This window comes from Filicampus tigris, chromosome 5 (genome assembly GCF_054856515.1).
Source record: "Filicampus tigris isolate MCC_2025a chromosome 5, RoL_Ftig_1.0, whole genome shotgun sequence".
In the NCBI taxonomy this organism is placed as follows: Eukaryota; Metazoa; Chordata; class Actinopteri; order Syngnathiformes; family Syngnathidae; genus Filicampus; species Filicampus tigris.
In genome coordinates, this window is record NC_141221.1 from 5,006,009 (window position 1) to 5,127,904 (window position 121,896).

The following is a 121,896-nucleotide window of genomic DNA, read 5'->3' on the forward strand; positions in this document are numbered from 1 at the left end:
GGTCAATTGAGCTATTTAGGCGAACGAAACGTGACATTGCCTGAACAAAAGGTTGTGTTATGTCTACAGTCTGATCTGATTTTTTCTATTTTCCATGGGAGATTTGTTTTTCCCTCCAAAGCTAAACACTGTACTTTTGCCCTTTATTCTTTCTTTTCTTTTCTTTTCTCAAATGAAGTTTGACCTTGGAGCTTTGGAGCCGAGAAGTTGTGTTTCTTGGCAAGATCACATGCCCAACTGCTGGCCTGTCGTGCAAATTACAGAGTTTGAAACGGATTATAAATCCAAAGATAAAAAAAAAAAAAAAATCCTGTTTTTACTGGATCGCTGTTGTGTAAAAGTACACTCTAAAAGATTTCAGCTTGACTTCCTAGTCACTTCCCACCCTGTTAGCGTTGGTCCCTGGGGTGTATCAAATTATCATTGGCCAGCAAAACAGGAAGTGTAGTGTGTGCGCTTTGTGCGGAGGGACACGCAAATCAGCTGCAGTCTCACAATTCCTCCCATCACATGTAGGAAGTGATAGGTCTCGCGTCAGCTGTCCGTCAACGAGGAGTCAGCTCAAATAGTCCTGGATCAGCGTCCGGCCAGGTGTCACGCGGATTGATGATGGAGCCACGCCAATCAACGAGTGGACGCCTGTCAGGCCAACATTTCTGACCTTCAAGCCACAATTTAAATATCATTCTACCCAAATGGAGGAAAGCTTAATGTTATTACGTAACCCAAACTTTTGTAAAATTTAAAATGTCTCAGCCTATAATTTTTTCATGTATGAGGCGCAACGATTACGTGGTTGATCGACAACTAATCGATTACCAAATTAATAATTATTTTTGGTAATCAATGAATGGTTTGGATACCTTTTTATTGAAAAAGTTTTAAATGCAAGGAATTTCACCTTGTAAACAGTAAGTATTGTTTGGTTTTGGCAATCCTTCATGAATTGTCTTTGTGTTGAATAGCTATGTACCGTAATTAAACAAAATATAACTGCATATTTTAAATAATGACCTCCCAGAGTGATACGTTTTGGGCATGTTGATTAAGTTTGGTATTTTTTTTTTTTTTTTTTTTTTAAATAAATAATTTTTATTCAATAATCTAAAATCTGTTGCTTGATTAATTATGAGTTATTTTTGAGAATAACATTAGGATTGTGTATATAGAACTTTTTAAATTTTTTAATTTCCCAACCTGGATTATAAATATACAATAAAACATGATGCAGGATATTGCAAGCAATTTTATAACAAGCCTAGTTTGAAACCCTAGTTGGAAACCCTAACCCTAGTTTGAAACCCTAATTGGTAACCCTAACCCTATCTTGAAAACCTAGTTGGAAACACTAACCCTAGTTTGAAACCCTAGTTGGTAACACTAACCCTAGTTTGAAACCCTAACCCTAGTTTGAAACCCTAGTTGGAAACCCTAACCCTAATTTGGAACCCTATATGGTAACCCTAAACCTAGTTTGAAACCCTAGTCGAAAACCCTAACCCTAGTTTGAAACCCTAACCCTAGTTTGAAACCCTAGTTGGAAACCCTAACCCTAGTTGTAAACCCTAACCCTAGTTTGAAACCCTAACCCTAATTTGAAACCCTAACCCTAGTTTGACACCCTAATTTGAAACCCTAACCCTAATTTGAAACCCTAGTTTGAAACCCTAACCCTAGTTTGAAACCCTAGTTAGTAACCCTAACCCTAGTTTGAAACCCTAGTTTGAAACCCTAACCCTAGTTTGAAACCCTAACCCTAGTTTGAAACCCTAGTTGGAAACCCCAACCCTAGTTTGAAACCCTAGATTGAAACCCAAACCCTTGTTTGAAACCCTAGTTGGAAACCCTAACCCTAGTTTGAAACCCTAGTTGGAAATCCTAACCCTAGTTTGAAACCCAAACCCTAGTTTGAAACCCTAACCCTGATTTGAAACCCTAGTTTGAAACCCTAACCCTAGTTTGAAACCCTAGTTGAAAACCCTAACCCTAGTTTGAAACCCTAGTTTGAAACCCTAACCCTAACCCTAGTTTGAAACCCTAACCCTACTTTAAACACTAACCCTAGTTTGAAACCCTAGTTTGATACCCTAACCCTAGTTTGAAACCCTATTTGGTAACCCTAACCCTAGCTTGAAACCCTAGTTTGTAACCCTAACCCTAGTTTGAAACCCTAGCTGGGAACCCTAACCCTAGTTTGAAACCCTAGTTGAAAACCCTAACCCTAGTTTGAAACCCTAACCCTAGTTTGAAACCCTAGTTGGAAACCCTAACCCTAATTTGGAACCCTAGTTGGAAACCCTAACCCTAGTTTGAAACCCTAGTTGGAAACCCTAACCCTAGTTTGAAACCCTAGTTTGAAACCCTAACCCTAGTTTGAAACCCAAACCCTAGTTTGAAACCCTAATCCTAGTTTGAAACCCGAGTTGGAAACCCTAACCCTAGTTTGAAACCCTAGTTGGAAACCCTAACCCTAGTTTTAAACCCTAGTTGAAAACCCTTACCCTAGTTTGAAACCCTAATCCTAGTTTGAAACCCTAGTTGGAAACCCTAACCCTAGTTTGAAACCCTAGTTGGAAACCCTAACCCTAGTTTTAAACCCTAGTTGAAAACCCTTACCCTAGTTTGAAACCCTAACCCTAGTTTGAAACCCTAGTTGGAAACCCTAACCCTAGTTTGAAACCCTAGTTGGAAACCCTAACCCTAGTTTTAAACCCTAGTTGAAAACCCTAACCCTAGTTTGAAACCCTAACCCTAGTTTGAAACCCTAGTTGGAAACCCTAACCCTAATTTGGAACCCTAGTTGGAAACCCTAATCCTAGTTTGAAACCCTAGTTGGAAACCCTAACCCTAGTTTGAAACCCTAGTTTGAAACCCTAACCCTAGTTTGAAACCCTAGTTGGAAACCCTAACCCTAGTTTGAAACCCTAGTTGGAAACCCTAACCCTAGTTTGAAACCCTAGTTTGAAACCCTAACCCTAGTTTGAAACCCTAGTTTGAAACCCTAACCCTAGTTTGAAACCCAAACCCTAGTTTGAAACCCTAATCCTAGTTTGAAACCCTAGTTGGAAACCCTAACCCTAGTTTGAAACCCTAGTTGGAAACCCTAACCCTAGTTTTAAACCCTAGTTGAAAACCCTAACCCTAGTTTGAAACCCTAGTTGGAAACCCTAACCCTTATTGGGAACCCTAGTTGGAAACCCTAACCCTAGTTTGAAACCCTAGTTTGAAACCCTAACCCTAGTTTGAAACCCTAGTTTGAAACCCTAACCCTAGTTTGAAACCCAAACCCTAGTTTGAAACCCTAATCCTAGTTTGAAACCCTAGTTGGAAACCCTAACCCTAGTTTGAAACCCTAGTTGGAAACCCTAACCCTAGTTTTAAACCCTAGTTGAAAACCCTAACCCTAGTTTGAAACCCTAACCCTAGTTTGAAACCCTAGTTGGAAACCCTAACCCTTATTTGGAACCCTAGTTGGAAACCCTAACCCTAGTTTGAAACCCTCAGTTGTAAACCCTAACCCTAGTTTGAAACCCGAACCCTAGTTTGAAACCCTAATCCTAGTTTGAAACCCTAGTTGGAAACCCTAACCCTAGTTTGAAACCCTAGTTGGAAACCCTAACCCTAGTTTTAAACCCTAGTTGAAAACCCTAACCCTAGTTTGAAACCCTAACCCTAGTTTGAAACCCTAGTTGGAAACCCTAACCCTAGTTTGAAACCCTAACCCTTGTTTGAAACCCTAGTTGGAAACCCCAACCCTAGTTTGAAACCCTAGTTTGAAACCCAAACCCTTGTTTGAAACCCTAGTTTGAAACCCAAAACCTTGTTTGAAACCCTAGTTGGAAACCCTAACCCTTGTTTGAAACCCTAGTTGGAAATCCTAACCCTAGTTTGAAACCCAAACCCTAGTTTGAAACCCTAACCCTGATTTGAAACCCTAGTTTGAAACCCTAACCCTAGTTTGAAACCCTAGTTGAAAACCCTAACCCTAGTTTGAAACCCTAGTTTGAAACCCTAGTTTGAAACCCTAACCCTAACCCTAGTTTGAAACCCTAACCCTACTTTAAACACTAACCCTAGTTTGAAACCCTAGTTTGATACCCTAACCCTAGTTTGAAACCCTAGTTGGAAACCCTAACCCTAATTTGGAACCCTAGTTGGAAACCCTAACCCTAGTTTGAAACCCTAGTTTGAAACCCTAACCCTAGTTTGAAACCCTAGTTGGAAACCCTAACCCTAGTTTTTTACCCTAGTTGAAAACCCTAACCCTAGTTTGAAACCCTAGCTGGAAACCCTAACCCTAGTTTGAAACCCTAGTTGGAAACCCTAACCCTAGTTTGAAACCCAAACCCTAGTTTGAAACCCTAATCCTAGTTTGAAACCCTAGTTGGAAACCCTAACCCTAGTTTGAAACCCTAGTTGGAAACCCTAACCCTAGTTTTAAACCCTAGTTGAAAACCCTAACCCTAGTTGGAAACCCTAACCCTAGTTTGAAACCCTAGTTGGAAACCCTAACCCTAGTTTGAAACCCAAACCCTAGTTTGAAACCCTAATCCTAGTTTGAAACCCTAGTTGGAAACCCTAACCCTAGTTTTAAACCCTAGTTGGAAACCCTAACCCTAGTTTGAAACCCTAACCCTTGTTTGAAACCCTAGTTGGAAACCCCAACCCTAGTTTGAAACCCTAGTTTGAAACCCAAACCCTTGTTTGAAACCCTAGTTTGAAACCCAAAACCTTGTTTGAAACCCTAGTTGGAAACCCTAACCCTTGTTTGAAACCCTAGTTGGAAATCCTAACCCTAGTTTGAAACCCAAACCCTAGTTTGAAACCCTAACCCTGATTTGAAACCCTAGTTTGAAACCCTAACCCTAGTTTGAAACCCTAGTTGAAAACCCTAACCCTAGTTTGAAACCCTAGTTTGAAACCCTAGTTTGAAACCCTAACCCTAACCCTAGTTTGAAACCCTAACCCTACTTTAAACACTAACCCTAGTTTGAAACCCTAGTTTGATACCCTAACCCTAGTTTGAAACCCTAGTTGGAAACCCTAACCCTAATTTGGAACCCTAGTTGGAAACCCTAACCCTAGTTTGAAACCCTAGTTTGAAACCCTAACCCTAGTTTGAAACCCTAGTTGGAAACCCTAACCCTAGTTTTTTACCCTAGTTGAAAACCCTAACCCTAGTTTGAAACCCTAGCTGGAAACCCTAACCCTAGTTTGAAACCCTAGTTGGAAACCCTAACCCTAGTTTGAAACCCAAACCCTAGTTTGAAACCCTAATCCTAGTTTGAAACCCTAGTTGGAAACCCTAACCCTAGTTTGAAACCCTAGTTGGAAACCCTAACCCTAGTTTTAAACCCTAGTTGAAAACCCTAACCCTAGTTGGAAACCCTAACCCTAGTTTGAAACCCTAGTTGGAAACCCTAACCCTAGTTTGAAACCCAAACCCTAGTTTGAAACCCTAATCCTAGTTTGAAACCCTAGTTGGAAACCCTAACCCTAGTTTGAAACCCTAGTTGGAAACCCTAACCCTAGTTTTAAACCCTAGTTGAAAACCCTAACCCTAGTTTGAAACCCTAGTTGGAAACCCTAACCCTAGTTTGAAACCCTAGTTTGAAACCCTAACCCTAGTTTGAAACCCTAGTTGGAAACCCTAACCCTAGTTTGAAACCCTCAGTTGTAAACCCTAACCCTAGTTGGAAACCCTAACCCTAGTTTGAAACCCTAGTTTGAAACCCTAACCCTAATTTGAAACCCTAACCCTAGTTTGACACCCTAATTTGAAATCCTAACCCTAATTTGAAACCCTAGTTTGAAACCCTAACCCTAGTTTGAAACCCTAGTTAGTAACCCTAACCCTAGTTTGAAACCCTAGTTTGAAACCCTAACCCTAGTTTGAAACCCTCAGTTGTAAACCCTAACTCTAGTTTTAAACCCTAGTTGAAAACCCTAACCCTAGTTTGAAACCCTAACCCTAGTTTGAAACCCTAGTTGAAAACCCTAACCCTAGTTTGAAACCCTAGTTTGAAACCCTAACCCTAACCCTAGTTGAAAACCCTAACCCTAGCTTGAAACCCTAGTTTGTAACCCTAACCCTAGTTTGAAACCCTAGCTGGAAACCCTAACCCTAGTTTGAAACCCTAGTTGGAAACCCTAACCCTAGTTTGAAACCCTAGTTGGAAACCCTAACCCTAGTTTTAAACCCTAGTTGAAAACCCTAACCCTAGTTTGAAACCCTAACCCTAGTTTGAAACCCTAGTTGGAAACCCTAACCCTAATTTGGAACCCTAGTTGGAAACCCTAACCCTAGTTTGAAACCCTAGTTGGAAACCCTAACCCTAGTTTGAAACCCTAGTTTGAAACCCTAACCCTAGTTTGAAACCCTAGTTGGAAACCCTAACCCTAGTTTGAAACCCTAGTTGGAAACCCTAACCCTAATTTGGAACCCTAGTTGGAAACCCTAACCCTAGTTTGAAACCCTAGTTGGAAACCCTAACCCTAGTTTGAAACCCTAGTTTGAAACCCTAACCCTAGTTTGAAACCCTAGTTGGAAACCCTAACCCTAGTTTTAAACCCTAGTTGAAAACCCTAACCCTAGTTTGAAACCCTAGTTGCAAACCCTAACCCTAACCCTAACCCTAGTTTGAAACCCTAACCCTAGTTTGAAACCCTAGTTGGAAACCCTAACCCTAGTTTGAAACCCTAGTTGGAAACCCTAACCCTAGTTTGAAACCCTAGTTTGAAACCCTAACCCTAGTTTGAAACCCTAATTGGAAACCCTAACCCTAGTTTGAAACCCTAGTCGAAAACCCTAACCCTAGTTTGAAACCCTAGTTGCAAACCCTAACCCTAACCCTAACCCTAGTTTGAAACCCTAACCCTAGTTTGAAACCCTAGTTGGAAACCCTAACCCTAGTTTGAAACCCTAGTTGGAAACCCTAACCCTAGTTTGAAACCCTAGTTTGAAACCCTAACCCTAGTTTGAAACCCTAATTGGAAACCCTAACCCTAGTTTGAAACCCTAGTCGAAAACCCTAACCCTAGTTTGAAACCCTAACCCTAGTTTGAAACCCTAGTTGGAAACCCTAACCCTAATTTGGAACCCTATATGGTAACCCTAACCCTAATTTGAAACCCTAGTTTGAAACCCTAACCCTAGTTTGAAACCCTAGTTGGAAACCCTAACCCTAGTTTGAAACCCTAGTTGGAAACCCTAACCCTAGTTTGAAACCCTAGTCTGAAACCCTAACCCTAATTTGAAACCCTAACCCTAGTTTGACACCCTAATTTGAAACCCTAACCCTAATTTGAAACCCTAGTTTGAAACCCTAACCCTAGTTTGAAACCCTAGTTAGTAACCCTAACCCTAGTTTGAAACCCTAGTTTGAAACCCTAACCCTAGTTTGAAACCCTCAGTTGTAAACCCTAACCCTAGTTTTAAACCCTCAGTTGTAAACCCTAACCCTAGTTGGAAACCCTAACCCTAGTTTGAAACCCTAGTTTGAAACCCTAACCCTAATTTGAAACCCTAACCCTAGTTTGACACCCTAATTTGAAACCCTAACCCTAATTTGAAACCCTAGTTTGAAACCCTAACCCTAGTTTGAAACCCTAGTTAGTAACCCTAACCCTAGTTTGAAACCCTAGTTTGAAACCCTAACCCTAGTTTGAAACCCTCAGTTGTAAACCCTAACCCTAGTTTTAAACCCTAGTTGAAAACCCTAACCCTAGTTTGAAACCCTAACCCTAGTTTGAAACCCTAGTTGAAAACCCTAACCCTAGTTTGAAACCCTAGTTTGAAACCCTAACCCTAACCCTAGTTGAAAACCCTAACCCTAGCTTGAAACCCTAGTTTGTAACCCTAACCCTAGTTTGAAACCCTAGCTGGAAACCCTAACCCTAGTTTGAAACCCTAGTTGGAAACCCTAACCCTAGTTTGAAACCCTAGTTGGAAACCCTAACCCTAGTTTTAAACCCTAGTTGAAAACCCTAACCCTAGTTTGAAACCCTAACCCTAGTTTGAAACCCTAGTTGGAAACCCTAACCCTAATTTGGAACCCTAGTTGGAAACCCTAACCCTAGTTTGAAACCCTAGTTGGAAACCCTAACCCTAGTTTGAAACCCTAGTTTGAAACCCTAACCCTAGTTTGAAACCCTAGTTGGAAACCCTAACCCTAGTTTTAAACCCTAGTTGAAAACCCTAACCCTAGTTTGAAACCCTAGTTGCAAACCCTAACCCTAACCCTAACCCTAGTTTGAAACCCTAACCCTAGTTTGAAACCCTAGTTGGAAACCCTAACCCTAGTTTGAAACCCTAGTTGGAAACCCTAACCCTAGTTTGAAACCCTAGTTTGAAACCCTAACCCTAGTTTGAAACCCTAATTGGAAACCCTAACCCTAGTTTGAAACCCTAGTCGAAAACCCTAACCCTAGTTTGAAACCCTAACCCTAGTTTGAAACCCTAGTTGGAAACCCTAACCCTAATTTGGAACCCTATATGGTAACCCTAACCCTAATTTGAAACCCTAGTTTGAAACCCTAACCCTAGTTTGAAACCCTAGTTGGAAACCCTAACCCTAGTTTGAAACCCTAGTTGGAAACCCTAACCCTAGTTTGAAACCCTAGTCTGAAACCCTAACCCTAATTTGAAACCCTAACCCTAGTTTGACACCCTAATTTGAAACCCTAACCCTAATTTGAAACCCTAGTTTGAAACCCTAACCCTAGTTTGAAACCCTAGTTAGTAACCCTAACCCTAGTTTGAAACCCTAGTTTGAAACCCTAACCCTAGTTTGAAACCCTCAGTTGTAAACCCTAACCCTAGTTTTAAACCCTCAGTTGTAAACCCTAACCCTAGTTGGAAACCCTAACCCTAGTTTGAAACCCTAGTTTGAAACCCTAACCCTAATTTGAAACCCTAACCCTAGTTTGACACCCTAATTTGAAACCCTAACCCTAATTTGAAACCCTAGTTTGAAACCCTAACCCTAGTTTGAAACCCTAGTTAGTAACCCTAACCCTAGTTTGAAAACCTAGTTTGAAACCCTAACCCTAGTTTGAAACCCTCAGTTGTAAACCCTAACCCTAGTTTTAAACCCTAGTTGAAAACCCTAACCCTAGTTTGAAACCCTAACCCTAGTTTGAAACCCTAGTTGAAAACCCTAACCCTAGTTTGAAACCCTAGTTTGAAACCCTAACCCTAACCCTAGTTGAAACCCCTAACCCTAGCTTGAAACCCTAGTTTGTAACCCTAACCCTAGTTTGAAACCCTAGCTGGAAACCCTAACCCTAATTTGAAACCCTAGTTGGAAACCCTAACCCTAGTTTGAAACCCTAGTTGGAAACCCTAACCCTAGTTTGAAACCCTAGTTGGAAACCCTAACCCTAGTTTTAAACCCTAGTTGAAAACCCTAACCCTAGTTGAAACCCTAACCCTAGTTTGAAACCCTAGTTGGAAACCCTAACCCTAGTTTGAAACCCTAGTTGAAAACCCTAAACCTAGTTTGAAACCCTAGTTGCAAACCCTAACCCTAACCCTAACCCTAGTTTGAAACCCTAACCCTAGTTTGAAACCCTAATTGGAAACCCTAACCCTAGTTTGAAACCCTAGTCGAAAACCCTAACCCTAGTTTGAAACCCTAACCCTAGTTTGAAACCCTAGTTGGAAACCCTAACCCTAATTTGGAACCCTATATGGTAACCCTAACCCTAATTTGAAACCCTAGTTTGAAACCCTAACCCTAGTTTGAAACCCTAGTTGGAAACCCTAACCCTAGTTTGAAACCCTAGTTGGAAACCCTAACCCTAGTTTGAAACCCTAGTCTGAAACCCATACCCTAGTTTTAAACCCTAGTCGAAAACCCTAACCCTAGTTTGAAACCCTAGTCTGAAACCCTAACCCTAGTTTGAAACCCTAACCCTACTTTGAAACCCTAGTTTGAAACCCTAACCCTAGTTTGGAACCCTAGTTGGAAACCCTAACCCTAGTTTGAAACCCTAGTTGGAAACCCTAACCCTAGTTTGACACCCTAATTTGAAACCCCAACCCTAATTTGAAACCCTAGTTGGAAACCCTAACCCTAGTTTGAAACCCTCAGTTGTAAACCCTAACCCTAGTTGGAAACCCTAACCCTAGTTTGAAACCCTAACCCTAATTTGAAACCCTAACCCTAATTTGAAACCCTAACCCTAGTTTGACACCCTAATTTGAAACCCTAGTTTGAAACCCTAACCCTAGTTTGAAACCCTAGTTAGTAACCCTAACCCTAGTTTGAAACCCTAGTTTGAAACCCTAACCCTACTTTGAAACCCGAACCCTAGTTTGAAACCCTAGTTGGAAACCCCAACCCTAGTTTGAAACCCTAGTTTGAAACCCAAATCCTTGTTTGAAACCCTAGTTGGAAACCCTAACCCTAGTTTGAAACCCTACTTTGAAACCCGAACCCTAGTTTGAAACCCTAGTTAATAACCCTAATCCTACTTTGAAACCCTAGTTTGAAACCCTAACCCTAGTTTGAACCCTAGTTGGAAACCCTAACCCTAGTTTGACACCCTAATTTGAAACCCCAACCCTAATTTGAAACCCTAGTTGGAAACCCTAACCCTAGTTTGAAACCCTCAGTTGTAAACCCTAACCCTAGTTGGAAACCCTAACCCTAGTTTGAAACCCTAACCCTAATTTGAAACCCTAACCCTAATTTGAAACCCTAACCCTAGTTTGACACCCTAATTTGAAACCCTAGTTTGAAACCCTAACCCTAGTTTGAAACCCTAGTTAGTAACCCTAACCCTAGTTTGAAACCCTAGTTTGAAACCCTAACCCTACTTTGAAACCCGAACCCTAGTTTGAAACCCTAGTTGGAAACCCCAACCCTAGTTTGAAACCCTAGTTTGAAACCCAAATCCTTGTTTGAAACCCTAGTTGGAAACCCTAACCCTAGTTTGAAACCCTACTTTGAAACCCGAACCCTAGTTTGAAACCCTAGTTAATAACCCTAATCCTACTTTGAAACCCTAGTTTGAAACCCTAACCCTAGTTTGAACCCTAGTTAGTAACCCTTACCCTACTTTGAAACCCTAGTTTGAAACCCTAACCCTAGTTTGAAAGCCTGGTTGGAAACCCTAACCCTAGTTTGAAATCCTATTATGAAACCCTAACAGTCGTTTGAAAACCTAGTTTGAAACCCTAACCCTAGTTTGAAAGACATTTGCCTTGGTGATTGAATCATATATTAAAACAAATACAGTATTTCATGTATTATCTTCTATCTTATAAGAAAGTATTTCAATATGTAATTTGGCTTGTACTCTTTTCCCTTATAATTTTTTTATTTTTTTTTTTTTTTACTGCTAATTAAACTTGGTGTTAATGACGCTCGTGTCTTGTGCCCCGAGAAGCGAAGCTCTCAATTAGCCCCCGTTACCTTTGTCTGAGTTACGCACGCACCCACACGCACGCACACGCGCGCACCCACTCTGTGGGATTCCTCCCAGGATTAGTCAATTATTAAACGATCCAGCCCACTAAGAAAGAGTGTTATCGATTGATTATCATTATTACAGTATGCCTTGAATAATTCAGTTGTTTTAATAGCAAGAGGCAATATGGAATCAAGGGGGATCGAAGATTACAACATCCACAAAGGCGGGGAGGACGGATTCGAATGAGGACTTTCAAGCGTTTGCCATGTAGTGAACACAACAACTCCAATATCACAACTGAAAAAGTTCCAATTCCGCTACCGTGAGATTGTGGAGTCAGGGAGGACCGAAATCAAAACAACCAAAGAAAAAAATAATGACATTCCGGCTCAGGTATGTTTGACTTGCAGAGCCGGCTAATTATGATCCAGTCATTTTCTGGAGGAAAGCAGGAGCAGAGCAGAAAAACGCAACACAACAGAGAATACCCGCAAACTGACATAATATCGACGTGGAAAGTATCCAATGACTGCTCGAACAGAACCGAATCGAAATTTGTTGAATGACAAAACAATTTGGTATGAAGGGGGTGCGAGGGTGCGATTAGTTTCAATGACGGCTGCCTTCTTTGAGCTCATATCAACGGCCACAGAAGGCATTAAAAACATGCGGTATGGCAGAATGGTTATTAATAAATAATCTACATTTAGACAAGCTTCATTAAGTCATTTGAAACAGCAACGGTGGTTTTAGCCCCCCCACCCCACCCCCCGAGTCAAACGCTCCGCTGAGGCCCTGAAATCTATCTGCTGCTCAAACCATGACCACAGGTCCCCAGGTGGAAATACACACACACACACACACACACACACACACACACACACCGTATACTAGTTTTCATGAGTGGCCAAACCGTACCAGTAGTGTAATCCAGTATTGTGTTTGACAATAATACTTTGCTAGAGTTATAATTTCATACGTACATTACTCGTGGAGAAGAAAGTGTCGCTTTTAGAGTGCTTCTGTGGTGGAAATGCACAAGTAGGCAGAACCAACAGTTCTCTTATTTTTTTGTCCATTTCCTCTCTTTGTATTATTCAAATCTAGCTACGGCAGCCATCCCACTACTTCCTTGACAATCACGTGTTGTTTTGTGGTTCATACAAAAAAAACAAAAAAACTAGCATACAGTGGAAGAAGCACTTCAAAATAAAAGACGAACACTAGAGCCACAGTTTTTCATTGCAGCGAGTTGGTGTGGTGTTCTCGAACGATTCAAAAAGAACGAATCTTTTCGGTGAACGTGAGTGAATGCATCGCTTCCTCAAGTGTTTCGTTCTTTTTTTCTTTTTTTAAAAAAAATACCTTTATTCAAGCAAAGAACAGGTACAGAACATAGTGATTCGTTCTTTTCTCCGTTCATTTGAGCTCAGCCGCGCCCATGTCGCCAATCTTCGCAAACAACCAATCAGCAGCCGGCGTCAGATGGAGGCGGGATTTTATGAACATACTGCCACACTATTGGTGTTCACGAAGGAATCAGTAAGGTAACTTCCCGTTCACGAAGGAATCAGTGACGCCATTTCCCGTTCACGAACGAGTCAGTGAGTGATCAGACATGTACTGCCATTCTCGTTCATACATTATAGCTGCAACGTTTTTGACAGTAATAATAATAATAATACAAACGATACATAAAAAACTTTTTTTTTTTTTAAACTCACTCCATCCGTGACGGAGGAGAGGTGCCGTGTTCGTGTGTGGGTGGGCTGTGTGGGTTTTTTTTGGGGGGAGGGGTGGCGAACGATTCGGTGAACGAATCTTTTAAACGGCTCTTTTTGATGAACTGATTCTAATGATTCAGTTCACTGAAAAAAATGTTCATGCCCATTACTACAGTGGCCACTTCACTCACTTTCCACCACGTTCACCTCATTCATAGTGCGGCGAGAATACACACACGAACAGATGTATATACACACACATAGAAACCCCCCCCCACACACACACACATATCCATATGACGTGCATGCGGCATACATATTTGAATACTAACCAAAGCACTAACCAAAGTTGTCATTGTTGTTATTGATGGTTGTGATGTGTTGTCTGTTTGTTTCTTAAGAACATTTAGCGATGGCGTCAATTAGTTTTCTGTTAATGTAGGATGTCAAAACAAAGCTATTGATCGCGCCGCCTAAGCGGGAGGGATTGATCTGTCCGTCAACTCATTACGCCGGCTGGCGCTGGGCCGTCATAACTGCTCCACTGGAGACTCCATCAAGAGTATCCGAGGCGCTGTCTGCACCCCTGCTTTATTCATATAAAAAAAAAAAAAAAAAGCCGCTTTATTATTACGTATGGTTTGCCCTTTTATCCCATTGATTGTTTTTCCCTTACATACTCCCACGCCTTCTCCGGTCATAAATACGGTGCACGCTGAAAGGTACAACAACGTTTGTTCGGATTTCAAAAGACTCCCCCCCCCCCATAGAAAACAATGGAAATTAGAAAAATATCGGAAATTGGAAAAAGTCGTAGAGACAAAGTTACATACATGCCAAAAATGTTGAATCTGTCCAAAGTCAAATTGTCACCATGATAAAAACCCACAAAATGTTGGGACAGTTTTTTAGACTGTTTCTTAAAAGAATAGGTAAACATAACATTTTACCATGATCACAAAGTTAAATTAATGAAAACATTTTCCATAGCAAAGAAAAAAAAAAAAAAAAAAAAATCTGTTCCAGGGTCAAACGGTCCTCAAGTTTCTATTGTCTTCATAGTTCATGTAAATGTTCTGTTTGTTAGTTAAATAAAACAACTGGCCACGAGAACATTAAACATGATCGCACATTCATTTAATTATGCACATTTTTCACAAAGGAAGTGGTGGAAATGGTGAAAATACGTTCCTGGGTCAAAATGTGGCCATCATAAAACCTTAAATCGGAAGTCAACCCATGCATATTTTTTCAAGAATATGTTCTATGCAAGCCCACTAGTTGAAACAGGGCATTCTGATAAATATTGCATTTGTGGAATAAGTGTTAATCCACTCGTTTTTAGCCATCTCCAGGGGCGGCCATTTTGTCTTCTGTCGCCTGAAAATGACATCACAGCTGCTCACGACGACCAATCACGGCCCAGATTCAGAAAACAGGTCAGCCGTGATTTGTCGTCGTGAGCAGTTGTGGTGTCATTTTCAGTCGACAGAAGACAAAATGGCCGCCCCCAGTGACAAGTGCAACAAGTGCATTTTGCTTCTTAATTTATATTCCACAAACGCAAAATTAATCCGAATGCTAGTGGGCCTGCTGGAAACATATTCTTGAAAAAAAATATGTTTGGGTTGACTTCAGCCTTAATTAAGTTGATAATTGTTTGTATTCATTTGCATTTCATGGACTTTACACAGCCTATTTCTTGTTTTGCTGAAATGAGCACATTTTTAGCTTTCAAGCGAGCACCATATAACGCTGGGAGTCCGGCTGCCATTACCGTGACGAACAGGGCATTACAGAAAAAAAACCCAATAAAAAATGAACGTCTTTTCACTCGAGTAAGTAGCACTTCATAATGTGCATTACACCGAGCGTATGTGTTTTGAAAAAAATATACATTGGATCCACTTAAAAATCTTTTTTAGCTAAATTAATTTGTCTCAGATTATATCATTTTGCTTAACCCTTATATTTTGATTTGACTCAATCATTAATACGTACTTTTTTCTTTGTCAAAAAGTAAGTACATCATTTATTATAAAGACACTGTGACGTAACGATGATGTAACGTTATATTGTTGTGAATAAGATGTTTTAGATGTTTGGATCTTTTCAAGTGTGCTTAACTTTTCTCCAAACATTTCTACTTGGGAGTCGGGGGCGGAGCCATGGGTGGGTCTGGGTGTACACAGGCCCACCCAGATTGAGAGACCGCCCACCCAGTGAGATTCATGGAAAAAGTATATACTTTTACATTTTTAGTACGTTATTAGTCAATTATTTTTGAATTTGTGTTTCTTTGCGTTTTTTTTATTTTATTTAGTCACATTCTGGCTCCGCCCCTGCTCGGAGTTGTTCTCTGGCGCTTCTCCCCGCTCCTAACTTTTCTTCGAGACACTTTGAAAGGATGGGGGCATCTCAGATGACACGACAAGGACGGGACAGAGTGTAATTAGCAAATGGGAAACAGGAATAGTTACAACAACACACGTAGTATTACATCAGAAATAACACTCAAAGCATTGTCTTGAATATCAACATATGAAGTTATGTCGATACTGCACTTTGAAATTACAAATTGGAATTTGGCAGGCTTGTTTATCATGAGTCGAATCCCGCCCCCAAATGGATATGAACACAAAATTTAGCACCGGAAATTGAACTACATTTCCTCAACGGATGGGTGACGGTAAATTGCAAAGCATTTCAGCGTTTGTTTTCCACCGCGTGGGCAGAGTCTGTTCAAGTTTGTTGAAAAGACTCAAATAATTCCTGCCTTCAAAAGATTCATCGCCGCCCAATACCAGCAATAGGTTTGCGCTTGAGGATGCGTTTTTTTGTTTTTTTTTTCGGGGAAATGTATTATTTGAAAAAGGAGCTCATTCGCTGCTGCTTGCCGCTCTAATGCGTTGTCTTCAAAAAAAAAAACGACAACAACAAAATAAAATGAGTGTGTTATCCGGCGAGGTCAGCTAATGGACTTGAAGATGCGAGTCTTTTCCTCATGTTTGATGTGTTCCGTTCAGCCCTTTATCTCTGCCTTCACTTGCTGGCTCTTTTCGACGGCGTAACAGCATCCAAATGGCACGTCAGATTGGCATCAAAGATAACGATCATGACGGCATCTGGGGAGAGCGCATACGTCCGCTTGTTTTTAATTCCCTCCGTCTCCTTGCGGTGTCATCTTCGCCCTCTTCCGTCTTCCCGCCAACTGCTCCGCCGCCCTCCGCCCGACAACAAGTGTCTTATATTTCCAAGCTCACAAATCTCGATCACGCCGCCGGCAAGTTCCGTTTGGCTGGAACAGGAAACTCGAGCAGGAGAGCGGGAGGAGACCACGCGGGATGAGGAATGACTCTCGTTCGCCGGCTTGTCCTTTTTTTCCTGGCCTTTTCCATTTGGACCGTGTCCCCGGGAGAGTTCGCTCTTGTGTGGTGAGAGCACTCTCATAGTTATGAACCCCGATATTGTTTGTAATCACATCCACATCTCTCGTGCCGTCCTTCATGTTTGTCCTTCAAACTCCTGGCTGCCGCGAGAGCTTGTTTGTCGTCAGGTTTTGACATTGACAAGTAAATATACCGTAATACCGTTCCATCAATGGTAATAGCGTGTAATAGTGTGAGACCGTTGAAATAAGAGCGTAATAACATTGCAATAAGAATGTAATAGTATCGAAATGACACTGCACTGTAAAAATACTGGAATAACATGATTGTAGTAACATTGTCGTAACATCTTTGCAATAACACGTTTGCATTTTAATAATTTTGTAATTACATACCATTGTAAACATGTAATTACGCCGTAATAACACTGCAAATATTGTAATAATATTGGAATGACAACAAACCTAAATTAAAATATTGAAATTATACAATAATATAAAAACCTTGCAATTGCACTGTGACACTATTACAAGAGCATCTTATCAAGATTGAAATAACAGCAGTTTTACATGTTAATATAGTTAGCAAATTACTAATAATGCACAGTCGTTGGTATTACACTGAGATGCACATATTGTCATAAAATTGTCATAACATTATAAATGTGGTTAGTAAATCTTTCGGACTAGCGACTATAAGTGATGCTTTGCGACAATAAGCGAATGTTTAACAAAACACTTTATGACTTCCAGGTTGGTGCCGGGCTGCACTCATTTTCATATTTCTCTTTCACCAACCACATCTCTTTTGCTATGAGTGTCCTTGAAGACGTCCAAACGTGTTGAAAAACATCGCGTACACTTCAAGAAAGCAAGCTAACATTTCTTTGTTGGCCGATGTCCAAGGACAGCTTGACCTCTTCTTTTTCACTCTGTCATCTGAGGTTGAGCAAGAGGGGTCAGCTGCAAGTTCGGCAGCAACAGCGGGGCACGCAACATCTTCTCAAACTGACGGGACTCCTTCCTCGGCATCAACGTCCACGACATCCTCAAAACCCCGAGGGGTCTTTGTCTTCCTCTTTGCCCGACCAAAACGAGCGTTGACGACCGTCTTACCACTCTTAGAGATTTCGCACAAAGGCCACGTAAATGGGCTCACTTTATAATAGCGCAAAAACCTGGCAGGGGTGTGTAGACTTTAGACATTCATGTATGCATACATGTATTTTTTTTTTTTTCAATTTCCTTCAGTTTTTGATTATTCAAAATAAAATGTAAATTATCAATCAAAAAAAAGATGGAATTGGCAGGGAAAAAAATAAAGGGAACCCTGACTTCATGAGACTAAAGTTGAACTTTTAACAAGCTATTTCGAGTGAGTATAGTCAAGAAACGGGATAATAATATTCAGAGGGAACACAAAGTAAACCGCGCACAGCACATGTTCATTGTTGTGCTGTTGTATGCGCGCGCACACACATCCATCCATGTGGTGTGGCTGATGTGACCCGCAGGTGCCCGTTGAAGCCTTAATGAGCACGTGTAGTTCCTTCCACCATGATGACTGAATAATTGTAGCCGGCGTCATTACAAGGCATCTGCCCCACTCTCTTGCCTCGTCGGGCGTATGCGTTCTTCCTGCCATCGACAGTTTTCCTTCCCCACAGCTGTCACATCTTCCAGGATGAGGCGACCGGTGTGCAATTAAAGCGGCGGCAAGCTATCGTTAGCTACAAGCGCATCGGCGAATGCCAAGTCCCACGTCAAGAAGAGCAAAACAAGCCTGCGCAAATATCTGCACTCCTCACATCATATCACCAACGGCAATCACGTTTGATTCATTCACCCATTCATTCTCTCCCACTTAACCGAGGTCGGATAGCAGGGCCAGCAGCTTTAGCAGGGAAGCCCAGACTTCCCTCTCCCTAGCCACTTCATCCAACTTCTTGTGGGGGGCTCTTATAGTCTCTCCAGCGTGCCCTGGGTCATTCCCGGTGGGATGTGCCCGAAAGACCTCACCTGGGAGGCATACAGGTGGCATCCTAACAAAATGCCCGAGCCACTTCATTTGGCTGCTCTTAAAGCGGAGGGACTCAACTCTGAGACCAAAATTCAGCCCGACCGCTTCACAATCGGTGGCGAACCGCTCCAGTGAGAGTTGGAGATCGCGGCTTGAAGAAGCCAAGAGGACCACATGGTGGATGCAAAACGCCATACTGAGGACATCAAACCGGACAGAACCGGCGCAAAGGGCAGCCGTTGCGCATTCCGACCCCCACGGGAAACAAATCTGATTTACTTTTGCTGTTTGTTGTCCTCTCATGCCGCCTTGAAAATGAAATTAATAACAGGCATGGGATCCAATTTTATCTCCGTTTCCTCTGATTGTTTTGTTTACGTGTGTGTGTGTGTGTGTGTGTGCGCGAACAGCTGCAGCGACCTGCATGCAATTCACACATTAGTTGTCATTTGAATATTTACACATTTTCACTTGCCAGTAAAAAAACAAGCAGGTCTTTTCTCACCGTACTGCGGCTGCTTTCCCACTTCGAAAGAGAAGCGGACGGGTGGAAACCGTGAAAAGCCAAAGCGCATTGAAGGCATCAAGTTCGGATGCAGGCGGTTTCAGATGCTAGTTGTAAAACCTTCATGTTTACTTGAAACCCTCGCCTTGGCTTGAAACCTTACTTTGAAACCCTAATTCTGATTTGAAAAACCTAAGCCATGTTTTAAATTCTGATTTGAATCCTAACGCTGGCTTGAGACATTAATTTACATCCAATGGATTTGGATGTGGTCCACCTTGTAACAACACAATAAGTTATTAAAAAAAAACTCAAAGCAAGAGTGAAAAATATTTTTAAAATGTCTAAATATTCCAAAACAGTTGGAAAAAAAAAAACCAACCTCATGATATATGACTGTGGTCATGTTTTTCATACATTTAGCACGATCCTCAGAGAACTTCCTAAAAATTGTAATGGCCCCCGATTGCAAAAAAGTTTCCATGTCGTAGTTCATCGGAGCAAAGTTTCATCCATCTGCTGTGCAGGAAAGCATCGAAGCTCAAAGGTAATCTTAAGCACGACCTTTGCGGAATTTGCGCTCCGTTAACTAAGGCCGTCATGTAAAGGTTGTGAAAGATGAGGTGATTAAGGGATATGGATCAGGACACATGGAAGCACCATCGTGTGTCTCTGGAGTAAACTTCAGTCCGTTACGATTATGTGATGCTGTGCGCGCCAGGGTTGTAATTCGCTGGTGTATTTGTTTTTACTTTGGGAAAAATGCTTTGTTTTTGCGTAGGTTTGATCAGTTGTGTTTTATTTTCATTGTTTTCATCAAGTATTTGTCGAGTGCAAGATAAAAGAAAAAGTTCCCCAAGTATTGTGTAATAAAGTAAAGCAAAGTACAATCCTCAAACGGCTTTTTGACCTTCCTTCTTCTGTTCGGACGTACAGCAAAAACGAAATAAATACATTTGAAAATGAACCCCAATAGCTCATGTATGCTAGTAATTGGCAAAGATGAAAACGAAAGACATTTTCTCTATATTTCGTTTTCTTTTGCAATAATAACCTTGATGTGCACAGTACAAACTCAAAAATAAGCAAACTGAAAAAAAAAAAAAAAAAACTGAAAAGAAAAATAATCATTTGACATTTTAACACATCAGTGGGAATGAGACACACTAGCAAATGGCAGTGGAGGAGTTTCTTATATTAACATCTGAAGATCCGTTTTATTCGAGAGGAGACTAAAGCCACGTCGTGGCGTCTGATTGGTGTAGTGGCCACCGTCGTAGTGTCGTGACGCCACACTGGCTAAGCTAACGTCGGATTGGTCCAGCTAGGCCTGAAGGCTCCTTTTCCATTGTACTGCTTCTACCCCAAAACGGACTGGTTACGCCCCGTGTGATCGATTTTCCTTTTACTCAGAACCCGTTCCAACCGAGTCTGGCCGTGAAGCCACTGTCATCTGATTGGCCGACAGATATCGTCTTTCCTTTAAGCCGTGCAGCAAGAAACTCCAATGCACACTCGTATTTCCTGGTTTAAAGCGAGCGGCTGCCACCAAGTGATAAAAATACGGTTTATACAGTACACATACTGTATATTACGTTTCACAACAATACATAACCATATTCTCAGTTTTATGTGGGCCAAAGGATGAAATACTGAAGCTTGTGGTAAAACATTTCACGAGCCGTTCGCACCTTGCCGGGTCAATTCAAGTGAATGAGAGAGCCCTGTCTTTCACTATATCATATCCACACTTATAATTCCGCCGCACATTCCCCAATGTTAGTCAAGCAACATACGATTTGCTACAGAAAGAGGATGTGGTCTACAATAAAGACAAAAACGAGGATATGTTGAAAGACCGGACCCGGTAATGTGCGTGCCTCTCGTCATTTTATTTTATTTTTTACCGCAGCAGCAAATTAGAGACTGTCGTGGACAACACCGTTGAAAGAAGATCTTGCATATTTCGTACGTTCACAATAACTGTTACTGAGCTTATTGGTGAATCCAAGCTCTTCTTCTAACGGAGGCTAGCCGTTAACGTTGCAAATGAGTATAGATTTATCTCCTACTAAAGTATATCATGTTGCAGATACATGTCCAAAATGGCTTTAATAAAGCAGTGTAGCCACCATATCAATGCTCCTCCAGGAGGTCGTTTGTCATAAAGTGGTGATTAGTGACAACAAATCAATTCTACTGCCCCCCCCCACCCGCCACCCTCAGCTTACACTCGCACATATGCACACTAGGGTTAAGGCAGTCCTCGGGAGAATTTAGGAGGATTTTGCACAGACGCACGCATCTCAAGCAAGCTACAAAAGGTTCCTTGAATCATTGACGTTGCATCGGCAAAGAATGGTCAATAATTTGTCAAATAAAAAAAAAAAAACACACACACCCGGGTGAGGACTGAACAATAGTATCGATTTGTGAAACAACTATGAAATTGACCACATTTGGACACAGGAGCTTTCCGCCAGACAGTGACAATATGCCATATTTCGTGGACAGCTCAACTTGGAAATAATAAAGCATTTTTAAGATATATATATATTTTTTGTAGATATATATTTGTCCAACATTTGCAAGTGTTGATTTATTTTTAGTTATTAAAATGATGTTGCACTGAATCTTGGAAAATAACCCCAATTTTGTATAAAGAGTTATTAATTTACAATAGTATATTTTCTAATATATTACAATTTTTAATTGGTAAGATTAAAAAAGTACACAAAATACACACACACACAAAATCACTACTTCGTTATGGGGAAAAACTAATCATTTTGAGTGTGTATATTCATGGGAAAATTTGAATTTACCATCAGTTCATAGTTTCCTATATTGAGAAGTGAAAAGTAAATTTCTATAATTGCAAAACATAAAACAGATATACACGTATTACGTATTTTAGGAACATTTTAGTTTAAGTTGAAAATTAATCTTGAAAATTTGAAGTAATGCCCGATTTGCTGAGCACAAAGCAGAAGAATAGTTCTGCTTATCCGTCAGCTACTTCAATCACGTAATATGCTACAAGCTGACGAACCAAAGTTCATTTCCGTATGCGCTTTTACACAAATTCCACTTTCAGTATCACCTTTTTTCTCCACTTTCACTTACTGTACTAGTTACAAGACTAAAGTAGGTATTGCCATCATGACCACTTTCTCTTTCGGCTTACAGTCACTTATAAACCCATCAAAAGGTCTATAAACAAAAAATCCAAATATAAACCTCAAATTTTTGATCAGGGTGTGGATGTTTGCATGTTTGAACCCGTACTTTCCGAGAGACATCTCAAATTTGTCGTACGCTCATCCATTCACTTTGTGAAGCTCCATTTTTTTCTTACTAAATTCCCATGAGCTCATATCGTTGTGGGCACGCCATTTTGTGTCTTTGTGTGTTGTGGTGAGATTGAAAAAGGACATGGCAACAAAGTGTCAGACACAGTGAGCAACTCTTTGTTTCTTTCAGCAGCTTATTCACATTTATACACGTGTTTTTTGTTGTCGGTCATTCCTCGCCACTTTGATTTTCCCTTTTACAAAAAAAAACCAAGAAGAAAAAGAAGCACTTCTAGAGACATACACGTACAGTATAGGCAGCATAGAAGAAGAAAGGAGTCTATGGTACAGTAGGTCACTTGAAGAAGAAAGAAACTCCAAAGTCGTTGATTGTCACTCCCTCTTTTCATACAGCACTTGACTCAAAACAACGCCACTGTCCCCCTTGACCGTCGGGTAGAAACGATTTGATTGTTCAAAACAAATCAAACCAGAATGTCACTCAGTAGAGCCAAGGCTGGACAGTTAACAAAAGTGGGGAAAAAAAAAAAAAAAAAATACTGGAGCCCCACGTTTGTGAGTTGTTCATTCGTAGGCTAGCAAGCTACTTCCTGGTTCAGGACAGGAGCGGACCATTTCTTATTCCAAGGTGACAGGGGAACAGTTCCAAACAAAAGTGAAAAACATTGTGGATTTCTGTATCGATCTATTTGTTAGATATCAGGTTATCTGCGAGTAAAGAGTGGATGAGCAAGGATGTTTGGAATAGACGTAAGGGACTCCACCGCTGGCTCTCGGGGGTGGGATTACGTATGTTTCATAATGACTAAACTCCCCCTCCCAAGAAAAAAAAATTAAAAAATTAAAATCCTAAAAGTGACGAAAAAATACGAGACATGAGGTGATGGAAAGGGAGAACTTCCATTATCAATAAAAAACAAAACAAAAAAAAAACATGTAAAAGTAAATAAACAAAAATTGAAAAAAAAAAATCATGGATATTGTTAGTTACTAAGGATAGTTCCTGGTTCATGGAAAATGGTGTAAGAATTTGGACTCCATAAATTCCTCCATCCACAGTTCCACAGATACAAGTACCAAAATCTTGCTCACTAACCCCCAAAAAATAATCAAAACACTACCCCTGAACTTTTACACTTGGCTTAAGGAACAAAGCAGTGGCATCTATCTGAATTATCTTTTTGCGGAAAGCTGGAGATGATTTGTTGTTGTTGTTTTTTTTTTTTACCCAGCATGCACTCTGCCATCTGCATTATTGCCCAAAGTGGTTGTGTGCTAATGCTGCGATAGTCTGGGGATTACCTTTTACACTTGACCACCTTGAAAACCATTGAAAGTCTTTATCAGTTCTTACGGCTGCAAAAGGCAACCATGGAAAACAAAATGTACAAAATGCCTCGTAATAGTCAATATACTACAGTGCACAGTATATATATATATATATATATATATATATATATATATATATATATATATACATATACATATATATATATACATATACATGTGTGCGTGTGTAGTAGACAGTATACCAAAATAATTACAAATCAACCCAGTGAAACAATTCATCGAGTCAAGTACACATACATCAATACCATCAAGTGCTGTTGTCATTAAATGAAGTATAAGACCTCTATTTCCACATCATATAATCAGCATTATCATCATCGTTATTATTATTACATGAAGGTTTCTGGACACAAAATGTCTGAGACTATGATTTGATGCTTTTTTTTTTTTTTGCCCTTTATAGTAACATAATAAAAAAAAAACAAAAAAAACAAATCGTATACATGCATGTTTTATTTACAGTATGACTCGTTGTAGCATGCAGGTGACTGTGTGTGTGTGCGTATGTTTGTGTGGTTGTAGCAGGAGTGGGCACACATACGTTTTTCTTTTGGTTATTTCAGATTCATTTAGTCATTAAGAATATTTTAATAGAATAAATAATAAAGTGCTAAATGTACAGGAAAAATGTTCATTTTACTATAAATTTGAATTGTGGAAGTAATTTAACTCATTATTTAATGACGTAAATGAATTAAAAAAAAAATACAGCAAACTTTTTTCGCTCCACTAATAACTGCCCGTCTCACTACTCCTGTCCCGTCCCATTCATCCGACATTTTCTATAGTGCTTGTCCTCATTAGGGTGAACTAACGGGTGAACTGGAGCCCACGCCAGCTGACGTGGGTACACCTTGAACTGGTCGCCAGCCAATCATAGCGTGGCCCCTCCCTTCCGATCCTATTTGCCACTCGCTACTGACCTCGCATTGAGTAGTACTGTTTTCCCAGTCCACTTACAACTAATACACAACCTGTTGCTAGTGGTGATAAACGTTCATTTAACAAGATTTTTTTTTTTTTCTATTGGGGGATTTTAAAATGATTTTAAGCACAGTTCCAGCATAAAGCAACTGAAAAAGCCAGGAAAAAAAAAAAAAAAAAAAAGAGAAAATCATAAATCCTCTGCCCGCTCCTTGTATGTAGTGAGTGTGTTGCCAAATGATGGATGCTCACTCACAGCGACTCCCCCGAGGACGCTCGCTATCCCGTGGTGACACCCCACCCTTACTCCTGCGCTCCACGTCACGCCTTCAAACCTTTTCCTCCCAACCCATTGACTCCTCTCTCCATTGCCCCGCCACGTCTCCTCATCCCTCTCCGTCGTCCTTTCCCCCTCCCCCCCCCCCCCCCATCTGCCATAAAACAATAAGTCTTGAATGTCTGCGAGGAGGCCCGCGCTAATGGAGCCCATTAGGCCCCCGTAATGAAATATACATTACACCATTACAGAGGACTGCAGCGCTCAAATAATAAAACATGCACAATTCAATTTCCTCCTCGGACCGTCGTGAGTGTCTTTCAGCGAGTGTGTGTGTGCGTGCGTGCGTGAGTGTGTGTAAAGATGGAGGGACAGCGGGAGAAGGTAAACAGTTTGTGTAACAGACACACTCACAGTTTTGAAGCATGTCTGAGTGCTAAGAGGCCTGCGCATTTAATATGAGTTGACCAGAAGAACCGCACCTGCCGCATATCTGACCCCACGTCGCACCGCTTGGAGAGGGGGTCGGAGAAGCTTTGTTGGATTTTTGTTAGGAATATAAAGCGGAAAACACGGACGGAAAAAAGAAATGAAGACGTTAAAGGGCTCATCGATAGTCGTGCTGTCAATAGAGGCCGCAGTTAACAACGCGTTGCTGCTATGTGGGCTTCCATAGAGATGGGAAAGCCACATGAACTGGAGGGAACTGTGGTACGTTTTGAAGTTTGTAAAAAAAAAAAACAGTGGAGTGAGGTTCCCAATGCTGGCAAAGTTAGCGCATCCTCTTTAATTTGGTAAGATATGCTTTAGTTAATTGTCACCAGGCTGTTTTCACTTGTTAGCAAGCGCAAATTTATAAAGGGAGAAAATCAGCAGTAGGAGGTTTAGCCCTGAGCGTCGGGTTCCGCTTTGTGTTTGCTCAGTTTTGTTTCCCCAATTTTCAAGATACAGAATATTTGCTCAGAAGCAAAATTAATGAGGAGTTTAGTGGAAAATATGTCATATTCCCTATAATAATATGTGTTATTGTACATAAGTAACATTTCCTCTAAGGCTTTGTATTAAGAATTGGTTCCCAACACCTGATCGAAAACCTCACCTAGCTTCAAGTTTGCCCGTCCACAACAACCCCTTTGACTTTAATAGCCATGAACCGTGACCAGCAGCTGTGACCGTGTCAATCAATCGACCCCTGACACCAGCAGAAGTGAAGCATCTGTTACTTTTTCAAGTGTGGCTTGGCGGAAGGCTTTGAATGGTCATCATGTTACCCGCTTATTCAAAAAAAAAAAAAAAAAAAAAAAAAGTCTAAGCCCAGCAGTTCAGTAATGCTTTTCAAAGATCAACAACTGGGAATGGCCATCATAAATCCATCCATTCTATTCGAGCGATATTTCGATCGGAAACAGGAATAGGAGTGAAGAGGAATGCTTTGTTAGCTTAAAAAATATATATTCACGATAAATAATCCAAGACAGTGTAAACATAGAACTAGATTGTAGGCTGTCAGAAAATGAATGGAGTGAGGTTCCCCCAGGCTAGCACATTGCGACAGTTTGCACCACCTCAGTGGTTTGAGCCACTCGGCTGCTTTCACACGTCGACGAGCTCTTACTTCATCGAGAGGAGTCCGAGGTAAGTAGTTTAGCTCTGAGCCTCAGCTTTACCCAACGGCGGTTCGGGGTTCAATTTTTGCATCTAACTTCATCTTGGATAGACATTTCAGTGTTGTTTCTTCAGTAATTTCTCATTTCATTCATATAAATAAATAAATACGCATAAATCAAATAAATACAAAATGAAATGAAGACAATTACAACTATTTTATAATTATTAAACGTAAATATTAAATTTCATTAAATAGATGATTTTTACTTGGCAAATTGTTTCCGTGTTCACTACACCGGTCAACACATTATACAAATGTAATGTAAAAGTAAACTTTTCTAGCTTGCTTGTTGCGATGATTCCAAAACTGCCCTAGTTTTTTTCTCTAGCACATCAGGTTTTCATAGTCATAATCATCATAACAGTAATCATAACAATATAATAACAATAATATGCTCTGTAATACAGTAATATTTGAGTAATATTTATGAATTAATCGCTAGGTCCAGCAACAGGTGGAATATTTTTTCTGAAACGTCATAGCCGCAAATGACAACGCATGGTAAAATTCGTATTGCTCAAGCTTTTCTAGGTCAAACTTCAAAACAAAAGATGAGAATTTCTCAAAAAATTTGATGCGATCGAAAAAAAAGTAAACACATTTTTGAATTCGGCGTCACAAATAAGTTCGGGGATAATGATTAAAATTTGCTGTTGACCAGTCTTTCAGCACACTTTGTTGAGAGAGCATTTAGATATTTCCAGCATGTGTATGTAAGGCGCTAATTAATGGAGTAATTAAATTAATGAAACGCATCAAAATATATACAACTTAAAATATGAACTTTTTTTTTTTTTATATTAATATAATTCAAGAAATAAAGGACAGTTACTTTGCCAATATTCGACCACGGACATTTGCTTAAATGTCCATCCCTAATCACAAGCCTTTCTTGTGGGCTGACAGTGAACGATGAAACGGTGTTAGTGTATGCGTGTGTGTGCGTGTGCGTGTGCGCGCAAGCATGTGTGTGTAGAGGGGCTGATTAACGGAAAGAAGGTGGTAACGGTGTCATTTGGGCTCAATATCACATGAAGCCAAATCCCCACCCCTCCACAAATGCAACCTTCATACAGTTTCATATTTACATGGGAAAAAACTCCCAAGAAGCATTCCCTGTTGTAATGAGTCACTCTGTTCAGTCCTGCAAAGCGTTCCAAAAGGAGCTTTTTCCCTCCTTTTTCAGCAAAGATGAGAAGAGAAATAGGGGAAGGAGGTGTTTGGGGGATTATTCTTTTTTGTTTTTTGACTGCCTTTTAACATTGTTTTCACATTCTATACAGCGACACCTTGCACTCTCCTCCACGTTCATCCCAGTATATCCAAGTAGACGGGCGAGGCTTTGGCCAGGTTGAGGAGCAGGCCGTGGATCTCCTTGATGTTGAGTCTCATGTGGGGCTCCCTCTGCCAGCAGCCCAGCATAAGGTCGTACACCTCTTTGGGGCAGGTCCTGGGGCGCTGCAGCACCCTGCCCTGGGTGATGCACTCGATCACCTGGGGAGGGCAAAGGGGGAGACAAAGATGGGAGGTGAACACTCGCTGAAGGTGATGGAGCATCAGCTTCACCTCGCGGCACTGGAGTAGCGTGAAAAAAAAAAAAGAAAAAAAAAAAGTCCGCATCCATGAATTATTAACTCGCGTGATGAAGTCGGACGCAATCGGAACTGACAAGCACACGGATCCGACGTCGCTTCGCAGCGCCAGTACGAGATAAAAAAAAAAAAAAAAAAAATCTTCAAAGATGCTTTGAAATAAGACACTTCATTCGGTACAGCTACACTGTCTAATTCAAGAGATGTGTCAAAACAAATTTTCAATTTGCCACATATTGTTAAATGGATACAGCAATTCACTGACTGTGTCAGTTGAAAATTTTGAATTATTATCTTTGCAAAGTCAGCAATTGTGTGCCTAACACAGCCAGCCATATATATATATATATAAAAAATCGTATATATACACAAGTTGACCACGGTGGCAGACAAATGTTCGATACTTCCACACAACCTCATCTCTTCCTGTGCAGATCCCCTTCAGGTCAGGAGTTGAAAGGATGGATGTGAAAGGGAAGGTGGAGGCCAAAAGGTTAAACGTGGATGTAACCAGAGTGACTAGAAGAGGCAGCAAAATGCCTTGAGAGGTCAAAAATGTTGAAGGCCGGGCTCAAGGTGGCAGCCTTTCCCCGAAACTGGGTCAAGGCCCAAGAAAAGGGAGATTTGTACGTCTTATTAAATATTCAAAAGAACCTCAATGTGTGGTCATAAATTGAGCATGGGAGCGTTTTGGATGTCATCTTCGAATGTCCTTTCAAAGTCAAATGGTTGCCATTAGAAAAGCAGATGAATGCAAAATGAAAACAGGCAATTCTACAAAAGCACTTTTACTGCATTACATTTACATGGGATTAGTTTTTTAGAGCGAGAGATTTAGGCAGAGTGTGATAGAAAAGGAGAGAGAGAGAGAAGCCTGTGTGAGTTAATCAGACTACATTTACTGTATATTAGCATAAGTGCGCCCGTGTAAGCTGCTCACGCTATTGTGAAAATTCAGCAGGAAATTGTACAACAGCACTTTTATTAAGTTCAATTTAGTTGCAAATTGTACAAAAGCACTTATACTGTCTTCAAACTGGACTATTAACAAGTGTGCCTGTATGACCTAATTAAAAAAAAAAAAAGGGGGAAAGACTGGCTTTCGCCGAGTGACTAATCAACTGATTCGTAAGGTAAAACGAGTAGGAAATTGTCCAAAACCAAAAACATTACACTTAAACTGAGCTATTTTCAAAACATTTTCCACTTGGAAATTAAAAAAAAAAAAAAAAAAAAAAAAAAAAAAACACCTGTTTACATGTGTGGACTAGACAACAAAGTGTAACCCGAAAATCTATTGGGGATTGTAAACAGACAATATTATTACATCCAAATTGGATTCATATTGAAAGACACAAAAAAAGCACAACCATTACATTCAAACTGGACTACTTCCCAGCAAAATTGTCATGTGTGCCTTAGTAAAAACTTATAAATATGTCACAATAATTTAGTTGGAAACTGCACAAAAAGCCAAAGTTAATCAACAAATTCCAACAGAAAAATAGCAGATGAAAACGCAGCGCTGATGAAAACATTCCCACAGCAAAGTAATACAAATTGTACAAAAGCACTACCGTTGTGTTTAAATGAGTCTATTTTTGAACAAAATTAGCATACGTGTGCTTGTGTACGTTAAACCAACAAGTTTCTCATGATTTTATGTAGTTCTTTGAAAAATTGGCTTCACTCATGTAACTAGACTCCCAACAATATAAAAAAAAAAAAAAAAAAAATCCACAAAAGTGTTTATGTGTTAGAACTGAACTATTTCTAGAAACATTAGCATAAGTGCACCAGTAAGCATCACCAAGATAATTGAAGAGCATTTACTGTATACGTTTACTCACATCATCAAAGCTATCGGGGTTCAGTTAGGGCTTGTTATTTTCATAATATCCACCAGCTTCTTCAATCGACCATGAAAATATGTCCAGTGTGGACTAATTACAGTTCATTACCTTTGGTCTTAATTTCTTATTGAATTCGGTCCACAGTATGATGAGACGCAGTACGAATGGTGCACTGTACCTCATTATTGGAGAGCTGGTACCAGGGTTGTTTGCCATAGGTGAAGATCTCCCACAGGACCACACCCAGACTCCAGACATCACTCTCCGTGGTGAACTTCCTGTACATGATACTCTCGGGGGGCATCCAGCGGATTGGCAACATGGTGTGACCTCCCACCTAAGGGCGCACACGCATACGCACACGGGGGAAGAGGCAGGAAGAACATGGTGAGATGCGGAGGAAATAACATCCGGATCGAGAGGGTTTGCAAATAAAATTGGCACCGACGTCAATTTCAATGTGAAAATATGTTGAAACAAGGGTGGGCGATACGACGATATTAGGTCGTTAAAGATTTCAACGCGTCGGCGATCTCGTAAAGCCGAAAGATCGTTCGATCGTCTACGGGGCACATTCTGTGCAGTTTAGCTCGATGGCGCTGACGCATACCCGACCAACCAATCACAGCGCGCACAGCGCACCGCACGTGACGCTCCCCGCCTCCCTGTTTGTTTGTTTAGCGGAAAGTCACCACGAAGCAGAGTTGGTCGCGAAAAGAACCTCCACATCCACAGTGTCGATTTGGTTTGGCTTTTCCTCGGAGGGGAAAGCGCAAACCAGTTATTTGCAAAGTTTGCAGAGACTCGGTTCGGGCGTCAGATGGCAACACGACAAACCCGTTTAATCACTTGTGGAGACAGCAACCAAAAAACTACGCCGACAAGCAAAGCAAACGGAGATCAATACAATACAATTTTATTTATTTCATAAGCAGCAAAATGCACTCGTTTTTAGCCATCTCCGGGGGCGGCCATTTTGTCACAACTGCTCACAACGACCAATCACGGCTGACCTGTTTTCTGACGCTGAGCCGTGATTGGTCATCGTGAGCAGTTATGATGTCATTTTCAGTCGACAGAAGACAAAATGGCCGCCCCCCGGAGATGGCTAAAAACGAGTGGATTAACACTTATTCCACAAATGCAATATTTATCAGAATGCAACTAGTTTCAACTAGTGGGCTTGCATAGAACATATTCTTGAAAAAACAAAAATCATTTAGCAATGAGTAAGGAATTTGCGGGAAAAAATGGACTTCCGACTATGATTCCCGTCTATCGTTTATCACGTGCGAAATGGGCGGATAGGCGGACCGCTCCGTCACGTAGGCGGTATGCCCAACTCGGATTCTCTGCGTTCCCGTGCTAAAAGTGAATATTTCAATCGTATGTTTTCCTAGTAGGCTATTTGTTGCCAGAGTTGTCCTTTAAAATGCATATTCCTGCTAAGACACATACCACACTAAAACTAAAACCGTCGCTTAGTTTTAATGAGCCGAGTGTCAGCAACATTTATTATCAACGCAATGTTTTGAGTAGATGATTGACAATAAACGTATATTTCAATGAACCAAGTGATTGACGCATGCAAATAAAAATTGGACAGTTAAATTCTCCATTAAATTCGCCATTAAATATTATATGTTAGTGCTAGATAGCAGTGTGTGTGTGTGTGTGTGCGCGCATGTGCGTATTAGCAAAATATTTGCATCAATAGCAGTTTAGTTGGGTTGTCTCAGGTTAGCAGCGTAAATAATCCAATTATGATTCATTGTCAGCGATGACATCCAATAGCAGCGTCGGCAAGCCGAGAGCATCAATCAGCGGCTAATCGCAAACTCGGAGGCACTTTTGCTCTTTTCATTAAACTCGAATCACAAATGAGCCTTCGGAGAGCATCTTTGCCCCGTGAGGGCGACTGTCACACAGTAGCACTTGCCATTACCCCACCAGGGACGGCCATAATAATTGCCTTCAAATTTTGTCCATTGCGTGTAATCGATTGTTAAACGATCCCCGATTAATCACAAAGCGAGTCAAATTGAGTACAAATTGTTCAAAAGGGTTAGTGATGTTTGATAATGATGTGATGATGAGTCAACCAAATGCAGGTGAGGTTCCAGCATTCGTGCCGCCGCTTTCGGTCGGGAACAGGAAGTTGGCTGTGAAGCATGTCGAGTAAGGAAGCAATAAAAATAAATAAATAAAAGGGTGTGGTGTACCTTGCAGACGCAATGACATGTGTGGCATATTCTTTTCATTTGGCCCATCACCGCGCTGTGCGCCGTGTGTGTCAGTTGTTTTCGTTTTGCCATTTTCTCTTTGTTTTGCGGCGTGTCTGCTCGTGCGCCAACTGCGTGTGACGTAAAGATTACATTGGCTGTCGCCGGCGAAGGACGGGCCGGGACCACGAGGACCACGTGGGTCGATTGAATATGCAGGACGGAAAGCGGAGACTGGGGGGCCCATGCCCAGCTCTGCTGTTCACCAGGTTGACCTAACCAACAAAGTCTCACATAATTAGCATGGAATTGTATAACAACACTTGAATCGAACAACTGTCCAGAACAAATGCAAGCTAATCAACACATTCGAAGAAGAATGGAGGAGGAAATGCCGCAAAAATCTTCACGTGTTACATGTTCGCCCCCCGTGCAAGCAAATCGATAGTCTCACAAAAATGGGACACAAAAACTGATAGTGTGCTGACGTAATATGCGAAATGTCTGTCTCTGTAATACAATTCACACTTGCATTGCATTATTCCAGAATCAGAATAGCTTCATTGTTATTACATCACAGGGTGCAACAAAACGGAACAGACACAACTAGAAAAACAATGACCAACAGACGGCTCCGGAACACGAATCTGCCGGTTGCCTTTTACAGCGCCCCGTTTTCACAGATGAAAAGAAAAACAAAAGGGGGCGGGGAGGACAACAACCCTGGACTGAGCTCCTGTAAAGGGAGCACACTATGGATTTGAAAAAAAAAAAAAAAAAAAAATCAGCAAACGGGCATAAATTACCGGTATAAGCGATATACAGACTAGCACATGTGGAGGTGGGTTGGGTGAGGGGCATGACATCCCTCCTTCAAAAGGTAGGCTTTGCAGCCGTCAGGGCGCCACCACATCCCATTCTGCAAGTGCGCCATAATAGAGTAACGCGGTGAGGTTGGGGGTTGAGAGATAGGGTTGTGTCTTGCATTCGTGTGATTATATGAGTGCAAATGCGTGAGTCTGTGTCCTTTGTCCCAGCAGCACGCCAACACATCGTCTTGTTGTCATTTTGTAAATTTCTGACATGATAGTTGTGGTATAAAGGTCCCCACTGAAGGCCCGGGTCCGAAATGCACCGTCCACCAATTATGCACTTTTATTAGAAATGGAGTCATTTTTTTTTACCATCTTTGTGACAGTTCAATTCATTTTGAACCTTGTCACACGGACAGTATTAAACAGTTTATTTATTTTAGTGTGCGCTATGTGAAGATGCAGCTCGAGTCTTTCTTCTTCTTCTTCGTCGCCCTGCACAAAAGTGAATTAAACCTCATCTGGTATCGGGCGTCTCCTCTATTGCTCTCGGCGAGCATGAATCTCGCCGGCGATTCTCGCTCCGTCGCATTCCGCCGATAGGACAGTCCATTTTCCGAGGTTTATGTCCGTTATTAATAGCCCGCGCGCCGCACTTGGCCCGTTTCTGTGCTAGTCAGCGGCTTATTTAATGGCGTCATAAAATGTGGACGTCACATAGATAGCCATCAGGTTCTGCTTCCATCTCTGGAGCGCTAAGTCTTCACAAGCAAACCTTTCTCCTTCTCTTGTCAAGTCTGCTTTTTGTTTTTGTTTTTTTCTCATCTTAATGTGGAGCTTTTTTTTTTTCTAAATCACGCTTCTCCGCTTGTTGGTTTACTTCTGCAGGCAACCTGTTGCTAACCACCGTCTAGCTTAGATGCTAGCGTGAATACAATATACCGTGGCTATTTTTATTTTTATTTTTTTTTCAATCTTGGAGTGACATCTGAACATAGAGTATTGTTCTATGTTCCGTAGTCGAGCCCAAACACGCTTCTCTTACTCTTGCTCTCAAACATCATTTATTCACTTACGTGTCTCAACCTGGTCATGCCCATTAGATGTTTTGTTTTATTCATCACGGCTGATCACTTTCCCCGAAGGTCTGAAATATTAATAGCTCAAGTGCTCGGCCACCTCGTTTTATTGTTTGTTACGCCTACGTATGCGTTCGATGTTTGTTTGTTTGTTACCAGCATCGCAACGATTGACTGATCTGATTTCCAGTCAACTTCCAGGAGGGGTGTGGCGTGGACCGAATCACAACCCTCAAAAGGCAGAAATCATTATATCCGGTATTTTTCCTTTATTTTTATTTTTTTAACGCATCAAACATTAATCAAGAAAACTCCAATGTAATGTATGACAGTAACAACGGCAACATTTGGTCTTGGTCTGATGCATGTGTGTATTATGAGGACGATTTTATGCTCATTTGAGGGAATAAATTGGGAAATAGCGGGATTTGGTTTTACTGTTGCAAAAGACAAACAGCACAATGTGTGTTAGTGCTGAGCTTGTCTGCCTCACAGTTCCGAGGTTCTGGGTTTGAATCTCGGCTCATGTTTTCCCCCTACGTGACTAAATATGCAAGTTAGGTGCATTGAAGACTCCAAAGGTGACTCAGCAATGTCTAGAAGAGATATATGAAAGATTTAATATGAGTATTTCCACCGTGAAATTGATTCTAAACATCAACATTTAAATGAAATAAAGAATGGCAAACAAAACGCACGGCCTAAGCTCCCTCTTCTCTCTGGGATCCGACGCTCTCCCAAGTGGTTGTTGACGGTTCCACTCCTTTCTTTCTACCAAAACGCAAAATGCTAATTAGAAAATTGTCAACTAGCAATGTTGTTTAATGTGTCTGTAGCATTTTTTAAGACCTCAGACGAGCGGATTCGGGGATTAAGTGTCATTTTGAGGGATAATAAAGACTTAATTAAGCCTTAATTATTGAAAATCAAATCAGGATCCACAAACATTGTAATTTGCTGTGGATGTGTGTCTGTGCGCGCTGTTTAGGCTCATCTTCAAGTTTTGGAATGGAAAAATGGAAATCTAGGGTGACAAAGTACATTCTGCACACATTAGGGGTGTAACGATACTTCCATTTTGTGAGTTTTCGCTATATTCGCTATGGTATAGTTATATTGAGTTCCCAGACAGTTAATTAAAGTGGAAATCAACCCAAACACATTTTTTTCCAAGAATATGTTCCCAGCAGGCTCACTAGTTGAAACACTAGTGCGTTGCGGTATATGAGTTAAGCAGCAAAATCCACCCGTTTTTATCCATCTCAGGGGGCGGCCATTTTGTCACTTCACTGTCGACTGAAAATGACATCACATCTACTCAGGGCTCAGGTAATGACCAATCACGGTTCAGCTTCAGAAAACAGGTCAGCCGCGATCGGTCGTCACCTGAGCCCCCGAGTAGTTGTGATGTCATTTTCAGTCGACAGAAGTGACAAAATGGCCGCCCCCAGAAAAGGCTAAAAACGAGTGGATTAACTCATATACCGCAACGCAATATTAATAAGAATGCCTTGTTTCAACTAGTGGGCTTGCATAGAACATATTCTTGGAAAAAAAATGTTTGCGTTGACTTCCTTTTAAAGGGGCTGGAGTTGTAACTGACTCTTGCTCCAGCTACAAGCTGCTTCGCAAAACAAATACAGTGCAGCTCAAACAAAGCCCGGTTAACGGATATCATGTCCAGCAATATGCTTCTAAAAGTCATTTAGGAATGTGAATGTCAGTGCAGCTCAAAAACAAAGGAGTGCAGTGGAAATGTAGCATCACATCACATTTAAACAGCCTCTCCTGGGCTCTTTGAATGGAGCCAAAGCAATAACAAGTGCCATCGGTATTTTGACAGCATAATCATTCAGCCTATTCAAACTGTTCCTGTTACACTTGTCTGCATGGTTCTTTTCCTAACAAGAAATCGATTGATGTTGCACTTGCTGTCCAGTAAATATTTACTTTATCCATTAATTGTACACACACCGGATTTGGTTTAATGGCAAATCTTTTGTTTACTATAAGGAATCTACTGATAGCAGTTTTTACGTCAACACACAGAAAGAAACGCAGTTTTATGTTTTGATTTCTTTTCCTTGCCGCAGTGATTCTCAACGACCGTGCCGCGGTAAAAATGATACAACTTCGCGTAATAGGCCCAAAAATGACTGTTTGTTCACTACAAATAAGGTATCTTTCTTCATCGATCCATGCTAGCTACGGTCGGTATAGTAACAGAACAATGAAATGCTCTTCCATTGGATCCATTTGAGTCGCCATTCACACGACACAAGTCATGTCTTCCTGTGTTTATTAAACAGGCCCAGATTACACACTGACAAATTACAATTAGGGCTGAATTGAGATTAGATGGTCATGATTCCAGCGTGTTTGTGGCATATAAAGCAATATACTGTGCGTATCGTACCCTGATGTTTGGCCAAGCGTTAAGCCCACACGATGTCTCTCTCTGCTATTCCCTGTCTAGCTATATATCTATCTCTTCTGGTCCCTATCCATCATTGATTTCTCTTTACTGTTACTTCTACCCATCAATCCGTGCATCCATTATGAGTCTTCCATTCCTGACGTTCCGCTCCCTCCCTCTCGCCGCCTTCCTGCCTGTCTGTCTGTCTCCCGACCTCATGAATATGCATCTCTACAGCCTGACGGCTGCCTAAATGTTCCAGGCATGACTAAAGTAAAAAAGGAGGGTTCACGAACAGCAGCAGAGGAGATTTTTGTCACTCACTGGTGACCACGTAGAGGCTGGCGTAGCTATGGCAACATGGCCAGTAAAAAAAAAAAAAAAAAAATTTAAAAAGCCAGTCGAAAGATGCAGTGTGGGTGGGGCTTATGTGATAAACTCCACCCACTCCTTGATACACAGGAACCTTAATTGGCCTCGTTTCCATGGAAACAAAAATAAGTGATTTTTTTTTTTTTTTTTTTTTTTTTCAAACGCGTGTGCGAATGTGTTTCTTTACCCTCGTGAGATGGAAATAAGTTGCTCTCCTGATGCACTTAATTAATATATTGTGATTACTCTTTGCTGGAGTACTCACGGAAAAAAAAAAAAAAAATCTTATGTAACAGCCAGTCGAAGATTAAATACGCAATTTTAATGAGAGTAAATCTCCCAATTAAAAACTACCCACACGCAATTATCTTACAGTAGCTAAAACACCAAACATAATTAGTTTAATCTCTGCGAGCTTTGTAAAATGTTTGCTTAACACGTGTTGAAGTATCGCCCTGGTGTTAATGTGTCATGTGTCTGACATTGTGGCGCTCTTGTTTGGGAGGCAGAAGCGCCATTCTAGTTCCACTCGGCTTCGTCATTAACAAGATGCTGTTTCTTTGCCTTGAAAAAAAAACAAAAAAAACAAATAAGAAGAAACAGGGGGGCGGTCTTTGCTTTGTTTGCAGGAAGAGGCAATACAAACAAAGCAGACGGTTCATTTTATTGCTCATTTTTATGCGTGACGCCGTTCAGGGAGCAAAGGCATTCAAAGCACTGTTTTAAATTTGGGGGGGGGGGGGGTTGTTTTTCTGTCATTGTTGAGAATGAATGCAGTATCTGGGGATGTTTATAACATTCTCTGATACATCAGCATGTATTGCAAAAATAACTCACACATGAACAATCTAAAGTAATATTAACAACGCAGCACCTTTAACGCAAACTTTTTTTTTTTTCTTCACCTCTTGTCTCGTCCACACACACTTGCTCCATTTGGAAAGGGATGCTCAGGATAAAGCTTTATCACCGGCTGAGTCGTGTTATGTGGGAGCGGTTACAATGTGATGCATTTGCGATGTGATTGTTTGTGTGTCTCCTGTGTGCATGTGATGTCAGAAAATGTCACTCGTTCAAATTTTACTCCCATAAATCTCATAAAAGATGTGGTGGTTAAAATGAAACAACTCCAAAATCCCCCAAAGTTGCCCATCATTAGTAGCTTTATAGTTGGGCAAAGTGAAATGAGACCAGAAATCCCCCCAAAAGATCCGTTAGTTTAATAATGATTAATGTGAATCCCCCAAATGTTGCGCTGGTTAAAGAAAGACTACCTTATAGTGAACGATAAAATGAGACTAAAGTCCTAAAAGCTGTGTTGTTCTTTCTGGGTAAAATAAGAATACCATAAAGTGGCGCTGTGCAATTAGTCGAAATTCAATTACAATTACGATTATTACACTCCACGATTACAAAATTGGCATAATCGTAAAAAACGATTATTTATATTCATTTATATCCAACGTTTGTTCATATAAGGAAATCATACTTAAAAGACAAAAAAACATTTGCACCTTTTTTAAAATTGTATTTTCTAAGAAGTCATTTCAAACATTTTGTTTGGTTCAAAAAAAAAATCACGCACATTTATTTGCCTTTATTTTTTTTATGTTTGTACCAAAAAATAAATGATCGTTTCAATAATCGTGATTTCAATTATTACCAAAAATAATCATGATTCATTTTTTTTTTTCATAATCGAGCAGCCCTGCCATAAAGCCACCAAAAGTCGCACTGGAAAAATGACAAATGGTCATCAAAACAATAAAAAAAAAGAGTTCTTGATCTGTACAGAGAAGGTCTACACTGTATGGCTGTGGAGCATTAGGAGCACCTGGCTGGAAAGGGAAAAAAAAAAAAAAAGGAAAAAACGGTTTGCATGGGGAGTCTATGAATAAATCCAAGAATAGAGGCATCCAAAGCGTCTGCCAGCTTTTTTTGTGTAAGCGGATGCTGTGACGTTAAAACAGCCTCGTCAGTCCTACGCTTTTGCTTCTATTTCCTCCCAAACGCACACATACACGCACGCACGCACGCACGCTGAGGTAGGAGGCTGATTCCTTTATGAGTCATCTTGGCTTCTGTCTGACGTAAGAGCGTGGCTGAACATGCTTACCCACCCGCACGCACGCACGCACACATATACAACTGACGCTCTTGGATGACAAACGGCGACTAAATTCTTTGCGTCATTTGTGACAGATTTGATCATTTCTGGCTGTGCTCTGTTTTATTTCTCTCCGGCTGTACATTGTACATTGCCCCCGTCTGATTCTTTATCCTTCCATCACGGACTGCTTTCTCAGCTAGTGTATATTAATTTGTTTCTTGTTTTCATCCCCTCCAGTGTCCAACACTTTGCCCTCCTTCTGCTCTCACTTGCTGCTGATCAACCCCCCCCCCCCCCCCCCCGCATACCACCCTCCTCCGCCATCTCCAGCGCCGCTCCGAGCATACTAAACACAAGTTCCCTGATTACTTTTCTTCCCGAGAAAACGTTGGATACAACTCAGCGGCTCACCGGCGCTGCCTTTGTGCGTTGCCATGGCGACAGCCTCAGCACACTTAGTTCTATTGAAGAGAAGAGGGGATGTGAGGGGAGTAGTGGAACAAGGCGGCTGGGGGGGGGGGGGGGGGGGGGGGCGGTTGGAGAGATTTGTGGGGAACGGCAGTTTGCCGTCACAGTGTGCAAAAGAAAGCCAGAGGGGAATCTTTGTATTTGCACATCACCTTTCATTCCACACTAAGATTCCACATTTTATTGGGACAACACTTTGACAATTTAAAAGGGAATTTTCCACACGGACTGGCTGTGTAAGCGGTGTATTCGGATCTCCCGTTGTTAATGGCACGCCTGTATTTGCGCATTACGCAACATTCAAATGTCCGTGTTTGAGTGATCTATTTAAACAGTATAAATCAGGGGCGGAGCCAGAATGTGGCTAATGGGAGGGCCTGAAAAAAAAAAAATCAGGGTGGGCCTGAATATTTCCCTCACTGAGCACAATCCTCCTGTCCCGACACATCGTATATTCAAATAAAATGACAAACCGAATATGAATTTGAGATCTTCCTTAGACGACCACAATTATGCCATTCTTAATGTTCAATACAATAAAAAAAAACACAGCAGAACACAAATTCCAAAACAATTTCATCATAATTTACAAAAAAATTAAAAGTATATATTTTTTCATGAATCTCACTGGGTGGGCAGTCTCTCAATCTGGGTGGGCCTGTGCACACCCAGGCCCACCCATAGCTCCGCCCCTGGTATAAATGATTACTTTTGAGTAAAAGTCATTATTATTTCTCCTCATAGATATTGTGAATGAAATTCCCGTCAATTCTTCCCCTACAATTGCGGTTAACTGGGGCACGGCCTTTATTACAAACGGTTAGTATTGGTTGTAAAAAAAAGGATCAGTTGTCCGCTCAACTGTATATTAACAGTTAAATATGTCAGGCCACAACAGACTACCTTCGAAAAACATTTTATGTTTTTTTTTTAACAAAAACAAGTAGCCATTTATGTCAAGTTAAATCCATAAAGCTCATTTACTTTCAAAGAAAAGTAATTACTTATGCCTGCCTTTATTTTGTGTTTAATTCAAATTTAAACTTTATTGTTATGCATCGCTGTCAAAAACGTGCTTCCATTGAAGTATCGGCAAAACTGGTTGTCAGTTTTATGCTATGCTGTCGGCATCTGTAGAGTATAACCAATAAAGTCATTTTAATCTAACTTAGTTACTTTTAAAATTAAGTAATCGGTAACTTAACAAAGTTACTTTTTCAAGCCTACAGCGGCAGCATCGCGGGACGTGCAGTCAAACGAAATGTTTTACTGTACCTGCAGTGGAGGCCATCAGTCATGCCCATGCGGGTTGTTGGGGGGTGGGGGGGGGTGGGGGGCAAAGGGGGCCTCATGCATCAGGGAGGGAGGGTGAAAGGCCGCAAAAGTGCAAAAGAAATAAAGTTGGACACATACACCTACCCTGTAGTAGTCCGTGCTGTAGACATCTCTGGACATGCCGAAGTCCCCGATTTTCACCAGCAGATTTTCTCCCACCAGGCAGTTTCTGGTGGATGGCGGACAAGACACGTCAGTCGAGAAAAAAAACTGCACGTCGCACAGTCAGGTAATGACTTGAAGCTTGGAAGTTGCAGTCTAACTTTTACCTTTGCTTCAACTGCAAATTGAGCTGCATTTTATTGATTAGTTATAGCAACAACCTTGAAGTCTGAAAGCAGCTACACACTGATCATTTTAGAGGACCAGAAAAAGTCACAATTTATTTCCATCCAACCATTTTCTATACTGCTTGGCTTCATTTATTATGACGACGTCTGTTAAAATGTTAAAATCAGGCTCTAAAAATTGTAATCAGATTTTGTTTTTCCGATTCAAACGAATCCTCTGATTTTAACTGATTTAATCTCATTTAAATTCATTTTAATAGGGAACGTGTAGTTATTCATGACGAGTACTATTATATTAAACAAAACTAGGGACTAATTTTGGTCCCCATTATGACAAGGAACTTTCTAGGTATATTTTCACACATAATGGTAATATCTCGACTATTCTAATTTCAAACATGATTTCCAGGCAATGCTTGGGCTAGGATATGTTAATACAGTAGTGTGATCATTGAATTTATTGGACTTATTGAAATGATTGTATTCAGGACACGTTGCAATAAGATTTTGCTGATTTGGAGTTTTTTTTTTTTTAAAGGGAATTCACTCTCTTTTGCTTTGATTTAAATCAAACAACCCTGGCAAGGGTGGTCAGTATTTTTATGCTATGCCTGTTAAAGCGGAAGTCAACCCAAACATATTTTTTTCAAGAATATGTTCCCAGCAGGCCCACTAGTTGAAACACGGCATTCTGATTCATTTTGCGTTTGTGGAATATGAACTAAGGAGCAAAATGCACTCGTTTTTAGCCATCTCTGGGGGCGGCCATTTTGTCTTCTGTCGGCTGTCATCACAACTGCTCACAACGACCAATCACGGCTCGGATTCAGAAAACAGGTCAGCCGTGATTGGTCGTTGTGAGCAGTTGTGATGACAGCCGACAGAAGACAAAATGGCCGCCCCCAGAGATGGCTAAAAACGAGTGCATTTTGCTTTAGTTCATATTCCACAAACGCAAAATTAATCAGAATGCCGCGTTTCAACTAGTGGACCTGCTGGAAACGTATTCTTGAAAAAAACGTGTTTGGGCTGATTTCCACTTGAAACATTTTTTTCACAAATATTACCCAATCTTTGACTCAATAACCTGTTTTTGAATTGTATTTGGTGACGGTTGGCGTATGTTTGGGTTGACTTGCGCTTTAATGGCATGACAGGGATCGCGCGTTGTAGAGTCATGAGATGAGCGACAAACCTGGTGGCCAGGTCGCGGTGCACAAAGTGCTGTGATGCCAAGTAGACCATTCCCGACGCTATCTGCTGGGCGATGTGCAGCATCTGCGACTGAGTCAACTCCACTGGTCTGGTGGTCTGACCTTCTGCCATCAGAACCGCATCCGGACCGTGAGCCCTAAATGGGGGGGGGGGGGCGCACCTGTTAGATTTGCCCTGTCCTTAATTTCGCTAATGCTTATTTGGACAAAATGATTATTGTAGGACACATGCCGTACAGGAAGGGTAAGTAGAAGGGAATTTGGAGTTGTTCCCTTCATTGCAGTTGCTGCGTAACAGCATCTGATTTGCTGAGAAAGTTTTCTACAAGACAGGGTTTGACCAAACTGACCGGAGGATGCTGTGTTGCTATGTTAAAGCGCAAACAGTAGTGGCAATATCCCGCTTCACTGGGTTCTGTGTGAAATGCACACGTGGGCAAATGCCAGGTCTTCTCATGCAGCCATTTGGTGGGATCTCTTTGCGGCTGTTGCAACGGCATGCTAGATTCAGGATGGGGACAAAAAAAAAAAAAAAAAAAAAAAAATTGAAGATCCATGCCTGAGGAACTTGTTGAGGTCTCCGTGTTTCATGTACTCGAACACCATGATGAGGGGGTCGCTCTCCACGCACACGCCGTAAAAGGTGACAATGTGCTCGTGCTGAAGGTTGGTCAGCAGCTCAGCCTCACGATGGAAGTCCTTGCGGGCATTTTCGCTGGCCTCTTTAAGAGTCTGACACATACAGAAACACACAATCACGCGCACACACTGACACTTTATTAAACTGACAAATGGAAAAACATTATGCCACACGACAAAGATCAATTAGTCATGTCTGCTGAATGGGTAAAAAAAAAAAAATTGTCCTGCCGTGTAAAAGTGAGTTACGGTAAATTAGGCGTAGCAAGGATTGATTACAAGAAGAAATTACAGCTGCGAGCGGCGATGAATAGTTGAGAGTTGTTGTGCTCATACAGAGGAAATCAGAGTATCAGGAATGGAGTTATGCATGTATACATTTGCATCATTAGGGGGCGCTTTAGATTGTCTTCAAAGTGGGGACCTCCATCATGCACAAGACGTTTGGTCAAGCCGTTGGCTTTAGTCGCGGTTCTCGCTCTGCCGACATGCACTGACGAAATGATAAAACGAACAATTTAGCGTCGTCCATCTGTTAAAGGGGATTACTTGCACTAATATGTTCTAGGCGGCTTCACTAGTCCAAACATGGCATTCTGATTAATATTGTGTTTGTGGAGTTAAGCAGAAAAATCCACTCGTTTTTAGTCATCTCACGGGGCGGCCATTTTGTCACTTCTGTCGACTGAAAATGACATCGCACTTGCTCAGGGCTCAGGTAACGACCAATCACGGCGTACCTGTTTTCTGACGCTGAACCATGATTGGTGTCAACAGCAAGGGGCAAAATGGCAAAATGGCAAAAGGTAAATAAAAAAAAAAAAGACATTTTTGGGTCACATCTAAAATGGCCGCTTCAACAAAAATGGCTGACTTCCTGTGGTTTCTATGGACCTTTGTGTTTGAAACTTTTTTGTAGTTGTACTTATGATAGATACAGTGACCAGAATTCATACTAAGCCAAGTAAAACTGCCTTCAAAAGATGTTTTTCTTCAGCTGGAATTTATGCGTTTAAAGTGCTATATAAATGAATTTGAGTTGAGATGAGTAGTCCATCTGTCTCAGAGTTGAGTAGTCCATCTGTTCAAATTTGATAGCAATTAGACAAAATCTCTCGGGCGTGGCTGTCTCTGAAGGCCACTGAAAATGGTCCAAAAGACCACAAATGGTCATGATGCGTTATGGACACCACTTGAGTTCTAGGCAGGAAACACCCCACTGCGCTGTCTGCCATCTAGAGGCGATTGGTGATATCACAACTTAAAACAACAGTCTACACCTGCTGAATGTTTTTCCAGTGTATTTGGAAGAATTTTACCAACATCAAAGCCGTCATGAAAAAGACACAGCAAAGACTCTATTTCCCGAGGAGTCTCAGAAACAACAACATAAACCGCTTGCATCCTTTTACCGCTGCTCCATGAACCCTTTGCAATTCCACCAGGCAGTTTTACCTGAACCAAAGGTGCACCAAAGTAAATTTGATGCTGTACCATTTGGAGTATGGGCATTGGTCGATTTGATCGGTTTTGGTCTCTTTTTGAAGATAACACTTTGCATTTTTCTCCTCAACTGTCAGAATCCTTTTAAGTGCTTCTGGCACTGAATTATGGAAGTTTGAATACATAAAAGAAGGCCGACCCTCGGACGACCCGCGGCCTTCTATGTATTCAAACTTCCATAATTCATTTCATACCGCACCTTAGTGTTCTTTGATACATTTATTGACAACAAGGATCCCATTTTGTCATTTAATGTGTCCCATTCTATTGTTTTTGTGTAACATACTTTTAGAGTAACACCTTTGCTGAAAGCACCTTCAACTTCGTTGTACCCGTTACAATGACAACAAAGTCGTTGAATTAAAGCAAAAAAACAAAAAAACTAAATCAGCATTTATTCACCAACATAGTTTTCAAGTATGGGAAAACCCTTAAAATGGTAATTTATTTAGCCCAACAATAATAACAGTGAAGAAATAAAGCAATTTCGAACGGGGTCTGCATACTCAGACGCTCATATTTGCTCATTACATTCCCATCTTCCCTTGAATCCAATTTGTCTTCATTCCCATCAGCCAGACTTACATAACACATGCGTTTGTGACAGAGCAAAAACGTCAAGTGAAATACGCGAGATACAGGAAATGAAAATGATGCGGGCTGTGTATGCATCTCGCATCCGAGGAAAAATATATGCAATCGCTTTTGCCCTGCATGAATAATAGATAGTCTTCCTACTGTAAATGCCATGCGTATACGTTCAGCCTATCCACAAAGAAACAAACAGAAGCTCCCGTTACAAATATAGGTCCGGGGCACAAGGACAAGTTGCTAAAAAAGCTCCGGGGGAGGCGGGGGGGGGGGGGGGTGACACGATGACCTCGTGGCAGCTGGAATGCTGAGATGCCAGAAAATGAGATGGACCATAACCCCGCCCCATCTGTTATCAACCAATCGAGTTTCAGCCGAGAACATTATGGACTGTAACACGAGCCGTCGTGACAATGGAGATTATTACACTGCAAAAGATGGAAATACAATATTGCGCATATATGGAAAATCTGGGAGTGAGGTTGAATATCCTTAGAACCGGGGTGTCTAAGGTCTTGTGCAGAAGGCCATTTGCAGTCCACAGCTTTTTTTTTTTTTCCCCCACAACTTATACACTATATAATACTAATACTACATCCGAATTAGGGCTGAGTAATAAAATCGATTATATCAGTATCCATACTGAATTTTTTTTTTTTTTTTTTAAATGTCGAAAAAAGTGCTTTGTTTTTGAGCAGGTACCCTAGTCCAAAGCGTGTCCTTGCTGCCACCAACCACTTACAACAGCTTACACTAAACATGTCGTTTATTTCTGCACTTGTTTTGTTTTTGTACATTTGATTAATTTATAAAAGAAAAAATAACAACATAATATGAACACAAATGCTCTTCAATTCAAAAGAAACTTCAATTCTAAAGGTGACCAACAATCATGTGGAAAATCATTGCAATTGAATTTATTTTAATATAATTATGATTACTGTATTGCTTAGTGCTAATGAAAACCCCAAATTCATCAACTCAAGAGAATATTACAGAAGAAACGAATTCAGAAATTAGGCAGTAAATGGCCCGTTAATGATTATTAATCTATTTAATATCCATGTTTCAGTTGAACTACGGAAATAAAATAATTTGTCTATGATGCTCTAATTCATTGGGATGCTTTGGCTTGAGTTAAAAAAAAAAAAAGAAAAAAAAGAAAAAAAAAAAGAGTTAAATCAGGACATAATGAAACACTACATTAAAGTCAAAAGGTAAGCAGAGCTGCGCCCAGTTTCGTTGGCTTTGTCACCGTTAGTCAACAGGTACTCAAACACAATATGTCTCCTTTATCAAATGTTTGATCATGAAAGTTCCATTTCCATTTTGATTCTTTCCTATGGGGCAAAATGGTAACCAAAAAAAAAATTCAGCCTTCAATTTCCGCTGTAAAATAAACACAATACTAAATGTATTCATGTAATAACAGCCTTCTTGTTTTTCCAATTGCACCCAACTGGTTTCTTAATTAATAACCAAACCGAGCTCAAGTTTCATGATGCGAAATCTTGAACGGCAAACTCGGAAACCGCTAATGTGCTTTGCCTTGAGAACATAAAACATTCATGAAAGTGTAAAACATTATTTATTAAATAGTGTGGCGTTGCGGACTGCGTTCGCGCCTGTTTACTTCTACGGTGCATCGGTCCACCGCGGCAAGACCAATGATGCAGTGCAAAGAAAAATGCGGGATGCAAAAATCCCATTTCACGAAAATTCCCATTGGAGTAAACATTCACTGCCGGCCGCTGATGTGATAACGGTGTGAAACGAGAAGTGAAATAAGTCATTGTTGCACGGAGACAATAATAGTACACGGGCGCGGGACGGTGCAAAGTTACAGTAGAGACGACGCGAGGTGCCGGCGATCAAATGTAATGAGTCCCTGAATGCATCATCCTCGCCGCCGCGCACTGGATAACAGCGAATACAACACAAGTCATGCCCGCATGCTGCACTTGGGTCCCGCCGCAAATAAAAGCAATCAACATCCTCGGGCTGGGGGGAATGTAGCGACTCGCATTTACATGTGTTGAAGGAACATTATTGAAAGTGTTCATGATTGATGAGCCGCAGACGAGGAAGCGTGTGTGTGTGTGAATCTGTACGTTATTAAGGAGTGCCTGTGATCAATGGCACCTTCCACCTATACAGTATAATACAGTACAAGTCAAACTTGCCTTCGTGTTACGGGCCGGTGGCTGATTGATAGTCAGGCCGTTAGTCGGGATCATTAAGCCCTGCTGGGGTGCGTATGTTATTTTGAAATGCTCAACGTGTTTCCTGTAGTAGAGCATACATGACAGAGTGTTGGGGTTTGTGAACATGAGGGGGGTGGGCAGTGTTTTATCAAAGGGAAAATGCATCGCCACAAATGCAAAGATTATGCAGCAAATGCGAATGTGAAGATGTGATTCATTTCCAATCAATATGGAGAAAGCCACATGACGTCACCCAACTATTTGCTGAAAAATCCCTTCACGATTTTTGTCGTCTTTCTGAAAGGCCCTAACATGCCACAAGATGGATGTCTAAATAGGAAAGCAACATAATAATTAGTCCAAGAGAGTATGATGAAGTAATTAGCTTTGCATGCCAGAAAGGAGTTAAGTTTAGCCTGGGTTGTTATGGAGAGTGCCGCATGTGCTTGAACAGTTGGACTTAGGGGGCATTTTTTTCCTGAATCAATGATCTGTAACCCATTTCATTTTAAGGGTAATCTTGTAAAATGAATTTGAAATGGCATTAAACATTATATTTTGTGGTCAAATTACTCTTTCAGGCAATTCAACATTATTTGGGAGGTGTCACTTGCTCGTGTTTTTTCCCCCCGTTATTTATGGCACAGTTCAGTTACTACCCCTGAAAATAGTCAGGGATTACTGGATTATTTTACTTCATGATTTTACCATCCATCCATTTTATTACGCTTATCCGGGTCGTGAGGGCTAGAGCTTAAGCAAGCAACGAAAACCAAGACTTCCCTTTCCCCCGCCACTTCGTCAGACTCTCACGGGGGTTTTCCTAGGTCAGCTGGGAGACATAATAGCCTCTCCAGCATATCCTTTAGTTCACCCGTTCACCAATTTACGAATTTCAGATGTCGTCTACGTCACTGCAATAGCAACCTCATCCTACCGACTTATACGCAATCTACCGTATATCACTGGCAGACCATCATGAACGCCTCTCATCTAGTTTCATTGGGGAGATTATTTTCATGTTTCGCGTTAATATTTAACAGCACCATTTATCTTATTAACCAAATTTATTTTAACACATTTATACCTCTTGACTTGCATTCAGCCCCTACGCAAAGCAAAAACAAGTTCCCTATTGTTGCTTTCAGTGGTCAAGAAAAGAAAAGAATCTCAAATAATGCATTTACTCCAAAAGATGGGAAGGCCGTGCTCCCAATTAAATGGTATTAAAAAAAAAAAAAAAGTGTTGCTTTAAACAACTTTAAGGAAAATGGGATTAAGTGGATAATTAGCATCAAATCAGATCAAAGGTGTTCAAAAATGCTATTCCCTCCAAAAGTGGCCACCGCGCTGATAAACGTCAAGCCCCAAATTAATCACCAGGTATGGCATCCACTCTTAACAAACACCATGCCCCAATTAATCACCTGCTGTGTTATCAACAAAGAAAAAAATAGCGTTGTTTCACGGACCTTCCGGTATATATGATGTGATAGGCTAATGGCTCATTAACACAGGGCCAGAACAAATGCTCGAAAGTCTAAAAACACATTCCCTCAAATAGTAACCTTGCCTCTAACAGACGCCATGACCCATTTGCTCACTGGGTGTAACATAGACAAAAAAAAAAAAATGTTGCTTCAAGGACCCTCCGGAATGTGATTGAATTGCTGATTAGCGTCCAGCCCGCCCCGCAGGTGCATCATCAAGGAAAAAGTGTTGCTGTAAGGTGCTTCCAGTCTATGATGTAATGGCTAATTAGCATTCAACCAGAACAAATAATGTAAAGCGACGTATTTCCTCAAATAGTAGCCTTCATTCTAATACAGTGCATGCTTCTATTCATCATTGGGTGAGTCATCCGTGAGGGGGGAAAAAAAAAAAAGAATGTTTTCTGGTGGAGTTGCTTCAGGCGTTCTTCCAGAATGTTATTAATTGTCTAGGAGCGGCTTGCCCTTAATATAGACTTTAGTACCCTCTGCAGTTGAGTAAATAAATGCCCCATTGCTACTAATAATGCTGTAATGTAATTCATTTACTTGGTGCACTACGAGCACCTGACTTCACGTTTCAATGTAAAATTGGCTTATTCGATTGACAATTACATCTGTTGGTTAAGCCACTTCATCTATTTTCGACAGCCTCGTTTAACGTTCCGATGGTTGATGCAGCAAAAAGGAAGGAGGAGGAGGAGGAGGAGGAGGAACCCTGGTGAGAAATGGTGACTCACAGCATTCCAGCAGAGGGAGGAGGAAGGAGAGAGCGCAAGAACATGATACATTAACTAATTGGAAAAAAAAAAAAAAAATTCTCAGTGGAGTCCAATCAATGGACTGACTGTAATTATTTAATGATGAATGCATATTATTGAAGCAACATTTTCAAGAGCACAACATTAGGTACACTTGTACACTCTTAGTAATACTGTATACCAAATAAATGTTCCTCATTGAATTGATTTAAAATGCAAATAATCCGTTCTGCCCCCCCCAAGACACCACAGTTAAGAAATAATAATAATAATAATAATAATAATAATAATAATAGAACTGTACTGTGTAGTATAAATATAAAAACATAAAGGTAATGTTACAAAATTGGTTTTATGTTGCGCAATTAACCCGAAATTTACAGATTTGTTGAGTGTGAGCGTCTCCTCCATGCTCCTTGAGAGTGTTTTCATTTTCTTTGTTTCACTGTTTGTCCTGCTCATTAAACAGCTGAAAGTACAAAGGTGACTGTTACGCTTCGTTTTTTTTTCACACTTCACTCGAGCAGTGGTGGATCTGAAGTTTAATGTAGCCAAGGTTATTTGAGTTAATGAAAATGAACAAATTATCGAAAAATAAAACTGAAAAACCATTTTTGGTAACGATATCAAATAAAAAGGAGTCTGATTTTAAAAAAATTCATTCAACTTACAGGAACTGAAACTAAATTTTCCGATTATCAAACTAGCTACTGGTAAAACTAACTATAATCATAGCGAAAATGTCCTTTTTTCATTTAATTCAAATCAAATCAAATTAATTTTATACATGAGCTTTCGGATTTGATTTGAGATATATTTATTTCTGTTTTATGGTACGGCCGTACAGAAGAAGGTCAAACAGCCATAAGGGAATTATAGTTTACGTTACATATTACACAATACTTTTTGTGGCATTTAAAAAAAAAGAATCACTTGACAAATTCTCCTTATATAAAAAAACTGAAATTAATTACAAAACTGGTAAAACTAAAGGAAAAAAAAAACTGTTTATCAAAAAAAAAGTAATAAAAATCAACCAACCTAAACATTTCAAAGTAACTGAATTTAGAAAAACAAATCAAAATGAAATCAAAACTAACAAAATAATAAAAAGCCAAAATTATAACCCTGGGACTCTACTTTTGGCTGACAAAAACAAAGTAAAGCACCGACCAAGCAACGACTCACAGCTCAAACATCTTTTAAATTGGGACACTTAAGTTTAAGGTCGCACTGTACTGCAGTCAAAATACAACAATATGTTATCGGGGTTTAAGAAGTGAAGATAATGCAGGTGAAGAGGAAGTGGAGGATGTCAACTGTTCGTGGTGGGGTCATGTATTGTTAATGAGAGGTCTTTCTCAATCAGATTGAGTTTCACTTCTCTGAAGGAGCGATGGATGAACGGATAAATGAGGCAAACTGGCTCAATTCGACTCGGAAGTCTGCGGCTTGGGTTCTAATTCGACGGATTGCTGGCGACAAATTGCCAAGTGAGGAAGTGAACTGGGAGACCAGACAAAGCGGCGTTGGGAAAATGAAGGATTACTATTTTTAAATACAAGGGCTGTCAAAGATAAAGCGTGAACTATGGAGATTAATTTACATTTTATAACGCATTCAAAAGAAATGAACTCAGTTAACTCCGTTTTATTTACTTCCTGTGGCACTTTGCAGCCACATTTAGAGGAGAGTCACTTTTGCAAAGACGGACTTTGACATAGTTTTTACTTCCAACAAGTTGCTCGACGGCTCAGTGGAGAAATCCAAAATAATTTGGAGTTTTATTTTGACAAAAGTAGCCCTATTTCACCATCTTTTGGAATCCATAGGGATTTTCCATAAACCCTACAGAGCTCAGATCCATCCTGCTGTAAAAAAATTGTTAATAATTCTGTCGTTTGTATTTAAAGTCCTCACCCTAACAATAGCAACCTTATACTGAGATAACTACAGTTAGTACCTTCCTGAGAAAAGGGAGGCATTTATCTGAGGAGCCGTTTATTTGTCTTGGTTACTGACTGTGGCACCGCATCTACAGAGAGACAGCCATCTTTTGGAAAAAAAAAAAAAAAAAAAAAAGTTTTTACGACAGTCCGGACATACAACAACTTTCCCATTTGATCGACTTAACTTCCTGTTTTTCATTTAGATGTTTTATATATTCACGGCCTAGAAATTTGACCCGTAAATATATTTACTATAGTTATGACTTTACTCCTGAGTTAGCAAAGGTTAGTGATAAGACTACAGCGGGTGCCGACTTTTCTAGCAAAGGACGTATTTGTGAACATACAGCGAATGCGCCGATTTCTCAAGAGAGAGTATGTTGGATTCTGTGCGGTACACTGTTTAATATTCCCCGACATGCTGCGGGGATGCAGTTCTGCCGCAAAAATATTGTCGAGCTCTCAATAACTTCCTCCGTCGATAACAGCATTACTGGCTCTCTTTGTATACCGGGAGTCGGAGTCAATCGCCGGATTAATTTGACATGCAGATCCCTTCGATTCCCGCGCAATAAAGACAATAAACAGAATGGATGGCGGGCAGGGCTGAATATCAAACTTACGAGAAGCAAGCAATCCACTTCTAAGTTTAATCTACTCTATGTTATTGACGTTACCTTGACAGCCACCAGTATCTTCTCCTGGTCAGGTGACAGGTTGTAACATTCGGCGAGGAAGACTTTGCCAAAGGCCCCCTCTCCCAGTTCCCTCTTCAGCACTATGTTGTGTCTCTTGATGTGCTGGACAACTAGAGGAGGAGGAGGAAGACAAAGAAAGTCCTCTTAGTGAAGAGCAGTATTAGCAGGGAAACCGAAATCACAGACAGAAGAGCAAACGATATCATGACACATTAAGATGATGACGAGCGTATTGTGGCATAGGCAAAGGTCATGGCAAAACATTCCATGCTGAATGTTGCGTTGTGTCTTCTTCAGACGGCAAACGAGTTGAGAGTTGTAGTAGTAGAATTTTATGATGGCCATCACTTTTCCTTACCGTGGAAAAGGTATTATTTGATCTCATTCGCGAGTCTTTTTTTGTGTGTGTGATTCTTCACTGCCTTCCTCTCGCCCACAGCTGAATCACGACACAAAGCCGCTTTCTGTTGCTCGGCAACCCGTGACTCCACGTCAGGTAATTTTGGGAACATTTAACATCTCACCGCGGAGCCGTGGTTTTTTTTTTTTCCTTTATTCCGCACAGCACTTAAGCGATGCGGCAACGTTGCCGTCACCTCGTCCAGCCAGATGTGTAACTGTCCGCTTGCAGCGCAACACCCCAAGTGAACACGTCCCCGCGCACACACGCGCTGAGATTTATCCGTGATGTGATTAGGAAGCACATTTGAAGAAAAGCTGTCCACTCAGAATATCAAATTAAGATCCAGCCGGTCTCTTAGAGGCAGCATCGATTTACACCGAGGGCAAGTGAGCGCGAGAGAGAGAGAGAAACCTCTTCAAACCGCCGGCAAAAGTCACAATTTTAGCACTGTTTTTACATCTGATGTCATCTAATTGTTTAAAGCGGGGTAACCACATAGCGTTTTCTACAATCTTAAAAAACTTTTTAAAATGTGAGGTGAAGTCTGCGGTTCGGCCGCACTCTCTGTATTGAACACATACAAGGATTTGTGGACCTAAATACTGAACAGGTTTAACATATATAATTGTGGAACTTGGCCATTATCTCAGCAGACCCAGGGGAAAACATTCTTTTTTTTATTTTTTTATTTACACATTTTATTTATAATTTCCAGCTTCCCCCCTCCCCCCCCCAAAAAAAACACTCCCTCCACTAAAAAACAATAGAAAAAATAGAAATAGAAAACATAATAAAAACTCAATTTAATCTGAAATCATTTCAAGATGGGTCACAATATTCAAAAAAGTTGTCCAGATCAATAGAACGAAAATATTCTTAACTCATTCACGGCCATTGACCTATTTATTTGTCTTTTCATAGTCTAGCCAGTCAACCCCAGGAATTCATGTATACATTTTTTTTTTTCAATTTTTTTCCAACGTAAGGGCAAAAGAGGGTCTGAAAATGTCTTGCAGTGAATGAGTTAACACACATCACACGATAATCACTCAGGATAATGTTTAGGAGAAAGCCAAGAATCAGCAATTTGCTAACTATGATTGCAAAGAAGGGCCATTTTGAAGTTTGGCTTGGCTGTCGCTATGTGTGTAAAATAGGCTCCTGAAAATGTTATAAGAGAGAGATAACAGGATCGATGTTGCATTAAAGTTGACAGATACGATAGGTGAAGTTAATTTAGGACGAAAGAAGGCGGGGCTGACGCAGTTGTGGTTTGGCAAATAATATGCATTTTAAAAGGCGTGAAGATAAGGTAACTTGCTTTTTAATGGACGTTGTTGATTTTCATGCTTAGTATATACTTTATGGTAGCGGGCAGTGGTGCAATAGCAGCACAAATTTAAAGATGTGCAAACAACCTCAAGCAGTGTCTACACATCATTGAGTTCACAATGCGAGATGTTGATTCAAGAGAAGTGCTAAGCGGGGAGTCTTCATGGCTAAGTGCTTATTGCTTAATAGTGCGGAGAGGCGATCAGCTGGTTAAACGGTGTGATAGTGGCCTGGCGGGTAAGTGCATGCGTTGGTGTGTTTTAATCAAAACTAGCAACACGGCTGAAGGTTCTTCTTCGACAGAAAAACCCAAACGATTGTGAGAACGGTGAGAAAGAGTGGAGGGAGGGAGAAGTAGGGCTTGGTGAAGCGGGGTGCACACAAGCAAGCTGAATTTCAGCATTCCGCCCATCCTTCTGATCAAAGTCACCAAAGGCTCGATTATCAGATGTATTTGAAAGATTATCCCGGGTGATTATCTTGTGGGATAGGGGAATTAGTCATTTTGCCGCCGTAATCTGCTCGGAAAATTCTCCGGGGTCAACAATCACAAATGTTAAACCTGTTCAGTACAGTATGTTGAGTCAAAGATTGAGTAATATTTGCGGCAAAAATGTTTCAAGTGGAAATCAACCCAAAGATATTTTTTTCAAGAATATGTTCCCAGCAGGCCCACTCGTTGAAACATGGCATTCTGATTAATAGTAGTTTGTGCAATATGAGTTAAGCAGCAAAATCCACCCGTTTTTAGCAATCTCAGGGGGAGGCCATTTTGTCATTTCTGTCGACTGAAAATGACATCGCAACTACCCAGGGCTCAGGGAATGACCAATCACAGCTCGCCTGTTTTCTAAAGCTGAGTCGTTATTGGTCGTTAACCTGAGCCCTTGGTAGTTGTGATGTCATTTTCAGTCGACAGAAGTGACAAAATGGCCGCCCCCAGAGATGGCTAAAAACGAGTGGATTCTTATTCCACAGACAGATCAGAATGCTTTGTTTCAACTAGTGGGCTTGGGTTGATTTCGGTAATTTATTAACTATTAGCTTGTAATTAATTCATTTTTTCCCCAATTCCAATTTTTTTTTTTTAACCACACATTCATGTACAGTATATTTGTAGCACTTTTCAAACAAGAGCGAAAGTATCTTTTAACCCTATTTTATATTGACATTGGTAATTTAGCTCTAACTATTTTGCCCCTGGCGGCACGGTGCGCGACTGGTTAGCACATCCGCCTCACAGTTTAGAGGTCGTGGGTTCGATCCCGTCTCCGGCCTCCCTGTGTGGAGTTTGCATGTTCTCCCAGTGTCTTTTCTCCGGGTACTCCGGTTTCCTCCCACATTCCAAAAACATGCATGGTAAGTTGATTGGACTCTCTAAATTGCCCCTAGGTGTGATTGCGAGTGCGGATGTTTGTCTCTGAGTGCCCTGCGATTGGCTGGCAACCAATTCAGGGTGTCCCCCGCCTACTGCCCGAAGACAGCTGGGATAGGCTACAGCACGCCCCGCGAACCTTGTGAGGACAAGCGGTATCGATAATGGATATTTTGCCCCTTTTCTAGTGCAAACATGCATAATACCCAATTATTAAATTCAAATTTCTTTCCAGTAGTTCTGACAATGCTGGATGTAGACACTTTGAGCCTCTTTGAAACCTACAAAATTGCCACGTCTAAGCCGCAACAGAACATTCATCTGCGTTTGCCTTTCGCAAGTAACCCAAGCAAAGCACATGGCAGAAAGATGGTGGCTTTTACAGGCAGTGCAAAAGGTGCTTATGCATCTCACTCTGTCTTTATTGAACATCTTTGTGGCCCCGGTGTTTACTCCCTCTTGCTTTTTAATTAACATGGCCCCCCCCCTTCATTTGCACCCTGCCACATTATCTCTCCCATTCTTCAGCTCCAGCTGTCTATTTGCATCAGGTGCTTTGTGTTTGCGGCAATGTTTAAGAGTGCCTGCTTTGACATTTCCCATCAAGCACCCTAGACTTTTTCAATTATTTTGCCTGCTCCCTCTACGATGTGTGGCCATCTCCGCCCTCACACACACAAACCTTTCACCCGCCTTCATCAACATCTTATTTCCCGAATCCCCTTTCGCAATCTGTCGTACAAATCTTTCCACGACCTGACCCGAAATAAAAAAAACGCACATAAAAGCTATAGCAACACAATTGGATGGCTGCTCTTTGCCAGTGCAACAGAATAATATACAGCCGAAGGCTCCAAATGCGCAACAGTTTGGACTTCGACTAACATTTCCTAGAGAACTACTGTGTGTCTCAGAAGTCGAACCTTGGCGTTTAATGGGGAACTTCATTCTGAAAAATGACGGGCTGACAAGTGACGGACGGGTACCCTGGCCGCTGATGGATGACGAATGACGGACCGGTAAAATTGAGTAAAATGCCCACCTCTAGAAGTAGACTGTGAAACGGCATTATCTAGTAAATTAAGCTCAGCAAAAAGTTGTTGTTCCTGCTTGAGGATGAGTGTGATGGGCATTGTTCTGGATACGTGTGAATTTTATCTCATGAAACCCTGACTGCGGATGGTGTGATCAAGAATGACGCGCGCACGCATCGCACCGCCCCACACTGAACCCCACTGAAAAATTTCCAGCTACGCCCCTGCCGTGCAGCCATAGGAACGTAACTGTCAACCTTGAGTGTTTCCATAGATTGACTCATGCCACATCATCATTGTCAAGTAAGGTGTTGTTCGTTTTAATGAGGCTTTTACAGTATATCGGCACAGTGGATGATCAAATATGTTTCTTGCGTGCCACGCTCAAGTGCATTATACCGCAGCCTCATCAAGGCTGCTGACAAATAATATGCCCATATGCACCGCAATCAAACCATCAGTAGGCGCCCTGTATATTACGTTTAATGGCTGTAAGATACACAAAACGCGCACACACAATATTGACTAGCATTGATCTGCCTGCTTTTATTATTCTCTTATGTAGTAAATCCTGCTGTATTGCTCGCTTGTGTTGCAGGCCCTAAGAGGTCAATCCCCCATTTGCCATTATTATATAACCCCCCCCACACACACACACACACACACAACCCCCACCCCACTCCACCTCTCTTAGCTAATTTGCTACACAAGGTCGCAGCCAGAAAAAGCTTTTATGACTTGCCAATAATCATAATGTCACATTGATGGAGCAGGTCGATATCTGAGAGTGTGCGCGTGTGCGTGCGTGCGTGCGTGCGTGCGTGCATACATGTTCATCTTCTTTGTCCTGTCAAGCAAGACAAGCAACCGGTGAGTTTGAACCAGCAACAAGCAGCCAGTGCATGAGTCCCGTTTGAAAGCAAAGTTCCGTTATGTTTAAAAGAACGCTAATGCTGCCCAGCGCGTGCTCATGGGTTGCTCACACGTGTTCCTTATTTTCTATTCATCCCTCAGAACAGACAGCGGCTGATACGCCACAAGGTCATTGCCATGACGGCAGCAGCTATTTCACCATGGCAACCTCGACACAACTTTCACAGTTAATTTAAGCGTTGCCGCTTGTGTAAAAAGGCCGCCTTTGCCTGCACCAAAGATTTTACCTGCTCATGAATGTCCAAATTTTTTTCCCACTAGCGCCGCATACAGAAAACTTGACGATTTCCAACTTTAATTCACAACATGCTAAAACCAATCCATCGATCAATTATTTCACTTATATATATATATATATATACACATACATACACATATATATATTTTTATATATATATTTATATATATTATTAGGGCTGTCAAAGTTAAAGCATTAACTATGGAGATTAATTTGAATTTTATAACACATTAGAAAAAATGAACTCAGTTAACTCCGATTATTTACTTCCTGTGGCAGGACTTTTACATAGTTTGACTTTAAAAACGTACTCGACGGCTCATTGGAAAAATCCCAAATGATTTGCGCACTTCGCAAAGCCAAATTCAAATACCGTATTAGTTGTACGTCTTTGGTGTATCGTTCAACGGTTGTATTTTACAGGAAAAGAATCGTATTCGAGGATCAAAGAAAGCTATTAAAGCAGTCTTTGAATCAAAGTATACAATATCAATATATAAAATTGTTTTCCATATTTATTCCAAGATTTTACTCAAGTAAATACCGGTTCCAAGCTTTGTAAAAAATTGCAGTTGAAAAATTAAAATAATCGCGATTAATTATGGACATTTTTTGCGATTAATTGGTTAAAAAAATGCAGCTCCTTGTTGGAAAACAGCAAGTTGTGCAAAAAGTACTGGCACATTGAATGACGCATTTTAAGAGCGTCCTGAAATTTCACTCGAAAGCTGAATATCGCAACTTTTTGTGAGTAGGTTATGTTGTAGTTATTTACAAAAATTGCTACATCACAACTTTCTGTTACAAGTTACAGGTAATGAGGAAAACAATTAGAGGTGTGTCAAATGGCCTACTAAAAAATGCACGGTGGTCCAGACTTTGGACACCCCTGATTTATTGGTTGCTTTCAGGATTCTACTTACAAGTGTCTGTCTTGAGCAAGCTGTTGGAGCTCCTGAAGTACTGCGGGTTCTCGATGACGGGGATCTTGGTCATGCCGATGATGACGGCGTCGGGGCCCATCTCGGAGGAGGACGGTGTGTTACTGCCGTTGGAGACGTGGTGGAGGGGTGAGGCAGAGTCGTCGTCGTTGCTGATGACCGAGGACGGTCCTGAAAGAGGACAGGGGCAGCCAGATCATATCTTTACGAGAATCGAGTGCCGAGCCACACACGCTGCTCATGCCTGCCACAGCCACTCAAATTGTATAAGGGGCGTGGGAGATTTCATTAGGTCGATAAGCTGTTATTAGCCAAGATGGAGGAGATGAAGACTAAGTTGTGCTATTGATCCGAACAGGTTCCTGGAGAGAAGAGAGATGTCCGTCACTCAAATGTCCCAACACTTGTTGGGGCAGATTCATTCCATGTCACAATGGATGGATGACTGGGCTCAAAATAAATAAATATTGCATTTCCTCAAATAGTGGCCAATTAATCATTAGGTGCATTGTCTACTTGAATTGATATGGGCCAGGCCTCAAATAGACGCCCTTTTTTCCCCTTCCGGCAAAAATGGCTCAAATTACTTTACGTGGACTTTGACCCTTCAGTAGCTACACATGTAAATCAATATCAAAATAAAAATAAAAAATAAAACGAAGGACATTTTTGCTATAATTTGAGTTAAGATGTAGTTTGTTTTTTTTGTAGCCTTTTTGTTATTTTATTTCGTGAAAAAAAAAATGTTTGAATAATTTCATTCGTTTTCATGAACTATAAAAACCTTGCTACACACTCAATACACAGTAGGCATTCAATGCTAAAATGCAGCGTGAACTTGAATAAAGTGTGAAAGTGGCAAGTGTAAGACGCAACAGCGAGCGAGTCTTCCTCTGCAACGAAGGGGGAAAATGGGTTTGTTCTGGCAAAAGCGTGAAGGTGTCATTAACATGTAATTAAAACAGTGAAAACAGAAACGTAGTGTTTTCCTACACCTTCTCGATTTTGTTGCCAAATTTGTGTGCTAGTAGCGCGGGCCACAAACAACATCACGATATCGGCAGCGGGGAGAAAACTAATTTCAGTTTGGGTCACATCACAGACAGTGAAAAATTATTCAAACACACATCCATATTAAAAACGTCAGCATGGCTCAAGGCCAGTGCATTATGAGCTGGGATTGATTTCCCATGAGCATAAAATGACAATGGATGTCTTTCCTCTCATGCGGCCGCTTCGAATGAATTTTAACATCCAGCTGCAGCCGAGGGGTTGTGACCGAGAACAAAGTGTGTATTTGAGCGCGCGTTATGTGGTGCAAGCTTGACCAGCTGGCTTGGACATGCACATGTCGACGACTCGTGGAGATTGAAGGTGCCTCGATAAGGGGAAGCAGAATGAAAATAGATTGCACAGCCGATGTTTTATAGAAAAGATGTGCGTTTCTGTCGTTATTTTGTATACGGAATAATCATACAGAGAAAAAAAAAAAAAAAGGTGAAAACTGCCGGCTTTTACAGCCAGTCTACGCAGAGCATCTGCCAGCTTAAAGATGAAAAATTCAATAGTTTTAAGGCCACTTGGACCAAATTTAAGACCTCTCATTTAGCATATATGACCACAGGGAGTAGGCGACATGGACTCAATCGTTTATCACAGTATTTTGCAATAATAGTTCTGATATATCTATAAAATGAGTATGAACATTTTAACACCTTTTAATGGTGACTTTAACGATTATGGCCTCTGTTTTCGTAGACAGCGCGCGCGCGCACGTGCATTCCGGTCGACAGAAGGCGTTTTATTTTACACTCTCCCGACGCACCTGGCAATTTTATTGCTGGAAGTAGAGTAATCTTTAAACCAGCTAAAGCGCAGGTGGTCTAATGCGATTTTGGCGGATTTAATCGAGGCGCAGGCAGAAGGATTCCAAGGTCCGTGGGCGTGTGCGGTGGATGTCATTGTACCTCATTCAGAAATATAACCACAACATGCATCAAACCCCCTGGATCATCATTGTAGGAATCAATTCATAGAAGGCATCTGCATTCTTATGATAATATGATAATAATACTCATGTATTTTAAAAGAATGAGTATTTTAAAAGAATGAGAAGAGCAGCTTCCATTGGCCAGGAAGAAAGTTGGCTGTTCACTCTCACAATGGCGCAAACGCCCGTCTCTAACTATGAGACCGTGCTTTGTGCTTGACGAAAATAGCAGCCCGCCCTGTCATTTCAGGAATAATTACAGACTTCAGTTTTAGAAAATAAGACATCTGTGAACACCATGGTAAAAAGGGTTCTTTTGTTTGGATCCAGGAGTTAAATTGTATTCCAAATCTGTATTCCAGAGAAGGGAAATCTGAACTTTCAGACTGCCAACTCGCAAAAGACCTCTTACTTCTACTACGAGTTTCTCCTTGCAACCTTGGACCCACTTGACGCATCACCTCCACCCTCAAGTTTTCGCCACACACAAGAAATCTGACAAAAGAAATGAGAAACGCTTAACTTACCTGTGCATGACTTATGGAATTTACGATGTCAGAGTGTCTGCAAATTTAAGACTCCTGAAGACCCACTTTGATCAAATTTAAGTCATCTCAACTAAATATGATGACCTGCCATGTGTGCTCTTAAAAAATAATTTAAAAAAAATCTGTATGAAAAATAATATATCTTTTTTACTTTTTTTAATAGCTCTTGATGGTTCCATTAAATCTGCTTGCTGTTATGCTAAAATGCAAAAGTATATGTGTATTATATGCAAATATAACAATGTTGTATTGTTGTGTCTGTGGTCTTTTAAAAGCCTTTCAACCGTGGATTCAAGGATTAAGGATTCTTGGATACCTTGCAAGTGCCAACAGATAATGAAGGCCTTCATTTTGGAACGATCCAATTTTTCTCAAAGACAAAGAACTAGCACATGGTTCCTAATTCCTTCAAGGAACTGAGCTGCTTGTTTATGTCTGCCAGCTAATTGCTCACTTGTTTACCATTCTGAGGTTGCCTTTCTGGAACAAAAGGAAGAACATACACTCGTGCAGGATATTGTCTCTATCGTTTGTGTGTGTGTGGGTGGGAGGAGATGAAGACCATTAACATACAGAGGTCTTGGGGTCAGATCATTATAAATACGGTTAAGCCTTGGGGCAAAAGACGCTATGTGTGTTCGGTGCGTGTGCACGTCGGAAGGCAGAGCGAGGTGGCGTCAGGTCCACTGGGAGTGACTTGGTAAAAAACATGAAGGAGAAGATGGAAGGGTGAGGTTAAAGTATAAGTGGGGTCACGTTAATAGACATGGAAGCCATGTTTAAACTGGCCTGCCGGGCGAAGAACCGCCCACTTAACTGTCAATAAAGCAGCAGCGGTCATGACTGAAAGCTGGGTGGCGTTATAGTCAGACGCATTCATCTTTTTCATGTACCCCTAAATGCTGCCTTTGAGGTCAAAAGATGGTGTCGTGGAAGCCAATAAACATAGAATTACTCCTAACTTCAAATGTGTGGTCCAGTGTGTCATTTGTGGAGGTTTCAGAGCAAGAACTCATTTTTTTTTGTGGCTATGTCAGGCCTCAGAGATCGTACTACTTCATTAAAAATAAAAAATAAAAATAATCATTATTGTTTTTCACATCAACAGATTTGTAACATTAACACGGACACGAAGCATTGTGGAGTAAGTCAGAGTGTACTACTACTAGAGTATTAATCAGCATTCCACAGGCAGATGTGGGATTAAGTCACATACGGTATGCGTATGTCCAAGTAAGGCTCAGATCTTTACCTTCAACTTTCAAGAAAGACCCAATTTACTGTGCCAAAAATCAAGCAAGTCAAGACCCCGCTAAGTTTCAAGCAAGTCGAGTCAAGTCGTCATTTGGGTTAAGCAAGTCAGAAGTGAAGTCGTTCAGTCTTGCTCAGTCACAACAGATATTGGAGTCATGGTCACATTTGTTTTTACCGATCATAACTGATCAAGTTAAATTAACAACAGATATATTTCTTAGGCGTGGAGAGACTCACAAAATGAAGTTAATGTCTAGTATTGAAGATTGGGTTTCTGTTAAGAGTGGGGACGGCTATTTGAGAAAATATTGAAAGTTAGTGTCATTAAAAACAAAATAGTCCGAAATGGCGACGCAACCGAAATTTCCACGTAAGTTGGAATCAACCCCATTAAACGCTAGAATGCCCTAAATCTTGAAATAAATACCCGATGTTCCTCGGCATCTCGCCTCTCTCCGACCTTTTGATGAATTCCAGCTTCGTTTCCATCGTAATGGCTTTGCTCTTGGCTGGGCCTGCGTCGCTAGGAGACGCTGCTTTCTTTTTTTTGGGGCCACGATTTGAAAAAGGAAGCGGAGAAAAAGGAGAGGATACTGAGAAAATTACGGAGCACAAACACAGACACTCTACAAAATGGGGCAGGAGACAAAATGGCGGACGAGACTCGGCCGCCGTAAAGTCGAAACAGTGTAGGTCGAGTATCGCATAACCCGAGGACCTCCCGTAGTGTGTTAGTGGACACCAACTTTAGATATCTATTGAAGGAGTGGTCACTATGCGACACAAAATGTTTGAGTTAAATCCTTTACATTTGTGATGCGTACTTATCAATATCAAGGAATAATTCAACATTTGCCAGCGCTGTATGAGATGGAATTTTTGACATTCTCATCTGTGCTTTGAAAGCTTTTTGGCCAACACCATCATTTTTTGTCAGTTCTCACTGGATTCCTGTTTTTAACCAATCCTTGTCAGTTTTAGGAATTTAATTTACTTAAGTGAAGAAACATTTTACTCAGTCGACAACGACAACAATCGTCTGACAGAGCAGCTGTGTTGTGTCGGACGAGGTCAGACGATGGCGGCGCCTTAATCACAGTACATCTTGTTCGCAGTCACACTGTCAAATTAGCACAATGCCAGCCTCGCTGCCTGCTTCATCAGAGGGTTGTGCTCAACAGTGCAATTACCTGCTTATTAAAAAAAGAACAGATGGCTTTTCATACATAGTCGACACTGTGTTGGGAGGCAATGAATAATAGTGGTGAAAAAGACATTTGAAAGTAATAAACAGTGGGTTTAAAACAATATAGTATTTATTGGACAAACACCAAGACTTTGGGGCTACAATTTCTTGATGGTCAATGCAATTGATATTCACGAGAGTATTGCCAGTAAGATATCGTAGGCTGAACTATTTAGGTTCCCGAATGTGCGTCACATCAATTAAAATGAAGCATTACCAGCTTTGTAAAAGGCAACGTTTTTGAAACAGCTTTTGTAGTGGCTCTGGTTCGACTATTAGTGTGACCGAGTTGGCTACAGGGGCGGAGCCGGGACGTGGCTAATGGGTGGGCCTGGAAAAATCGAGGGTGGGCTGAGCACAATCCTCCTGTCCCGACACATCGTATATTCAAATAAAATGACAAACTGCATATGAAGTTCAGATCTTCCTTAGACAACCACAATTATGCCATTCTAAATATTCAATAAAACAAAAACACAAGAAAGTGCAAATTAAAAACATAATTGAATCATTTATTTTCGTTTTTTTTCATGAATCTCACTGGGTGGGCAGTCTGTCAATCTGCTCCGCCCCTGGTTGGCTACAACACTCACTTACGTAGGTAACAGGTTCATTTTTTAAGTCTTTAATTTGGAGCTGTCGTGATTGCTGTGAGGGCCTCAGGGGGCTTCGGATAAGAAGTTTTATGGCCCATGCTGGAGCCCAATAGAAATGACGACTCTGAGCGACTACATTGATCTGCCTCAGGCTCACCGGGTACACTGCAGACAAAGTGTAGCCATTTACGCGCGCGCGCCTGTTGCCCGGGGCGATAGATGTCGAGAGGCTATAGTGGGATTTCAGAACATCAGGGCCTGTCAGTTAGACTCTCAAAGGACCCGAGCATGTCTCATGCCTGGGGAGGAACAAGGACAGTTATTAGTGAATAATGGTGGATTTAAAAAATTGAAGATAGCTTCAAAGTGTTTTTCAGTGGGGAGAACGGGTGGGGAGACATTACATCTGGTCCCTCCAACGCCGATCGCAATCCGATCTATTATGCTGGAAAGGATTGTTACAGTAGCTAGCGCAAGAAGCTACGACAAACAGATGGACTCAAATGCCATATACAACTCAAAGGTCTTTGTATACAAAAGTCGGTCCATATAGGGGCCATTGAGGACCGGAGTTGGTGACCCCTGATCTAAACCCACCCGGAGGATGTGGAGAATGAGGAGCAGAGACTTATGCCACCAAAAAGGCCCCCTTAAACTCTTCTCAACATGCACACAACACACACACACACACGCGCGCGGTAACATGAACCCCAGTGGCATCTAAACTGCTGTCACTGCTGGACTGAAGACAGGAAGTAAAGTATTGATCCTATCCAAGGCGGAAGGATGCAGGGGAGACCAAACAGAGGAAACGTCTGCCTTGGTGGAGGGGTACACTGTACCAAACAGACCTTCTACAGTAGTTAATTAGTGCCCTGACAAATTAGAATCACCAACTGTATGGCGGTACATGTAAATACTTTTTACATTTTGCTCAAATTTTGCCCACACTTTACATATAGTAACACAATCGCCGTGGTTTGATGCTGCAGTGCTGGTTCGCTTTCCGTAATAGTCCTGGCGCAGCGTAATGCTAAACTCAGACTATCCTGACGGCTATATGTAGGCTTTGCCCAATAATGTAGTGGTCTTTCCAAGCGAAAATACAATACACACAAAGACAACAAAAAGAACGCCGGGTGATAACACTTAGATCGATTCTCAAACCTAAACATCGACACGACCAATACAGCAGATTGGTTTAAAGTCTAATATATGGCAACTTCGATATTTTGTTCCATCCCTATGATTTTCGGTATCCTATTATAAGTACCCATATATTGTTGATAAACTACAGACAAATCTCCCCAAAAATATATATTTAAATTGTACAGCAATCAGAGACTTGGGCAAACGTCCTGAGACTGAGAAAGTAGTTAATTTGTCTTTAAATAGGTATGGCAAATTAAATTCAAATGTTACTCAAAATGGCAATTGAGTTATAATGTTACATCAAACATCTCCACAGATAATAAAGTAATAAAAATATATGCAATACATTTCCTCGCACAAAACAGGTCAAGGCCCTTCCTTCCGGTTCAAGTGAGTGGCGGGAGACCAGGACAAAGGCCCTGTACAAATATTGAACATCGAACGGTACTTTTCACGAGATGACTTCAAGCGCTATCAAAGATGTCTATAGGCTTCGTCGTGTTTACATACTGTATGTGTAAAAAAAAAAAAAAAAAAAGATAGGCAAGGTATTTAACTTCCTTTCGACGACGGCAGCGACGAGGAAAGGACATTTCAGGTTCAAACGATCATTTCAACAGCCTGTAGTTATCGCCGTACCCAATGGATGTTTTCCGTGTTTGGTCATGAGACGTTCAGCATAAATTGGGGTGGTTAAAAGGTTTTATGATCTCGGCCTTCATACGATAATTGCTTAAATTTGTAATTCTTTCTTTAGGACAATGTTCGACAGATATCGGCATGAACCGATGATTGCTCAATCATAAGCTTGGCATCAGTAGAAGGATGGGGGCTCCTTCACATTGCAGCGAGATAATGACCACATGAAATCGGCCTCCTCCACTTTGGCCTTGATGTAGACGCCATCACATTTTCTCTGCTTCACACACCCGCTGGTGAAAAATAGTCATTTCCTCCTCTCCATTCCTGTTTATGTTTTCTACTCTATCATCTCTCGCATTTCCACCACCTCACTTTCTTGAGTCACCCTCTATTTTTCCCCACATCCTCCTCGCTCTCCTTCTTCCTTCAGTTTGAGCCTTGTGATTTTTTTCCAATATTCAGCCCACAGCTTTTAAGACTGATTCCTCCTTTTTTGGGGCACTTCGCTGTGATGATTATGAGTGTAAGTGAAATGTTAGTGGTGATGCTAACAACTAGCTAATGCTAAGCTCCCACCAACTACGAGTTACTATTTCTAGAACCTAGTCCGCTGGCGTTCCAAACATTCTTAACTGAGCCCTTAATTCTCGAGCAGATTCATCTTGCAACACTTAAAGCATCGGGGCTAGAAACGACAAAAAGAAACACACACGATAATCAGGGGCGGAGCCAGAACGTAGCTAATGGACTGAATATTTCTCTCACTGAGCACAATCCTCCTATCCCGGCACATTGTATATTCAAATAAAACGATCAACTGAATAATATGAAGTCCAGATCTTCCTTAGACAACCACAATTATGACATTCTTAATATTCGATAAAATAAAAAACACAAATTCAAAAATAATTTGATAATTTACGAAAAATTTAAAAGTATTTTTTTCTTCATGACTCTCATTCGGTGGGCAGTCTATCAATCTGGGTGGCTCCGCTCCTGACGCTAATGTTCGTTTACCCTGGCTGTTGCTGTGTCTTAGGTCTGCACGCTGCAGCTTTATACTTTTTTTTTTCTTCTTTTTTTTTAAATATTTCGATGCCTCCAATTTGCTGCAGCAGATTTTAGGCTCCTCCTGAATAAATGTATCTCCATGCCGTGCACAACATGTCAAAAAAAAAGGACCGGCGGTATCGTTCATTGTTGTTGTTTGTATGCATCTCTCAATGGTACTCATGTATGCAGTGCAGCGTGGTTTTCAGTTTCACATTGTACTACTTGGAGGTGGAAAACAGAATGAAGCAGAGTAGAGATAATCCAAGGTTGTACTCTGAAGCGGCAATGCAGAACCTGAGCAAACGCAACCATTCTGTACGGCTGAACACAAACCAGGTAATAGACAATTAGATGGAGACCACTTACGCTATTGCTGAGGGGCACAAAGAGGAAACCCACACAACCACTGCATTAATTATTACAACACCCAAAAGACACAATTTCCTTTGCCGCAAGCAACTGCAATAACACTGCACACTGTACTAATGCACCAGTCAGCACTGACCTCTGCTATGACACTTAACACCTTTTGGTTAAAAAAAAAAAAAAAAAAAAAAAAATCCCAAGACAAGCGTTATTTCCACACAACAGCACAACTACTCTGAGATGGATGCACGCTTTAACTTTTTACTCGACAGTTTACAGGGCAGAACGTGACCTAACACGCCCCCTCGACAGCATATCAACAGAGTCTGTGTAAGCCTTAGGCAGATTGTGCACTCGTCGCCGATGGCAACAGCGTTTGTAAGCAGGCAGGTGAGGCTGGGTAGACAATCAGTGACGAGCAACGCTTTCACTGCATATTGTTGCTGCGGCCTTTTCTTGTGAATTTTGTCGAAGTAAAGAAAGGCGCCGTGGGTAAAAAGTGTTCAGACTGCACCAATGAATATTAATGTGCGCACACACAAGACCAATAAACAATTGCCTTTATTGAATGTAATGCCAGAAAAAGAAGGAATATGTTTCAAATAAGCAGCTAAAAGCCCCTTGAAGGTAGCTTTAAAAGGCACATTAAGTAGTTTCTGGAGGCGCTCCAGGGCCACAAAAGTCCTTGAAACTCTCAAATGTAGATGCTTGCTTGCTTTTCCTGAAGGATTATGAAACTACTTCTATACAACTGCAGATGGAGGTATATAAAATGAGATGTGGTCATGAACAAATTAAACAAAAAGGACAAATAAAGACAACACATAAGAAACGCAATAACGTTTGACAATCTCATATTTGCAAGTGTTAGCATTTTTTTTTTTTTTTTTTTAGAGAATACCAAACAGCGTACAAGTCACAACAATCAAAAATGATATATGTGCAATTCTGTGCAAATAAATGAATTCCAAAACAAAAGTGTTAAAGTACATGAAATACTGTATAGAGCTAATGCTGGGGGGGGGAAAAAACATGTTTGTCGTAGAATAAAACACAATTTTTTCCTTTTTCTACAAAGTATTGCAGCTCAGATTACCTCAGTAGGCTAAACCTGAATGTGGCTTGTTTTTTTCACTTGGGATGGAGATAATCGATTTTGTGGAATTGATTGATGGTAACAGGAGTTCAGAACATCAAAAGAGTCTCCCAAGTGTATTAAAATATTTGTAAAATAACGGCTAATTAATTAAAGTAAAGAAAGTAAAGTAAAGAAAAAGTTCACCCATTTCTCATTTCCACTGATGATTAGATGGATTGTTGCATTAGTTGTGTCAGTAATATGATAGCATACACCATTTTTTCTTCATGGCACATTCTGTGCTTTTGTTGCAGAGGTCCTTGGTTTATGAGATCATGGTTTTTGACATTTAGCACAAAAAAAGACACACACACTCAACTAAAGTGAAATGCGCTGACTGACGTAAACATGGCTAAACCGTGTAGACTATACTATGAAAAAGTCAAAATCATCGTGAGGCATTTGGTTGTGTTGTTTCGCCAACTAACACTGTGGAATCTGCCCAAATCTGTTGAAAATTGTTACCGCTCTCTTACAAAGAAGACATTTGAGTATATCCAGCAAAAAAAAACAAAAAAAACTCCACAAACAGCAGATATGCTAAGTGTCATTTTACCACAAAAAATATTACAATTAGTTGCCTTGTTACTACTTTTTAACAGACATTCTACCAGGTCCTGGGGGAGCACAAGTTTGACATTGACATAAAATACATTCAAGATGCTGATGACTACAGATTGATCATATTTCTGCGTGTAAAAAAAGAAAACAAAAAAAAAAAAGATTGATGTCTTCTCATACACACCCACTAACATAATGACACCATTTGTCATTTGGAATATTATTGAATCAATTTAAATCACCTTTCTATTGCTCAAATATTCGGTATCATGAATTTGGGATATGATTCGTTTTTTGGGCCTAATTAGCACTTTGGCAGATGGATTATTTGTCGTTTGGCTCCCCGGGCCTTGAGGATAAACAAGATCTTAACACCGCAACCCTAGGAATCAAATATTCCCCTCGCATCTGCCTCCGACTGAGTTTCAGTCAGTCAACAACAAGTAGAAACTCTGCAGCGAAAAGTACAGAAACATTACAGGAAATTGACAATTACAAGTGATACTTCATTTTAAAACGATAACAAATACAGGTGTGAGACAAAACAATGTGATACTGTACTATTTTGTCTTTGATATAAAACATTACGCTGCCCAACGAAAATCCCTTATATGCACTTTAGAATGACTTTGACTGACCACAGTTCCACAAAAGCGTGTAGGTAACAACCAAAGAAAAACTTTTAAGTCATAACTGTCCTTTGGAAAAGCCAATCAATGACACTTTGTTTTAATGAACCAATTGACACAAATCTCGGATTACTAAGGTCATGTTTTGAACACTTAACGAGAAAAAGGTTTCTTTTCACTGATGCGAGTCTGAATTCGTCATTAAACTATGCTGATAGCAGTTTCAAATATTAATGCAATGCTTTGATGAAAATGCAAGCTTAGTGTCAACATGTCATTTTATCAAGCAGCGCATTGTTTAGAATGACGCAAATAACAATTTAACAACAATTTATGTCCCCACCACAGACATGAAGGTTATGAGTCTGTCTAATTGTTTATGTATAGGAAATGTGTTGCTGCATAACATTTTTTTTATTTTTTTTATTGCAACTCCCCCCCAAGAATTGTAACATACAGTTGTCGTCATACAACTAAGATTAGTATTTACAGAGAAAGCATAAATGTCACATTCGTTTGGGTTTTATATACTGGAAAAATATGCATTTTGTTGATTTACAGGTGGAACAAATGTTGACTACACATACCTGTCAACCAAGGGCTTTGCTGAATCTTACAAAAGTTGTAATTTGCCCGTACATTTCTGTATATAATCTTGCACAGTATCTATTTTTAATCCTACACAGTATTTATCGCTCAGCGGGAGAGGTGGGGGAAACGGAACGGATATTTCTATATAGAATCTTACACAGTGTTTATCGCTCAACGAGGGGGCGTGGGGCGGGTGGGAATTTTGCTCGTGAAAGTCGGCCGAAGTTTGAAGTCGGAATCGCTAACGGACGCCCCGGATTAGAGCCGAAATGGGCAAGACGAGATCGGTCTAACAAAAAAAGTTTTTAATCATTTTTATTTTTTTCCCCCCGTACAAAAATTGTTATACGGCGTACACAATTTGAAATGATCAAAAAACGTACAAGCTGACAGGTATGACTACAGCATACTTGCTGGCAAGCGGAGAGGGGAGGCAAGGCTGTCCTGAAGCGGATGCTCGGGTTATTTTGACAGGCACAGTATATGCCAAGTACCTGCAGAACTCATTAGTTGGCCATCCAGCAGTTTTCCAGAACGCCGTCATCCAGATTTACTGGTCTACTATGCCTGCTACTGTTCCCATCTACTCTAAAGACATTTCAGGTGGCTGGATTGCAAAGCAACTAGTGAAATCATCATCGGCCACCACTGATCTGATAAATGAATATATTCCACCTTCCGGTACCAAAACTGTAACAGATGTTGAATGACACAGACAGCTGACACAAAATGTTACAATAACCATGTAAATCTCACTAAAATCTGTACTAGGTTAATAGCAGTTGCCCGTACAGTAGCGTTCACTGGCACCAGGAGGACAAATGGCAGTGGACATGTGGAATGTTTTGTTGGGGGGGGAATGTAGGTTAATGGTCATCTCTATCCATCTGATGTGAATAATTCATTCAATGGGGGAAGCCTTTAGGTTTCAAGGTTCTCCATGATTGGATTAATGAGGTTCTCTGGCCTGGAACTGGACTACCTCACAAAAGGTTTGAGGCTTTGAGTTGATATTTGTATGTATTTGTACTGTACCCACTTCTTCGCCCCCCCTCCACCCCCCTCTCCTATGCGCAAGCAAGAATTCTTTCAGTCTTTCTTTTAGCCTTGTGTCCACATCCATTAGTGTGAGATCCCCTCCACTGGGATGTTCACACATCCTGAAGGGAAACAACAACAAAATGAACATAACAGAAATATTTACAGAAACAGGAATACATTTAACGATGGTAAAATTGATAATAATAACAATTAGTTGTGAGGTCAGTGCTGCTAGAGACTATTCTACGTATTAGTATTTGTTATTTACATAACCTTCTATGGAGTGGAAAAGGTGTTCAGTTAATACCGTATCTCCTCTAATCCAGGGGTCCTAGGTTTATGACGGCGGTCCATTCCTATGGTAATTAAACCCGATTTTGTATGTTAAGGCAATCAATAATTGTAGTATATATTTGTATGACAAACATTTCAATACAAACCATGACTAGAAAACAATCCGATGAAAAACAGTCAGGAGGGCTGTTATTGAGTGTGCCACATGACCGCGTCGTCTTATGCTGCTGCGCAACTAGGTCATTGCCTGTTATTTGTATCCTTCAAACACGATTACAGAAAGTATTTGTAGGAAAAAAAATGCGTAGGCCATTAATTAATATAAAACAATCTGGTAAAACGCAAGCGGGAACTGAGCGTGTCATCTATGCCACGTGAGCGCAAATTCTTACCGCTGCGCAAACACATCCACTGCATGCTGTCTGTAACCTCACAATGTCACAATTGCAGTAAATGTATTGGCTTTATTTGTTTGTATATTTCTTTATTTATATCTTATATATTATTGATATCTATATTTATTCACACTCGTGTATTACGGCCTTTTATTGTCTTTATTTATTGTCTGCTGTTTGTAAAGTGCTTTGTCACAGCTCCAGCTGTTATGAAATGCGCTACATAAAATTGTATTGTATAAATATTTGTATGAAAAAAAATTCCAGGCCATGAACACAGAAAAATCAAAAACAGCAAGCACGGCATTAACCGAGCGTATTATTACAACTCATTACGCGCCGTTTGGCGCATCAAAATGTTGCACGTGGTGAATGTCGTAAACCAAAGACCCCCTGTGGTTATCCTCTTGGAGATGCTCAAGACCAAGTAGGGTTAGGGTGAGAGTTAGGTTAAAGTTGAGCGTTAGTGTTAGTGTTAAGGTTAAGGTTAGGGTTACGTTGCGGATGAACAACAAATGCAAACTTGCCAAACCTAGTCTATGGCAGGATTATGGGAAATCTAAAGATAAACACATGATGTCAGATTCTCACCACTACACAATCCAAACGAGTACCTCTTCCATCACTGTTGCTGCGGAGGTACTGTACAGAGATAAGGAAGAACAAGCAGCAAGCGTCACTGCAAGTGAGTGATAATGTCAAGTATATTTATGTGTCAATTATTCAGCAAAGGTCAACGTAGTTCTGAGCGTGTCTGACAAACTCACAGCAGAGCGGTGTCGCAGTCAAGAGCATATTTGTTTAATAGAAAAAAAAAAAAACAACAATTTACTCACAGCCGGGGTGAGGTGACCTTTTTACACGGTTGCCACGACAAAGCCCGTCAACGTCACTCTGGTACACACGCGCGCACACAGACGCAGCACAACTGCTTTTTACAGTCTTCCCCTTTCCAACTGCGTTGCTTGTTTTTTTTTTTTTTTTTTTTCTTTTTGTAGCATTTCCTGCCAATTTGCAGTCCGATACCAGGCACCCGGCTTGGAGGATTAGCGTCATCTTGACAGTTTCCGACAGAGGTGGCACCAGGTGAGGGAAGTGACACTTCTCAAGTTCCGAATGCACTTCAAACATCACAGAGAGAACTAGAAATGTAAACTGAAAAAGAACCTCGGACTGAATCAACTCAACTAAACTTTATTTATAGCGCCCCTTAAAAACAAGCACAACTGCATACAATGTGCTGTAAAGAAAGTAAAAATCAGACATAAAAACATCCATCCATTATCCAAACCGCTTATCCTCACAAGGGTCGCGGGCTTATCCCATCTGTCTTCGGGCAGTAAGACAGTTCAAATGAATTAATTAATTAATAACATAAAAATAGTAAACGCAATAAAACACCAAAACAATGGCAAGACTCAGGCTGAGTCAAAAGCCAAAGAATAAAAATGTGTTTTAAGATGAGCTTTAAAAGTAGACACAGCGAGAGCATGTCTAACGTTTAGCAAAAGGGCATCCAAAGGGACAGGCAACAAAAATTCAGATCCCCTCTGAGGCTCTGCTTTGTCCTTGGTACCTCCAGCAGCATCTGGCACACTGACTTGTGGCACCGGGCAGTTACATAGCGCTGGAGGTGCTCGGAGAGTTAAGGTGGGGCAAGACCGTTTAAAGATTTGAAAACAAATAAAATAATCTAAAAATGAACTCTAAAATGTACAGGAACCAATAAAGGGAGGCCCGAATTGGAGTTATGTGCTGCCTCCTACCATCTCCAGTTAGGAGGCAAGCAGCAGCATTTTGGACCAACTGTAGATGGTTGATGGAGGACTGGCTGACTCCAAAATAAAGTGCATTACAGTAATCCAACCAAGATGTAACAAAGGCATGGATTACTTTTTATAAGTGCAGTTATGAAAGGAGATGCTTTACTTTCGCCAGCTGCCTAAGCTAAAGAAAGTATGGATTTAACAACAGCCCCAATTTGATGGTCCAATTTAAAATGGCTGTCCAATTGAAAACGCAAATTCAAGACTGTTGGCTTTAGATAAAGATAGATAGATATTTTGCCACTGTCCCAGACACACAAACAGTTTTGTCAAGCACTAAACTAAACAGTTGCTGGAGCCAAGTGACGCCACCCACGCTCTTCTTTAATTGTTTAACAAAGATTCTGCAAGGACAAAGTACCTCCTCCAGAGCAAATGGGATTTTTTTCTGAGAAGCGCCGAGCAAACCACCGAGAATTAAATCTTGGTTATGGCTAAATAATTTAAGAGCAAGTGAATTCAAACCATGACCAAAAAGATCATGAGATTCAGATTTGATGCTCCTGCATTTTCCTCAGTTTTTGTCTAATGCACAAGGGGACAAACATTTATATGCAACACTACCATGCAAGGCAATATCAATGATTGCATTTAATGCAATGACATATTTCCTGGGCGGCATGGCTCAGTGGTAGAGTGGTCGTTTCCCAACCCGGAGGTTGTGGGATCGATCCCCGGCCATTGTGACCATGTCGAAGTATCCGTGAGCAAGATACTGAACCCCCAGTTGCTCCTGATGCTGCGTCATCAGTAGGTGGATGAGGTACAGTGTAAAGCGCTTTGAGTACCCAAGGTAGAAAAGCGCTATATAAGTGACAGCCCGTTTACCATTTCGACAATGGGAACCAGTACAAATGACATTTCCATTCTGCAGATGCAAAAATGTGGTGGATGGTTTGACGCAAAAAACAATTCCATCGCAGTGTCTTCTCAATGTGCAATTAAAGAGCACGTGCTGTGGAAATGAAGTGGAGGCAAGGTAAAGTAATGGCTGACACATCTGTCAGGAGCAGAACTCAAGGAAGAAAACAACTCCAGGCAGCTGACACTTGGTGATAAAGGACACGGTGAGATGAGCCAAAAACAACAACTTGCTCCCTGCAACTCTCTGACGCCAGCTTTGTCATTGCTGTTCAATGAAAAGGGGTGGGAGGGGTACATATTACAAGTTGACAAGACAAACTAAAAACATGCTGTCACTAATACTTGGTGACTGGGAATTCTGAAATTTTAGCCCCAAGACAAGGAAAAGTTATTCCTACACAAATTGATTTGAGATGTAGCAGTTTTTATGTCGCACAACAATGGCAGCACATAAAACCATTGAACAAAGATTGTAGAAACAAAAGTAGTAGATCCTGAACGTCGCAAAAATCAAAGGAAATATTTTTTCGCCCCACAATTTCAAACAGTGACCAGGTGTCTTAAAAACGCCTGTGTCGTGGGTCAATATTCAGAGCCGGCATTCCGCCTAAGTGACGGACCGGTCCGGCTAGCTGCCTATAATGGACTGCTATTTTGTAGGCGATAAACAATTAGACGTGAAACTTAAAAAATAGCCGGACCACGCATAGTCGGAAGCCCATTTTTTCCGTCCATGCAATCGTCTGCCGACTATTTCCCCGGTCAGGCTTTAATGACCGTGGCGAGGCTTCCGTTTCCCATTTGCTTTTTGCTAGTGAACGTTGGTCAAAGTTGCTGGACGGAAACATTCACGGAAGCCCGTTTACAATGATAGGCGGACCGGCCTGTATGCGGTTACTATTTGGTCCGGCCGGACAAAAAGGCGGATAGACGGACGGCGGAAGGGTACCCCGGCTGCAGGCGGAAGGCGATAAACGGACCGTGAAATTTTAGTAAAATGCCTAGCTAGCTCTGGCAAAAGTGCCTTTGGTCTCCTCATCAGAAGCACTCAATCATTGTGATAGTGGATCAGAATCTCCAAACTCTGAAGTCCTATTACGCGTAGGTGGTTAAATATTTTCACACATACCAGTATAAGTCTCTTAAGATGTGTTTCTTTCATTTTATACCATTTTGTTTTTCATTGGATGCCTGTGATTTGGTATGTCCCGCACTAGCTCATCGAGCATAACAAACTATTCTTCCCAGCTTCTAAAGGCCCACTATGAAGAGTTCCACAAGTAACACATACGCAGCCACAGGATTTCCGACATAGTTCGAACGACGATGAGATATACCGTAGATATGAGAGCATCTTTAAGGCGTCCTGTTCCTTTAAGGATAAAGTGCCAGACTGTAGAGTAATCTCAGGTTGCATCAGAGATATGATGTATGACTTGCATCTCATGGGGATCAGCATGTATTCGTAGCACAGCCAGCGTTCTGGTCCAAGTATTCTGCTGTAAAAAATGTCTTTATATGTTCCAGAGAACTTATTTCTTCAGAGTGGGACATAAGAGATGATCAATTGGGGTTGAGAACAGGTGAGCATCTGCTTGTTGTTTGCCTTGGAGTGAGCGAAGCTTGTAAATATTCCAAAGTAATATAGAACAGATTTGGCTTCTAATGAGCTGCCCTTCCCACATTCAAAGTAGGAAAATACAAATTGTTTTGTCTACGCCGACGCTTGGTTGCCAGTCATAAATGGAAGGAGTGAATAATATTTTTTTTCCCCAGAAATGACTCATTGGGTAACTGAGAGCCGCAAACACAGCTGAGAAGAGCCTCGGTAATGAACGCAGGGGCTTTGACGTGCTTTGTTGGCACCCAGGTCCTCCCCAGGTGACGCTTCATGCCTTCATGTCTGCGCGTCTGAAGGCAGTGATTCACTCTGCTTGTGATAATGATTTCCTTTTCGGCGATGGCGGGGGTTGCCATGGCAACTGCATGCAAGGAGGTAACAGAAGGTGACCAAGTCAGCGCCGCGAAAAGTCTACAGGCTTCTGTTTTGGGATTGCCCGATCTTACATTGGCTAGGCTCAGCCCTGCAGATAATGGCCGGATGTCAACATTCCTGTCACGGCGGGAGACAAATTCACACCAAGTTTTAAAATGTATTAAAAAAAAAAATTACTATTACTATAAATATACTATTACTATTCATTTTATTTTTTTATCGCAAACATGTGGAATTAGAAAAAACGAAGTTAATCAGGACTGTCACAGAACTGATTGCGTTCAACTTTGCTGTTCCCACTTTATTATTATAATTATCATACATACACCTGTCTAAGAGCTGTCTTCCAGAACCTAACATATGCTTTTTGGTGATCATTCTGACTACCATCTGCCTGTTTCATCATCAACGAATAAGATGCATTTTCTTTGCCCGCCAGCCTCCTTTCAGTTAGCTGATGTTGTCAGTGGAAGGCAAAACAAATATCGGGCTACATCGCCAACTTGGCACCAAACCACGAACAAAGCTACAAGGGGTAAATCCACGTGACAGTTCTCGGAAGTCTTTAGGGGCCGGTCCCTCACATGAACGTGCAGAAGCAAAATCATATGCAAACAATGCATTGTTTGCACTCTATCGCTTCTATTTTACTTCATTAACTCTCCATCTTTCAACACATATTATTAGCCTGTCAGTCATTCATACTCCTCGACACGCACACACAAGCAGAGATGCTCACCTTAGCATTAGCCAATGACGAGGAGGCGTGGCCAAGATGAGATACAAATCCTGACGGGCATGCAATCAATCGATTGATCAATAAACCTCTATCTGATAAAGTGCTGTCCACAATCACTCAGTCCCACTGCTGCCGCCATGCACAGACAGGCGCGCGCGCACGCACGCACGCACACACGCACGCACACTCCTTGCCATTGGCCTACAAATCGACAGCACAAAAACAAACAGCCACATTAAATGATATTGGCACTTGTCTTTGCCAACGCTTATCCACATTCAGCGAAGCAGCATGGTTCCATTTTTGTATTTTCTGTGTGTGTGCGCGTATGTGTCTTGGCCACCCTGGGTCTCGCATCAATAGCTGAAGCCTCATTATCATCGCACCATATCGAGGTAACAAGCCGGACCAAAAAAAAAAAACAAAAAAAAAAACCTGTTGACGCAACTGGATGTTGTCTGGCAGCGCCGACATTTCCGCAGGCATTACTTTGAACGCCTTTGCATTACACTGGGGGGCGGGGCGGAGCGGGGCGCGGTTGATTGTCATGCGGGATAAACATGATGAGTGCCTTCTAGCACAAATACCACAGTTGATAAGAGTCACGTCATGAATTTAAATGAAGGGTGGGGAATTTGATTGCCATTTTGAGGACGTTGCCATACTTAGCTAGACACCAATTATTCTTGGCGTGAAGCCAGTTTCCCTTAGGAACTCAAAATTAGGTAGGCAGCGGTAATCTATCATGAGCAGAACCACAAATAAGTCTCAAGAAGACATGACTGAAAAGTCACAGGAAGTCTGCTATTTTGGTTTGTAGCGGACATTTGAAGTGTTATTCCATCTATATATTTTCTATTCATCTTATCCTCATTAGCTTTGCGGCTTCCAACAGTCCCTCAATCATCAATCCAGAAAAAAAGGTCCAACAGATGAAAAATCCCTCCATCCATTATCTGAACCAATTTGGTTAAAATGGTAAATGCCGTGCACCAGCTACGTCATAATATGTCGGCCTGCTGCCCAAACAGCTTTACAATCACATACATTTCACATTTCATATAATCTATACTTATTTGCCGATCTGTTGAACTGTTAAGTGGGAGCCTGCTGCCGCTTATACTCTTAAAAGTTGAAAATAGATGAATGTTTTTCCTTTTAAATTTGTTTTTGTTGAAATTTATCTTTTTCGTCGTCGTCTTCTTCTGCCTGTGATTAGCGTAGAGATTAATGATTAGCAAACAACTTTTGGTGCATTTTATGAAATGGAGTGTGGGCCTGAAGAATACCGTTTCGAAACCTACTAACCCTACTTTTTCCCCAAAAAAAGAAAAAAATATTCAAAGCGACTTTATTACTTGTTAGTCAGCCCGAGTAACTTCTCAGATTCTCTCTTCAGTGCATACCACCACCTGCTATAACCACGTTTTAAAATATGAATGTAGAAAAAAAAGTGTTTTAATACTATTAAATTTATTTGAAAAGTTTGATTGGTATCACCGTGTTTGCATGGTTTTCCAGATACTCCAGCTTCCTCCCACATTCCAAAAACATGCCTGTTAGGTCCAGTGAAGCCTCGACATTTTCCATAGGTGTAAGTGTGAATGGACCAAGTTCGAAATCAACTGAGATGGACTCCAGCTCACCCACGACACGCATGAGGACAAGCGCTACGGAAAATGGATGACTGGAAAGCATAATTTTATCCACTTATGTGGCAAGGCCATTGCAATCGACAAACCATAGCTGACTTGTCTGCTGCGAGAGCAAGAGAGGGAGGCGGCCCTTGTGCCGAGCATGCTCAGTAGCACCTCTGGCCTACGGCGGAGTCGGACTGACCTTGAGGGTGTCATATCGATCGATCAAGACTGAGGTTGCGCGTGTGCGTCGGGGAGCGAGAGGGGAGGAGGCGTGCAACTTCTCCGAACAAGAAGAAAGCCGAAACCTCCGCCAATGATGAATCATTGATGGCATGTGGACAGCCGATGCTTCTCTTCACGTCAACTTCAGCGTTCACTCTCGCTTCCTCTATATGTCCCGTTGGCCCTGCAACTTAACTTTCTATCGCTAGTCTTTTTGTACTCTTGGCCCTCTCACTAGTTAGTGTGAAAAAAAAACAAAAAAAAAAAAAAACAGGATTTGGCTATACCTTGGATTATGTTTTTTTTTTTTTTTTTTAAAAGCACTTCAGTCTTTTCATTTATTTATTTCTATTACATTTTAATGTCTGTAAATGGGTTTAAATGAGGTCAATGTATGTTCCTTTAATAATTGTAATAAGATACTTTTGTTCTCTTAGCTTTGCAAATGTATTCAACCGATCTGTTATAAATACTTTTAGGTGCTGTGATTTGGGCTGTGTGCAGCACATTGAGTTGGCTTGTGTATGAAATGTTCTATATCAATAAAGTTGGCTTGCCTATAACACGTTTTTTATAATTCTTATTCCACATATGCTGTATGAATCAGAGTACCGTGTTTTGACTAGTGTTGGCACATTAGTATACGATGTTATTTTTGCTTTAAAAAAAAAATGGGGTTTAGTTTCCGTTTGAGAGGCAATATTTGTGAAAATTTCCCAATGTCTTGTATCCAAAGACAGTGGTGCCTTGAGATAGAATTGATCTGACTTACAAGGCACAAGGCATCCTTTGCCTGATTTTGGCTATGACCTTTGAGCAAAAATTAAAGATGTGAAAATGAAAGTGTGAACTTCAGCTCAAGTTAATCCATGACAAGCAGCAGTTTGGCAGATATTATAGAGCGCAATTTTCCTGATTGAAAAACACTTTCCAAAACATTTTTTTTTTTTTTACAGGACCTAGAATAGAGTAATGGCATTTCTGTTAATGGATGGAATTTGGGGAAAGATTTATTTATGACACAAGTGTTCTCACTTACGAGCATTGTCTCACAATAATATCACTGAGGCCTGTCCACCCATCCAGTGTGAAAATTTAACAATCAAGTAAAGCATTATATAGCTATTTCCGAAAGATGTCTCCAAGCGAGCTTTTCTGAACTTTCCAAACAGTTTATCTGAATTGTGATGATATAATCATCAGTCACAACACTGATTAGCACTAGATAAGAGTGTTACCGGGCTCATACTGGAATGTCTGGATGAAGAGTTACCGCCACGTGTAAAACTACAATCAAAGGTGCGTGTATTTTTACTTTTATTTTTAAGTGTGCCAAGGTTAAAATAGCCCGTGGTGCCTTTGAGCAAGAACCATTGATTTGCAGTCTGGAAGCAGAGGGTGAATGATTTCCTACTCTGGAGGGACTGTCTCACTCTCCAAAAGTGTGAAATAACACCGTAATTAATCACTTTAGTTGTTGCTTTTTTTAAAAAAGTCTTTGGAAGGGTCCGAAAAATTGCTTAGTTGACAACGCACAAGCCCTATAAGGTCATGGTAACAAAAAGCATTTGCATGAGGCAGAACTCCACCAATATCTCACCCCAAAATGACATGATTTCAACCAGAGTGTGACAGGTGGATGTTGTTAATTCATTTTAAAGGAAGAATATCAGAGACCTTTTATTAAAACGCCTGCGAACTGTTTTAGAACTGGGGATGGGAATTTAGCAAATTTTCTTAGCTGATACTAGATTTAAAAAAAAAAAAAAACAACATTTGAGTAAAGCCATACGGTGGATGTGGCTCACTTTTTGCTAGGTCAAGTAATGTTAATCTTTTTCTGGCAACAAATGAGAAATTGAGACTACGGCTGTTGGTTTCATCAAAGTAGTGTCCCCCGTTATACCTCAATCGCTTGAAGATACAACCATCAATTGTTAAAACCTTTCCTACTTCAAACTGTGCCTAAGAGTCAGAGCAGACTCTTCCTACTCAGGAGACTGAGGTCTTTTGGGGTTCAGGGGACACTCCTCAGGAACTTTTATGACTCGGTGGTTGCATCGGTCATCTTCCAGGGAGTGGTCACCTGGGCAGGCGGCGTCTCGGCCCGGGACAAGAAGCGGCTGGACAAACTGGTCAAGAGGGCCGGCTCTGTCCTGGGCTGCTCCCTGGACTCTGTGGACTCGGTGGGGGACAGGAGGATGTTGGCCAAGCTGTCATCAATGCTGGGCAACCCGGACCACCCCCTCCAGGGCACCCTAACAGCACTCCATAGCACCTTCAGTGACAGACTGTTACACCCTCGCTGTGCAAAGGAGAGATTCCGCCGTTCCTTCTTGCCTGCTGCTGTCAGACTCTTTAACAAGAACATTGTGTAGTCTCTACAAACTGGCGGTCATTAGTGCAATTGTGCAGTCCTGCACCTGAGCTCGTATCGTGCAATACCCAATATTCCCCACTACTGTAATACCGTGCAATACTCAACATTCCCCACTACTGTTAGTCTAGTTTTATTTTTATCCAATCCTGTTCCTTACATTTCACTACAGCACTGCAGCACTGTCACTTAGAGTATTTTTTCCTCTGTACTATGTACAGGCCGAAATGAGTGTTCCTCATATTTTTTATGTAGATGTAGGTTGGTGTGTATACACATGTGTATATACACATGTTACTGCGTATATCTACATAGGTTTGATTCTAAATGTTTGCCGTCAATGTTATACATTAATGGCCACATTATGCCGCCGCCCCTGTGTGACCTATATCTTTGCTACTGTAACAACGAAAATTTCCCCACTGTGGGATCAATAAAGGCATTCTTATCTTATCTTATCTTATCTTATACTTATGAATAAAAGAAAGTAACCGATTCCAATTTGTTTCCTGCGCACTGGGACAGACTGTGCTCCACCTGAGAAGTTCCACTGCGTGCCGGCGCTGCGTTGCACCTTGGTGGATGTCACTTTTCGCAACCATCTGCCATAACACTCAGACGCGCTCGCACAACAACTCGCGAGCACGCGCAACATTACTGACAGGCATAAAAGCGCCATTCAGGTGTGTCAAGCATGGGGCGTATCGTGACTACCTGCTACCAAATGTTGCCCATTTGTTATTGATGAGAGAGGAGCACAATAACGTCAAACTTATGAATAATGTAAACATCGGCGATAGCAGTGAGATGGTTCACACGCTCACACACATCTGTTCAGAGCACACGGCGCGGCGCGCTCACTTCACACGTTCCCGACTTGACTGCCGTCATCGCTGAGGTTCCTCTGTGCGTGTGTGTGCGTGCGTGCTGCCATGTGTGGCAAAACAGTGGTTCTTAGGTTAGGTAATAATGTTCAGTTTTGTTTGTAACTTTCAGAGAGCAACTGGTTTTAACATTGTTTATTATTCCGGGTCACAATTACGAGTATTTGTTGCTAGAAATTTAAATTCTGGTTCCTCCCTGGAACCGAAACGGACGAAGGTTTTACGTCCATAGGTATGTCTAGCCCAAGCACTCCCTAAATTTTAGAGATCTTTATATTCTTTTTTTTTTTTTTTTTTACTGTGTGTTTTCAACAAGCGCGAACATTTAAAACAAGATACAGTATACATACAGATACATTTTTGGTAACACTTCCTGTGCTTTTGCACTGTATTAAAAAGACGGAAATAACGCTATAAATGTAACAGTGGCCTACGACAAACAGTATTGTATCTTGTTCGATGTTTATATACTGTAAACATTGAAAAGCAGTTTCTTTGTCTTTTATTTAGCTCTTTGTGAAATTTGAGCTTGCGTGCAACATGCGCTTGCATCCTGTGCATCTCCTGGGGCCTTAGTCCCACCCTATTCGTCCATAAAACCTTGTGGCGCCCCTGGTTATGACGTCACAACGTGTGACATACCTCTTGTGGGAACATCGCACGTTAATGTCTTTCTCCTCACACATGTAGACATTACTGAGGCAGTTTTAGGGTCTTTAAGAGGCCTGTTTATTCTGAATGAACACATTTGTAAGCCCCTGGTGAAACACTAAAAACACAAAGACAGAGCTCATTGCCCAACTGTCACGATTGCCACCTCTCCCCGGAGGGCTATAAATCAATCTCTGCCAAAATACTGCATTTCGACTGTCATAACTGAGACTCCAGCACGCACTATTATTTCATTGAAAAAGTGTTGGGGGGGATTACATAGTGTTTAAAGCCTATACTGTGTGTATAGCTCTAAAAATTAATGTAGAAAACATGACACCTGCATGTTATGCGCAGCACGTATGGTTAGTTCCCAAAGAATGAGAAAGCCAAGTTCAGTTATCAGCCAAATCTACAAATTAGATCACATTAGAAGGAAGCAAATGCTCATTAAGGATCATTGGATCAAAACTTAAATTGAGAGGAAAGAAAGATGAAAAGGGCTTCCCTGTGGTGACCACCAACTGGACTGGATGGATTCATGGACACACAGCCTCTGTTTTTTTATGATTAGTGGTAACATTGTGTTACTCCAATGAGAGCAGCAACACACAAACACAATGGTGAAAATTACAGCGGAACCTCTAACACTGGAACTCCATTTCTTTAATAATCCACCGTTCCAGGTTTAAAAAAAAAAAGAGTCTCACGCTATTTTTCTCTCTCACGTTCTTAATTAAGTGTAAAAAAAAAAAAGTTTACCACTCTCTAACGTAAAAATGCATGACCTTAACTTCACATTCCAGGCTACAACTAAACGCAACTTAACCCACTATAGGGTAACAAAGCACCGGAATGCAAAACAACATAAATTACACCACAACAGAACCCACTGCAAAGTACTCACAGAAACGCACCTTACTGTGGTGCAACATACCATGACATAACATACTGTACATACCAACGCGTAACACAACTTACTGCAACACAGTTTAACGCAAAATGCTTTAACACAACATATCCTAATGCAACGCACACTATCATGACATACCTTAGCGCAACGTACCGCAACACAAGATATGGGAGCGTAGTGCAACTCAAGGTACCGTAAAGCAACATACCATAGCGCAAATTACCGTGATGCAACTTATCACTACGCAATGTACCGTAATGTAACGTACCGTAACGCAACATATTTGTAATTCAACATCCCATAACATAATGTACCGCAATGCAATGTACCGTAATGTAACATACCACAACACAATGTACAACAATGCAACACATCATAACACAATGTACCCTAACACAACTTAAGGTATTGTAGGATAATGCTAAGTATCATAACGTAAGGCAACATACTGTGCAATGCAAAGCCCAGTAACTCAACGCAATGTACCTCAACGCGATATAATAAATCACACGCAACGCAACTTAACACACCATAATGTAATGCAATGCAACAAAGCATAACGTAACGTAAGAAAACCAACTGGTACATAACACTCCTTAACACAAAGCAACGCTAAATATCGGAACATAACACAACATAAGTGTGAGTGCAAAGCTACTTAGGTAAAGCTACTCACGCAAAGCTAGGTAAAGTAACTTCTGGTGTATAGTACATATGAAAACTAAGGTCTCGTGGGTGACGTGTCTTTTTTGATTTGGGGATAAAGAAGTATAATTTCCCAGAAAAGATCCCAATTGCACGACTTTGGCGATGGTCCACTTTACAATAAATAGAACGTCTCGAGTATGCCCTCGCGGAAAAGCTGCTATATTGCGTCTTCATGAAGCCATCCATTCCACCCATGCATCTAACATTCTTCTCGTGTCTTCATCAAACAGAATGGACAACTAGCGCAGTCTTACCTTTGATGCCAAACTTGGAGTTGCCGCCAAACTTGAGGATGGCCAGCATAATCAGGAAACCGAAGAAGGCGACGGCGGCGATGCCCACCACCACGTACACCTGCGGGCAGGGCAGAATTTAGCGGATATGGCAAGCCGACAGGCCAGATCGAATGTTGATTTGAGGACTTACGGCGACTCTGTCCTCTGGTGGGTCTGAAGTGGGTCCATCTGGTAACAAAAATAAATCCAAAACAAATTGTTAAACAAGTGAATGACCATATGAATGACTTTGCTCTCGTTTCAGACAACATACTAAGGGCAGCACAAAAAAAAACGTAATTGTAGCAGTACCTATGGGGAAGTCTGCAGCCAAGAGAAGGTGATGTTAAGAAGCAGCAAGAGAGAGAAAGGGAAAAATAAATTAGACCACAAAAAATGTCAACATATTTCAACAGTAGTTTCCTTACCATGCATCTTACAAATGATGTCATCTATCAAGTATTTCAGTGGCAGAATTCGGCTTATTAACCACAGAAACATAAGAATCGCACACATGAAGCATGCAGTGGTAAAAAAATGTAAAAAAAAAAAAAAAAAAGAAAAAAAGAACAAACATGGGCCACAATGAGGAAGAAAAAACACACTAGCGTCAACTGCCATGCACACTTGAGAGACATTAACGATGAGGATCGAAGTGAAATAAAAAAAAATGGAGAAATCACAAAGGAACCACACACAAAAGAAAAACAATAAAGGTTCTGCATAAAAATAAATCAGAAGGTTTGAGTAAAGTCTTAGTATTTTGAAAAATAATTTGATTAATATTCTTATTTTTTTCAATTAAAGTCAGACTATTACAAGAATAAACTTGTACTTTTAATGGCTGAACGTCCAAATTGTCAAATCAAAATTCTCAGGCTTAGGTGTACGTTTGTGCTACTGAGATTTTGACCTTACCCTTAAAAATGTACGACCGTTTGCTCGGAAATTACATATTCGTTTAAAAAAACATAATGGTAAAATTGATGGGGTGAAGCGGTTGGTTGCGTTAACTTATTCTCTCAAAAATCCACTCTACATATTCGTAGAACTTTATTGTCAACATTACCCACTACATCATTTTTAGAAAATGTTAGGGGGGAATGCACATTCACAAGAAAATAAGTAATTTCACTACAATCATTCATAACGTTGCAAGGCAATAAAATGTCATCAACTAATCTTACTACTTTCATACTGCAATATTACATGTTGTCCTTCTCCTCAGTACGACTCATTTGCACTGGTGAACAATTCATTCAAGGATCCATTTCACTCACCGTAGTAGTATGAATCTTTGTCAGTTCCTGCACAAGCACAATAACAAAGATTCAAAAATAATGACTTGAAAGTGAGGTCAATAGGCTATCAAGGACAAGACCTAACAGGAATGCAGAATTCAAATGCGGTGTGCGCCATAATGACCTGTCAAGTGTGGGTCCTCACCATCCCAGGGTTTGTGCATGAAGTGGGCCTCGACCCGCTTCTGGTCTGTTCCGTACTCGTTTTTGGCCACCAGCGTGTAGAGGCCGTTGTTGAGATGCGTGGGGCTGTCCAGCTGCAGGCAGCCATGATACTCGCGCTCGGTCTCCTCGTAGATCATGGTCTTGATGAATTTGTCCTCCGTCACTACTTTGCCGTTCAGAAACCACTGCATGCGAGGTTCTGGGTTGCCTGGGAAGCGCATAGATTCCGTTTTTCATGTTGAAAATCCTTCTCGAGTCAGTACTACACTTTATTTGTTGGCCTACGAAAAGTTCTCCCAATGACCTTTCTCCAAAACATTCATCCATCCATCCTCTGTAATGCTGAATATGATTGTTTCGTCTTGGAACATTGCGACTTTTTCCTTGTAAAATGAGATCATTTTGTTTTGGGCTAATCCGGCTAACCAACTAATGAACTATTCGGTGTAAATGACAAGCAACAGTCAAAAAGAAAGAAAACCCACATAGTATTAACTTTTTTTTTTTTTTTATGACAATAAAGCCGCTACATGTTTTTTCTCATAATACTTCAACTGTTTCTTGTGAAATGACTACTTTATTTTCATAAAATTTGGTGTTAATTATGTGTTTTTTCTCATATTACTATTACTTTTGTCTGAAAGACAACGGGTCTACACATTTATATTAGAAGGAAATGGCAAATTTATGAGACAAAAGTCATTAAATTATGAGATAAAAGGTATGGGAATGTGATTACATGAGAATAAAAACATCTGATGTGATTAACTGACAAAGCTTTTCATTTAAAATGATTACTTCATTCTTGGATAAATGCTATTGTTTTGCACAAGATTACGGTTTTAATCCTCAAGAAAAATTACAAATGCCATCTTATCAAATTTCAACTTTACCACTCTCTTTGTTATTATTACTTTTGTCTGATTAAATTATAGATTAATTGTGTGAAAAATAATAATTTAGAAGCATAATATTATTAAGAAAAAAGAAGAAGAAGAAGAAGTAGAAAAAGAAAAGAAAAAGGATGCAATTTTGCAAAAATAATGTTACAGTTTTACGGGGCGAAATTGTCCCTGATGCCGGGGAACTATAAAATACACATCTCCATATGAATCTTTTTCTTAAATTTAACAGATTATTCTTTGGCCCACATCATTTTTAGGGAAATTAATGAATTCATTTATCAATTGAAATAATGCTGCTATGTCAATCACGAGTGATTGTAAATGACAGGCAACAGTCCAAACCCCATTTTACCTGCGACACTAAAGGGGATGCACCAGTGGTGATCTGAGATGGCGTCGCTCAGTTTGGTGATATTTGGAGGAACTGAGGAGATTAGAAGCAGCGGACATAAAAAAAGAAAGTTAGTGCCAGACAAGCATTAAAAGCATAGAAGGTCGGCGTTGTCCGGCTTTGCATGGAAGACTTTCATCTAATTGGATTTTTGCACCAAAAAAAAAAAAAAAAAGGGCCAAACGTACATAGTATGTCCAGTAGCAACGAGGATTCTTTCTCGCCGACGATGTTCTCTGCAGTGCAGCTGATCTTACTGTTATGGTCCAACGATGACAAGTTGGACAACCGTAGCACAGAGATCTGACCTGATGTCTCGATCTGTCGACGGAATGAAGCGTGAAAGAATTTTAGTGGAAACGGTTGCTCCCAATAGCCTTTTCCATGTTTAATTTTCACCGCGCTGTCGAGAATATTGATGGTTTCATTTTTAAAGACATTGTTGGTCCATGTACTGTATAGTACTTGCATATAATGCTGCTGATGCTGACTATTCTTGCTGCTTGCGTTCACGTTTACATCTGCATGTACTGTATGACCAGGACAGTAGAGGATAGTATTCCATTAACCCATTAAAGCCCGAAGCCCCTCGTGAGACATCTCTCTAAAACCTACGTCCGTCTTTGGAGTCACCCTTGAAAACTTGACATTTTCGCGGAAATTCAACACCTACAAAATAATTAATATCTCACCCCCCGTAGCAGATAGAAACATAATTCCAAAAGAATTTGAGAGCTTGGACGTGTGGCTTTCACACAGAGCCGAGTTTAGTCATCTTTACTGTGCCGCTATTACTCCGGATAAATTCCGGATATCCTCCGTCGACTCACGACACAGTCACATGTATATGGTTAGCTCGGTCCGCCTCACAGTTCAGAGGTCTTGGGTTCGAACTTGGCTCCGGCGTTCCTGTGTGGAGTTTGCATGTTCTCCCTGGGCCTTCGTGGGTTTTCTCCGGGTACTCCGATTTCCTCCCACATTCCAAAAATATTCACTGTAGGTGGATTGGACACTCTAAATTGCCCCTAGGTGTGATTGCGAGTGCGGATGTTTGTTTGTCTCTGTGTGCCCTGCGATTGGCTGGAACCCATTTCGGGGTGTCCCCCGCCTACTGCCCAAAGACAGCTGGGATACGAACAAAAAAACATATGGCCACGGTGTGACTCAGAGACTGATTTCAAACATAATTAATTCTAATGTATAACATGTTCCTAGTCATCATCATGATTTTCTATTGCATACCTCCTTCAGTGCCACTTCAATATTAATTCATCTTCAATCATGCTCAAACAACACCCCGAATGCAAATATTATCAGTCAGTCAGACAAACTGAGGTGCTACAAAGTGTAGATTTAGTCCTCCGAAAAGACATTAGCAATTATTCTCACAACGGAACCATTCATTTCCCAACCCTGAAACCGTTAGTTTGATTTCCTGACGATGACTCCAGGCAATGCTGCTTGATTGCGCTCGTTTTCATGTCCGAGCTACGTAAAGTAAGTTTGTGCGGATGCGGGGGCTGGGCTGGGCTGTGAGTGTATGGACCTCGTAGTTTGTGACCAGTGTCATGTTCCAGATGAGGTCTGGCGAGGGCACTCCGGAGGTGGTGCAGGACAGCTGCAAGTTCTCACCCTCCATGACGGTCACTTTGGATGGTGTCAGTGTTGCCATGGGAAGCTCTGAGGAAGATGAGATAGAGGAGAAGGGAATCAGTGATGGAAGAAAATGCCAACTTTTTTTTTTTCTCCCATTGAAACACTTTGCACGTAGACACACCCCCACACACAGAGAGTCAAAAGAAAGACCTTGGATTCAAACTCGGCGCCCTCGCCTTTCATGTGCGAATGCGGTCCCCGAATCCACACACACAAAGAAACACAAAGAAGTAGTTACGCTCATTACTACTGCATGTCTCCAACAAGCAGACTGCAAATAAACTGATTGGACACAATTCCCTCTGTGTACATGTGTGTGCGCGTGTGTGTGTGTGTGTGTGTGTGTGTGCGTGCGTATGAACGGGCATAACCAGAAGGTGATATGCGTATGGCTAATTTGACTCATCTGAGAAGACCAGACAGCAGAAGACAGGTGACTTTTGACCTAAACAAGCAGCTTATTACTCACTGTAATCTTGCCAAAGTCCAAACAAGCCACAGTATGTTACCGTTGTCATTTACCAGTTTGTCTTTGTTTATAGACTATGGTCCTGGTAAGGATAAGCATCAAAGACAATAAATAAATCGGCTTGTCGATTGACTTTGACCTTAGGGGAAAGGTCATAGTTCATGGGCAAAGGAGGTCAGACAAACAAACACATTTGAACAAATCACATCAAATCACACATCAAATTCAAATGTCTGATGTGGTCTCTCTGGATCTCTGAGCATTGTGTCAATATGCTCTCAAATGATGGTGCAACAACTGCGAAACCTGCACTTCAAAGGTTCGAAAATGTCATCCATCGATATGATAATGAGTCTTGCATTTATAGCACTATAATTCTACTTCAGTAATAATTATTCACTAATTTTTAAGTATCAGTGCCGTTGTAAAAATGCTGTTACCAAGCTACTTGTCAATGTCTGGATCCTAATCAGGTAATGAAAGTTATGTCCGCCTTGTGCATTAGTTATTTAGGACCATATAAAAATGAAGAGATTGTCCTCACAGGCCCAAAGCCAGTCAGCCAGAGGATATGGCGAGGCGTTGACAGCAGTTGCACATTAAACTGGACAGATTTCTTATCAGGTCCTTTTTGTCCGTCGGGCTGTCACCACGGCAACCCACTTATCACCAGAGCAACCCGTTCAATCACTGCCAGAGACAGTAAAAGACAATCGTTTCAATTTTTCAAGCCGTCATGTATGAAGCACATATCTTAACAGCCATCCTAAAAAAACGCACTTTGTCCAATGAAAGTGTCTATGCACCTAAACACAAGGCTGATTCTAGCTTGAAGGACATGGGGGGCGGGGGGGGGATTCTGTTGGGAAATTATTTCCACGCTTGGCTTTTTGTGGTGAAACCAGCCGTGACATTTGGTGATTGTAATCCCTGCTTTGAAAAGTGATCGGAAGTAAGAAGGGCTAATTAGCATTGCTGCGCAGCTAGCAAATATTTTATGTGTGTCTCTGTTTTGGCTCATATATATATATATATATATATATATATATTTGGCTCATATATATATTTGGCTCATATATATATATATATATATATATATATATATATATATATATTTATCTTTGCTAAAACTAGACTAAAATGTCATTAGTTTTGGACCATACTGACTAAAATAACATGAGATAAAACTAAGACTAGATTAAATCTAAAACTGAAACAGGCCACCAAAAATAACACTACGAGAGACTATTTCTGTGCTTTGGTGGGTGCTGCTGTTTTGGTGAGCAACAAAGTTCAAATGGGCTGGGTAATTAACTCTTTAATGTTCATGTGAACAAGATTGAAATAATTACAGTTACTACTTGATGGGAAAAGGGAGGCATCTATTTGAGGGAGGAGTTTGTTACAACCTGCTGTTTTGATTAGCAAGAGGATTCAAATGGGATGGGGAACTCACTAACATTGCGTCTTGAGCTGGTTTTCAGGTGACGATTTGGGGGGTTTTGACAATACTTCTTTATATGCAGCTACACTGAAAAGTGTGCCATAAACTTCAGCTTTACAGATGTTATATCTGTTGTTGTTGTAAATTTCAGCCCCTGTACTTTTTTTTTTTTTTAACAGGCTCCGCAGTACAGTTTCTTCACAAATCTACTCAAATAAAAGTAAAAAGTATAGTGATTTAAAACTACTCCTAGAAGTACAACATTTCCCAAAATTTACTCAAGTAAATGTAACGGAGGAAATGTAACTCGTTACTACCCACGTCTGGTGTTAGTGCAACTAAAATGCGTATGTCATCTAGTGGTGAGTGGTGATATTACAACTATTATTTGTGGATTTATTTTTCTTTTTTCCTTTTCTTTTTTTTTCTTTTTTTTTTTAATTATATTTCTTCACGTTTTGGCTTTTTCCAGGATTCCAACCCCACCGCATCACCCCCCATTTACCATATCTTTCGTGAAAGACATATTGAATGTTTAACAGCATTTTTGAAGTATTTTGTGGGTTTGTTCCAAATTTGAAAAAATACAAATAAATCCCTCCCTCCCCCCCATTTTTTTTTTTTAGATATATGAATTTTAACTAACAGTGTATGTAATGAGGACAGACACTATAGATAATGGATGATCTTGGCTTGTCTATTTCAAAGTGGAACTGCAGCAACAAACAGAGAGAGACATACGAGTGAGATCAGCGCAGGCCTGAGGGCACGGTCGCCGTTCTGTCACTGACAAGTGGACAGACGAACAGTAGGATACGAGAGCAGACAAACACCCTGACAAAGCAAAGGCTAACCCTCCATCTGGACCTTTTCAAGTCCTCTGTGTAACCCTGACAGCCCAGCGGCACCGACCAGACTGTGCCCGCCTCTTCATGTGTCACTCCGTCAAAGGGAGGAGTTGTGGGCTTCCCCCTAATGCCAAAAATAAACTCCGCTAATGGACAGGGGGAGGGGGGAGCAGATCAATAGGAATTATCAACGACACTGTTAGCTTCCTGCTGGCATTGTTTGCGTTCTCTGCGTCCCAACTGCTCCGAGCAATCACTGACCATGTCGCTCATTTCGCCATTAAAAGTCTCTTACAGGGGTGAAATCACAGCATTTTTTTTTTTTAACTGATGGTGTAGGGCAGACGTGGGCAAAGTACGGCTCCTGGGCCATATTCCCTGACTGGCCCTCACAGAGACCATGAAGCCAAAATAAAATGTAAAATTGCTTTTATTTTGAAAGTTGTGCTTTTATGTATAGTATATATTATATATAATATATCAGGTGTACCTAGATGCATATGGATTCTCTGTGATGGATTGGTAACAAGAAGAACATTTATGTAGCGCCTTTCAAGGCACCTGAAGAGGTTTACGCAATACACTTCATTATGTAAATGTATGTATTTAGCGGTAGTTAGCCTGTAAATCAGTTAGTTGTTGTTTGTTGTTTTTTGATATGTATTACGTGAGTCCATATTCTTTCTTTTTTGTCATCTTATGTTATGGTATTTTTTAAATTATATATTTTTTACAAATAAAAAAAATTATTTATATTTATTAAAATTGAGTAATATTTATGAATTAAGGTTCAACAACAGGTGGAATTTTTTCCTGAAACGTCATACCGTGGCTATAAATTACAATGCATGGTGATAGCCGTATTATGCTAGCTTTTATTGGTCAAACTTAAAAACCTGATATTTAAGAACAAAGTAAAGAAGGTTTTTTTGTTGTTTTTTTTTTTTTTTTAATATATCTGCATCAAAAATACATTTAAGGACACAAAGTCATCTCTGATTAAAATTTGCTGTATACTAGTGATATTTTTATTTCCGTTATTTCCCTTGGGAGCAATTGTTTCCAAACGCAAACCAAATACGTCAGCGGGTCTGACCGGGTTGAAATGTAATGGGACCCTGTTTATGAACTGTGTCTAAAATAGAACGATTCATGAAAAATTCATAGTGTGTGTTGGTATAAAGTAGGCAAAGAAACATTGTGTCAATTAAATTCAGACGTTTATATACTCCAGCGTGATAAGCACACAAGGAGGGCTTGTGGTTTGTGGCGGGCTGGCACGGTACTTAAGTTGACATTACACTCGCTCGTATTGTAAATAACGATGCGCTTTGCTGCAGGCTCCCTTTTGTGTGTTCTATCAGTGATCATCTAAATGTTTCGGCTATTTTATTTTTAGGTCTTAAATATTTTCCATTGCACAGATAACACATTCCTTCAGGGAATAGTCCACTTTGCGTCTCTGCTGTGCATAAATACGAATCCCAAAAAAAATGATGCACTATGGTAATAAATCAATTATAGAAACATTTGGAGACATATCCTTAACTATTGTTTGTAACTCAAATAGATAGTTCCAGTTAGTCACAGTGTGTCATCCACTTAAAAGGCCATGTGCATCAGCAAATGATGACCCAATTTGGAAGCCATTGCTAACTAATTCAGCAGCACCTACCAAAGCACATAAGCAGTCTCTCAGAAGAATTGTGAAGTTCCCTGCACGTATTAAAGGAAATGGGCAATTGGGGGCCCACATGCCGCATGTGACCACACTGAGCGGCCCCTTGAGTGTAGATAGATAGAGGTTTTTTTTTCATTTTTACAAACAAACATTTCGGCGAAAGAAATGTAGGATGAAAATCCTGGCAAAAACATGAAAATCCAAAATATGAAAAATATTGAAGAAATAAAAAAATTCCATGAATATGCATATCCGTGGGTGTCGAACTGCTTCCTGAAAAAATGCTAGCAAAACACAACAATTCACGTTTTTCACGAAAAACAGGGTAAAAATCAGGACAAATCCAAAATATGAAAAAAATATGGGGAAAAAATATGCAAACATGCGAATCCGCCAATGCCGAACTGCGAATATACAGGGGTTGACTGTAGTTTTAAGTAGTAATATCACCAATTAGCACTAGATGGCAGACATGTCCTAATTGTGCTTCCACGGGGTCTTACATTGCCCTACACCACATGAGTAGGGCTAATAATTTTTTGCGGATTTGGAATGATATGCAGGACAAACATAGCACCTCAATAATATAAAAATTTTGAGTGAGTTGATTTTGCCCTGGGCGACACGGTGGTCGACTGGTTAGCACGTGCACCTCACAGTTCTCCCTGTGCCTTCGTGGGTTTTCTCCGGGTACTCCGGTTTCCTTCCACATTCCAAAAACATGCATGGTAAGTTGATTGGACACTCTGAATTGCCCCTAGGTGTGATTGTGAGTGCAGATGTTTTTTTGTCTTTATGTCCCCTGCGATTGGCTGGCAACCAATTCAGGGTGTCCCCCGCCTACTGCCCGAAGACAGCTGGGATAAGCTCCTGCACTCCCCGCGATCCTTGTGAGGATAATCGGTATCGATAATGGATGGATGGATGATTTTGCCCTTTGCACTGCAAAAAAATAAAAAATAAAGTATGTACTTATTTTGTTGTTTGCTTCAATCCCTTTGTTGTTGGGCTATGATTGTGGTCTTTTGCATTGAAAATGTTTATGTCAAAAATGATACATATTAAAAGCATGTATTTTGCATGTATGCACGTATTGTGTCCATATTAAAAATAGCATTTTTGTCAAACATCTGGTTACAAAGTGCATGGTCCTACTGTATATAGACCCCTCCTCCCCCTCCCCCCAAAACCTCGAGTAGCACTAATGAAAAACCATGACCCCCTCCAGCATTGAAGTTTCCCATTCCCATATAATGTGCTGATGGCATTATCAGTGACAACTAGCATTACGGATAATGGTCACTTAAAAAAAAAAAAAAATTCTGCCTACTCTGCGCCACGTGTTAGCAGACCTTTTTATTTACATTAAAACTCGACTTTTATGTCAAATAATTGATAACATACCTCTAGTAAGGTAGCGTCGGCTGAGTTGAAAATAACCTCGCTCAGCACGGAGGGCAGTATATTACACGCATTACTGCCACCTACAGGTCCGGAGTGTAACACTGGCGAGGGAGTGTGTGTGTGCGCGAATGCGTGTGCGCAAGTGCTCACCACAGTTGGCTAGTCTGAGTCTGGACAGCAGGCTGCGTCCTCCACCGTCCTCGATGCAGCGCAGTTCCTGGGTGTCCGCCTCCTCTCCCAGCCACAGCTTGATCCACATGTTCTCACAGGAACAGTGCAGTGGGTTTCCTGTCAGGATCCTACAGACACACACGCACGCACGCACACACACTGAATGCTTAATGCAGACAGTCAAGGACAGCGAGAAGCGGAGCGGGACTAGAAAATAGGTTGGTTTCTGCGCAGGTTAAACAAGGACACGCCAGAGAAAGCAACGCGCATGAACTTTCTCATCTATGAGCATAATTACATTGCATAACACATCAACGAGTGTATCGTTTTTACTTTTGAATATCCACCCTGTCTGGCCATGAAGCTACTCACATGTAGGAGATGTTGAGGTGTCGGAATATGGTCCAGGACAACGATGACAAGTTGTTATCTTTCAGATTCCTGACAATCAAATGGTGATATGATATGAACGCTCACAAAGAAATTTCACAGCGAGCCTTGTTGAATATAATGATAGCGATCATTGTTTTGTGTAGTCTGAGCCTGCCGTGGTCAAATAGTATTCCTGCAAACACTCGGGTTCACTCAATTATTCAACTGCAGATGGGAATCGGTATGTTAAGCGATGTCACGGGTAAATTACAATTTACGACAAGGGAAATTGGAGTTGAAAACAAAACATAAAGGACAGACTAGGCAAGTGAAAGTAACTCGTTTACGACATGCAAAAAGACTGGCATACTCCATTTGCAGCTGAGAGACGTGTCGCGTGCTTCGATAAGTGCTGCTGTTTTGGTTGGTGACAGAGCTCTGATTGGATCAGCTTCGAACTCTCTGAAGTCTGTGCTGTGAGAAAATTTGACTTTGAGTGAAGCAACTATTTGCGGAACATAGCTTCTGGAATACAAGGCAGGTTGTACGCAACGTAGAGAGGCCACTGCACAGTATATTGTTTGGCTAGTTGTTATTTAAGAGGCCATCTCCGCTTAATGTGATTGCAAAGTGTGTGTGGTTTTTTTTTTTTTTTTTTGTACTTACAGATATTGTAGTTTGACGTTGTTCTGAAAGGCCAGCTTGGAGACGTACGTCAGCCTGCTGTTGGTCACCGTTCTGACACACAAAACAAACATGGCGTTTAACGCAGTACAAACATGACTGACTCATAAAAAAATTCATTAAAAAAATTGACATCCCTCTTCACCAGCATTTGCGTGCTATGGTGTAATCGCGTGTACAGGGGCAGGAACCATTTTACTAAAAAGTGTCTTCCTTACAAAAGTACAACCTAAGTGAATTGTGATCATCACTCTTCAACTTGCTTGGCTGAGGCTCGTTTTTGACACACACTCCCACCTGCCATTTTATTATGTCCATGACCTCTCCAGTCCATTATTGTGTTTTGTACCTCTGCCTGCGCAACAAGATTTCTTGGATTTGCTTCGGCTCTGGGCTAAATTGTCAGTTACCGAAGACCTTTGTACCTTTTTTCCTTTAATTACATGATGTTTCCATTGTTCAGTTGAATGACTATATGTACAGGAAGAGTCATTTGAATCTGGCTGTACTCTGAGTTACATGAAGAGGCTTTTGTGAAGTTGATTTTTTTTTTTTTTGGTCATCGTCCGTTTGGATCCAATACTAGGACTGACACAAAGTAACTACGGTGTATGTACAGGAACAGGAACGGATTCAAGTTTCTTCCCATGCAAAAATGTAAAACTACTGTCTAAATGTAGTATGATCTACACACTTCAACTTCCTTCTTGAGATGCAAGCTCACCTGTCATTTTATTAGGTACACCTCTGCAATCTGTTTTGTTCCTGTGCCAGAGCAACTAGATTCTTTTATATCTTAATTTGCATTTTGACTGCACTGTGAGTTTATACGAGACCTTTTCATTAAACAATTAAACATGACTACATTAGTTTTTCCTTGTTTGTTTGGATCCAAAACCATTGCTGATACGAAGTGACTATGATATATGTATACAATACGGATTTTCCATGCGACGTAATTTATAGCTATAAGATTTCGGGAAAAAAAAAAAATCCACCTGTTGCTGAACCTAACCCGTAATTCATGAATATTACGACATATATTTCTATATTACATATATATTCTTGTCATTATTATATGATTAGCCCTTTATTATTACATTATTATTATTATTATGAAAACCTGATATGCTTCAGAAAATGCGAGGGCGGATTCGGAATCCGAGCAAAAGATTAATCTAGAAATGTTTACATGCATCTCTGATAAAAAATTGTTGAGCAGTGATATTGAATTATGATTTAAATAGAAAAATTATACAATACAGAAAAGAAAATACATGGAAATAAACAAGATTTTTCTAAATTCATAAAATGCATTGTAAATAAAAACACAGATGCATATATGAACGGAACATCAAAATTAAAATGCATTTAAAAAAAATACAAATTAAACATTGATGGATGTATACGGCGGTGAACATGCAAACCCCACACAGGAAAGCCAGAGCCCAGATTCGAACCCCCAACCTCAGAACTGTGAGCGCTAACCAAACACACACACCTGAAGTCAACCCTATGCATTATAATATTTTTAGCATATCAATGAGCTCCATTAAGCTGTTCAAGTAGACTCACAGGTTCCTGAGGTTCTTGTAGTAGTGCAGGTCCTTGTCGCTGATGGACGAGAAGCGGCTCTGGTTGGCGATGTAGCTGTCGGGCGATACAAAAAGCGTGTCAGGCGGGTCGCCTCATTTATTCAGGCAAGCAAACATTCCAGAGCGAGACAAAGCGCCGCTGATAAAGGGAGTATAATTACCAGTCAAATTGTAAAAATGAACGTAGGGAGGACAGATGCATGCACGCATACAGAGCACAAAGAAAAAAGCACGACTAGTGTCCACAAGCACTTTTGTCGACTGGACTTCTTCAGTACAATCGAGAGCAGAGTCAGGTCCATAAAGCTCATACTGTTGACACTCTGTAAGGATCAATGTCAGAACATAAAGAAAAAAATAAATGTTTTTGTCCCTTTTATGTACTCGCGAGGGCATCCGAATAGTATGAGATCACATTGAGAAAACAACTCATTCTAATTGGATTTGAAAGGCGTACTGAATATAGTGGATATGACTAAAAGTCCTATTAAGACATGATTAGTAATCATCATGATTAGTATCATGACACGCTCACTGGTCACATCATTACCTTTACAATCTAAATCCAAATCATTCAATCAGAAATACACTGTTGTAAAGAGTGAATATTCGCGCAAACCAGATTAAATTAGTACAGAGTTAATATGCTTGTAAACCAGTGAACACATTTTTTTTTTTTTTTTTTTAAAAGAGTATTTACGGGCGAAAAGGCAAGGGAAGAGACTTGGGTGCACAGTTAAAAAAAAATTGGGCAAACAGAAACACATTAGATAATAAACAGTATCCCCCCCCACTGACACCTGGATTTTGTCATGCATTCCAATTCGCAAAAGCTCGATTAACAGCAACGATTCCAAAATGGTAGTGCACAAGCTTAAGAATGTGATGGCAGCCTGATACTATCATTGCCCTCAGAGATCTTGTCGATAAAAGGCTTTGATGTTGTTGTTGTTGTTGTGTGCAGGTGAGAAGTGGCTGCACCAACTCTGATGGTATGTTGAAGGGGATGTATAGTTTCGAATTTGGGGAAATACGCTTATTGATGATGACGGCATACTCCAAAACATCTGATTTTTGTCCACTATGCAAATTCCCAAAGTGTGGCGCACGCGTGGCCTGCAGGAAGTGTGGGAGATTTAAAAGTGTATCGGTGAGTTTCTATGACAATGACATATCGGCATACTTTCCCTGAATTTTGATTGGCTATATTTATGTTAAAATGAGTGCAGGGAAGAAGGGCGTGTGCTAATACTGTCAGCATGTTGAAGGGGATAAAATAATTTGAGGAAGGCTTCTGTAGAGGACAACTGAATTTTATCATGCATTACAAAATGCATTTGGATGACTTGCCGGAAAGTCAAAAATAACTGGTAGTCTGGTATAATAATCATTTAAAAAATTAAACAAACAAAAAAATTTGCGATTCATTATATGGATGAGAAACTGCTTTGTTTTTTTGTGTTTTAGGGTGTGTGTGGTTGAGAGGGGATGCTGCAATTATGCTGGGGTGTTGAAGACACCACTTTTTGTTGACAAGTTTGCGGAAGGCTACACGAAAGCAGAGCAGCTGTTCCCGAACAACAATATAATGACTGAACATGCAGGCTTAAAAAGTTTTGGGATAGACGATACAGAAGAAACATAACAGCAATGACATAATGACCCATTTACATGATTTTTGTGTGATTGGCTTTTACAACTTTTGGGCTTTTTTTGGGGGTTTTTTTTATTGGGGGGGCAGGGGGGCACTCTGCCGCCATGTTGAATGGTTTAAATGTTTGGGGAAAAGCTGTTGCAAATGACCACATCTTACCCCAGAGGACACCTGGATTTTGTTATGCATTCGAATAGGTAAATTGAAGCAAAATTTGACCATCAAATTTGTCCACGTTCTCCGCTAGAGCTAAAGCTATTCATCTACTACGGCAATGGAGGGAAAACAAATAATAATCCAGATGTTTTTTGGGACTCCTTGTGGTCTTCTGCGACCATGCATCATGTTGGATGCCTGTGAATTTACTGGTATACCTAAAGTTATGTTCATAATCGGAGAACTTTATTCATCCCGTGGTGCACTTAAGGATAGTATGATGATGTAGGCTATATGATAACTGCAGTAGTAAAACATCCTTTTGGGTTGCTTTTATGGCTTGTAATACTGTGTGTGTATATATATATATATATATATATAGATTAATTTAAAGAAAAATCTTAAAACAAATTAAACAATGTAAATGAGATCAATAATAAAAACAAACTCCCAAGGACCCCGTCCAAGGCCTTAGGATAATAAAGATCCAGCGTTTATCTCTGACAGAAAGTGATCACTGACAAGGCCGTTTATCTTGTGCCCGGTCCGATAACGACAACCAATCTCTGCTTGAGACGCTTACACCAGTTGATATAACCTGACCTATTATAACGTTTGTCCTATTGATTTATCATTTTTGATAAATAATCGCTTGATCCCGATCGGCACATCTTTTTTTCTCTCTCTTTTACACTGTCAAATTGCTATTTTTTTCCCCGCTTCTCTACTGGTGGACTTCATAAATAGACAATCAAGGCCACCCAGTGTCATTTGGACAGCACACACTGCACGGCTCGTGACAGTTTATATGAATAGCGAAGGAATATCTCAAATCCTCCGTTTTCTTTAGCGCTTGTCCTCATTATGGGCTCGCGGGGAAGTTGGAGCCAATCCTACCTGACTGGGGCGAAAGGGTTAAACCCTGAACTGGTCGCCACTCAATCGCAGGGCACATAGACAATGGATGAATCCAATATAAATGTTTTTGGAACGTGGGAGAAAGCCGGTATAGCCGACGACCTGGAGAAAACGCATTCAAACATGCACCTCGCTAAGTCAACACAGGAGTCGAGACTCGAATCCCGACCCTCAAAACTGTGAGCCACTCAAAAACATAACGCTTTAAATGACAATGAGACGGTTATGCAATGCTGGTGCCTTGTAACATGCCTTACAATGTATACAGATTTTTTCTAAAAAAAAACGATATAAATACATCAGTACAGATGTATGCTTAATGGATGCTCTGGCTGCAGACGTCAGCTGCCAAGCAGAGGAGACGCGGGTAAGATCCGTAAGAATGCGCACACCCACACACTCACGAAAAACCCTCACATGTCGGTGATGTTCTCCATCTCCTCGCTCTGCAGGGTGGGAAAGGCGGCGATGCCCCTCTCCGGGTCCACGCAGGAGATCCTGGTGTTGCTGCAGACGCAAGAGGACGGGCATGCCTCGGCGGACAGCCACGGGTCTCCGGAGCCGACCGACAGCCCGACCGCAGCCAGCCACAAGCCCAACATCCAGCCCTTATAGCTCCTCCACGGCGTCGGGGACCACCGAGCCCCATTAGCGCCGACTCTCTGTGCGCTCATGTCGGGTTGCAAATCTCAGCCAAGGCGCGCCGAGCAGCCCCCCACGGCCCGAGCCCAGGTCGGCTGTGGGGATGAGTGCAGCCAATCAAGGGAAAGGGGTAGCAGGGGGACTCAAAGACACAAAAAAAAAAATATCCTTTAGGTGGGGGGCGGGAGGGGGGGGGGGTATTGTACAGGCAGGCCAGACAAGGTGTGGAAAAGCAAGACAATGCTCAGTTTGCTCCTTTTATCCCCTCACACACAGCCTGTGAAATCCTCCACACAGTTGAGCTGAAATCACACTGTCACACTCAGTGCATTGTGCCAAGAAGACTCTCTCGCTCTTCCCTCTCTAGTCGAGCTCCAGCTCTCTCTCCCCCTCCCCTGATTGGATGGATGGATGGATGGATCCAGAAGGCAGCTCACGTCAGTCAACTTGCACTTGGGAATGGTTGTCCAGTCTGCAGGTGGAGGGCTCCAACATGGACTACCTGCAAAGCCTTCTTTTCCACAATAAAACGTAAACAGTACATTATACTGAAACAAACGCAATTACCCCTCCTACCCCACTCCAAAAAAAGACAATGTATACTGACATAAAAACACTAGTTCACCACAACAATACAACCTTTTGTTACAAAATGGTAATTAAAAAAAAAATGTTCAGTGGTACCATGAGATACGAGTTGAATTTGTTCCCTTGCCACACTAAGATTGATGAGATTGAGAGTGATTCAGAAAAGTCACATCAAAGCATCTTTTTCACGCTAAAATGCATGGAAATGCCATTAGTGGTCACAAACAGTTTTGCTTGTCACCATCAAATTTTGAGCACGTTCAAGGAAAACTGTGCAAACGTCTTTTTGCAACCTTTAATAAATCATAATAAAAATCATTTGGGCCGTTTGCAAACACTCGCAAACCACACAAATCAGTGAGATGCGGGCTTTAGCCACCAAAATGATCTACAGTATTATACCATATGAACACGATAATTTGCCATAAAAACCTTCTCACACATTCCCTTTAATCTTCTACTACACTCTTCTCTAGCACTCTCACCACTTCCTTTATGGCTAAGATGTATAAATGCATTGATGGTGGGTCAAAGATGCCAGCCTTATACCATAATAAACAACTTGCACTGGTCCAGTCTGCAGGCCAGAGTGGGACATAAAGGGTTAAAATTTGTCCGCGCTGGTCTTGCCTTGAGTAGTGAAGAAGGAATGTCCTTGTCAGAAGAAAAAAAAAAGAGATGGAGGAGGAGGTCACATTTGGCTGTGGAGCAGCCACAAAGACACAGTTTTGTCCCAAACAAAATCTCGGTATCCTCAAATATGCTATATTTTCTAATAAAATAAATAAATAAAAACACTTTTACTAATGACATTTTGCCACAAAATGTTGCATTCCAACCCCTCCCATTAAAACACATTTGGCAGCAAAAAAAATAAAAAAATAAATAAATAAAAAATAAAATAAAAATGGAATATAAATTCTTGCACTAAAGCTTGTCACAAATATACCAATTTGCCACATAAGGAGTATGCATTTTTAAACTCCAACGACCCCGCACCAATCCCCAAAAAGGGAAGTTTGATTCCATCTTGAAAGCGAGGAGAAAAATTATTCTGAAGACGATTGTCTCGACTCCAGAGGTTCCAAATCCAGGTCCAGAAACTAAAAACCCTGCCCCAGTTTGGCTTTAGCCACATGTGCTTCTACTCAACCAGCAGGTAAATGAGCTCTAACCTGCCTGTTGAATAAAAGCAACAGCAGGGTTTTTGCTTTCTGGACCTGGATTTGACACCACTGTTCAAATCCAACCAGAAAACTTCAAGGTATTATCATGCAAGGGTATGGTTGTAATTTCAAATGAACATCAATTATGGGCAAATCTTAATTTATCAGTGTAACATCATCTACACAGGCCATTTAATTACTGAATGTTGATAATGCAATACCGACATTTTTAACCCCAAACTTTCATCACTGTCCGATTTGTAGTATAGGAATTAAATTCCCTAAAATATACGACCAAACTGCCCCTCCTCCCACAATAATGAAGTTTTCAACCCAACAAATTCAGAATTGTCTTCTACCCCTCCGCGACATTTTATTAGAATGTACACTTTGGGCAGGACCTACTGAACGCTATTTGAGGATTTCAGATCATCTAACACGGTTTTACTCCATAAACTGTTTCCAAAGCCAAGAAACCTGGGAATCGGCACCTCACTGTGCACCTGGAAATTAGACTTCCTCGACAACAAAACCCCAGAGTAACAACTTCTCCACTCTTCATCCGGAACAACTCAAGGATGTGTCCTCAGCCCCCTTCATACATGACTGCTTTCCTATTCAATACATCAACACCATCAGCCCTTGTTGGACTTATCAGCAACAATGACGAGTCAGCCTACAGGGAGGAGGTCCGACATCTCCGGTGATGGTATGAAAATCAACAACCTGGACCAGCCAAGATGAAAGAGATGATCATGGACTTGACACAATCCAAGAACACTCAGCCCTCTATGCTGACGGAGAGGGTGGGACGTGTTAAGCTTCTCGGAATCCATATCTCAACAGATGTCACCAGGTTAAAAAAAAAAAAATGTATCCCATCGGGTGAGAAAGCACAGCAAAAATTTTACTTCCTCAGGAAACTTAGTCAACCCCTGCTGAGGAATTTCTTCGGATCCAGCACGGAGAACGTCCTGAGCGATTGCTGTAAACGTTGTTTGTACTGTGAGAATAGGACGGCCTTACAGTATCTTGTGAAAGCAGCAGAGCGCGTGATTGAATCCAGACTATAGGCATCCTCAGAGATGTCAACACTAGCAGACAACTGTGAGAAGTCAGTAGAATTATTGACACCTCCAACACCAGATGCTCACTTTTCTCCCCGCTTCCTTTATAAAGACACCACAGGACAGCACAACAAGGAAACTCACTGTGATGTCATTTCAGCACAGCCACGGGCAAAACAGAAAGCACGAAGGGCCAAAGCACAACAACTCGGAGTGGGGAACAGAAGGCTGTGGTGACACCAGGAAATCGGCGAGCCAGGAAGGTTGTTGTTGACAACAACAAGACAACAATCCAAAGAGTGTTGGTGATTCTTGCATATGCGCAAAGGAGCAATCAGGCATAGAATGAATGAACAGGGGAGGCTTACATAGTGGCTGATTGCTGATTTGAAGCATCTGTATGTCCAGGTGTGGAGAGTGGCTAATGAGGTGGGTGTGGCTGACTGGCACAGTGGAGCAGTGAAGAGCGCAATGGAAAAACACTGGGCGCATTTGTGACAAATATTAAACCTTTTCTGCTTGTTGATATTATATCTCTCATCTATCTATCTATCTATCTATCTATTATCTATCTATCTACCTAGCTAGTAGCTAGGTAGCTAGATAGCTAGGTAGTTAGATAGATAGGTAGTTAGATAGATAGATAGATAGATAGATAGATAGATAGATAGATAGATAGATAGATAGATAGATATCTAGCTAGCTAGCTAGCTAGCTATCTAATTCATGACTTTTTTCCCGACACACAAAAAAATGAAACCTAAAAGGCTGTATTTAACCACAGAACACACTTAGGTTGGTCACAAAAACAATGGTTAGCCACAAAATGTCCGTTCCCTTTGAAATGCTACCTTTTGCCTAAAGGCAGATTGCTTTTAGTGCTTGCAACCACAATAAGATATTGTTATTCCTTCTTACATAAGTTGTGCTCCATGTTTCACCTTGCCTGTGACAGCCAATGACATCACACGTCCACTTTCTTCTTTCTCTTCCTGCTGCTGTGACTTTAACATGACGTTTGTGGTGACGCACGGACACTGCTGCTGAATAGAGCAGTGTAATTATGAATTATGGAGCACACACACACACGCACACACGCACACAGACAGTGCAAGATGTGTGTCCATGGCTCTAATTAAAAGGTTGTCACAACAAGAGAATATTGCAACTAATTGTGTCCTTCCTGTTGAGAAGTGACGGCTGCTCCAAGCATAATAAAGTACAGCAGTCCATCACTAATGCCACTCATTGGGCCTCGGTGATAACACTTTATTGCGCCAGTGGAAGTGTAGTGGCACTGGTAGCGGCCTTGCACACACGTATATTTACAGTAATGTGTCATAATTCCTGCAAACAAGTCGTCCATCACGTCTCTGTGCTCCATTTAGCACTAATTGCATTTGGATCGGTGCAATGCCTGCTTTTACACTTTAAGTGTGCGCATGACACGTCGGGGCAGTTTTCTCTTGCCCACATCATTAGGTACACGTGCAAGAGATACTTTTTTTGTTTTGTTTTAAATTTTACCCATGCATTTATTTAAAAAAAAAAAAAAAGATTAAACAAACAGTGTCATCATAGAGACACAAATATTGCAGTAGTATACTTAATTTTATAAGATTTTTTTTTCACTTGTATGTGTACCATAATATTACATTTGTTACGATAAAAGAAATTTGTGCTTTTGCATATTTTGTGATTGATTTTAATGAATTACATCTTTAAATACATTTTTTAAATATTCATTTATTTTTTTAATGACTGTAGAAAATGATAGTTTGTCAGAATCTATTAATCATAATATTATTTTCATATTATAATATGTCATATCACTTTAACTATAAGAATGTACTGTATATTATGTCTATGGTATACAGTGTTGTGTTCTGTTTAGTGACGGAATGACCCTGAATGGGCAAACATGAACTCTTTTGCTGAGTTTGACAATTACTCAGAAATGATGCGAAGCTGCCCTCTTGTGGTTGCTGATGACAGCTCAGGAGGTGAAACGTAAGCGACCCTAGTGGAATGAGGGTGGAGCAGGTGTAGGGAGAAAGGTGCGCGTGGAACCTCCGTTGCTGCCATTTATTGCGGTCAAAGTGGAGCAGAAATATGATGGAGATGATTGGCAGGTTCAAAGGCGGAAAACTCAATAGAGCCTTTGAGGCCCAGGTAGGAACATTGTTACTTACACTTTCTTTCTCAAAAGTACTAGTGTTTTCTCAAAAATCGACGCTTTTTGTATTGAATGCAGACAACTTTTTTGCAGCCAAAATATATACAACTTTTTTACTTGAAAAATTGACTTCTCTCCATAAGCATTTTTTTCTCCTGATATAAAGTCGTTCTTCCACCTTAAAATGTACTGCTATTTCCTCAAAATAACCACTTTGGCACTTATGTTTATATAAATAAACCATTTTTTTTCTTGAATGTCTGTGGCCTTTTTCTGAAAAAGCCCTTTTTCACAAAATGTGACCTCTTATTCACAACTTTTTTCCCCAAAAATACAACTTTTGGTGCAGTCTGCATGCTGATGTTAAAAGACAGGCTAGCTCCGAGATGTCATTCATTTGCCCTTTGTGTCAACATACTGTATTTGTCGGAACCTTGTGTAAACATAGTTACATGTTTTAAACATATTGTCCTCAGGCTGTGTGCGTGTGTGTGTGTGCGTGTATGTGCGCGTGTACGCGTGTGCGTGTACGTGCGTGCGGCAGGAAGAAGTATACATCGACATGGACTGCAGCATTGATGAAGATGCTGAGAAAAAATCCAACCGACAAAACTACAGATTGTGGGTCTTTTTTCTTAACTGTTTCATACTCACAGGCCACTTTATTAGGTACACCATCATAATCTTAATGCAATACAAGAGCTACATCACAAATTGAACCTTTACGAATGAAGAGAGCAATGCAAATTTGAAAATATGTCATTTTTTGGACCCATGCACCCATCAGTGGCAGCTGGTGGAGTTTGAATCATATATTGTGTACCAGGGGCGGAGCCACGGGTGGGCCTGGGTGTGCACAGGCCCCACCCAGATTGGCAGACTGGCCACCCAGTGAGATTCATGAAAAAAAAATATATTTTTACATTTTTTGTAAATTATGATGAAATTATTTTATAATTTGTGTTTCGTTGTGTTTTTTATGGTATTGAATATTAAGAACGGCATAGTTGTGGTTGTCTAAGGAAGATTTGAACTTCATATGATTCAGTTTGTCATTTGATTTGAATATACAACGTGTCAGGACAGGAGGATTGTGTTCAGTGAGGGAAATATTCAGGCCCACCCTGATTTTTCCAGGCCCACCCATTAGCCACCTTCTGGCTCCGCCCCTGCTGTATGCAATACAATTGTACTTTTATAGCGCATTTCACAACAGCTATGCATATGCATTCGTACTATTCTACTGACATTGCAGAGTCATGAAATTATTTCAATTTTCTGCTGCATTGTTAGCGCAAAGAAGACATCTGCAGTTCTCGTGGTTGCCCTGTTGGGGTCGCCAGAATCTGACCCTTGAGATGGCTCACATTGTAATTGCTAAGACTACCCCCATGGTGTGTTTTCTCTGAGATAGTGATCTGGGGATGATTTATGGAATTCTGGTGGTGATTAACATATCTATGGAAGGTTTACCCTTCCACTGATGTGGTCTCCAACCCAGCCTTTGACTAAAAAACAGGATCCCCACTCAGGGATGGCGTGACACCGGGCACCCCGGTCCATGGAAAAATGACCACGAGTCCTCTTTGTGTCTTGTGAATTTTTTCAACTTGTTTCTCTGCCATTGTTGTGAAATTAAAGAAAAAATGGTAATGGTACCATAGTTTTTCCTTTATATGTTTTAAATATGGATGGAGGTGTACCTAATAGTGTTAACTTGAATTCCTTTTTCTACCTTATTTTCCATTCTCTCTTTGTGCGTGCAGCCTGCTGATGAGGAAATTAGCATCACTGAAACGCTTTTGCATCCAACACCGAGACACATTGGGGCTGCTTCTAAAGCTGCTCGTCGCAGCAGGTGAGTGCTCTCTGTACAAATAAAACTTAAAAGCTGGGCATACCGCCTATGTGACGGACCGGTCCGCCTTTCCGCATATGACGGACGCCCATATAGGCGATAAGCAACAGATGGGAAACTTAAAAAAAATCTTCCAACTTAGTATAGTTGAAAGCCCATTTTTTCCCGTCTATGTAATTGTCTATTATCGCGAAAGATTCACTGAGGCATGGAAGCCTCAACGCGGCCGGACTAAATGCGTCTACTTTAAAGGCTTCTGAGGTCCTTAAAGGTGCATATAGCTCCAAAGGGTCCTGGAATGTGCTAATGAGACACATTTGCCACGCCACGGTCAGGCTTCCATGCCGTGGTGAGTCTTTCGTTTCAAATATCGGCCAACGGGGTGCAGGGCGGGGGGATAGGTGCTAGTGGTAGTTTGTCGAAGTTGGTAGTCAGAAACGCTTACGGAAGCCCGTTTAAAATGATAATCGGACCGGGCTATAGGCGATTACTATTTGGTCCGGCTGGAAAAAAATGGCAGATAAACGGACGGCGTAAGGGTACCCTGAAAAGACCCTGAAAAGAAGTTAACTCTGCTTTAAAAGTATTGCATAAAACGTTGGGGTGGTGCGGGATCCCCCATGCCTCCCTGCCGTGGATAAGAAAGCAGGTATAACTGCTTGTTCCAGGCTGGGTTGCCGCAGTGATCGTGGCCTGCGTGCTGAACTTCCGTCGGGCTGTCGGGTTGCTGGTCATCTCCTTACTGGTGCTCTTCTTCTACGTCTGGGATTGGATGATGTTACGCTATGGTGATCGGATATGGGATGGACTGCTTCCTGTCAGGGAGCTGGTCAGCAGACACTGGATCCGGCTAAAATGGTGAGAAATGACATGTTTGCTTTAAATCAAAGTATTGCCAAGCAGATGAAAATTACGAGAACAATCAAATTAGATTTTGCATTCCGGGTAAGTCTGGTGGTGAGAAAAATCAAACAGGGTAGTTATTCATTTCCAAGTGCTGTTTTTGAAGTGACTCCTATCTTTGTAGAGCTTCCCAGTTATTTTACTGCCATGCTAAGCAGAAGAAGGTGGTAAATGGCATCAAACTCGAGGAGCAGAATGTAAAAAACAAAAACAACCCCCCCCCCCCAAAAAAAACTATATATATATATATATATATATATATATATATATATATATATATATATATATATATATATATTGAGGGTCATGAAAGCTCCAATACATACAATACATGTCATGTCCACATACTGGATCCCCTGGAATAGCATAGCAATTAGCACAACAAACGTGTTTTCCAGCCCTTCGCTTGATGTCTGTAGCTGCGTATGATCCAGTTCTTTGGTTTTGCGGCTCTCCTCCATGCAGGCTGATATACGCGTGTGTGCTGGTGGGCCTGGTGTGCTGGCTGGTACTGGACATAGCCAAACGAGGAGAAAGGCAACTGATGTCATTCTTCGGTTTGCTGCTCCTCATCTTTCTGATGATGCTCTTCTCCAAGCATCCTTTCAGTGTAGGTCACTTACGTATACACACACGCACACGCACACACACGTGCACACACACAAACTGAATATTGCCAACTGAAGAACATCTCTAAAATCACTCAAACCAAAACTCTTCTGTCCGAACAAGATAAAGAAAAGCCGGTTCACATATTGTATTTACTTTCAGAAGATCAGACTATTGGACTTTCACGGGTCTGAGGCGGGGAGAAAAAAACAATCCAGCAATTGCAACCGGTCCAGAATGCTATGGCTCTAGTTCTTACCTGCACCAGAAAACTGGATGATATTGAAGTCAATGATTTGATGTGGAATTCATTCTGACAATTCTGGATATTGTCAGAATAATGATGGGGACCGCGAGACTAACCCGAAGCCTGAAGCAGTGCAGTGAGCTAAGACTCGATTTGGCCCGCTAATCAGTTCTTATTTCAGTTCATAATTAAATAAAGAAACCTAATAAAATGTCAAATTTGTATAAATTATAATATACCACAACATCGCACTGGTCCTAAAATCTTTACACTGGCTTCCTGTGAGTCAGCAAATAGATATTACTATTGGTCTACAAAGCTTAGGTCCAAGACCTAAGTACATGCTCCGAATTAGGGCTGCACAATGTTGGAAAAATATGCAATATGATTGTTGAATATGATGATATTGATATTATTGCGATATTTAACATGTTCCTAAAGAAATGACATTTTTATTATCGAATGAAAGAAATACATTTTTTTTCATACAGCCAAATAAGCGAGCTCAATGTATTCTAATCGAATTAATTGTAATTACCCTAGATAATGTTCAACTATTGGGTGGCAATGCACATTTAAATTTGCGTCCGATTGCTCAAATTCAGATAAAAGCATACGATTGCACAATAAAATGATTGCATGTGTTTGCGATATGCATGTTGCAGGGGCCAATATCGCGATGTTTTTTTTAAAATATATTGTGCAGCCCTACTCAGAACAAATTAAAATTTGAACAAAAACAACATTCCTGTAAAAAAAAAAAAAAGTATCCAGAAGAAGTCTTCATTGAAATAAATCCCCAAGATTTGAAAACTTGAAATCACACCTGCAAAATGACAAAAAAATGGAGTTAGCCCACTCTAGGTCTCAATGATTCAAACGTATTGTATGCGTATGTTTTAGTGGTCCTGGCAAGCGTTATTCTGTGGACTTGGGCTGCAGTTTGTCTTTGGGCTTCTTGTTCTCAGGACCTCCTTTGGCTTTAAAGCACTTGACTGGCTCGGCCAACGTGTCGAGGTATACACACACATGCACACACACACGCGCGCACACGCACGTTTGTGGTTCCTTGTGTCGCCTAATCTAGTTGAACAGGTTTAGTAATCATTCAAACATTTTGCGCAATCATATCAGCACATTCTGCGGCTGCGCAAAGACACTGCAAGACTGCAGTCCTGTCCCATAGCTTAAACATTTGTCACCTTTGAAATCAACGAGTCAGCTAAATAAAAACAATAATAAATAAATAAATAAATAATTGCTAAGAATTAAAAAATGACAGGAACAAATGAGTTTATCATTTATTATTCATTAACAATGAATTAATCATTTATTTAATACAATTTTGAAAAAAAACAAAAATTAAAAATACTGTGTGTAAAATTACCTATTTTACTGATTATTATTTTCAATTATTTAAAATAACAAAAGCCAGGGTGGAGACCAGCCCTTACTATGTTTAGATTTGGAAGACAGGATAAACGTGAGGTCTGCATGTTAGACCGTGCCCCTTTTCTGCCCTCGCCCGTCTGAGAGCATTCACGAGGATGGAAAAGCTGCCCAGATCTGATCGTTGTATGATTCCTGAACTTCAGAGACGGAAAAGAAAACAGACGAGCAAATTCAATCGACTTGTGCGAGTCTTTATTTACATTGGATACCTACTTGAAAGATAAAACAAACACACATTGAGCAAGTAGTAGTTGTTTTGTAAATTGCTAATCGGGCTTATGCCCTCGAGACCTGCAAAACATTCCAACAGTGCGACGTCCATTCCATTTGATGCCATTCTTGACAAATGGCCGACTGCAAAGGCGTGACACGTAACATATAGTTGCAACATTGTTACAAAGAGTACAAACTGTTGTTCGGAACTCATAATTGCATACGCGCACTACAGAAAATGTCATGAGCACTGGGTGCTGCTGATGTCGGGCGGGGGCTGGCGGGGATCTTGGGTGCCTGTGTGTGTGTCTGCATCCCCCTCAGAAAGTAGGCAGTTGCGCCCCTGCTGGTACTGTATATTTTCAGGCCCATTTGATTTTGTGGCCATGAAAGTGTGACAAAATGTCGTCCCCGCAGACCTTCATATCCTACACAAATGTTGGTTCTCGTTTTGTCTTTGGGGAAAATCTCCAGGTGCACTTCTTCATCTTCAAGGTAAGTGCATCATGACATTTAGTCATAAGGTATAAACAGTGTTGTTGGTGTTTTATTTGATTTTTTTTTTTTTTTCATGTTTTGCACACAGGTGATGCCCATGTTGATTTTTCTGAGCGCTGTCATCTCTATGCTCTACCACGTGGGCTTCATGCAGTGGTTGGTTTGCAAGGTGAGAAAGCAGTGGCGCTGGCCAATGAGTTTTTGAGCAGGAAAGCACAGTTTGCTCGGAACACCCAAGATTACGTTTCCTGTCGACAGATGGGCTTCATAATGCAGGTTACCATGGGAACGTCTCCGGTCGAATCAATGGCCGCAGCTGCAAATATCTTCTTGGGGCAGGTGTGTCGCCATGACAACACTACGCCACCAGCGAACCCCCCCCCCCCCCCCCATTCATCATCATCATGTCAAATCAATATTTCAGACCGAGACCCCCCTGTTGATCCGACCCTACATCAGTGAGCTCACTTTGTCCGAGATCCACGCCGTGATGACGGGAGGCTTCGCCAGCATCGCCGGCACCCTCTTGGGAGTCTTCATCTCCTTCGGGGTGAAGAAGATAATTGAATGCACACGCGGGGGGGGGGGGGGAATACTACAAAAACAAGAACGTGCTCATCGATAGATCTTATGAGTGGACTTGAACTCTTCAGTAGGACACTCGCTAGAGTTGTCATTCCAGAATTGGAAGGCATTTTCTTGACACACAATGAAATTTGAACACTTCATGCACAACATACACTTGTTGTGTAAATGAGAGATTTCGTAAGAAATAATGTAACTGTCGCAAAAGTGTTTCCTAAATATTCAAAATACCATATAGTGTAACTCTTGAGCTCGTTCTGTAATTTTTGCGCATTTACATTTTATTTGCTTATTCTGTCACCATCTTAAAATAATGGCCTAACAAGTCATATTTTTATTTCTTTATTTATATATACCTTGTATTTTTACCTTAAGCATCTCCTCTGGATGTTGGCCACTTTTGCTAAGATCGGCTTTATTTTTAGTTAAACAGATCAGTCAATTCTTCGCCCTGAAATGAAATTATTACTGAATATAACATAATCAGTACTTTCTTCAGTTTTCTTAAGTTTTCTGTTTTCTGAAAAAAAATACTTAGGCCAGTATTAAGGCGATGATATTTATGATAATTATAAACATAGCATCTTTAAAATCGTGTGTGTTTACTAAGTGCTTTGACAGAAAGAAAAGCATACAGAAACCAAAATGACATAATTGCCGTGCTCATATTTCGTACGAAACCGAAAATTACAGAGCTGGGCACTTGACCCTTTTTTGCCGGTCAGACCCCAGACCTCCGGCTGGGACCTGGGTACAATTCCGGCCTGGACCCTCCGGCCTTATTCATAAAAATTATCGGCCCCGACCCCATTCGGGCGCCGACTCCCCCCAAACGGGCCCCGAGACGGACTGCCCAGCTCTGGAAAAATTATGATATCGATGTACCTGTATTAGGTGTGACATTATATTTATTAGTGCTGTCTCAAGATTAGGATTGTTGGGCTGTGGAGTAGGTTTATTTATTCATTATTTCCTTGTTTCCGCAAGGTGGAAGCAACACACTTAATGACTGCATCGTTGATGTCTGCTCCCGCCTCACTGGCCATCTCTAAAATGTTCTGGCCAGAAACAGAGACAGCAAGCTCAAAATCAAGTTGCGACGTCAAAATCAACGGGTAAGAAAAAAAATCAAGTATATAGGCAAACCCAGATGGTCAAGCGGAATAGAGCCAGAAGAGCCCTGCCATAAATAGAAAAGAAATGTAATCATTTGACACCGCTATGACGTTTCAGAAAAAAAATTACACCTGTTGCCGAACCTAACCTAATTAATACAGTCTGCTTAAAACATTACAATAAGAGATCAATGATTTAAAGAAAAGAAAATGTGCCGAAAGTGCACAAGTGCATGTGGTGAAAACTTCTCAAACTTCTGCTAACAATCTGGGCTAAACTTAGCTCTTCCCCAACAAGAAAAAATCTTATACCTGTTGAGATGTATCATTTTAACATTCTTCCTTATTGACACTATTAATAATTCCCAATTATTAATAATTCCCAATTAGCCAGGGCATTGGCACCATCTTGTCATCTTAGGGCGTTACACAGAGAGACAGCAGCAAAAAACAGACTAGTTTTCCAGCAAATAGCTGAAAATAGATTCCATATGAAAAATATTCGACTCCTTTCAATGACACCACTAGTAGACAAAACTCTTTTACAATCTTGTACCAAGGCAGAGTGACTGACAAAACGGTAAATGGCTTGAATGATGATTTTAGTCTTCTTCTCTACCAACCTACTTTGAATGTGTGGAGTGAGAGTCGAAAAGATTATGTGAGACCTAATAGTGGGCGTAATTCGCATTGCAACAGGTAAGTTGATTCCAAAATAGATGCAGTAGAAATTCAGACAGAGTTAACGTGATCTTTGAGGAACTGCAATGAAACGCACATTTTTGAATTCATGAACAGTCACTGACAAATGGGGGGTGGGGGGTGCTTTAATCTTTTGGTATGTTCACTTTTTCCTTCAGGGAAAGCACCAACATACTGGAGGCGGCATCGCAAGGGGCCATCTTTGCCGTGAGCCTGGTGGCCACCGTGGTGGCCAACCTTTTGTCCTTCATGGCGCTGTTAGCCTTTTTGGACGCCGCTCTCTCCTGGCTGGGGGGCATGTTTGACTCCCCGCAGCTCAGCTTCTCGGTAAAGGGCGCGCACAAAATGAGTTCAAATGACAATATGCAGGCTATATAGTCCAAGTCAAACTACTCGCCATCTTCCAGCTGATGTGCTCGTACATTTTCATGCCCCTGGCATTCATTATGGGAGTTTCGTGGGAGGACAGCTTCGCGGTGGCCGAACTGGTGGGCACTAAGACCTTCCTCAACGAGTTTGTGGCCTATCAGAAGCTGTCGCTATTGATCAAGAGGCGCAAGGCTGGTGGTCCGGAGTACGTCGACAACGTCAAACAATACATTTCCGTAAGGTTGGCTTTTGTTTTTTTGCTCTCCGTATACCATAACCTTAACCCTAAAATGCACCATAATGCTCACCTTAGCCCTTATCCCATCCAATGTATGTTATTTTGTTCTTTTTTTTTTTTTTTTTAAATCAGCAAAATGATCATCAATTGGCACCAAAATTCATGTGGACATTTCTACTTATGCACACTTCAACCTCTGAAAATGTCACAAGGATTGGACTCTCCATGGCTGATTTATAAGATAATGAGGAAATGAGCACCCTGCGTTCCGAGAGGCTTTTCGTAAACTGAATTGTTCGGGGGGGGGGTTCACCGCAGAAATAGACGAAGACATAGACAGAAAAAAATTGGGTCTTCCACTTCAATCTGTCAAAAGTATAAAAAAGATCATCACAATATTTTTTATTTTGTTGAGGTGATCATGTATTTTTCCTCATAGGAGTTCACATTTAATGTCAATCAAATCCAGGATATTGTGCCGATCGCTTTTATAGTTTCACAGATTAAAGTGGACAAGAATAGGAATGTGCATATGGATTTTGGTGGCAATTGATGACCATTTTTAGACACTAGCTCACAACAGAAAAATTACAACGCTTGTTTCCTTCCTTCACTGGCGTAGCCTGTCTAATGTGTCAATCAAATAGTCCCCTCCCAATTTGTGGGCGTTAGAACTTGTGCTAAAATTTGTCATAAAAAAAATAAAAAACTTATATCACTACAGAGATTTTCAGTGGTGAATTTTAGTGCTGACAGCAATTTTACAAACAGACCTATGTCAGCCCAGTCGAATGTCCCTTTAACTTTTGAGTTCAATATATTAGTATTGAATCTTTAAGAATCGCTCATTTTCTAAGCATTTATTGAGGTCTTTTTTCAATCGAACTTTAATGCGCAATACACTTTAATTGAATCATTTAAGTACAGGTTTCTCTGTATTGATGTGCAGTGTTAATGTTCCAACTGTACATTTTGATGAACACCTAGGCCTACTGCACTACTGTATCTTACTGTTGGTAATGATGGTGGTACCTGGAGAGCTGAGTATTTTTTTTTTTAGCATGGTACTAAAGTTTGAAAAGCACTCCTCAAATGTATTGAATGCGTAACGAAACAGGATGGATTTCCCTTTCACAGGTCCACTCTGAAACAATCGCCACGTACGCCCTGTGCGGCTTTTCCAACTTGGCCTCGCTGGGCATGTCGGTAGCAGCCTTGAGTGAGTGCCACTACCACAAATCACTGCCACTTTAAAAAAAAAAAAAAAAAAAAAAAAATATATATATATATATATATATATATATATATATATATATATATATATTATTTATTTATTTATTTATTTTTTTTTTTTTTTTTTTGCAGCGTCAATGGCTCCGGAGAGACAAAGCGACATTTCCTCTTGTGGCGTCCGAGCCCTGATCGCCGGCAGTGTTTCCTGTTTCATGACGGCCTGTGTTGCAGGTGACTGCCTATCTTTTATTCATAGTTCACCATTTATTAACAACGAATCTAATTTATGATCCCACAAATGTCGATAGAGGATTCTGGAGGGTAAGTGGGAAACAAAAGATGTACTGTTGGGTATGCGCCATCACTTCCTACAGTTGGATTTGAATCATCCTATTGGGGACACATTTGTATGAATATTCACACGCATATGTCATATTAATATGACTAGACTGAAGATATGAATAAATCTGGGATCCATTTGTCCCTTCACTTAGTGTCTGTTCTTTGAATCAATTAGTTATTATTACTTATGATGAGATTTTGCACCAGCTTTTTGGAACACAACAGCCTATAATTGCAGTGAGTGAACAGTATTATGATTAAATGAAAAAAAATAATAAAGATAAGGAAACATTACTTCAAACTAAAAATAAATCAGTGCATGCATGCCCCAATCCACAAAAACAGTAAGACAGGAATTTGATTAAATAAAATAATAATAATAAATAAATAAATGTATTATAATAAATAATAAAAAGATTATCTTAAGAGGAAACAAAAACTTCCACCTCGTCGTTAAAATGTATACGCTGGAAGGGACTTTTACGGTCTAAAGATGTCCCACACAATTACACACACAAGACAGGCTGGGCATGTTTTTGTCAGCCAGTGAAATGGCGTCCTTGACTCCTGGGGCATTATCCATGGTATTACATGTGTTGAACCACAAGAGGGCAGAATATGTATGTGCAATGTGACTACTGGGAAGCACATGAAAAGCGTTGTGCAGGCAATTAATGAAGGCGGCTCCGTAGAAAAGAACATGCAGTGGTATTGCTTTTTAAAAGAACCCAACACAACACGTTCAGTCGGTACTCGAGCCGATTAGGGACGAATAGAGGGACGGATGAAAACCCACTTCCGCCCACGCTTAGTCCGTCCTTTTAAAAAACTTCTCGTCCTCGTCCGTCCATCCGTCCATAAAATGGCCGTCCGTCTTTCCGTCCCTGGGACCGAATGCCCAGCTCTGGTATTTTCTTTCTTCATAGATTAGCTGGATGAGATGACATGGCTCTATACTGCCATAATGGCGACCATTTTGACTTTAAGAAACCAAATATGGTTCTACTGTTATATATATGAGCTGTGTGTTTGTGGATGTGTGTATGCGTGTGTGTTCGCAGGCACACTGTACATCCCCCAACTGGAGTGCCCACTCTACCTCAGCAGCACATTCAACAGCACTAATGTGACGGTAGACACTCAACTGCTCACCTGCTGCACACAACTTTACAACAGGTACGAAATGCGTGGTCCCGCTGCATCATGTACATTTATCATAAGTTGATGTGTGTGTCTGTTTGATTGTCAGTGTGACAGTCCATGAGCTGTGGAACTTCACCTTGAAGGAGTTCAGTGAGAGCAGTTTACAAGCGTGCTGCGCGCTCACACCCTCCTTGTCACGCTTTAACTGCAGCTGGCTACTTTGATGCTGCTTTGACGCTACCAACCAACAGAGGCTTTGAACTATGGAGATAAATGGAAAGACTTTCCCAGGACCTCAAGTGCTGTATGTAGGGGGCCTGTATAGAAACCCCTAACGTCATATCAACCCATAACGTAATGACGCATAATGTTGTAAATTTGCTCTTTTTTTTTTTTTAATGTAATAGGCCTATAACGTAATAAAAGTCTGAAACCTAACATAATAACTTTAGGTCAATAAGGTAATAACTTATTCAAAGTAATAGTGTATTACCTTATTGCCTGGTTATAATGTTATTGGCCTGTTAGACACCAAAAATACATTAATATCACTTTTAACTTTTTTGGCGATATAGAGTAATTGAAAATGCATATTTTCGCTGTCTCTGTCTGTTTGTCAGTTTGTCTCTATTTGCACCATTTGCTTCTTTAAGTTAGTATTTCTAACCATTATGTTCATCCCTGCCTTCAATTCCTTACACTAAGTTCCAACACGTATGATCTACCCAAAAAGTACAGAATGTAGGGGGACCCTGTGAACAATTTTCCCTCTTGACAAAATAATTCTAGGATATATATCACCATAGTCATCACTTTTTGTTTGGGACAATGCGTCCGCACCCTCTGGCAACAATTGTGTGTGGGGGTGGTGGTGGGGGGGCTTCACCAGATTTTGGTGTTACGCCCCTGCCACCCAATAAAGTGAAGCACTCATCCAAAAACGTCTTGCCTGTTCATTCAGCTGAAGAAAAGCTTCCGTCCCCAATAGGTTACAACGAACGCATTAGAAAATATAATACACACGTGCACAAAAATAAAAACTATAAAAACGTGAAGGTGTAAAGGTGAGATGAGTTTTCCTCACAAAACCTGTACGGACACAATCACAGGAGGCACAACACAAAATAAAACATGACAACAATAATACAATTAAAAGTATTCAATTAAAAAAAAAAAGATTCATTACTGTGGGGGCACTGTTGTTAGCATAGATTTTCAAATATGTACACTATATATTTGTTTAAAGTGTATAGTGAGTTCATATTTATTTATAATTTTATCTATACTGTATATTATTTTCTAACATAACAGCTGCTCTAATCGTGGGCGCATGTGAATACTATAAAAAGATGCCGTTCAGCCTTGCCGAAGTTTAATTGCATGGGAAGTTACCATCTTCGTTATAGGGATCTCTTGCAACATTTAATGTATGATTGCAACCATGCGACAGCTTCTTGAATATTCCTCACTGTAATTTCATTGGGGTGCTCTTGATTTTTTTTTAAAGGATGGAATTAAAATGTTAAAATGTGGAGCTACTGTTTAACGTAACGCATGACCACTGGGTGTCGCTCGTGTGCTTTTTTTAAGAGTCCCACGATGGCACAACGGCCTGTTTGACACAAGGGCTCGTCTTACTTAATTAACGCCACGGAGCACTCGTTCATTGAGACCAGAGCCGAACAAAATGGCAGTACTATGTCACTATTCTGTGTTGAGACACACACACACACACACACTGACTTGACACCTGTCACTCGTGTTCACAGAAGTATTTTTTTTTTACAGGGGTGGACGACTCAAACTCACATAGCGTGCATGGGATAGACATTTACAAGCACTTTTAATTTTAAAATTACAGCAACTTTGTTTTACCCCATCAGCCAAAGTTAAAAATTTGAATGTTACCTTGACTCTGATTTAACTTTCATACGACACATTAACCACAAAGTGAAAGCTGGATCGTACCACTTCAAAAATATTGCCAGAGTCCACCCGTTTCTTTCTTGAGAAAACACAGAGGTTAATGCATGCTTTTATCTCCAGTCGCATTGATTACGTTAACGTCTCCTGTCCGGTCTTCTTAAACGAACTGTTAGTTGACCTAAAACTACTGCAAAATTCAGCGGCTCGTCTGCTGACGAGGACCGGAAAGAGAGAGCACATTACACTGGTTTTAGGGGCCCTCCATTCAGGATTGGAATTAAGAATCAGGATTGATTTTGAGGTTCTTTTATCAATTTATAAAACCCTTCATGGTCTTTGCCCCTCTTATCAATTAGACCTTCTTTTCCCATATCAACACTCACGGACCCTCAAGCCCTATAGTACTGGCCATTACCCACATTCTAAAAACAGCTGAGTTAAAAATAACACAATTTGGGGTCAAAAATGGGCCAATCCACAAATTGGGTCAATTTTACGCACCCACTTGAGTTGTTTTGTACAAAACAGCCCAATTTTAGAGGTTGTTTTGTCCAAAACTACCAATTTTTGGGGGGTTGTCTACCGCAAAATAACCCAAAAGTTGGGTCAAATTGACCCTAGTGTATCGGTCCATTTTTGACCCCAAATTGTGTTATTTTTAACCCAACTGTTTTTAGAGTGCAGGGTCAAGTCGAGGCATCGTTCCTGGTCTGCGACACTTGTCGGTGGAATAGCCCGCTGAAGAGCGTCAGGGTTGATATTTTTACAGAGAGGCTCAAGACCCTCCTTTTTAGCTTTTAATTGATTACGACTCCTATGTTTTATGCGACTCTGACATTTCCCGTTAATTCTGAACGCAACCTACCTTTGTTCTAAACCAGTGTTTCTCATCCTTTATTGAGTCAGGGCACATATTTCACATTGGGAAAAATCTCACGGCACACCACTTAGCAAAACCATTCACAAAAAGTGGATGAACAGGTTAATTATGTACCTTCTGTTATCCCAATCAATCAATCAATCAAATGTATTCATATAGCACTTTTCATACAAAAAAAATGCAACTCAAAGTGATGTCCAATAAAAATGTCCAAAACACAACATAAAAGAAAGACATACATGTATGTCTGCCAGTACATCAGCACTCGCAATACACACACACCCACACTCACACACACACACACACACAAAGCACACAACCTGTTATCTAGCGGAAAACCATTTAATTGCTTTGCCTCATATCACATATGGTTGGCATAGATAAATGAACAAAAACAGTTTTTTATTTGTAAATATAATGATTTTTTGGTCAAAATCATTTAGATTGGATGCTTTCCCGCAGCACACTTCATGATCTCTCACTAATGTGCCACGGCACACTGGTCGAGAATCACTATTCTAAACCAATCAGTGGCCCGTTCTCGAACTGTTTCCATCCGGATGCCCTGGCGTACCGTGTCTCCAGATGGAGTGCCGAGCGCGCGCCCCTGCACTCCGTTTTTGGTGCACAGTGAATTTCCCAACGGGTGTTGGAGCGAACCTGTACGCGCTCCGAGCTCTGACACCTGTGCAATACTCTGAGAGTGGGTGTGTTCGAAGAGGCAGAGTGTGCTCCACTCTCATTCATTTCCAAATTGGGTTCCTAGTCGAAGTTCGTATTCAGTGCACCGGCACTCCTTTTTTTTGAGCGTATTTTTGAATGGACCCATATTTCCGTGATACCAGCACGAAATACATCTTGGGATGTATCTTCCTCGCCGAGTCTTCATAAATATCCAACCAATGCATCTTTTATTTTAAGCTAGCAACATCCCAACAACACCCGGTGCATCATTCCATGTGTTCTTGGTTTATTTGTACTTTTAACTGGAACAGTATGGGCCGTCACTGATGACGTTTCAGGAGATCACAAGGACATAAGAGAACGGACAAGAACGCGGAGACAGCCAAGGGCCCTCTTCGGGGTCTCGTTTTTG

The 121,896-nt window shown here is 40.9% G+C and overlaps 2 protein-coding genes and 1 long non-coding RNA gene across 3 annotated transcripts; 2 read left to right on the plus strand and 1 right to left on the minus strand.

The window, feature by feature from the left end:
• Nucleotides 1-25,073: 25,073 nt before the first annotated feature.
• Nucleotides 25,074-104,679, minus strand: ntrk2a (neurotrophic tyrosine kinase, receptor, type 2a). The gene is made up of 20 exons (XM_086030352.1): nt 104,456-104,679; nt 101,266-102,004; nt 98,101-98,175; nt 96,508-96,579; nt 95,842-95,910; nt 95,449-95,597; nt 89,343-89,476; nt 87,985-88,117; nt 87,758-87,829; nt 86,460-86,708; nt 86,315-86,341; nt 85,186-85,223; nt 85,014-85,113; nt 58,426-58,614; nt 52,167-52,297; nt 42,912-43,084; nt 42,334-42,489; nt 40,933-41,017; nt 30,213-30,371; nt 25,074-28,083 (listed from the first exon to the last, which is right to left on the minus strand). Exons 2-20 carry the CDS (start codon nt 101,520-101,522, stop codon nt 27,898-27,900), a joined length of 2,454 nt encoding a protein of 817 aa, XP_085886478.1. The 5' UTR covers nt 101,523-102,004; nt 104,456-104,679; the 3' UTR covers nt 25,074-27,897.
• Nucleotides 84,673-85,448, plus strand: LOC147147032 (uncharacterized). The gene is made up of 3 exons (XR_015086771.1): nt 84,673-84,737; nt 84,990-85,202; nt 85,300-85,448. It is a non-coding gene; the product is annotated as an uncharacterized LOC147147032 (long non-coding RNA).
• On the plus strand, nt 103,985-118,911 carry LOC147147033 (solute carrier family 28 member 3-like). Its single transcript, XM_086030213.1, has 18 exons — nt 103,985-104,050; nt 107,032-107,108; nt 108,254-108,345; nt 108,542-108,694; nt 109,014-109,203; nt 109,714-109,858; nt 111,008-111,121; nt 112,187-112,264; nt 112,356-112,436; nt 112,526-112,606; nt 112,692-112,817; nt 113,840-113,967; nt 114,828-114,996; nt 115,077-115,274; nt 116,414-116,495; nt 116,642-116,740; nt 117,913-118,027; nt 118,101-118,911. Exons 1-18 carry the CDS (start codon nt 103,985-103,987, stop codon nt 118,216-118,218), a joined length of 2,112 nt encoding a protein of 703 aa, XP_085886339.1. The 3' UTR covers nt 118,219-118,911.
• Nucleotides 118,912-121,896: the final 2,985 nt, after the last annotated feature.

Excerpts from the sequence above, each read along its gene's own strand:
- ntrk2a (XM_086030352.1), bottom strand. The coding sequence starts at position 101,522 with ATGAGCGCACAGAGAGTCGGCGCTAATGGGGCTCGGTGGTCCCCGACG. Across the intron at positions 85,114-85,185 it reads CACCAGAGGACAGAGTCGCC|GTGTACGTGGTGGTGGGCAT; the intron begins GTAAGTCCTCAA and ends CCCTGCCCGCAG. Across the intron at positions 41,018-42,333 it reads CACCGCGACCTGGCCACCAG|AAACTGCCTGGTGGGAGAAA; the intron begins GTTTGTCGCTCA and ends GCCATCCACCAG.
- LOC147147033 (XM_086030213.1), top strand. The coding sequence starts at position 103,985 with ATGAAAGAGATGATCATGGACTTGACACAATCCAAGAACACTCAGCCC. Across the intron at positions 104,051-107,031 it reads CCTCTATGCTGACGGAGAGG|GAAGAAGTATACATCGACAT; the intron begins GTGGGACGTGTT and ends TGCGTGCGGCAG. Across the intron at positions 115,275-116,413 it reads ACGTCAAACAATACATTTCC|GTCCACTCTGAAACAATCGC; the intron begins GTAAGGTTGGCT and ends TCCCTTTCACAG.